This window comes from Ovis canadensis, chromosome 20 (assembly GCF_042477335.2).
Source record: "Ovis canadensis isolate MfBH-ARS-UI-01 breed Bighorn chromosome 20, ARS-UI_OviCan_v2, whole genome shotgun sequence".
Classification (NCBI taxonomy): Eukaryota; Metazoa; Chordata; class Mammalia; order Artiodactyla; family Bovidae; genus Ovis; species Ovis canadensis.
In genome coordinates, this window is record NC_091264.1 from 25,545,236 (window position 1) to 25,663,658 (window position 118,423).

The 118,423-nt window shown below is 41.4% G+C and overlaps 3 protein-coding genes, 1 long non-coding RNA gene and 1 pseudogene across 10 annotated transcripts; 4 read left to right on the plus strand and 1 right to left on the minus strand.

The window, feature by feature from the left end:
• The first annotated feature begins 8,197 nt into the window (after positions 1-8,197).
• KCTD20 (potassium channel tetramerization domain containing 20) lies at positions 8,198-48,016 on the plus strand. Of its 6 annotated transcripts, XM_069563460.1 has the most exons (11): positions 11,009-11,152; positions 11,573-11,708; positions 25,748-25,939; positions 31,053-31,106; positions 33,879-34,084; positions 37,269-37,542; positions 39,874-39,976; positions 40,335-40,455; positions 41,514-41,711; positions 43,072-43,182; positions 44,475-48,016. In XM_069563460.1, exons 5-11 carry the CDS (start codon positions 33,925-33,927, stop codon positions 44,765-44,767), a joined length of 1,260 nt encoding a protein of 419 aa, XP_069419561.1. In that variant the 5' UTR covers positions 11,009-11,152; positions 11,573-11,708; positions 25,748-25,939; positions 31,053-31,106; positions 33,879-33,924; the 3' UTR covers positions 44,768-48,016. The 6 variants fall into 6 exon arrangements, with proteins under 6 accessions (XP_069419562.1, XP_069419560.1, XP_069419558.1 ...); XM_069563462.1 differs by lacking the exon at positions 25,748-25,939 and having other exon boundaries at positions 10,976-11,152; XM_069563461.1 differs by lacking the exons at positions 11,009-11,152; positions 11,573-11,708; positions 25,748-25,939 and adding an exon at positions 8,198-8,368.
• A 3,748-nt stretch (positions 48,017-51,764) lies between these two features.
• On the minus strand, positions 51,765-97,454 carry STK38 (serine/threonine kinase 38). Of its 2 annotated transcripts, none has more exons than XM_069563455.1 (14): positions 97,087-97,454; positions 90,190-90,322; positions 76,328-76,379; positions 75,323-75,445; positions 73,698-73,781; positions 69,540-69,663; positions 67,094-67,248; positions 63,713-63,815; positions 62,316-62,377; positions 56,613-56,730; positions 55,513-55,636; positions 55,208-55,303; positions 54,183-54,277; positions 51,765-53,744 (listed from the first exon to the last, which is right to left on the minus strand). In XM_069563455.1, the coding sequence occupies exons 2-14, from the start codon at positions 90,318-90,320 to the stop codon at positions 53,614-53,616; spliced, it is 1,398 nt and encodes a 465-aa protein (XP_069419556.1). In that variant the 5' UTR covers positions 90,321-90,322; positions 97,087-97,454; the 3' UTR covers positions 51,765-53,613. The 2 variants fall into 2 exon arrangements, with proteins under 2 accessions (XP_069419556.1, XP_069419557.1); XM_069563456.1 differs by having other exon boundaries at positions 90,190-90,325; positions 97,087-97,449.
• Positions 68,722-76,601, plus strand: LOC138425501 (uncharacterized). Its single transcript, XR_011251235.1, has 4 exons — positions 68,722-68,754; positions 70,042-70,129; positions 75,086-75,186; positions 75,564-76,601. It is a non-coding gene; the product is annotated as an uncharacterized lncRNA (long non-coding RNA).
• On the plus strand, positions 92,503-92,593 carry LOC138426097 (small nucleolar RNA U3; annotated as a pseudogene).
• Positions 97,455-107,571: 10,117 nt separating the features above from the next.
• On the plus strand, positions 107,572-107,877 carry LOC138425497 (large ribosomal subunit protein eL27-like). The gene has a single exon (XM_069563453.1). It carries the CDS (start codon positions 107,572-107,574, stop codon positions 107,875-107,877), a length of 306 nt encoding a protein of 101 aa, XP_069419554.1.
• Positions 107,878-118,423: the final 10,546 nt, after the last annotated feature.

The following is a 118,423-nucleotide window of genomic DNA, read 5'->3' on the forward strand; positions in this document are numbered from 1 at the left end:
AGGATGCTAGAAGAAGAAATAATCTAAGAGCAGCTGGAAATTGCAACTACCTTAAATAATTAAAATTAAGTAAAAAAAAAAATGTGCTGAAAGAGACAAAGAGTAGAATGTCAAAGTAGAATGGCCTTGGAAATTGTTACAAGTCTGAAAGAGTCATGAGAACATTCTGCAAGCTAACTGGCTGATCTGTTTTTAAAAAGTGGTATTATGGGAGATAAAATGGTGGGCAGATGGGGAGCATTACCCTAGATTAGAAGAGGCTAAAGAAGGAAAATAACCAGATGCTGTGTGTGAACTTTGGATCCTGGTTTTTAAAAGGCAAAAAAAAAAAAAAAACAACCTATAAAAAGTATTCTGATGCAGTCAAATGCATACTTTGTGGAGTTCAAAGTAGTTAGAGGAGCAAGAGATGAGGAAGGGGCTTAGGTGTTCATTGGAAGGTAGTTTTGCTTATTAATTGCTAGTTAAATGTGTGAAAAGCTGGGCTTCTTTGTTATGGGACTTATTTTGGCCTTTAATATGCCAAATTACATTTGGGGTCTGAAAATGGAAATTATGCTGCATTACACTAACTTATTTGACTCTAGGATAGAATCATCTTTAATACCTCCTGAGATGTCATGTTTAGCAGAACATTTTCGTGTGTGTAGGTTCCTCCAGAATAGAGACACTGTTACAATCATCATTTAGCATATGGTGTTTAGGGGCTCAGTGAATGGCTATTGGAGCGAAATGAATTATGAATTAGAGGCTTTTTAAAGCATTTGTCAGAGCCTAACAGTTGCATAGGCTTTTATTTTGTACTGGAAAAAGCATGGATGTTCCATGTGAGTGATTTATTTAGGAACTTTGGGAAGGTATCCTTGTAACTTGAACTTCCTGGGACTTTGCTGAGTACTGTCATAATTCTTTCAAAGCCAGAATAATAAAGTATTATCTGAATATGAAAAAAAAAAGTGTTCTAGAGAATTCCCCGGTGGTCCAGTGGTCAGGACTCTGCACTTCCACTGTAGAGGGCACAAGTTGGATCCCTGGTCAGAGAACTAAGATCCTGCAAGCTGCATAGTGCAGCCAAACAACAACAACAAAAACAAAAGGTTTGTGGAGGAGAGGTGACTGTATAAATTGTATAAAGTTGAATTTGCTGTACTTAGAGAGTTATACCTTTTATATGATATAAAATTAAATGTATGTAATTATTGATCTTGTTTCTTTACCCTGAATCCTACATCTCTGCCATGACTTCATGAGACAGAGGCAGGACTGACAGTGGGTTAGTTCCTAGGCCTGGTGTGTTTCTGCCTGTCCTTTTGCACCTTTGCCATCGCTATGGAAGGGTTTTCCCTGGGGAACTGCTGCCCTTCAGACTAAGCATCAGAAAGAGTGGAACAGAAAAGGCAGCAAAATGGCAACAGGCTAGAATTAGACTCTCTTTACCCTGCCTTTCTCCCAGAGGAAAAAAAATTAAGAGCTTTATCATCCAAATCTTCGGAAGAAGCATAAATTACTTTCATTCTCAGTGGGGGGGAAAGTACTAAAGAAATGAAATAATGAACTCTTTGTGCAGTAGAGTAATTCATATTTGTTTCTCCCAAGAAATGACTATATCAGAGTGCCTTGCATACAGTGGATGGACAATAAATGTAGAATGAAAAAAGAAGCTCAAGTTAGCTCTCCTGGTTTCTGCTGCAGTTCTTTGTTCTTAGATTTTCCTCCCCTTCTGAGACTAGCTTCCTCCCTCTCCACTCCCAGTTTCTCTCTGGCTGTCTGATTCCTCCTTCTCCTTCCCTACCTCTTTGTCATTCTCTCTTTTCCTTCTCCCCAACTCTTTTTCTTCCTACATGTCTCTCCTCTTCTTTCTTCTTTCTCTTTTTTCTTTTTAGTTTGATATTGCCTCCACCTTTCCTTCTTTCCACTCCCCTTCTATTCCCTTGGGATTTCTCCCTCTTAGCTAAACATACTAAATAGTTATCTGTTTGTTTTTCATTATAAAGTTTCTCAGAGAGCAAAGGGACCAGGACATATGCTTTGGTAAACAAATTTTGTCCTTTCTTCATTTACTGAATGTTTGGGGAAAGGAGAAAGTGTGATCTGAGCAAAGTAAAAGAACCTCAGGGTTTTATGTGGTGGCTCAGTGGGTGGCTGGAATCTATTCTGTGAGCCTAAATGTCACTGGTTCAAATCCTAGCTGAAGAATGTATATTTGGGGACTTGCCTTTTTGTTTTCTTTTCAAAACGCAGTTTATTTAAAACCCATATAAGGTTAAAAACAAAAAACCTCCCAGCATTCTCAGTATTGAGCTTGAGAATGAGACTTGTTTGTTGGTAAACAGGGGCAGTGGTCAGAGCTGGTGGGTGGGATTGGAAGGTCTGAGTCTGTAAACTGGTAAAAAGGGTAATGAGAGATAAACATATCAATGGTTTACACACAGCCTCTGCTGAAGCCTGGGCTAACATGTATCTACATTTTTTGACTCTCCAGTCTGAAAACCCACAGGACTTATGTTTAAGAGGATTGATTCTTGACTCTCAAGCTGAGCATTCTATTCTCTGTACTTTTAAAAAAATCATAGAATTCTGAGATGAAAGTACCTTCCCATGTAGGATAGGAAAGGGAGGGAATTCTTGCCCTCAACAAAAATCTCAGTGGGAAGTGTTAATTACTCCCCTGATCTTTATTGGAATTTAACCATTAAGCATCAAGAAATTGTTCTAGTCTCCTTATGTTTCCTCATTCCATTTTACCCCTTTAACACTCAAAATACACTCTTACCTACTTGTCCATTATCTTCTAAAAACAGACAGTATCTAAATAAAATTCCCAAATTGTAATTCAACATGGAATATCTTTCAAAAGTTTTCTAAAAAGCATTTATTTTTCTTTTTAAAGTAATTTAACCTTAATATTTTCCCAGGAAACCAAGTGGATACATTTACAAATGGCTCATTGTGAAGAAAATATTATTTCTGCTCTTGGGTAGGACTGGCCTCTAGTTCCAAAGCTTTTCTTTAAAAAAATTTTTTTTTATCATAAAATAAAACACAGAAACCAAAGACAAGACAAAGAAAATGTTTACCTTAATCAGTAATTCTAAGGCAAACACTATTTCAAATCGTGTAAGATGATGCTGTGAAAGTGCTGTACTCAATATGCCAGCAAATTTGGAAAACTCACCAGTGGCCACAGGACTGGAAAAGGTCAGTTTTCATTCCAATCCCAAAGAAAGGCAGTGCCAAAAAATGCTCAAACTACCGCACAATTGTACTCATCTCACACGCTAGTAAAGTAATGCTCAAAATTCTCCAAGCCAGGCTTCAGCAATACACGAACCGTGAACTTCCAGTTGTTCAAGCTGGTTTTCGAAAAGGCAGAGGAACAGATATCAAATTGCCAACATCCGCTGGATCATCAAAAAAGCAAGAGAGTTCCAGAAAAACATCCATTTCTGCTTTATTGACTATGCCAAAGTCTTTGACTGTGTGGATCACAATAAACTGTGGAAAATTCTGAAAGAGATGGGAATACCAGACCACCTGACCTGCCTCTTGAGAAACCTGTATGCAGGTCAGGAAGCAAGAATTAGAACTGGACATGGAACAACAGACTGGTTCCAAATAGGAAAAGGGGTACATCAAGGCTGTATATTGTCACCCTGCTTATTTAACTTCTATGCAGAGTACATCACGAGAAACTCTGGGCTGGAAGAAGCACAGGCTGGAATCAAGATTGCCAGGAGAAATATCAATAACCTCAGATATGCAGATTACACCACCCTTATGGCAGAAAGTAAAGAAGAACTAAAGAGCCTCTTGATGAAAGTGAAAGAGGAGAGTGGAAAAGTTGGCTTAAAGCTCAGCTTTCAGAAAACTAAGATCATGGCATCTGGTCCCATCACTTCATGGCAAATAGATGGGGAAACAGTGGGAACAGTGGCTGACTTTATTTTTCTGGGCTCCAAAATCACTGCAGATGGTGATTGCAGCCATGAAATTAAAAGACGCTTACTCCTTGGAAGGAAAGTTATGACCAACCTAGACAGCATATTGAAAAGCAGAGACTATGCTTTGTCAACAAAGGTCCATCTTGTCAAGGCTATGGTTTTTCCAGTGGTCACGTATGGATGCTGGAGTTGTACTGTGAAGAAAGCTGAGCACTGAAGAATCAATGCTTTTGAACTGTGGTGTTGGAGAAGACTCTTGAGAGTCCCTTGGATTGGAAGGAGATCCAACCAGTCCATCCTAAAGGAAATCAGTCCTGAATATTCATTGGAAGGACTGATGCTGAAGCTGAAACTGCAATACTTTGGCCACCTGATGGGAAGAGCTGACTCATTTGAAAAGACCCTGATGCTGGGAGGGATTGGGGGCAGGAGGAGAAGGGGACGACAGAGGATGAGATAGTTGGATGGCATCACCAATTCAATGGACATGGGTTCGGGTGAACTCTGGGAGTTGGTGATGGACAGGGAGGCCTGGCGTGCTGCGGTTCATGGGGTCGCAAAGAGTCAGACATGACTGAGCAACTGAACTGGAACTGGAAGGCAAACACCCTTGTAACCACCATTGAGTCAAGAAACAGAACTTCAGTACCTACCCTTAGGATTCCCTTCTGTCTATCGCTTTCCAATCACAACCGTTTCACCAATGAACAGGTAACCATTATAGTAATCACTTTCACTTCCTTTTTAAAAATGATTTGACTACCCAAGTGTTCTCCCCTAGACAGTATAGGTTTCCCCCTACACACATACATGCACTTTTGAAAAACTTGAACTTTTATGTCTTTTTTTTTTTTTTTTTTTAACTTTACAAGTTTTCTCTTGAAGAAAAGAGGCCTTTTGACCTGTAGTCCTCTGCGGTCAGGACGTCACAGATCGTGTGATTCACGGTGCAGTTCAACATGTCCTTCTGTTCTCTGTTTCCTATAAATTGGCAACTATATCTCACGTCTAGACCCACTTTAGGTTCTGTCCGTCTAGCAGCATTTTAGGTGATGGGGTGGTCTTCCCTCGGGAGGCATATGATATCGAATTCTCTCTTTTTATAATTTTAGGACCTATTGATGCATAATACCTATATCTATTAATTCACAGTGGACTGAAAAATTAGGATATTCTGTCATTTCTTTTTTACTTCATAGTGGAATATTCTGATGTAGGTTCACTTCCCTTTATCTCCTATTTGGTTACCAAAATAACCAAACTTAACTTTTTAAAGTTCCCTTAGAGAAAAGACCCTGTGGTTATCATCTTTGTAATTCTCTTGGGGTTCTACACCTTTGGACTATGGCTATATGTTTATTGAATTTGCAGATGAAACATAGTCCTATAAATGAGACTAAACGGCATACTGAAAGTTGTATGTAAAGCATATGTACATTAATAAAGATTTGGTAGCAAATTCTAGTCACCAGAAACTTAAAATTCTTGTTTCTCTGGTTGATTGTGTACTTAAGGTCCAGTCTGTTTCCTGCTGGTCATAAGCCTTTGTGACTTTCATGAAGAGATTGTTACTAAAGGTGAACAGATGAAAGTGAAGTACAAAAGATTCTTGTGAATCTTCTTTGGGTCAATATGCAGGGTTCCAGCCCCCTCTAAAAAGTCAGAAATTAAATAGGCATTTATATCTATATTTGAGCCCAATTTTGGACTCCCAAACAAAAGTGATTATTCTTTCATAAAGACTCATAAAGACTTCATTCTTTCATAAAGTCTCATTTGATACGTCTGCAGATCTAGAGATTATACAACCTAAAGCATTTAAAGAAATTGTTTTTGCAAATGTAAGTCTTTTGAGTGAATTAAAAAATCTTGGCATTTGGGGGTTTGTTTTTATATTTACTACATACAATGTAGTATGTAGAAAAGATAATTAGTTTCTTATATGATTAATTGATAATAGCTATTACTTTAAAATATTTTCATTCTAAGATAGAGTCAACCTTAATTTATTTGGTTTTAACAGTTGAAGTCCTTTAGGGTGCCATCTAGAAGTGCTCCGGAGTTCACCTAGAAGCAGGTGGAGCTGCCACTCACTCAGGGAATGTCAAGCAAGAACTTTGGGGTCAGCTGGTCTGAGTTTTCAGCCCACCAGAACCACTTAGTAGTTAAATAACCTTAGATATTTTACTTGTTTATGTCTTGTTTTCCTTGTTTGTGAATTTGAGTAGTAAGATCTATCTCTCAGGTGTCAACCAAAAACTTATGCAGGAGGCTACAAATAAGAAAAGTTTACTTAGGTCTAAAGAACTGTAACAGGGAACACATAGATTTGGGTAACTCTGAAGGAGTGTTCCTGGTAAGAAAAAGAATCAGAGGCTTATAAACACAAAAAGCCATGAGGTTGTTAAAAGTTGTCTGGCAAAAAATGGTGATTAACTCCAATGCAAGTCAGAAAATATTTGTCTTTAAGGAATCATGAGTTTTTTAGAGTGAGAGTCCAATAAGTAGATAGACTGTCAGCAGTTTCTGGCAAATGTTCTGGATTACTTCATCAGATCAAAAGGTCAGATTCCTTCCAGACTGAGCATGCGTAAGTCACATTTCCTCAGTGGCCTCCTGGCTCCATTTTAGAGAGCTGTCTTAGCAATACCAGCTTCATTTTTATTTTTCTTTCACACAAGGCTTTTGAGAAGTTGTCATGAGAAATACTGTGGAAAGTGCTTTGTAATATTTACTGGTAGTAGATGTTATATTTCGGAGAAGGCAAAGGCAACCCACTCCAGTACTCTTGCCTGGAAAATCTCATGGACGGAGGAGCCTGGTGGGCTGCCGTCTATGGGGTTGCACAGAGTCGGACACGACTGAAGTGACTTAGCAGCAGCAGCAGCAGATGTTATATTTAAGGAACTTAAATAATACAATAGAACTGTATTGCCTTTTGAACTGGCCGTTGTGATAATCGAAAATTTCTGGTATGTCAATTTGACATTAGAAATGTTTCAACTCCAGATACAAACACATCTGAGAGATTCAGGCTTTGGAGATTCATTAAATTAGAAGTAAATTGATAAACATCAGCTTTCTGTGATCATACAGTTTTCATACTCCATCTCCTTAAAGTCTGCCCCTAAAATATCAGATCTGATATGCTATTCGTTGTATGAAATTTGTTTTTGTTGTTTACTTGCTCAGTCATGTCCAACTCTTTGTGACCCCATGGACACTCATTAACAGTATATGAAATTAGAAGCAAAAATAGAATAATTTACTCTTAACTCCTAATTAAAAGACACAATAGTTAGCCTAATTCTCCAATGTTGGGGTCAGAGTTTTGTAATATATTACAAATTTGCTGAGAGAAACCTTTCCATAAAGGGAGAATTTGTTTCAGGAACCGCCTTACGTGAACATCAGAAAAGTTTTTTCTTTCTTTTCACTCAAAGGACATGAGAAGTGAAATATTTCCTGCCATATCAGTAAACAAGGATGTCACAGTTATCAGCAATTGCAGCCCTCAGTGTAAGCCAGTGAGCTTTGAGGACCCTCAGGAAGGAGAAGAATACCTGCTGTCTAGCAGCCATCAGACAATGGCCACTTCCCACAATGAGCCCTGAGGAAAGGAAGCTCAAGACAGGTAGACCTTGGATACTAGCCCCAGGTGCTGAGGTGCGTATGAAAGGAATGATTTCAGTGAGCCCAGACTCTTGGCTCTTCCCATACAGAGAAAAGTGCTAAATTCCTTAACTTGGAATATTTGGTTTTCTTTAATTAACAATAATCATTTGATGTTCAGACTGCTTGCCCTTTGTTGCAAAAGCATATAACCTGGCTTGTCTCCCTCACCTCCTCACTCAGCAGTAACCCTAACATCTCAAGTAACCCTAACATCTCAGGGTTACTTGAGATGCTTGCTGTCTCCTGGGTTTGAAGTCCTAAAACTTCCCACCGAATAAAACATAACTCTCAACTTTTAGGTTGTGAATTTTTTTTTTAAGTCAATAGACATAACACTATACTATATAGAAATGGAAATAAAGGCTTTAGTTTGAACAGTTCTCTATGTTACTCTGGTTGTAAAGCTTGGATCCTGTAACACATTCAAATTGGTTTATATTTATCTTTACTATTGAACATTGTGAGAGAGACAACGCTGTGTTTACCAAATCTTTTTTTCTTGTTCCTTTTCCCCAGCACACAGGAAGTTGTATCTCCCAGCCTTCTTGGAGTCAAGTCAGGTTTGGGCATGTGACTAGCTCAGGCCAATGAAAGGTGAGCAGAAATGAAAGGTCCATATCTGGAGGAGGCAAAGAAAAGCCTTTGCAGGATCCTCCAGTGTAGTTCTTCTGCCATCTCTGATGTGGAACCTCACATTGGGTTGGCAGAGCCAGAGATGGAAGCAGCTGGAAATGCTGAGTCACTACATGGAGGTGAGCTGCCTCTAGAGTCACCTGACCTACAGGTGACTGAAGGGGTGAAGGGTGAAGTCGCTCAGTCGTGTCCGACTCTTTGCGACCCCATGGACTGTAGCCTACCAGGCTTCTCTGTCCATGGGATTCTCCAGGCAAGAATACTGGAGTGGGTTACCATTTCCTTCTCCAGGGGATCTTCCCGACCCAGGGATTGAACCTGGGTCTCCCGCTTCGGAGGCAGACCCTTTAACCTCTGAGCCACTAGTGCAATACTATAACCTAGCCCATCCTGATTCAAACACAGTTGTTGTTCAGTTGCTAAGTTGTGCCCAACTTTTTGCGACACCATGCCAGGGGACTGCAGCATGCCAGGCTCCTCTTTCCTTCATTATCTCCCGGAGTTCGCTCAAATTCATGTCCACTGAGTTGGTGATGCTATCTAACCACCTCATTCTCTGCCACCCTCTTCTCCTTTTGCCTTCAATCACTCCCAGCATTAAGGTCTTTTCCAGTGAGTCGGCTCTTTGCATCAGGTGGCCAAAGTATTGGAGTGTCAGCTTCAGCATTAGTCCTTCCAATGAATTTTCAGGGTTGATTTCCTTTAGGATTGACTGGTTTGATCTTGCTGTCCAAGGGATTCTCAAGAGTCTTCTCCAATACCACAATTCAAAAGCATCAGTTCTTTAGTGTTTAGCCTTCTTTATGGTCCAACTCTCTCATCTGTATATGACTACTGGAAAAACCATAGCTTTGACTAGACGGACATTTGTCAGCAAAGTATAGTCTCTGCTTTTTAACATACTGTCTAGGTTTGTCTCGGAGAAGGCAACGGCAACCCACTCCAGTACTCTTGCCTGGAAAATCCCATGGATGGAGGAGCCTGGTGGGCTGCAGTCCATAGGGTCACGAAGAGTCAGAGGCAACTGAGTGACTTCACTTTCACTTTTCACTTTCATGCCTTGGAGAAGGAAATGGCAACCCACTCCAGTGTTCTTGCCTGGAGAAGCCCAGGGACGCGGGAGCCTGGTGGGCTGCCGTCTATGGGGTCGCACAGAGTCGGACACGACTGAAGTGACTTAGCAGCAGCAGGTTTGTCTAGCTTTCCTTCCAAGGAGCAAACATCTTTTAATTTCATGGCTGCTCTCACCCTCCACAGTGATATTGGAGCCCAGGAAAATAAAATCTGTCACTGCTTCTACGTTTCCACTTCTATTTGCCATGAAGTGATGGAACTGGATGCCATGACCTTAGTTTTTTGAATGTCGAACACAATGCTGGATGCTTTACAGTCATTATAAGTGAAGTGAAAGAACAGAATTCGGTAATGATCCTCTCTACACCTCTAAGATAAAATTATAATGAACAAACTATAGCTTCGACTTTTTAAAGTTGTTGCCCTTTACGAGGCAGTTTTGCTATACAAGTATCCAGCAACCACTGCAAGCTACTAGAATGAGATATTTTCTATTATTCCTTCCACTGCAACTCTAATCCTAACCAGCAGCTCTAAACTAGTTCTTAGACTCTTAAGTAACAAAAAAGTGCACTCAAAAAATTTAAGAAATTGTGCTATTATTAACTGGTTTCTGACAATTTTAAAATAATACTTTGATAATCAGTATAACTTTTATTAACTTTTAAAAGTGTAGAGCATGGGAACCCACTACAGTATTCTTGCCTGCAGAATCCCATGGTCAGAGGAGCCTGGTGGGCTACAGTCCATGGCGTCGCAGGGTTCGACATGACTCAAACGACTTAGCACACAGCATGCACTGAGTAGAAAGCACGGCAGAAAGGACTGACGCTATTTCTGTCCTTTTATATGCTTTATAGGTCATGGAGTATACATAGATTTTTTGAGTGTTTCAGTATTTTATTCATAACACAGTTTTCCAATAATTTGCTTTAGGGTGAATAAAAATTTGTAATTCAGCTTTGTTTTCCATAGTATGTAGTTTCATTAAACTCAAGATTTGAGAAGAACGTGGAACTTTTCACCCTCCTTTCGGTCAGAATGCATATCCAGTATAGGGATTTCCAAGCAAAACGTGTTTTAAAGAACTTCAAAGGGAATGGCAGTCCACTCCAGCACTCTTGCCTGGAAAATCCCATGGACGGAGGAGCCTGATAGGCTGCAGTCCATGGGGTCGCAAAAAGTCGGACACGACTGAGCGACTTCTCTTTCTTATTATTTTATAAACTTCTCCTTCCAGATGTTATGTAAAGATCCGGGCTTCACAATTTTCTAAAAGTGTTGGCTGTCCTCGGTTCGATCCCCGGGTTGGGAAACGGGTCCGGAGAATCCCAGGGACAGTATGGTCCAGGGGGTCGCAAAGAGCCGGACACGACTGCGCGACCTTCACGCCCACTCACGCATTGGCTGTCCCGGGGCTGCGCGCGCTTATTTTTCAATTTAGATAACTACTAACTTTTCCGTTTCAGACTTTCAGTAATTGAAACGGCATCCGCAGCTCAGAAATTGACCTCTGGTGGCTGCGCAAGTTGGGGGAGCGCCCTCCCTGGCGCCGTGTGGCGTGTCGGGAAGGAAAGGGGACACCCCAAAGCCTGCGGCCCAGGGGGCGGGCCGGAGCCCGGCCTTCCCGGCGTGCCCCGCGCGGCGAGGGGGACTCTTAACGTGAAGCGCCGGGTGACTCAGCCGCGTGGCCGCGCGGGCCGGGGGGTTCGGGGCGCGCGCCGCTGCGGCACGGCCGGTCCCCGCGGCGGCTGCTGGCGGCGCCGTGAGCGCGCGCGCCTCCCGGGCGGATTCGGGCCCCGGGCTCCGGAGCGCGGCGGGAGCGTTAGGTAAGTGGTCCGACGCGAAGAACCGGCGGGGTGAGTGCGGCGACGGGCCTGGCCCGGGGAAGTGCCTTTGTGTCGGGGGGTAAGGGGACCCGCTCCTCAGGTCGGCGCTCGGGCGGCAGCCCTCCGGGTCGTACCCCCATAGAAAGGCCGCGGCGCTGCAATCATCTCGAGGAAAAACGTTGGCAAACGGGTTCCGGGCGCCGGTTTTCGTGCTGAGGGTAAAGCCTGGTAATCCGGGGAAGAAGGGGGGATCGCTTTGCTTGGATATACGTCTACAGAGTCGGGGGACCCCTGAAGTATAACTTGACTTTCCTGCAGGCCTTTGGTGTTTTTATCCCAAAGGAGGAGAAATAATGAGAGCCCGGGAGTGTTTATTGATAAAACACTTGCCTACGTGTTTTTGTTTTTGTTTTCTGGCAGTTCATTGAATTCACTGAAAATTAGGTAGTTGGGTCGACTTCTCGCTCTTTGTACCCCTTCTTCAAAGTCTTCCTTCTCTGCCACCCACAAATTACCAGCTTTCATCGGTGCTGAAGAGCTGGGGGAGACTGAACTGGTAATTTTCTTTTAAATAAAACCTTACTTTTTATAGCGTTGACTGTCTTCAGTTCTGCACTATTCAGAAAAGCTCTTCTCTTTTGGAGTTTGTGATTCTTTCTGAAAATTCCGGGATTAATCCGATTTATTTTTAAATGAGAAACCAGTGAATAAACTAACAAGATAAGCAGGCGGCAAGGAATTGTTAAACCCGGTTATGAAAATGCATTTTTCAGGCCCTTTAATTGTCCCCCTGTTAGCTGTTAAACAACTAGCAGCAGCTGTTACCTGAGAAATTAAGAGTTTTTAATGGTCCCCAAACAGTGCTGTTATCACAGCTGAATTTGATTAATCCAGTCAAAAGAACTTCATCCTCAACTTATTCTCACCCTCCCCGCAACGTCTGGGACATTTCTTAAACGTGAATTTGCACCTTGAAAATGTAAATACCGCCCCCCAAAATGTAAATACCCGTCTCCCAATTTTTTGTATATATTAAAATTGTTTATATAGTTTTTAAGATTACTTTCCACTTGCAATTATTACAGAATATTGGCTATATTCCCTGTGTTGTACAGTGCATCCGTGAACCTGTCTTACACCTGGTAGTTCGTACTTCCCGCTCCCCACTTCTTTGTTACCCCACTGCCACCCTGTGATCACTAGTTTTTCCGCTATATCTGTGAGTTGGCTTCTTTTTTGTTATATACTGGTTGGTTTTTTTTTTTTTTTTTTTACATTCCACATATCAGTGATAACATACAGTATTTCTGTTTCTCTGTCAGACATTTCACTTAGCATAATGCCCTCCGAATCCATCCATGTTGTTGCAAATGGCAAAATTTTGTTTTTCATTTTTAGTTGAGTATTAGTCCATGGCATATATTTACTACCTCTTTATCCATACATCTGTTGATTGACATTTAGGTTCCTTCCATATTTTAGCAATTGTAAATAATGCTGCTGTGAACATTAGGGTACATGTATCTTTTCCGATTAGTGATTTTGGTGTTTTTTTTTTTTTTTTTTTCAGATGTATAGCCAGGAGTGGAATTGCTGGGTCACATAGTAGATCTGATTTTAGTTTTGAGAAACTTCCATACTGTTTTCTATAGTGAGTGCACCAGTTTACATTCTGACCAATAGTGTAAGATGATTCTCTTTTCTCCACATCCTTGCCAACATTTGTTTGTGTTCTTTTTGATGCCAGCCGTTCTGAGAGGTGTGCGGTGATAACTCATGTGGTTTTTATTTGTACTACTCTCAGAAATTTGATTCTGGAAATCAGTGGTGGGTCCTGAGTCTGCATGTTAAGCAAGCACCCCCTTTCTTGGTCTGTTATTGGTGATCCAGGGACCACACTTAGAGAAACAGCAAAATAGACTGGCCTGAGAATTTTTAGAACTGGCCAGCTTTCTTATCCTTTTGTTGATTTTTATTCTCCTTTGCCCCCTAACCAATCATAAGCCAAGAAGGTCTGAGTCTTTAGAAGGAAACAAAGGGTGCTTTCTTGGGCTCTGCCATCAGGGTGAGTGTGTGAAAGTCACTCAGTTGTGTCTGACTCTTCGCGACCCCATGAACTATACAGTCCATGGAATTCTCCAGGCCAGAATACTGGAGTGGGTAGCTGTTTCCTTCTCCAGGGGATCTTTCCAACCCAGGGATCAAACCCAGGTCTCCCAAATTTCAGGCAGCTTTTTTACTGTCTGAGCTACCAGGACACTGGGGTAGGAAATACATATTCTAATGCCTTAGAGATGTGTACTGTGTAGTAAGTTGCTTCAGTCATGTCCAACTCTTTGCGACCCGATGGGCTGTAACCTGCCAGGCTCCTCTTCTTCATGGGATTCTCCAGGCAAGAATATTGGAATGGGTTGCCATGCCCTTCAGGGGATCTTCCTAACCCAGGGATCGAACCTGCCTCTCTGATGTCTCTTGCATTGGCAGGTAGGTTCTTTACCACTAGCCCTACATTGGAAGCCTGCCTTGGAGATAGTCAGTGCCTATTAATCTGTCCTTTTATCTTTCAGGGGCCTGCTTCCAGTATCATCAGCTTATTAGAAATGTCATTAGGCTAAATCTCCCCCCTCCCAACTAATTTCAGTCTTCTTCCCTTTAGAACCAGGACAGCTAATGCTGTGTAATTCTCATGGCCTTGAACTCAGATTTCCTGTTATGTAGCAGTACCAGTAGCATTTAGGAGGGCTTTCAATTCATCTGAACATTAATTCAGGCACAGATACCCCAGTAATGCCTATTTTGTAGTAGGCCATTTTAGCAACAACATTACAAAGATGTCACAGAGTTGCATTGCTCCCTTGAGGCAAATATGAAGGCTGGATAATCTCTGCTGCCGAAAGCTTTTTCTGTTTCTTAGTCCTTCAAATATTAATAGGTGTGTAGGGATGAGGTTAGAGTTAGGCTGTGTGTTTTCCGACTTTTTTTTTTGGTCTTTGGTTTCTTCTTAGTGTCTCACTTTTCTTACTAACCTATTTCTGTTGATTCACAAAATACTGTTGTCTTTCCTTCTGTAACCCTGGGCTTCCTGATTATTGCGTCTTCCTCTGCCCCTGAATCTGTACATGCCTACTCCTCCTTGGCTAACTGGAGTAAAAAGTGTAGGGAAATTGTTGGAATGCTGCATGATTTCTAGTTGGAAGACCCAGAGTCATGGAACTGTGAGGCTTAGAGATATAAAGGAACCTATTACAAATTTATACGGTGCGGTCCTCTTGCTTTTTTCCCCCCGCCTCTTGCCTTTTAAGATGAGGAATCTAAGAGATCAGATGGCAGAGTGAGGACCCCTGGCTCCTAGCCCAGTGTTCTTCCCACTAAATCATTTCAAGAAAAATGCTTCAAAAATGAAAACAGTTTAGAGAAATTCAGTTATAAGTAGATGAAGAAAACTGAGACTTTCACATGAATACAAAAGCAATATTTGGAAAAATGGAGATGGAAGGAGAGCGTGTTCTAACCACATAAACCAGGAAGAGTAGGAATACTAAAATAAGGAATTCTGAAGCTTGAAATAATGAGCAAATAGTTCTCTTGTAATCCCCAGAAATGTTATGAAGTTGGTATTTTTTTTGATTCAGTAAAGATTAAGATAAGTACACTGAATTTTTATTAAATGTTGGATGTTTAAGCAAAGTCTAGAATTTTTTGAACTTGCCATGTAACTATACTGTTGTCTTTACCCAAATTATTAGGTATCTCTGTTGGAGACAGAAAGTAAGACTGATCTATCTGCAATCTGATTCCATATACCTCTTATGAAAAATGAGATTATTGGAATAGTATATGCATTTCTGGAATAGTAGGAAGGAAAGAAGTACAGATGAAAGAAGAGAACCCCATGCTATTTTTTCTTAGAGTCCCCAAAGTAGACGTTTTTGGATTGTTCTTGTATATTCATGAAAGTAGAATGAGAAATAATAAGGATTTGGAACTTTCCTGGCGTCTTCACTTCCCCAGCGGGGAGTGAGGGTTTCATCCTTGGTGGGGAAACTTTAAGATTCAGCTTGCACCAGGGTGTGGCCAAAAAAATAAATAATAAGGACTTATTAATTATAGACATTGTTATGTACCAGACTGATTAGTAGACATTGTTTTGTACCAGTCACTTTGCTCAACATGTCTACGTTTCTCATTTAATTTCCTCCATTTTATAGCCAACGAATCTAAGACATAAAGAGCTTACGTTTGCCCAAGTCACACCTTGTGAGTGGCTGAGCCAGCATTCAAGCTTAGACGGACTCCATCAATTAATATTTATGCTCAGTAGTGCCCTCCTTATTCTTCACTGGGCAGTGGTTAAGAATGTGGGCTTTGGAGCCGGTTTTTCCTGGGTTTAAATCCTAGCTCTTTCATTTACTAGCTTGGATATTCATCAGTTTCTTTCTCTGAAATAGAGGTTGTAATAGTAGCTACCTCAGAGGGTTATTAGGATTGAGTTAATTCATGTAAAATGCTTTGATCTACACCTGACTATTGGGAGTTCTCAGGAGATGCTGACTGTTAATTGGTTTTTAAAAAATAATTTAAGAGACTGTTGATATTTTCTTTAGATTTAGATTGTCCTTTCCAGTGTTGAAATGCTAAGGCTTTTATAGTGTAGATATAAATTAACTTTATCTCTTTTCTTACTGTAACATAGGGGAGGCAGGGCTTACTAAAATTTTGGAAAGCACTGGGGTGTAGTAGAAAGATCTGTGACATGATTTGGTTAAGGTTACTGGAGAAAGTTCACCTTTCTTAGAATAAAACAACTAATGATCTTTACTTCTATAGGAAGGCCACAGTATATACCTTAAAACCATGTAAGACTCCTTCAGTGTATTTGCCTTAAATCTCTTTTGGTGGGAAAGGATAAAATTTTAATTTTTGCAGTTATATCTGTGTATTAGTTTGCTGGGACTACCATAACAAGGTACCACAAAACATGTGGTTTAAACAATAGAATTTCCAGAGGCTGGAAGGTCAAGTTCAAGGTGTTGGTGGGGTTGGCTTCTTCTTAGGACTTGCTCCTTTGCATGTAGGTGGCTGCTTTCTCCCTGTCTTCACATGGTCGGTCTTCTCTCTGCACCTCTCTTGTCCTCATCTCTGCTTAAAAGGACACCAGTTGTATTGGATTAGGGCCCACTGATGACTTCATTTAATCTTGAAAAGTGAGTGTTAAGTCACTCAGTCATGTCCACTCTTTTAAAGAGCCACCACCTCTTTAAAAGCCACATTCTGAGGATTTAGGATAACAGACTTCAACATACAAATTTTGAAGGAAACACGATTTAATTTAGCTCATGACAGTCTGTTTAGGGGGTTGAATGTTGGGTAATTTAAATGGCAGGTAACCTGTCCCTGGTGGCTCAGCCAGTAAAGAATCTGCCTGCAGTGCAGATCTCTGGGTGGGGGAGATCCCCTGGAGAAGGGCATGGCAACGCACTCCAGTGTTCTTGCCTGGAGAATTCCAGAGGGGCCTGGTGGGCTACAGTCCATGGGGTCACAAAGAGTCGGACACGGCCGAGCAGCTAGCTCAGTCTGAGCCTTCTGTTGTGCTTGTCACTGAGCACCCTCCGCCTTGGGACCTGAGGGTCATGCTTTATCCTGTGCCTACCCACATGCCCTGCCTTCCGCCTGTTCCCTAGAGCTTGCTGTTGAGTCCCCTAAGAAGCCTCCAGTTAAGTCCTTGTGTTGGATTTAAAGCTATGAAGATTATTCTGTCATCCTATAGAGTAATCTGCTTGAGAAACTATTTCATGTATTTAACCTAAATTCCTAATTTGTCTGGTATTCCTAATATTTCTTCTTGAATCTAGATGGAAAAAATGTCAAGATCTCTTAAGTAGTGATATGTCATTTTCTTCTTAAACTTCAAAAAATTTAAAGTATTCTAAGGTTTTTTTTTTAAATTTCAACCATTTTCTCGAAGAGTTCCCTGTTTTTAGAGGTACATTTTCCTTTTTTTTTTCCCCTCATTTTAAAAGTAGTTAACACATTCATTTTAGAGACTTTGGCATATTCAGTAAAACAGTTTTTTAAAAATCACATGATAAGCCTGTAGTTAAGGTGGAATATTAATATCTTTAATCATTTTCTATGACTAGGTTGTTTCAAATTGCCTTTTTAAAATCTAGATTATCAGTACTATTTCATGCTATTTTAGTTATTATAAAACATTTTTTAGTCTGTTCATGTGATGAATTATATTAATTTTTAGAATGTTAAGCCAACCTTTGTATTATCCTTTTTTATATATATATGGGTTTGATTTTTTTAAAAAAATAATTGGTATAGGAATTTTGTGTTTATGAGAAAAAGTGGTCCATAATGCTTTTTGGTAATGCCCTAGTGAAGTTTTGAGTCAGTGTTATATGCTGGCCTCAGAAAATGAATTGGGATGTATGCCCTGTTTTCCTGTTCTCTGTAAGAGTTTATATTGATAAGATTGATATAATTTCTTCCTTTAAAGATGTGGAAGAATTTACTAGTCAAGCCACTTGGTCCTGGAATTTTCTCTAAAGGATGGTTTTAATTGTGGATTATGGTTCTGTGTACTATTTATATACTATCAAAATAATCTGTATCATCTATTTGTATATAAATACAGGCACAAATATATTAAGCTATTTGTTGAAGGGTGTTAGTGTATACCGTGTGGAGACTGGACTAGGACATTAGGAAGGGCAGGCTGGGACTCTGGGCAGGAGTGGAAGCAGTGTCCAGTCAAATTTTTTCTTTATCAGAGAACTTCAGTTCTGCTCTTAAAGCCTTAGAATTGGTTGGATGAGGCTCACCCACATTATCTGGATAATCTTCCTTATTTAACCTAAAATGGTTAAATACTTTAATCACATCTACCAAAAACCTTTACAATAACACCTAGATTAGCACTTGATTGAGTAACTGGGACTGTAGCTTGTAGGTTGACATATAAAACTGACCATCACAGCCTTTCCACAGTCTTGGCTCTCTCGCTAGTTGCCTAATGCCTTCAAACAGATGTGGGGTTTCTGTTTTTTTATTTTTTGGTTTCACCCATCCCATTCTGATGGATGCATTATTCTAGGGGATAGGACTTACCAGTGCATGGAAGTCGTGGTGGGAACAGGGAGGAAGGCAGACTTCAACTTGGCACAAAGGGAAAAAATAAAATTTTTCCCCCCAAGCATTAGTGGCCAATAATAAGGGTGAGCTAATAATAAGCAAGAGATTCTTTATTTTGGAATATTTTTTAGTTAGACTGGACTGAACTAATAGTGTTTTTGTAGTTCTAGAGGGAAGGTGATTTGGACCCCAGATCTTTTTGAGATTTATGATTGTGGGGGTAAAATTGGGAGCCCAGCATTTAAAAAAAAAAAAAAGTATCATTTTCTGTCACCATTATTTTATAAAAGAAAAGACATTTAATATAAAGAACGAAGTAAAACTTAGTTTAGGTACCGAGAAAGCATTAAACTAACACCTGCCACAATTCTTTAGTTCACATTTTAATATTTTTTAAATCAGGCCGTGTCTTAAAATCACGGGTGTGTTAATATGATAGTACTTTCTTGAAACAGTGTTATTCGGTTGATGTCTTAGTCCGTGTCAGTTGTCTCAGAATTGGGATAATAATTGTGTTTGTATGCGTGCGTGACATTATCTCCATTGCCCTCATTTTTGCTGTCAGTGAAAACGTTCGACACTGATTAAGACTGACACTGGTTAATACTGGTCCTTGAATCATCTTCTGACACAGTGACTGTGGACTGTCTCCAGAATTTTCAACATTTGTTCTATTGCTACAGTGCTGCTTTATAGATCTGTCCCCTAAGACCTTCAGATCTTGCCGGACAAGGACTTAGCTTTTCTTATCAAATGGGCTGCTATATTGAATAATACATTTAAAATTTAAAAAAATTGTACTCCCTTGTACTGTTTACGACATCATTGCTAATAATATAGATCTTGGAAATTTCCTGGAAGTTTGCCAGTGAGTAATCTTAACCTCAGTGTCTCTTCCTGTTATATACCTTGGATTGTTCATAGCTTAAAGTTGTCATTAGAATGAGCATAACTAGTTGAATCTATCAAAAGACAGAAGCACCCTGTGTGGAAATTACAGAATTTGATCTACTCTGGTTTTAGGTAATAAAGCTGAGAGTTATAACAGAATTAAGTAAGGTCTTAAATTGAACTCTGAACTCAAGATTGTAAAATCAACCACTATCTGGAGTTCATTGATTTAGAGGTTGTTTCAAAGCAACTATTTAAACAGAAAAGGTGCTAGGAGTGTTCATTACTGGCACAGAAAGGTCATATGTCTTGGCTCCAGATCTTTGGCTTGAGATCATATCTCCAAACCTGGGAAACTTAACATAGAATTAATGAAGGTAAATCAGAAGTAAATCTCCAATAGGCAGAGATAACACAGCTTAAGGGTGACATGTTTGACTATGAAGCCGGAAACCTATGTTTGCAGCCTGGCTATACTATTAGCTGTGCGACTGTGAGAATTTCTCTTAACTTCTTTATTCCTCAGTTTCCGTATCTGTAAATGAGGATAATAATAGCAGCTACTTCATAAAGGTTTTTTGTTGGTTTTGTTAGTATTAAGTTAAATAACATTTATAAAGTGCTAAGAATAACATGTAGCAAATGATATATGTTAAAATCAACAAAGGTTAGTCCATCTAGACTTAAGATGGACTGTTTGTGGTAATTTGGCATATTGAATCTCAACTGATTAATTAGTGATCCTAATGTAGAATATGTTCTTGAGTAATTGGGTTTAGATTTGGTTATTTAAGGATGTAAGAAGACTTTGCATCTTGAAAGGGGTTGCAGTATTTAAAAACTTCTTCAGATAAATTAATGAATCCAAGTTTAAGGATTTACTGAAGGTTTTCTGAGTACTTTAAGATTGGCTTGATAGGCAGTTGAAGTACTAAAACAAAAAAAGAACATGTTAAAAGATTATAAGTATCATTAAAAATGAATTGAAATATCAAACTTAGGATACTGGGGATTCAACTGTATTTGTCTCTTTTTGTCTTATTTTATATTTTAAACTGAATAGTGATTAAAAAAGTTATTCTCTAAATCCTTTTGTTTAATAGTTCTTTTAATTAGGTGATTTGATAAAGTTGTAGAGGAAATTGTTTAAAGGCCTTTAGACAGTTATAAGGGAGAAGGCAATGGCACCCCACTCCAGTACTCTTGTCTGGAAAATCCCATGGACGGAGGAGCCTGGGAGGCTGCAGTCCAAGGGGTCTCGAAGAGTTGGACATGACTGAGTGACTTCACTTTCACTTTCCACTTTCCTGCATTGGAGAAGGAAATGGCAACCCACTCCAGTGTTCTTGCCTGGAGAATCCCAGGGACGGCGGAGCCTAGTGGCCTGCCGTCTGTGGAGTCGCACAGAGTCGGACACAACTGAAGCGACTTAGCAGCAGCAGCAGACAGTTACAAATTGAATGTAAGGTCTTCAAGTCTTAATTTAAATTCAAGTAACTGTAATATAGTCTCTTCTGGTACAAAAGCTGTTTTTGGACCTAAGTTTATTGATAGAAAGGTTATCAGAGCAGTAAGTTAGGAAAGTCAAGTAGAGAAGACAGGGAATTGTATCTAGGCAGTTATAATCCCATGTATCTAGGCAGTTAAAATCTCGTCTCTACCATCCTGTGCTTTCATCCGCCAGTCTGCCAGCCTGGCCTCTGCTAGCAGCTCATACACGAAAATGAAGGAGGGCGTGTGGACTCGGAGGCGCTGCCTTTCTCTCCTGCATCTCCTAGGTGCTGCCCTTCTGGCTGTCAACCCACTGAGATGCTGTCACACCTAGACAGTTCCAGTAGCCTCTTACTCCACTTGTCCATCTGTGGTTACATTTATTTTAAAGCAACATGTTGAATATGAAACTTCTCTATGTAAAAACTTCACCTACAAAACAAAGTCCTTCACTCTGCTTGACTTTGTAATTCAAGGCCTCTGTAAACCAGCTGCAGCTTGTTTTTCACCCGTGTTCTCCTAGGGCTGTTCTGCACAGCCATCTAAGTTGTGTGTTGCATAGCTCCTTAAGGGGTGGTGTGCGTGGGGTTCCCTGAAGCTGTATGGTATGATGGTTGCTCTGTTTTCTCCCTCCCTTTTGTATTAATCCTTCACTCTAACCTGGCTGGTCTGCCCCTCCCCTCCTTTCTTACAGTAATAAAGCTCCTTTTCATTCTTACTTTTCAACCTGTTATACATCATTCACCCTGTTTTATGCCCTCTCTTTTCTTTAATAGGTAGAACCAAAGAGTGGAGTATTAAACAGCCATTAAAAGAATGAGGAAGATTTCCAGTCACTCCTATGGGGTGAATTTGAGATATATTGTTAAGAAAAATAGCAAAGTACAGAGCTGGATATGGTATTCCATCTTTTGTATGAGAAACAGAAGAATTAAGAATTTATATGTATATACATCTATAAAGAGAAACATGAAGGATAAACAGATTAATAAAACTAGTTATGTGTAGGGAATAGATAGGAAAATACTGGAGGGGAAGGGAGAGATATCTCTGAGCATTCCTTTTTTGTAATACTAACTTTTCAACCATGTAAATGTTTTACATAATCAAAAATTAAAATAATGAAAAATAAGCTATAATTGAGTGATTAAAAAACAAAAATGAACCTAAATTACAGGACATACAGAATAAAATAACTAAAAATAAAATAACTAAAAATAAACATAGTATGCTGAATATACATCCCTAGTGAAATGTAATTCAAGGACAAAAAGAATTAGCCCCCAAAAGACACTTAAACTTAGTGGGTTTAAATGTTAGTAACATTAATGTTATAGTTTTATTTATTTATTTATTTTTAATTTTTATTTTTACTTTATTATTTTGCTTTACAATACTGTATTGGTTTTGCCATACATTGACATGAATCAGCCACGGGTGTACATGAGTTCCCAATCCTGAACCCACCTCCCACCCAATGTTATAGTTTTAAAACTGAATTATGAACCAAGATTTTCATTGTGAGAGAAAAGATATAGTACTAATAGAAAATAAGTAAAGAAAAACCATAATGTCGAATTTGAAGTGAACATATCAGTATAAACTCTGTTTGTGTTTTAAAAAAGCTCCAGGTTTGCTTCTAAACCATTTCAGTAGACTGTGACACCCCAATATATAAGACACCTGGTGTTCAGATCTTGATTTATAAATGCTTTTGTCCACTAAAAAGAAGAAAGGCTTCTGGAGAATTGGCTGATTGTAAGTCAAGGTCAGAGATGGTGAAAGGTGGGCTTAGAAAACATATAGGAAGTAGCCTCAAAAAACCAATAGCTGCTGCTGCTAAGTCGCTTCAGTCGTGTCCAACTCTGTGCGACCCCATAGACAGCAGCCCACCAGGCTCCCCCCGTCCCTGGGATCCTCCAGGCAAGAACACTGGAGTGGATTGCCATTTCCTTCTCCAATGCTTGAAAGTGAAAAGTGAAAGTGAAGTTGCTCAGTTGTGCCCAACTCTTAGCGACCGCATGGACTGCAGCCCACCAGGCTCTTCTGTCCATGGGATTTTCCAGGCAAGAGTACTGGAGTGGGTTGCCACTGCCTTCTCCAAAAACCAATAGAATTGTGTTTAAATGACAGATGAACTCTTGAAGGGAATCCCACTAGCCGTACCTGGGACAGTTTGAACCAATAATTGGAGAAGTTAAAAAAAAAAAAAGATGGTAATGGATCATTTTAATACATTAGATTAAAACAAATCTTTGAGTTCATAATTAAACTTAAAAAGGAAGATACAGGGAGAGTGAAGTAGGAGTTCTACTTAACAGAAGAATGCTAGACAGTAAATGTAGGAAGAATGACAAAATTAGAAAGTCATTTTGTAGTCCCCAGTGTATTAATAATTGGTTCGGGCAAGAATCTTCAATAGATGCTGAAACCACTGGATGAAAAGTTATTGGGAGACAGGATATCAGATCTCTCTTTACAACAGAAAGACCTGTTGTCACCGCTTTAACCACATAATCAGACATGCCCTGTAGTGGGGTAGCCTGGCATTGTGTGCCCCTGATGTGATGGCAGTTTGAAGGACACAACTGTATTCTTGTTTTAAAAAAATTTAACTTGTATTTCATCACATGGAAACAATGAGATGGATGTTAGAACTGACCTAGACTTTTTAATTTAAAATAATTTTTATTGAAGTATAGTTGATTTATAATATTTTATTAGCATAACAAAGTGATTCAGTTATATATTTTTTCAGATTATTTTCCACTGTAATTATTATCAGCTACTGAATGTAGTTATGTGTTAGATGGTGAATCCTTGTTGCTTGTCTGTTTTATGTGTAGTAGTTTGTATTTGTTAATCCCATTCTCCTAATTTGTCACCCCTCCTCTTTCTGCTTCCATAACCAAAGTTTGTTTTCCATGTCTGGCAGTCTGCTTCTGTTTTGTATATAGGTTCATTTGTATTATTTTTCAGATTCCACATGTAAGTGGTATCGTAATTGTCTTTCTCTGACTTAGTATGAAATTCTCTAGGTCTGTCCTCCATGTTCTGCAGATGGCAATATTTCATTCTTTTTTATGGCTGAGGAGTATTCTTGTGTGTGCGTGTGTGTGCGTGCATCTGTATGTATATATCACATTTTCTTAAGTCAGTCATCTGTTACGGTCCCCTGGGTTTCATGTCTTCGCTGTTGTACATAGTGCTTCTGTGAACACTGGGGTACGTGTATGTTTTTGAATTAGTGTTTTTGTCTTTTCTGGATATGTGCTTAGGAGTGGGATTGCTAGATCATATGATATCTCTATTTTTAGTTTAAGGAACCTCCATACTGGTTTTTTTGTAGTTGGCTGCGCTAATTTATATTCCCACCAACAGTGTAGGAGGGTTCCCTTCTCTGACCAGACTTTTTCAAAAAAGTCAATTTCATGTAAAACAACTGTCCCCCAAATTGTGGGGGTAGGGACAGCAGGGTGCAGAATATGAAAGATTCAGAACAGCCAAATGTAAGGAATGAGCCTTGATTGACTTATGGATCCCAAAAAAGATTATGCAGGAAAATATTAGGCCAATTGAGTAAATTTGATTATTGGTTATATATTAGTATTATGCAAATGTTCATTTTCTTAGATGTGAGAGCAATACTGCTGTGTGATTTTTTTAAGAGAATGTTCTCATTCTTAGAATGGGCTTGCTGAAGTAACTTGGGTGAAGTGTTGTAATGTTAACTTTTAAGTGATTCAGAAAAACTTGTGTGGTGGGGGAGCAGATGATCATTGGTAAATCTGAAGGATATATTAAGATTTTACTGGTTATAATGATTTTTTCAATTTTCTGGAGATTTGAAAAATTTCAAAAAAAAAAAAAAATCTGCTTCAGAGCCCAGCTCAGATTTTATCTCATATGAAGGCTTCCTTTTCCAACCACACTGTCTAGAGGTGATTTTCGCTCCAACTTTTGTGTTTATTTTATAATCCCCAAACCTGAGTGCCGAATAAGAGCTGCCTAAGAAGTTGACTTTTTAATTTTTAATTACAAATTCCAGACTCGTTGTAAGAATAGGCCCAAGAATCTGGAACCACTGGTTTGAACCATGTGTTCTGTATTTATTACCTAAAGTTGCTTGTCTTTTTCATATAGCCCCACCTACTCAGTGGGAGCTTGGGGCCAACCCTTGAGAGCATTGCTCAGTCCTTCATGTTGCTCAGTGCTGTGTGCCTTCCACACAGTAGGGGTTTGGTAAGTATGTGCTGACTATAATATATAGGTTGGGACTGATTTGTTGATCATCTGAAGAAACTACCAGAAACTTCTCCATGGTTTTGAGAGATTAAAAAAAGAAACCTTGCTGATAAAAGCACTTAGTACAAAAGGCCCACTAGAAAGATGTATAGTTTTTAGTTCTAACACTACAGGTTTGGTTTATAGAAATAACATGTTTGTTACCAGCAAATGTTTGGAATTAAAGAGTTAACAATGGTATCATAGTTGAGTTTTATTACCTCTGCAAATGGATATATAAAGACTCTAGTACTTGATCTCTATAAAAATACAGATACCCAGAGATACAGTTTTCTTCCTTCTACACTTATTGATATGGTTGACACATGGCCCTGTATATGTTTAAGATGTACAACATAATTTGACTTACTTACATAATGATATGACAATAGGTTTAGTGAACATAGATCTCATATAGAAACGTGACAAAGATAGAAAAAAAGATTTCGTTCTCCCTTGTGATAAGAACTCTTAGGATTTACTCCCTTAACAGCCTTCATAGGTAAGGTAAAGAAAGCAGTGTTAATTATCTGTATCATGTTATATATCTCCAGTACTTATTTATCTTATAACTTGAAATGTGTACCTATTTTTTATGCTAAGATGATTTTTTTTAATTGGACAGTTGGAATTGAGATAATGAATGAAGGTTGAGGTTAGGTGTTAATGCAGGAAAGAAGAAACAATTAGAGATTTAAAAAATAAGGTCTTTGAAGATTTTTATAGGCTTGAAGCTGGTTTTGAGTATATTAAAAAGTAATAATGGCTAACTTTTTTTTTTTTTTTTAGTGTTTACACATGCCATAGATTGCGTTGGCTGAAGTATCCATAATCCCTAAAACAGTTCTTCCAAGTGGATATTGATGTATAGATGAGAAAATTGAGTCTCAGAGAAGTTCGTCATGTGCCTAGACTCACACAGCTAGTACGTGGTGGAATCAAGAACCAAACCAGGCAGTGTGGGTTCCAGAGCACTTGCTGGTAAATATGGGAAGCAGGACAGCTTATCACTAAATGTAGCTTCCCTTAATTTGAGACTTAATGAGGAAATGGTATGGGAAATGGGAGAACATTTCATAGCATTAGTTCTTTGAAAAGAAAAAAGAGAGAAAGGAGTTAGGGGAAGGGAATTGATCTTTACCAGGGGTTAATTATACAGTTGCTTAGACCCACAGGAAGAGTATATTAAAAAGGCAAGTGTATGAACCTTGACCAGTATTGAAGAAGAGCAAAATCCTGCACAGAAGAGTATTCTAGTATAGCTTCATTAACCTAGCCTATCTTTAAAGTATATAATGTATTTATGTGTATTAAAATAGCTGAAATAGGACTTCCCTGTTGGTCCAGTGGTTAAGAGTCTGCCTGCCAATGCAGGGGACAGGGGTTCGAGCCTTGGTCGGGGAAGATTCCACAGAACACAACTACCAAAGCCCACATGCCCTAGAGCCTGTGCTTTGCAACGGGAAAACCCACCACAGTAAGAAGCGTGAGTGCCACAGCTAGCGAGTACACCCACTCGCCACACTAGAGAGAGGCCTACGCAGCAGTGAAAGCCCAGTGCAGCCAAAATAAGTCAGTAATTGACAAAATAATAAAACAGCTGAAATAAACATTATTGCTTTGAATTAAAAACTTGATTAAACACTCTTAAAAATAAATAGTAAAAATGCTCTAGTATTAATACATCTAATTATCCACACATTTAAAAAATATTTCATTGGAATGAATTATGGCAGTAATATTTTTGGGTAAAGCAAATTTTTACTTCCATATAATAAGAGAGCAAACAAAGCTACATTCTGAATAATAAACTGGTATGCGTGCAACTGCCATCTCCATTAAATTTAATGCTTTATGAGACTTAATTATTCTAAACTAGCAATTGCTGCAGAAAAAAAATGAGTGGTTAAGATATAATTTTAAAGATTAAAAGAAAAAATTTCCCTGTTGACAACTTAAAACCATTCTAGAAGTTCTAGATAAATGACATAGAGAAATGATGGTCAAGAGTGTTAAATTAGACATTGTATTGACAAAGAAATAAGATTACTCAGTGGAACAGAGTTTAAAAACCAGACCAAGCATAAATTATGTTAGTATTTGATTAAAGTGCCATCTCAAATCAGTGTGGGAAAAAAACAGACTCTTCAGAATATATTAAGGCAGTTAGTTGGTTAGCCATTTGGATTTTGTTAGATCTATACTAACTGGGCTTCCCTGCTGGCTCAGCCTGCCAATGGTGGGAGACAACAGTTCAGTCCCTGGGTCGAGGAGATCCCTTGGAGAAGGAAATGGCAACCCACTCCAGTATTCTTGCCTGGGAAATCCCATGGACAGAGGAGCCTGGTGGGCTATAGTCCATGGGGTCACAAAGAGTTGGACAGGACTTAGCAACTAAACAACAACAAATTCCTGAGGGAAAAGTGGAAAGACACAAAAGGTCAGGTTCAAAGGGCAAGTTAGGCAACTGAGGCAAAAAATAATTCAAAGAATTCTAAAAGCAGCAGTTGTTTAATCTCTGTCATGTCCAACTCTTGCGACTCCATGGGCTACAGACTGCCAGGCTCCTCCTCTGTCCATGGGATTTCCCAGGCAAGAGTACTAGAATGGGTTGCTGGTTTCTCCCCTAGGGGGTCTTCCCAACCTGGCGATCAAACCCACATCACCTGCGTTGCAGGTGGGTTCCTTTCTGCTGAGCCACTGGGAAGCCCTAAAAGCAGTACCATGGGTCATTTTGCTGAATCAAGAAGAGAGCTGTAGCTGAAGTCAGTAGAGCCATACAATAGAGCGTAAAAGGTATGTTCAGAAGTGGAGGGCGACGTGCTTCAAGAGCCCAGTCAGTGGTAGCTAAGCAGTTGTATAAGGGAGGTTCAGATAACAGATGTGTCCCTTGCTTTTGTATAGCACTTCATGCTTTTTTCCCCCATACATCTTAATTGAGAAAGGACTAGCTAGCTTTGTAGTGGCTGATATCATCCCATTTTTATGGATGAAAACACGCTTAAAGAACGTTTTCTTGGTGGTGAGGCTTAATTATCAATAGTAACAGTGCCAAAGCCAGAAACTGCTTTGCCTCAGTCTAGTGGGTGGTCCTGTCATCACACCCTGTCATTTATACTCCAGGGAGGTGAGAGCAAGCCATGGAAACATCCAGTGATTCTCGTCAAGCCTGACAAACTTGACATGAATAAATCGCTGCTATTACCCCATGTTTAGCCAGCATGGGATTTTTTTCCCCTGCCTACTGAAATCTTTTAAGGCTGTTAAAGGTGAAATTTTCCAAATGTTGATGAAAATGAATGACACTTTTCGCTTTGTGACAACCTAGAGGGGTGGGATGGGGTGGGGGGTAGGAGGAAAGTTCAGGAGGGAGGGGATATATGTATTCCTCTGGCTGATTTATGTTGATGTATGGCAGAAGCCAGCACAATATTGTAAAGCAGTTATCTTCCAATTAAGAATTTTAAAAAGAGTGACTTTTCGATGGCCACACTAAAATGAGCTCTCACATTTCCCTCTGACTAGCAAAGATGAGGAAGATTGGTATACTGTTAGCCAGAGTTCCGTGCTGCCAGAAGGAGTATAAATTGGTATGTTTATAAAGGACAGTCTGGCAGTATACATCAAAACTTATTTATGTTTTTCCATAGCAATTTTATCTCTAGGAGTTTATTCCAAGGATATAATGGAATATGTGCCCAAAGATATGTGTGCATGTATTTTACCACAGCTTTGATTTTTAAAGTATTTATATCTTTCTATATTGATTTTTTTTTAATTGAGCATAGATTGCTTTTTACAAGCAGTAAAACACTGATGCTATTTTATATGGAAAAATACAGTTATTCTATCATAGGATTCTCGGATTATGACTATAACTCCTATTTGATAAGAACTACAGCCAACAATTACCCTGGAAACTACTGATTTTCTCTTTAATTTCTGACAAACAATAGAAGGAAAAACTTCTAGAATCATTACTGGATGAAAGGCAGGATGATTTGGGGGAAGCAGTGTGATTAGATGAAAAGAATATGGGAATCAAAAGACCTAGATTTGGAATCTATCCTTGCTTCTTAGCTGCAGTTGTGATTTAGGCAAAGCTGCTAACCTTTTAAAGCCTGTTGTGAAGATAATTACTGTCTTTCTCCGAGGGTTGTTTCAGTTTCAAATAAGATTAGATTTCTGAAAGTCTCTGCAGATTCTATGGCTTGGGAATAACGATAGTCAACTTTATTGAGTACTGTGCGCCATACATTGTACTAAGCACTATAAGAAATTGCCTCATTTCATCACTTGTATCAGCGCTGTGTGGTTAATGATTATCATCCTCTCTTACAAGTGAGGACGTTGAGACACAGACCTAGAAGCCTGCCCAGGGCAACAGCTGTAAGAAGTGGACCCATGATAGAGAATCATATTTGGGGAGCAGTGTAGCCAGAGGTCTCTAAGAAGTGTTCATCTCAGCAGTCTGCCAGACTTCTTTGATGAAGGCACAAGTGTGAGGGAAGGGAGAACCCAGCGGAAATAACTTAGCAACAGAGGTCTCTTTTCTTTGTTAAATTATTATGGGTTTGGGAACATACTGTAGGGAAACTATAAGATTTAGAAATCATATGGATAGATTTTATATGGGCTTATTAATACCGGAGTGGTCTTGCTCAATATTTTTAGAAACAATCTAGAAAAACCAGAAAACGGAATTTCTTCTGAGATTTGAACATTAGGAATACACATGCAAAGGGAGTGAACAGAAAGTCTTCAGCGGAGTTGGGTTAGACATACATCCACCCCGAGCCCGTCGTGAAGATGGCAGGCTCTTGGCTATCAGTAGCACCCTAGAAGGAGATCTTGTGGACATTTTCGGTCGTATCTGTCACTTCTGTTGTCTCTCCCCTCACCTTCACCCCTTTTTAACCTATTCCCAGAGATCCTGCGTATCATCACCAGAGAGCATATGTGAAGCAAAACTGGAAAACCTATTCCCCTTTAATAGAACACATTAGCAGAGTTCTCCTTACTGTGAAGTAAGAAAAAAGCATAATGGAACTAGACCAAAGTCAATGATAAGCAGTTAACATAGTTCAACAAATGTAGTGGTTTTCACATAAGAACAGACTGAAAGGACTAGAATGAAGTCAGTCTGGAATGAAGGTTGGCAAAGACGTAATTACTTTCTAAATTTAAGTGTGGAGTATAGATGAAGGGTAGATTGGTTTGTTTACCAAATTCTGTGGCATCTTGCCTCATCATTACCATCCAGCTTTTACATAGAGAGGAGGCATGGTCCTGAAGTATAAAAGGATCCTACTCTGTAAAAGATCATACCCTTGTATCGTTAGCAGTCTGAAAGCATTAGGCTTTTGAGATCTATCCATGTGAAGTTTGGTCCCATAGGCATTCCAATTACATTTTCAAAATCTGAATAGTTCAGTTGCAAGATGTGAACTCAGTTATACAAATCACGTTTCCATAGTCTTGTTTTCTTCATAAATAATTGATTAGAGGGAATTGCAGGTAAAAAGAAGAAAATATATAGACTCATTATGGATTAAACTTGAGATGACTATGTTCTAGGGAGAAACCAACATGTCATTTTTTTATGTGCAAAGCCTATATGGAGAAAATCCCACTATCAAAGACTGTACACAAATTTTCCAAGGTGGGGAGATTATAATAAAGGTTTTGCTGTTCTGGGTCAACTAGAGCAACACTTTACAAAATAGGGGCCTTCACAGGAGGTCTATGAAATAGATAAATAATACAGAATAGATAGATTAATAAAAGTAGATAAACATGTATACTTGTGTAGCTCTTTAGAGTGTTTAAAAAATGCTTTCACATACTGTGTGGAAGTGATGCTTGAGATGGCTTGCTGAATGTTTGCTTTGTTTCACAGCTATACCGTCGGAGTTCCATTCTTCGTATACCTGTAATTCCTAGTCCTTCTCTGAAGCAGTCTCTTCAGTTACTGCTAGGTGTACCAGGGGTGACTTTTAGATCTGTGTTGGCCACAAATAGTTTTGTAGCAATGGAGAGCTATATTGTTCAAGTGCTTTGCTTATTTCTTTCTTTCTTTTCTTTTTTTCCTTAGATCTGTTCTGAGGACCAAGATGCATTTGGGGGATGGTTACAGAAGTGAGCCATGGTAGGCAATAAAAACATACATTCAAAGTTGAATGAAACATCCATCCTGGAAGGGGAGCAGACCCTTACCATAATGTTGAAACTCATTGCTTTATTTGTTGAAGAATTCAGTGTCTGTCCGTTTGCTTCTTAGGTTTCATAGATCAAGAGCGTTTTCTTCTATCATTCTAGGATTATAGAAGAATTAGTTTATAGGGGACTCTAAGAAATGATGGTGGTTTTTTAAAGTGTGTGCCACTAAGCATTAATCCTGCGATGGTTTCTTGGAGAAAAAAAATGTTTTGAGGCCAAATTCTTTTGGGGAAGCTGCAAATTGGGTCCTCTCTTGGAATTTCATGGTACACTCTGATCCTATTTATTGAAACATTGAAATAGTTAGAAACAACTTAATTCATAGATAGGAAAGCAGAATCATAGAATATTACACAGCAGTTATTTAGATAGGTGTGTCTTCTAACATGGATGGATTTTAGAATGTTAATTTCAAAAAAGCATATTACGGAGAATGTATAGTTTGTATGTGTTTTACAGATGATATGCTTTTATAGTATACCTGTATAAGGCTTGAATTCTTTTGCTGCTGCTGCTAAGTCGCTTCAGTTGTGTCTGACTCTGTGCGACCCCATAGACGGCAGCCCACCAGGCTCCCCCGTCCCTGGGATTCTCCAGGCAAGAACACTGGAGTGGGTTGCCATTTCCTTCTCCAATGCATGAAAGTGAAAAGTGAAAGTGAAGTCGCTTAGTCATGTCCGACTCTGCGATCCCATGGACTGCAGCCCACCAGGCTCCTAAAAGGGAAAATTTTCATGTTTTATTTATAATAAGAATTAAATACAAATAAAATGCTTGTCAAGTGCTCAGCAGGTTACTTTCTTTTTCCTCATTGGAGACATCTGCCCCTGCTAATTTTCAAGCATATCTTTCTGTTTATTAATTCATTGTTGTAAGTTAAACTGAATTTTGAGCCCTGGTATTATTCATAGACTGGGAAGAAAATGTTTTCATTATAGTCTATTATAATGAAACTTTTTCACACATTGGAAGGAATAAATGAAGTAACTTATATAATGGTCTAGTCTGTGCAGATTCTCAAGAAATCTGTTTATTCAAAGTGGTTTTGTTCCAAGAGATATTTTGGAGAGCAATAAAAAGAAGTTTGAACTTGGTTCTGGAGCAGCTAGTGAAGAGTTAAGCAGAGCAAGTACACAGAGTAGAACACGGTTCAGAACCAGTTAAGCTGACAGAAGCAAACTGCCTTTTGGTCCTTCCCGTGTTAGCAATGCTTTGTCCAGTTTCATGGATCTTCTTTATCTTACTCTCTGGACTTGATTTTCATTTTGACATCTTCTGAGTCAAACCTGAAAGCAGTGGTGATTCTATTTGACTTTACCATTTGCTAGGGATTACTTTTAAGGGGCCACATGTTTTGTATAAATACATAAATCTGTTTTTCTTTAAGAAAGGGTAGTCTGGAAAAAGCTGTAGCCATATGTCAGGTCTTCCAACAGAACGTTCACTTTATCTCCTCATTGTGCCTTACGTTGTAAGAGCTATTGTCTGAGAATTTAAGATTTCATCAACTGTGAAAGTGTCTCTTTTTAAAATTATTTGCTTTCGGGCATCTGTACTGGCTCCTTTCTTAAAAAGGGCTCATTGTTATATGGATATTTCGTGCAAGTTAAAACAGACTAAATGCTCAATCAGCTTTATGCTCAGAAATGTACTAATATAGATTATGAAGTTACTCAAAATTTAATGCACATTTTAAGTGTTTATTGGCACCTCTACATGCTTGCATGTCAGGAAATTTCAGAGTTATTATTAAAACATGTTCCTGATCTTAGTGACGAAACTTCTTCCTAAAACATGACTTCTTCCACCTGTCTTGTTTTCTTGCAATCCTTACGCTAACATTGCTAGTAATATGCTGCTTCTACCAGAACACCTAGTGGGACCTAGCAGAGTACAAACTGTGAAAGTGCTAAGGAGGGTGAATTTCAGGGATGTTTTCGGCAGTTGGGCAGCCCCGGAGGGTGGAAAGCCTGCGGTGCAGGATGGTCACCTAGAAGAGAGGCATGAGGCGGCCATTCTGCCCAAGCAGCGGCTGCATGGCACACGGCTTTCCCTCGGGAGGTGGTGTTCACCACGGTTGTGCACTGCTGGAGAGAGTTAGGCTTATAACCAGTGACCTCTTGCTGTAATTTTGAGATAGGGGTCAAGCAAAAGGTACAGAAAGTGAAAGAGAGAACTTGCAAAGGAGAACTTGAGCACCATACGTAAATTTATTATCTAAAAATATTAGTTTTAGTGCCCATGACTTCCAGTTTCAGCTGTCCTACTAACATTGTAGTTGTGATTCTCATTTCCTAGTGCTTAACTGTTGCGGAATGTATATCTCAAGTTTTTGAGACATATGGGCTGGTGTTCTTTCATTGACAATTTGAACTCTCTGTCCCTTATGTGAATCTGTGGTATAAACACCACCAAGTTATTTTACCACCAGTTAATATGCAGAATTGAATGTGAATATGGGCAAAGTCAGTGGGTTTGATATCTGTTTATAAATAAAGTTTAAAATTATTCCCTAGGAACAAGTTTATCAGTGTTCTTTGTGATTTGGTAAAGACAACTTAAGTCAGCCCAGTTCCTCTCAGTACAAAATCACAGAAAGGTTTAAGAAATGTTTAAGATGTCACTTCTTCTCAAAACAAGAATAAGAACGCTCTGAGAGTTCTCTAGTTAGTTCTAAATCGTGCGTATTGCTGTCTTCCAGGATTTCCCTGTGATCAGGCAGACAGTTCAGGATACACAGTCCAAGGATGAATGTTCACCGCAGCACTGAGAGTGACAGGTTACTGCGGCAGGAGGCCAGCTGCCTGATGGAGGAAGCTTTGGCTGCAGCTCCAGAAAAAGACGCACACAGTCCAGCTTCTTCTGGTCTTCAAAGTCTTACTTATCCTCTAGGTCCCAGGAATGATGGTATGATTAGTAGCTCTTGATTTAGTCTGGAGGGCTTTCTGACACCTGAGCACCTATTCTCCCGGAAGGCATAAATGTTCTTACCCTAAATAACATATCCACTTAATTGGCTTAGCTTACATATCACAATTATATAAAGCTATTACCAAAAAATCTCCACTTTAAAAAAAAATTTATTTGGCTGTGCCATGTGGCACATGGAATCTTGGTTTCCTAACCAGGGATGGAACCTGTGACCCCTGGATTGGAAGCACAGAGTCATAACCCGGGGACAGCTAGAGAAGTCCTTTTTTAAATCAGAGTATAGTTGCTTTGAAATCTCCATTTACTTAGTCAGTTTAGCACATCTGACTTGGTGATAGTAGTGTAAGAAAAGCGGTCTCGGGTTTGGAGATCCACATTCCAGCTGTAGTCATGAATGAGCGCCTTACTCTTTCTGAGCCCTGCTTTCTTAATCTAGACAACAAGGATGTTAATATTCTCCTTACCTCACAAGACTAGAAGATAACTGAGTTAATGGATGTCAAGGCTCTTGATAAATTTTTCGCTTCTTTTTAACTTTTAATAAAAACAGTAGCAACAATAATAATAGCAGTTACCATTTATTGAGCATTCACTGTGCTAAAAGTTTATTCTTTTAAATCAAGGGTGGCAAACTGATCAACTCTGAACCACTGCCTGTTTTTATAAATAAAAATTTGAAACACAGCCATCATGCCCCTTCGTTTACGTACTGTCTGTGGCTCCTTTCCTGCATTATGGCAGAGACCGTGACCCACAAAGCCAAACAATTACTTTTTAGCTCTCCACAGAAAGTTTGCTGATCCCTGCTTAGATTAATCTTTTCACTGATGGGGAAGCTGAGGCTTCGGAGGTTATTAGTAACTTGCTCAGGTTCACACTGCTAAGAGGTGGGGGACTGGGATTTAAACCTGTATCTTTCTGGCCAGCCTTCGCTGACAGAAAAGCAGAGTGTACCTGCCACCCTAGAGTACCCATTACAGAGAATTTATGCAGCGAATCTCCTCCTGCTCACCTATTTAAGTAGGATGGAACCTGAGGCATCCTTTGGGAATCAGCCCAATTTAATTACTTCTTTGCTGGGGGAAAAGTCAAGTATTCTGCAGAACTGAGTTAATAAATTAGGTACCTAGTTTCATTTTTAAAAACAGCACTTTATAGTGTTGAAAGCCTGGCTTGGTGATTAAAGTTTTTCTTGCTACAAGCTTGCCCAAGGATTGTGTAGAAACTTAGCTCTTGGAATCCAACAGAAGGACACACTGAAAATTTACCACAGGCTATAGGATGTGAACCCAAAACAGGTTTTTGGTCTAAATTTTGGTTTCCTTTTCTCTAGAAGCAAATGTGGAGAAGGAAATGGCAACCCACTCCAGAATTCTTGCCTAGAGAATCCCGTGGACAGAGGAGCCTGGTGTCCGTCCATAGGGTCGCACAGTCAGACACGACTGAAGCAGCTAGCATGCATGCATGCACTGGAGAAGGAAATGGCAGCCCACTCCAGTGTTCTTGCCTGGAGAATCCCAGGGACGGGGGAGCCTGGTGGGCTGCCGTCTGTGGGGTCGCACAGAGTTGGACACAACTGAAGCGACTTAGCAGCAGCAGAAGCAAATGGGGAAAAATCAAGTATACTCTGGCTAACAGTTTATTTGATTATCTTAAGTGCCTGAAATACAACTAATTTCTCAGAGGTCATGGGCAGTAATCCTGTCCATGAATTATTGTAAACAAATTTAAAAGACATGAAGGGTGGGAGTGAGATATTCAATTGTGCCTATAACATTTCATTTCTTTCTAAAAAAGTTTGAAGAAAATTTAGGAAAATGTTAACTAGCCAAATCCTGGTGATGTATACATACTGTGTTAACTTTAGGTTTTGATATATTTGAAATTTTTCATTTAAAAAAAAAACCACATTATTTTCCATTAACATAAAATATACTAGGAGAGCTCCCTATTTAAAAAGAATCTTCTGGGACTTCCCCAGCCATCCAGTGGTTAAGACTCCACACACCCACTGCAAGGGGGTGTGAGTTCGATACCTGGTCAGGAAGCTTAAGATCCCAAATGCTGCATGCTGTGGCCAAAAAAATTTAAAAACCAATCTTCTGGTAATCCTTTTGAAAATACTTTCTCCTTGTCATCTTCTGTATGCAGCCAGATCTCAGACGGTGTGGTATTACACATTTTTAAGTGCTGCCGCAGACTTTACTTCAGTTGATAGTCAAACCAATCCTGTGAGGTAGGTGGAGTGAACGTTATTTTCACTTTACAGGTAACGAATCAGGTTTAGAAAAGCCAAATTCTTAACAGAAATGGCTCTTTGGTGATACTAAAACAAAAATTTTGATTCCATGAATGAATTCTAATCCAAGACCATTTGCATTGGAACTTTTCCATTGAGAGCAAGACCTGTCTGTTCAGAAAATGGTGTTGGTGATGTTAGGCTTCCCCTATGCATAATGAAAATGCATTTTTAAATGCATTTCTAGGAAAAGTGGGGCAATCAGAGACTTAGCACTATCCTTTTTGGAAAATAAAATTTAGAAATGTTTTTTAAGAATGTAGAAAACTAATAGTGTTGACTAATGAAGTTATCAAGTTTCTTAAATAAAATGCAGGAAATATGGTCGGTATTTAGAGATAGAAGTGAAAATGAAAATAAAGTGCCTGTGAAACAAGACTAGGGGAGGTTTAAAAATATGACAGAGGGTTGCTTGTTTTCCACAGAAATTCTTCTCCAGTGTTCAGTGATTTTATTTTTTGGCCATGCCCCATGGCTTGCGAGATCTTCCTTCCCTGAACGGGGATCAAACTTGGGCCCCCAACAGTGGAAGCAGTGAGTCCTAACCACTGGACCTCCAGGGAATTCCCTAATAGTTATATTTTTAGAGTGCGGGCATTACTGCCTTCATTGCCCTCTCCCCAGCGCACAAAAACATACGCAACGCAGAAGAAAAAGCTCCTGGGCGTCCAGTGTGAGTCTAGTTTGTTTTTCCTTTATGTGCTCTAGACAAGAGTTTCTGCCTTTGGCTACCTAAAGTTTGGGGATTTTTTTGTTTAATGTTTTTTGTTCTTGTTTTTTTAAAAGGACAAGGTTTATTTTTCTCCCGAGGCTTTTTACTGTCAAGTTATTTTGGTTTGTTTGTATCATATGATCTTTTAGACCTTCCACTTGACTCTGCCTCTCAGCCAGCAAATCTTCCATTGCCTCACATGATGTCACTTCCTGAAGATGTCAAAGGCTCTAGCTTCCAGAGTGGGAATAAACGGAATCATGAACCCTTCATTGCTCCGGAGCGATTTGGAAACAGCGCAGTGGGCTTTGGCTGTAACGTTCACTCTCAGGCACCAGAGAAAGTGACACTTCTCGTAGATGGCACACGCTTTGTTGTCAACCCACAAATTTTCACTGCTCATCCGGATACCATGTTGGGCAGGTAATTGATGATAATTTCCTTCCAAATTCACTCTCTTCTCTATGAATAGAAATACCTGCCGTTTGCCTTGCATTAGATGTGAGAATGAAAACATTGAATTGCTTACTTTTCTACCTTGATACTTTTGTGAAACAGCATAAAAACCTTACATGTGTTGGTGATTTTGGGGGGTAGGTACTTTCGAGCCCCCACAAAGGGGAGTGCAAAAGGTCCAGGTGGCATCAGTTTCTAAGACCTCCATCACTAATCAGGCTTTCTGAAACTAGATCTTTGTAGCTGGCTGTTCTGTATGATGGTGGCTCTCTACGGACGGTCAGGTTCCATTCTCTGTGCTGCTTAATTCAGAATACAGTCGTATTCTCCCCTCAGCATCTCCTGCCTCCAGCTTTTTATGACTCGAGTTTAGGAAAAGGAAAGCGTCTACTGAGGAGGATTACCGTCCCAGAAGTATTCTTAGAGCCTGGGCTGGGAGTGAGGAGCTCTCCTAGCCAGCTGTACACACCTTAACGTGTAGAGCAGACTGGGTTAAGAGGAAAATAATTTGAGTGTATACACACAAACATTTGGCTTTTCAACTAGTACTTAATAGTGGATCTTATCTAAAGATACAACCTCTCTCCAGACTTTGAACTGATTTTAACTGAATTAGAAATCAGAATGGACCACACCATTTGCTGAATTTTAGGCTAAGTGAAATCTAAGCTATTCAGATATCTGCCTACTTACATATATACAAATGATGAACTGGCTGATGAACCCACCAGTTTTAACTGGAGCCAAACCTATATATTTCTTAAACATATGACTTAAGATTAAGCTAGAACTTAAAAACATTTTCTAAATTGGCCCTGTTTTAGACTTGACTTCATGTCTTCAGTCTTGGCATCTCCACCACCACTTCTCCCCAGGTGCCCCAAAAAGGTGCTTCTTCGGGTAGGCTGTCTGTGTGAAGTAGGCTGCCTCCGAAAGTAGTGCTCAAGAAAAGAAAGGCAAGCGTTTTCTGGGTAATAGATCCCTTTATCTAGGTGGTTCATCATTGAGTCAGCCGAGGTCATGAATTCGGAGAGTTTTGTGGGTTGGTTCTGTCCTGTGGCTGCATAAAGTCTTCATATCCCTGGCCACTGAGCATACAGATGCGGGCCACTAGCCACAGGGGACAAGCTGAGAAACAGAATGCTAACGCAGATCCACGCCACTCCTGACGGACGGCTCTGAGGTGCGGTTATGTTTATGGCATGTTGTTCACTGTTTTGATTGATTGCTATCTCAGCTACACTTCACCCAAAACATTCCGGAAAAAAGTCAGCATTCTTTGAACACTACTTTTATCAGATGGATTTTTTATGTACAGTGCAGAGATTTGGAGAGCATGTGACTTTTTTTCAGACCTTGGAGAGCAGCCAGTTCAGGGTGGAGCATAACAGTTTTGAACAGCTAGACAGCCGGGCTTCCCAACAGGTTAAGGAAGGAAAAGGCAGTGAGTCCCCGTTGGGCTGACCAACAGTACCAACCACCTGCCCTGTCCTTTGTGCTGGCTTCTCCTTCCACAGCTCCTGCACATACGTGTAGCAGGGGTAGTAGGGGTCATGGAGCCAGTTTTTCTGGAAGGGATCTGAGAGAGGGAGGAGGGATGGGAATGGATGAGTATGAAAGCAGGGTTTCCTCCCTGTGCCTGCATGACCTCTGAAGTCAGCCCAGAGCAGGCCTGCCTCTCTGAAATATGTCAAACTGTTGATAATCCAGTTCTTCCCCTCCTTTTTGGCTTGACCTGAAATTCCCACCATTGGTTACTCCTTGGATTGAGGAAGGGCATTTTTTCCAGAGCTCAGCTGTAAAATGTACCAGGAAAGGGAAAGCACTAACATCTGCACGAACTAACACAGATTCATCTATCAGATATTGAAAAGCGAAACTCAGAAACATCGAGGATGGCGTGCTGGACGGGTACATGCTGATGGGTGAGGAGGAGGAACAGAAAGGCTCAGGGCAGGAGACACTGTCACCCAGGATGCCGGTGCTCTGGAGACGTTCCAGGCGCAGCTCCACAGGTGCCGCTGTGCGCCACAGAAGCTCACTGCTGGTGACCAGGGGAGGCTGCTTTGTTCCTCGTTGCACTCAAACACTGAAAGCATTGCTGCCTTCTTTCTCTGTCTGAAGGGAGTTTCCTAAGACCTAAGTGTGTCTTAAGAGGGGTTGAGGCCTGGTGCTCTGTTTTAAAATTATATTGTAAGAGGGGATTGGAGTCTTCCAGGCTAAGGTGAAAAAGGGAGAAGTTTTGTCTGCGGAGAATCCTGCTGGAGGGGGTAACACTGTTGCCTGGGCATCTTTCAGGATGTTTGGGCCAGGAAGAGAGTACAACTTCACGCGCCCCAACGAGAAGGGCGAGTACCAGATTGCAGAAGGAGTCAGCGCAGCTGTGTTCCGAACGGTGCTGGTGCGTAGTGGCCCGGCTGCCCTTCCCCGGGGGCGGGCGTAGGCAGAGGCCTTCCGGGTCCGTCAGACTGTGCTCTGACTCCAGGGTTTGCCATTTCTAGTTACTGCCTCTCCTGCTTTATTTTCTCTTCCTGTAATCTTAAGTCCTTCTTGCTTGTGTGAGCGCAGTCAGGTGTCAAGTTGTGATTGAATATGTCAAGATGGCCAGGAGTCACTTTGCTGTCTGATGAATCACCAACGTGGTGATAGTTCTAGTAACCCAGCACTTTACCTGGACCAGGAATGAGTGAGTCAGAGCTGAAGAGGGACGTTTCCATCTTGTTCTTTGACTACATTTCCTCTTGTCAATCTCTTTATAGGATTACTACAAAACTGGTATCATCAATTGTCCTGATGGCATCTCTATACCAGACCTTAGAGATACGTGTGATTATCTCTGCATTAACTTTGACTTCAACACTATCCGATGTCAAGATCTGAGTGAGTACAGGAGAAGCTGCCGACTGCGTTTGAGCAGCTAACCTTTGAATTCGCTTAGGATTGACATTTTTATCACTGAACAGAAAGCCTTTTAAGTGTGGGTTGGGGATCATCTGCAGAGAAGAGACACGGTGCTAACCATTCCCTGTGTTGCTTCAAAACTCTGAGGGAGTAAACACGAGAACACAAGCGGGCTCTAAGGCTAGCTTGACCCCGTGAGTCACCAAGCTAGTTGTGTCCTCTCTTGGGACCTTGGGATCTCAAATCTTTAAGAAATAAGGATACTGACCCTCGGATATGAGGTAAGATTCACTCATAGTCACAGGACCTAAATTGGCTGGGTACTTCTCACAGTTTATCATTAACTTAGTGTTTGTTAAGTGCTTTGTAGATGTGAACTTGCATTAATTTTCACAATTAACCCTTGAAAGATGGGTGATAATCTCACTTAACAAAGGAAAAGATGGAGAAATTGGCTTGTTCAGAGCTCTAAACTTTAAAGCTGGGATAACTGATTGAATACAGACTCCATGCTCTCATCATTACCTAAGCTTTGTGAAATGATTGAAGAATTCTTTAAAGTTCGTGATACATTTTCCTTCATATTCCATGACGTTCTCTGGATGTGTGGTTTCTCCACTGAGTCTAGTACCCACTTAGAGAAAGTCCCTTGGTGTCTCCAAACCTTAGATTATCCCTCTCCTATGGTACTCTAAATTACAGTCCAGAGCATCTTCAGAAGAGGTGCTATAAAGAGTCATCTCCAAATGATGGTTCTCTCTTGTAGAATTAATGTTTATGTTCTGATATTGCATGTTGAAAAAACCTCAACTGATCAGAATGCTTGGGATTTATTAAACAGGAGACTGGTAGAATGTGTAAAGCATGTAACAGATTCAGCTTAATTATCACCTCAGAGCAGGAAACATTCTCTGCCTTGAAGTGAGCCACTTTTCTGGGCCTTACCAATGATAACAGCCATGTACCTCACAGTCTTCTCACTGCAGTAACACCTGCATTTGAGCAGAGAGGATGCTCACTGGCCTTTTGTTTCCCAGGTGCTTTACTGCATGAACTGTCTAACGATGGTGCTCACAAGCAGTTTGACCACTACCTCGAAGAGCTGATCCTGCCCATCATGGTGGGCTGTGCCAAGAAAGGGGAGAGAGAATGCCACATTGTTGTGCTGACGGATGAGGACTCTGTGGACTGGGACGAAGACCACCCTCCACCCATGGGAGAGGAATATTCTCAAAGTAGGAGCCCCCTGCATGATGTCGATGTTTTCAGCAAGAAACGTGCTGCCCAGAGTCGTAGCTAGACCTTAGAACCAGTGGCTGTCACTGGTGAGCTGGTGAGCAGCACACTCACCTGGATGATGCGGCTCTTTCATGCTGGGGAGCACCGTGAGCGTGCCTGTGCTTCCCACGCCTGCCCCTGGCATGCCTGCTGGGTCAGCACTGAGGCCGCTGTTAAGTGGTGCTGTCATTTCTGTTTCATTTTTAAATCCTTTTGAATTGGTAGTAATTCAAAGTTCAGAAAATACAAAAGGATATACATCGAAAAGTTTTCTTCCCACACCTGCATCTACCTAGTTTTCCTCTTCGGTTTCTTTTATATTCTTCCAGATTTATTCAGTGCACATACATAAGCAATTATGTGCCTGTTTTTTTCCCCAAATGATACCATATTGTAGAGGCTATTCTATATCATGTCTTACATTAAAAGCTTCCACCATCTTTTTAATGGCTGAGTAGTATTCCATTGCATGACTGCCATAATTGATTTAACCAGCCCTTTTGATGACCATTTAAGCTATAAATTATGGCTAATGCTCCAGTGAATTACCTTTTCAAAGAAAGTCTTTTCACACATGTATATCTCTGTAGAATAATATCCCTAGAAATGGAATTTCTGTGTCAAAACCTTTGTGCTTTTATGATTTTAATAAAATTTGCCAAATTTTATCTTCTCTAAAGGTTGAGCCAGTTTATAACTCACAAAACAGTATATGATGAATTTATTTCCCATTTTTCACCAAGACACAGTTTTACTGAAATTTTATATTTGCCACTCTGGTAGGTGAAAAACAGCATCTTGCTGGAGTTTTAATTTGCATTTCTTATTCCATGAATGAGACTGAACATCTTTTAAAAAACCGTTTTAATTTCCTTTTCTGTAAACTGTAATCATGCCTTTTGCCCATTACAAAGTTGGATTGTTAGTCTTTTACTTAGTGGTTTGCAAAAGCTCTCTTTGTGACTACTCTATAGATATCAAGGAAATTAGCCCTTTGTAATAAGAGTGGCGGGTATTTTTCTCAGTTCGTTGTCTTGTTAGCTTTGTTTGGTTTGGGGTAAGCAGAGATGTTTTAGTTTTCCCTTTATGAATTTATGTCATATCCAGAAAGTCTTCCCTACCTTGGGACTACGAAAGTTTCTTAACATGGTTTCTTTAACGGTTGATTTATCATTTAACATTTACTCTGTGATCCATATGAATTTTTTGGCATCAGGGCTCAAGTCATTCATTAGTCTGAATCTGTTAGCTCATCTCCTTTCTCTTACAAAGGTATTTACTCCATGGTTAACCCCAGACTTACTTTTTCTTTTCCAGTTCTTTATAGCTCTAAGCTCTACAGATTTTTCAAATACATTGAGAATCGGGATGTTGCTAAAACAGTGTTAAAGGAACGGGGCCTGAAAAACATTCGCATTGGAATTGAAGGTAAAGAACAACCCCGTCGGTATCCAGCTTGCATGGCCTGTGGGTATAGCTGGATCTGTGGCCATATCTTATGTCCTTAAAACCTGGTTGCTGAGGGCCTAGAGAATAGAGACGCACATGGAGGCTACATTCCTACCCAAGTTTCAAATTCCAGTTTTTGTTTTGCCTGTACATTTTCTTTTCATTTCCAATTGAAAATGTTTTAAAGCAGCTGTAGGAATAAGTTCCAGTTGACTGCCTCAGGATACAGAGCAGTCAGGGTGAAGGACACTGGAGGGAAACGCAGGGCTCGTGGGCTCGCCACATGGGAGGGTCGTCTTGTTTAGTCAGCTGTCCTGCTGAGGACCTTTCTGGGACCTGGAAGGGTCCTTCTGACAGCTACCTGGGAGACTCGTTTTATTCCCTGCAAACCTCTGAGGAATGTCTGGGTGTATTGACAGAACTGCTTTAAATGGTTTGAGCAGTAGCTCCCAACCTGCGATCTGCATGGAAGCGTACTGGAGACTGACTCTCGGGAGAGCGCGGAAACCATCCTGGTCTCCCCTCCGCGGGTCTTTTGACACCTGCGTTTTGCTGCTGTAGTGCCTCAGTGTTGCCCACAGAACCTGTCACTGTGTCTGACTTAGGTTGGAACTTAAAGTTGGAAGAGATTTTTGAGGTCATCTATTAAACCTCTTTCTACTTCGTCCTCCTTTATCTCTTTGATAACCATAGGGACAGAGGGAGAGGGGCCACTCCCTTTCGCAGAGTAGCCCATCAGACACAAGAACATTCTTCCACAGTTAGTAGGCGACCTTCTCCCTCTTCCGTCTTCCTTCTCGTCTGCGAAGGTGAAGACGATTTCTCCCATTTCCGTGTGACAGCCTTTTAGATACTGTGGGCAGCATCCCAGTTTTTCCTTTAGGCTTAAACATTTCACATTTCCTTACCTATTCACACGGGATGCCCTGTAGGCAATAGAATTAGAGGGCCACAGTAGCCATGTCACCGTAGGATGTGTCCTGTAGTGTTGAAGCCAGTAAAAGAAAGACTTGTGAAATTAGTAAGAGGCTTCTCCCCCTCCATTAGAAGGAATACAGTTTTTTGTTACTTCCCTTTCAGGGACGAGACCTGCTAACCTGGGCAGGAGGGCAGCGGGCTGTGGGCAGCGGGGGCTGGAGAACATGGTCTCCTCCCTGTGGTTTCACAGCCTTGAGATTTGGGAGGAAACGGATGCAGTTAGAAAGAAGGAAGTATGGGAACCCGAGTGATCGATTTTCTGGGGTTATGATGGCCTTTTTTCCCTGTTTCAGGTTATCCTACCTGTAAAGAAAAAATTAAGAGGAGACCTGGCGGCCGGTCGGAAGTAATCTATAATTATGTGCAGCGCCCCTTTATCCAGATGTCCTGGGAAAAAGAAGAAGGGAAGAGTCGCCATGTGGATTTCCAGTGTGTTAGAAGCAAGTCCCTCACAAATCTAGTCGCTGCTGGAGAAGATGTCTTGGAGGACCAAGAAATATTAATGCACCATCCACCCCAAGTGGATGAACTTGACCGGCTGAACGCCCCACTTTCTCAGATGGCTTCTAATGACTTTCAGGATTAGGGCTGGCTGTGGGTCTGTCCCTCTGCAGGCCTTGTCTCTGTGTGGGATGCCCAGCCAGTCCTCCCCTGGTGTGTCTCACTGAGCAGGAGACATGCTTCTCCCCTGTCCTTTCCTCTTCTCCCATAGTTAATCTTCGTCCTTTTCAGTAAGCCTGTGCCTCCAGCAGGGGATGAAAAAGCACTCGCTGGTAATTAAACTACCAGCTTTGCAGCAGCCCTGGAAACTTGAAGATTTGGGGTCTGGTGCTGTTCACCAAGTCTGCATAACTGCAGAAGCAGAAAAGGAAGTTAGGACTCCCGTTGCCCCATGTTCAGCAAAGCCATTCTCGTCCTTCCCACTCTGTTCTTGGCTGTTTATCTTGTTTTATGCCAGGCAAATTACTTAGCAGCAAAGGGACCAAACTTAAAAGGAGACAATCTGTACCTTCTACAAGCAAACACTGATGGGATGCTCATTAGAGGTTAGTGACGGTACCATCCTGGTGGCATCTGTGCCCCAGCTGCATCTGGGAAGAAATAGGCTCTTATGCAAAATGTCCAAAAGGAAATTCTTAAGAGCTTCAATTCATTTTTGTTTTTCATTATTGCAGTGAACAATCTAAAACCTCACGGATTCTTTGACAGGAAGGATAATGCATAACAGTGTTTATGAAACCTTTTTAGCTGCAGGGTTTTTGAGCCTAAACAGATTATTATTCATTTGGAATAAAATTCACAACCCAAGTTGAAGAAGCTCTCCAGATCAGGCCACTTTGATTCTCCTGGCTTGGAATCTGGTGTGAAGCTGTAGTCTTCACCCTAGGCTAACATGTTGCCCTGGGTGTGTCTGGGAGACCTCAGATATGGCGTAACAGGCTTTTAAGATGTGAGCAGTAAGTTTCCAAAAGTGCTGTTTCTCAATAGAAAGAAAGACCAGTAAGAGCTCAGGAAGAAGGACTAGGGGTGGATCTGAGTGGGGAAATGTCACCTGGTTAGGCTCTGTCCCAGTGTAGGATTTTTCATTGTATGTTCATTTCATACTATGGAATATTTTAGGTATCAGGGTATTTTGATTTTTTAAATAGCCTGTCAGTTGCTTACACACGAGGTAAGAAGACTGTACTAATGTCAACCCCAAAGGAAGAACTGGCAGAAGGGAATCCAGCTTAGTGAACTCAGTGCTGTCGGCTCTGTGTTAACAGCACGTGGTCATTCCTGTCTGTACTGATGTCCCCATGGCTGTGAACAGCAGAGCTCGCTTCAGAGTCTACAGCCAGACGCGTCTTGAGACTTGCTCCCATTTTGTGGTAGGGGTTGGCCTTCCAGTCACCGAGCCTGAGCATTTAAGAAGGGACACAGTTTCCTTCAAGTTCTTCAAGAACAGGCCTGGTTTTCTTAAATTCCATATGATACCGTGTCTCATATTTCCATAAGATACTGTAGGGAAGCTACTCAGCACCATTTTATGACTGCCCTAGCCACCGTCCTCCAAAGGGAAAGTCAGGAGTGTGCTGACAGCTACTCTTCCCAGGCTTGATGAACAAGAGCGTTCTTAAGGTGTGTGTTCTGTGCATGTGACCAGGGCCAGTGTCCCAAGGCACATGGATGCTCTGCTCTTATTCAGAGAAATTAGCAGCAAGGGGTTAAACTGAGCTAACCTACGAGTTGCTCTGATGAACACTTGTATGGCTGATGGCCAGGGTTGCCATTGAGGGTTAGTGTTGTGTTGTAGCCCAGAGGGTAGTTTTAATTCTATGAAAAGAACTGGCTCATATTTGAGGTCAGGTTTGGCTTTGACCTTACTGGTACTACACCCATGAGTAGCTGACCAGCCCAGATTGTTTAATGGTGCTTCCTTTACACTTTTCAGTTGACTTCCATGCCATCACAAAGGAAACTGGAGTTAAACTTTTGTGTAGTCTGTAGTATGTGTCATTTCTGTTTTATAGCTTATATATTAACATTTGGGGTAAATATGTCTTAGCTAACACAATTAGTCCTTGCTTAGGTACAATGCTAGGTATGAAAGTATGGCTTGTACTCTGTTCTGTGTAAATAATTTAACTTCCTCAGGCTTTCAAAAACTAGGTCTTTTTTCCCCCCAGAATTGGGTTGACATGCTTTTGGACCCAGCGCTTGGGGTTTGAGCGAGCTGGAAATGCGTGGTGTCGTCACCAGGCACTGGTGGCTGGGGGGCAAGCTGGGCCTGCAGGCTCCCTCTGGTGGAGAGGCATATCTTCGGCGGCTCCTCCCCTCTGGCCTGGAGTGAAGCATCGCTCTAATTTGGTGGCTCCTCTCAGCCACAGCTGCTGTCCCCGGGGCCAGGACATTCCGCAGTGGTAGGACCTCACAGTTCTCACAGGGCCAAGAGCTGGGTTACAGTCACTCCCATCAGGAGTCAGCTACTGGCCAGCTGGGCAAGAGGTGTTTCTCATGAAAAAGGTAGCACTCAGGTTTGCTGTTTTTTTTCCTAAGTGCCTAAATAAGAAAGCCAGGCTGTTTGTACAGAAACATTTTCATAAGAAAATGGTTTTGCCCAGACTGTCTTATTCAGAGGTATCTGCGTCAGCAAGCAGATAAACCTGAATTGAGGTCTAGGATCTGAATCTGTGTGTGCATCAGGTCATAGATAGCTGATGAGGAAGCAGTTGCCATTAAGCAACTGGATGCAGGCATGGAGACAGTGTTAAAATGTGTCTGAGACGACGTAATGGTTTCTCCAAAGTGGAGAAAAGGTATTAAAAGGAGGACAGAAAAAAGGGCAAGGACGCTAGAAAGCAGCTTGATTTCTTGCACAGTATGCAATAGCCGGTGCTGTTGGGAACTGAATTCCGTGTGGTAACCTAACGCATGCAGGTCTGTGGAAACGCTGTGGAATAAGCCAGGAAGGGTGAATAGTGTTCCAGCTGACCCTCCTCAGAGGAAACACAGCCAGAGTATGCTGGGAGCCTTTACTGACAATAGTCGAATAGGTTAGGAGTCAGTCTTGGTGATTCACTCAGTGCCACTTCTTGCCATCATTTTGAAATTGTTAAGCTGGGCATAGTTCAGAAAGCAGACCTGAGGCCTTGGTGGGAGATGGAGCCGCGTTCATGCTCTGGCGGGATACTGTCTGCAGAACATGACTTTCCTCTTTAAGGCAAAAGGCTCGTAGGTTTTGCCTCTTCATTTTGTATTTACGTTTAAAGTTGCACTTGCTCAGCTCCCAGTGTTTACGAAGCCCTCACGTTTGGGATGCTTTTCTATAATAAAATGTTACCACTTGTGTCCATGTTGTTTTGTTGTTGCTGTTTCTAGCAGAGTGGCAGCGAGGGTCTCTTCCTTTCCACGGCCACGGCCGCTGGGAGCTCACCTGGAGTGCATGTGTGCTCTCCCCGCCCTGCAGCTCCTTGTGGTTCCCAGGTCCCAGAGCCCTAACCGTCTGCCTTCTTAAGTGTCTGGTTAACTTGCATTCGAGACCTCTTGAACCCTCAAATCCAACTAAGTGGGACCCCACAAAGCCAAATGTAAAGTAAGGTCAGACAGCTCATTTCTCTATGTTCTAGTTTTGGTTTAGAGCAAGTGAGGAAACACAGCAGGAGTGAAAGGCAGGTGAGAAGGTGGGTCCCTGGAAAGCACTGCTGTGGGCGTCTCGCTCCTCTGCTCGGGTCCTCCTGGACTCCCTCTGCTCACTTCGCCTGGGAGCTTATTGGTGATACAACTTCAAGGCTGCTAAACAAGCTGGCCTCCCTGGCAGGCCTGCCCTTAACAGCACAGAGGTCAAGAACATGCTCTGAAGACATGGCCTGTTGAGGATGTTCAAGGCCAAACACTGCTTAATCATGGGGACACGCTGCCTAGGACGCAATTCTTCCCTTTAGAGGGCTTTTATAATTGCATGGAGAAGACAGATCCGTAAATAGTTGAGGTCACTTGGGAATCCCGAAAGGGTACAGTAGCCAGTTCTTACTGTGAGGATTAGAGGAGAGTTCACGAGAAGACTATACATGACACGTGAACCAAACTGTGAAAGACAAACAGTGGTTTTGGATCCATGAATCTAAAAGGAAGAATTCCAGACCAGTTCAACTGTATAATCAAAGATGCAAAGGTGAAATAGTTGCCTACTGTCATGAGGGAAGAGGACGGGGGGCATGCCGAAATGAGGCGAGTAAGGAAGGACCCCTGTGCCTCAGACAAGGTGTTTGGTCTCACTGCATAAGCTATTGGGAGCCTTAAGGGTTTTATCAATAACCTCAGATACGCAGATAACACCACCCTGAAGGAAGAAAGTGAAGAGGAACTAAAGAGCCTTCTTCGATGAAGGTGAAAGTGAAAAAGCTGGCTTAAAACTCAACATTCAAAAACCTTAAACCATGGTATCCGGTCCCACCACTTCATGGCAAATAGATGGGGAAACAATGGAATCAGTGACAGACTATTTTCTTGGACTTCAAAATCACTGCAGATGGTGACTGCAGCCATGAAATTTAAAGATGCTCCTGGGAAGAAAAGCAGAGACATTACTTTGCCCACAAAGGTCTGTATGGTTTTTCCAGTAGTCATGTATGGATGTGAGAGGTGGACCATAAAGAAGGCTGAGCACTGAAGAATTAGTGGTTTTGAACTGTGGTGTTGGAGAAGACTCTTGAGAGTCCCCTTGGACTGCAAGATCAAACCAGTCAATCCTAAAAGGAATCAATCCTGAATATTTGGTGGAAGGACTGAAGCTGAAGCTCCAATACTCTGGCCACCTGATGCGAAAAGCCAACTCATTGGAAAAGACCCTGATGCTGGCAAAGATTGAAGGCAGGAGGAGAAGAGGATGACAGAGGATGAGACGGTTGGATGGCATCACTGACTGGATGGACCTGAGTTTGAGCAAGCTCTGGAGTTGGTGATGGACAGGGAGCCTGGCATACTGCTATCCATGGGGTCACAAAGAGTGAACAACGGGTTTTATGCAGGAAAATGACATGACCAGATCTGGAATTTCAAAGAATTTCTTTGGCAGCAGGGAGAACAACAGACTTGAAACGGGAAGGAATAAGAACACAGAGGCCAGCAGAGACCACAACGATGGATTCAGCAAGGAATGATGAAAACTGGCAGGATGGACGAGCACGCCCAAGAATTATACATGTTCACTGATGGGAGTTGTGTAAGAAATTTCTGGCTTGGACGGCAGGAAGAATGAGCTAGAAAGGTGGTGGTGGAAGCAAGAGAAGCTCCCTAAACAGTCTGCGCTGGTAAGAGGCCTTCCGGGTGGTAGTTTCTGATAGGCACTTGTTACGTGGGATCTAGAGTTCTGGGGAGATATTCTGGGCAGGATGGTCATTTTGAAGATCTTGCCGTAGAAATGGCAGTTGAAGCCACAGTATGGGGGAAGTCACAGGAGTGAAAAGGCGAAGGCACTGTTCTGAGGAACCCCAGCACTTGGGCGGCAGTTGTTTTTAAGTCAGCAGTGAGTGCCGCAGAGTGGTCAGGTAGATGGGGGCTGGAGGAGCCAGTGGACACGGCAGTTAGGACACCAGTGACCAGAGGAATGATTAAGAAAATTAGTAGCATGTTTGCACGTGGGGCAACTAATCCTAACACATTTCATACAAGGAAGAAGCCAGAAGCAAGAGGGAAATGGAGTAACACTGAGAAGTGTGCTTTAGAAAGTAATACTTATTCGAAGCTCCATGCCTCCGTCACTGCAGGGGAGCATACTGGCCTGCACTTTCCCCTCTGCTAAATCACTGCTAGTTGTAAACATCTCTAAGAAGTGCCCTCAACCTTCCCGGGAACTCAGGGTTGGCTTAACAGTCCTGTTAACAGCAACACTAACAGAGTAATAACTTTATAGTTGATGCCACAATTCCGTTAAGCCAACTTGCTGGCTGGGAACTCCTTCCTCACACTGATCTGTGGTTCAGAACCACAGTGGGCTCCCTACTGCTCCCTTGAGTGCCTGGGATTGAACTCTGTATTTTATGGATGCTTAAGTGAGCAAGATGTTTATCTCTGAAAATATGCCTGAAAAGCATCATAGAGCCTTGTTTTTAAGTCAGTGTTGGCTTTGATAGACGATTCCAGGGAAATGTTTGCTAACTAGGAAAGGAAAATACCATTCACTGAATCCTTTCTGCATTCAATTAAAAACACCATTTGGGTAACACGCAGAGGCCCAGGAGAGAGTAACAGAAGGTGATCCAGGAAATGTATTTTCCAAGGAAATGATTCAGAGTATTAGCAATCAGTGGCAGAGGATTCTTATGTTATATAGAGGAGCACTAAAATTAGCCATCTGCTATTCAGTGCCTATTAATCCCAAAGGAATTTGCCTCTTACTTTTGAAAGTAATTCTTAAATAGGTACTGAAGACAATTCTGATGTACTCCCGAACCAAGGAGACTGAATGGCATCAGTATTCAGTTTCACTTTAGTACATGGTACAGTTAAGTTCTGTTATTTTCTAACCGCCACCCCCCCCCCAAGAGACAGAACCCAGAGACAGTGGTTCCTGACATTTCTTGAAACTCATGAGCCATGGGAAGACAACACATTCTGTTTAGGCTGCATTTAAACAGATGCCTGAATTTAAACAGATTCCCACCCTGCTTGGTCTTTGCCCGAAGCTCCTTTCCGGGACCCAGAGAAGGCTCCTCACATACTTGCCCCGAGCAGAGCCCTGCTCTGGTGGACATCAGGAGCTGAGGTGTCCATCTTGGCAGCTTGTGGGAAAGATGGGGCTGAGCTTCAAACAGTTGTACGAAGGGCCCACCAGCTGACAGCACTTCTGTCAGCAGGTCTCCCCTCGGACTTGCTGCACTGAACTGCAGGGGCGCCCGCTGCCCTGTGACTGAGCCAGGTAGAAGCAGCAGAGGCGTGGGGCTGACAGAAGGGCGGGCTCCCATCTTCCCCGAGACAGTAAAGCATTCTGCCTAAGGTTGGTGTTCACTGTTGCAATGCTTTGCAGACAAAGGGGTTTAGAAGAAACCACCAGCACTCTGCCTCTTGGTATTACAAGCCACATTTGCTTTAAAACACACAAATTTATACAACTGTTTTCACACAGTTTATTCAGAAGTTTAGAAGTTAAAATGTGGGCATTCCCCCACCCCCCCATGAAAAATCATCCCATGCCACTTTCCAACATACAATCACCCTCCTATTCTCATTACCCATGCTTACCACACACTCTTGCAAAACACACAGGGGTCGAGGCCCCAAATATTTGGTAATCCAAAGAAACTACATAGTTACACAAAAGACTCTCACTTCCTTTTCACCAGCAAACCATGAATGAAAGAATAAGGGGCAAACACATGATCTTCATCCAGAGTTAATATTTCCCTAAAATTCTTTTTCCTTTCTCTTAAGTCATTAAAACCCAAAGCAGTTTCACTTACTACTGTTACTTTGATACTACTTTTTTTTTCCTGAATGGCTAAGCTAGGACATACTTTCCTTTCATAGCTGATGTTTATAACCTCAAGACTGGCAGGAAGCAGTTTCCCAGTTGTGACTTGGCCACGACACTCTGCAATATGCAAAGTTATCACATAGGTACAAATGACGCTTTAAGAGTCATCAAAATTTTTTAAAGCAATAATGCATTAATATGGAGCCTCCACATTTTTCTGATGCAGCTAAAGTTCTCTAAAGGTGGTGGCAGCTGTGAAAGAAAAGGCACTTCGTGCTAAAATTCAGAGGGTCTCTCTTCAGAGACCAACACCCCAGCAGAGAGGCCTGGTCAGCCCAGGCCTGCAGGTGACCCTTTAGGGTGGAGAGGACCATCCCCCAGGAAGGCATCTGCAAAGGAAAAATTTGTAATGATTCCAAGGCAAAATGGTTACTTAAAGTTGGGAGAGGAAAAACAGTGAGAATACAAATACGGTCGCACCAGGGACTGAGGCGTGAGCTGTACAAGCATCTGCAGGCTGGCCCTGCACTGTGTACAGGGCTGGTTCCCTCACCGCTCCAGGAGGTCCTGGAGACACAACAGGAGCAGCACCTTAGCCAAGAGGGTTCCCGGCCACCTGCTGTGTTCCCAGGAAGGAGCTAAGGTTCTGTTGGCAGCACTTGTGAGTACTGCTGGTCCGTGACAATATCCAAAGGGATTTTCTGATACAGTTGTGAAGAGAAGGTAAGGATTTTCCACACAATCTGAGACTCCTTGGTGATGCCCAGCAGCCTTTGGGCCTTCTAAGAGCAACGATGGATCAAGGTGGCCTCCTCCATCAACACTCAGAAAAGCAGCAGGAATATTTTAGATGGGCAGGAGCAAATGAATCAAAATGGACTGAGTCTTTATCCTAGTACCATAAATAAAGTGCACCATGATTGGAGGCTATAAAAAGCCACTTGCCAGAGGCTGAGGTCTGGGGAGAAACCACCATAACCACCCATTCAGAATGGCGGGTCATTTTCTTCAGCCAGAACGCTGGCTGCCGACGCTCTTTATTGCTTTATTTCCTTTAGTACTATGAACTTTTAGCCATAAAAAAAATACTTGGTGGGCTTGACAGGAAGCATGTCACAGAAACCCAGAACTGGCTGATAATAAGTTTATGTTACAGTCTCAAAGTTGGATGATGGCTGTTTCTCCCCCTTCGTTCTGATGAACTTAGGAAAATTTGAGGTTTTTTTAAAACATCAGATTGGCTCATGATGCTTCTAAAGAAGCAGGACAGCCGTTCATGGCCAGCATAGTAGAAACAGTTGTCTTTGTTCCACCAGTCATCAGATGTTATGCAAGAGAATCCACTTACTATCACCACATTCACCATGTTGGTGGGTTCCATAAACTTCCTGGAAACTCTTTCAAAAGAGTATGTGAGAAGAAAACCATGATGTTGTACAAAGAACTCTGCTCGATTTAGGATCCCTTTCCAAGGAAAACTATTTTGCTGCTTTCATGTAGGAAGGTATCGCCCCCCGTGCAGTCAGGCCTTCAAAGCGCTTGTAGGTGTAATTGATGAAGACCCAGTCTTTGTTCTTGTAGTCTGTCTCAGGGTGATTACTTGTTGCCACTGGGAAAGAAACAGATGTGAGAGTTGATTCACAGCCTCACCCTGATGGACTACTCAGTAATGAAGACGTGACATTCTGGAGAACATTCTGCAGATTTTCTCCATTTGCTTGCCTATGTTCCTTGAACCTCATATTTTTCACAATATTTTTAAAGTTTTATTTTCCCACTTCTGTCATTTCAGGTTACCTAACCTTTAATTTAATAAACAAGAGAGTAAATCTTTGTGGTTGAGCTGTCTAAACGTGGGCATTTGTATTCACTTTCCATTTGGCAAGGTCTCACTTGCTGCCCAGCATTAACACTGGAAATATACTTACAAAGAGCCTGAGGAACTGAAGTTCCTCTCCGTGTTCTCTGCCCTGATTTGTAAACATCACACCCAAATTTGGGGGACATAATGCACTGATAAGGCAGCCTGAGGTGGTGGAGGTATTACCTGTTGGCTTAAGAATATCAGATTCTGGAAACTCATCGAAGTTTGAGGTATCATCAATGCTTTTGATTTCAATAGATATTGCAGCAGGTCTCTCTCTGCCAAGAACAGACATGCCAAAAATTACTATGGTTAGTAATCATATGGGTCACAACTAACAAGTCCGGGAAAGACGCCTGATCTGACTGACAGGGAAACACTGTCCACTGACAGGCAGCCTTTATTTCCTTTGAAAAGCTGTGACCACTGACAACCACATTAGCTGGCTAAATCCAAACAAAATTGTGATGAAAAAATATAACAATTATCTATAGCTAGGAAGAAAGGCAAGAAAAATAAGGTGAAATTAAAATTCAAAGCATGCTCCTGACAGCCTGCCCTGTCTGCTGCAAAGGGGAACCCAGCCTCTACACGTCCCTTCGTGCAGGGCTCTGCCCTCTTCTGCCAGAAGTGCCACCGAGTAGAGAGGCTAAAGGGCAAAGGCAAAAATCACAAGCATGCCGATTAGGGACAATTATGAAACAGACACAACAGATACAGTTCCCGGGCTAGCAACCAGGGAATGCTGGCTACAGCGGTGCGGGCAGAACACCGACAGCGCTCTACGACCCACCCCCCACGACAATTTCGTGCTCCCCTGCCTCCCCCCGACTCCTCTCTTCCTTCTCTACCCCCCAATAACAGCCTCCACCTCTGGGCACAGACTGTCTGGCTGGTGGCCCCCAACACTAGAGAGACCGGTGTGTCCGAGGTAAAAAGCAAGTGAAACACGATGCTCAGGCAGTCCTTTCACCATGGAATCCAAAGGTGTTTCTCTTTGGAAACAACTGCTGGCTTAAACAAATCCTGTGGCACATGGCCAACAGGAAGTCCCAACTCCCAATCCTTAACAGGAATGAAAATCAGAACAAGACCCTGAATTTCTAAGAAGCTCTCTTCCCAAACTTGGCATGCCAGTAATGGCTTCTAAATTAGTATTAAGCAAACTATAGACTCAAATTGTCCTGAAAGCTTTTATATGGATATACCTGATGTGTTCCCAGTCAACACCTTCAAAAAAAGAATTATTTTTGATTTCCTCAACTCCAGGGGCTCCAATTCTATGTTCCCATTCACAGCAGAATCTGGAAAAGAGAGGCCTTTCAGCACACCTCAAGCAGTCTCCTCAGAAAAAGAAAAGGAATAACCTCTCCCTTTTTTAAAAAAAAGAGAGAAATGGGAGGAAGCAGAGGGCAGACCTAAGAAATGATGAAATTTCTAAAAAAAAAAAAAAAAAAGGATTCATTCATCTCAAAAGGCCTAGGTGGGGGACAGGGGAAATGTTCTCTGATACCTCAAAATTAGATCCTTGGCTTTGTCAGAAATAGGCACTTCTGGAGGAAAAATCAAAGTTTCTTTCCAGTTCATCACCTTCTTATATGTCTCTTGAGGGGTCTCAGAACAGAAAGGTGGGTAGCCTGTAATGAAAAGGGAACTTCGGAGCCTTCACATCCCAGAACTCTTGAATCTGAGTGAGATTATTCCACTTGATTCTAATAGGATTTTAATGATCCTATATGTCCTTTCCTATGTGACATGGACAGGATTCCCACTCATCCCAGAAAACAACTAAACCAATTGTTCATTTCCCCCCAAATCCAAAGTGAAGTTGTGCTTCTGATACCACTTGGGAGCCAGCTACTAGCTGGGGCTCAAGAGGAAGGACAGAAGCCGAGCTGTGGACACGGGGCTCCCTGGAAAAGAAAGGATGCGGCACTAAGAAACAACCCCTTCCAGGAACATCCTTATTTGGGAAAAGTGACCCCACGCCTGAGAACTGCAGGGGAGAGGGCAGTCACAGCGTGTCACTCCACCTGCCCCCCGCACGGATCACATCTGCCTCCACAGGCACCCATCCCACGCTCCGAAGACAGCAGCCAGACGCTGCCACACCGTCTTTCCCACGGACTCGCTCTGGGCCACCACGGCCAGGGCTCTCCTAGTGGTCAGGCGTATGGTAACCCCCCAGACGCATCCCCTAAATACACAGATACACCAAGCAAGAGGGAGAGAGGTCAGAGCGGTCCATGCTTTGAAGGCTTTGAGAGAGAACGGGGACAGCTAGTAAGAGTGCTTCTAATACTGCCCAGTGAAGGCTCTCTGAATACAGTGGGTGTTTAATAAATGCCAGCGAATGAAAGAGCTGCCAGATGGAGAGGATGGAAAAGTCAGAGAAAACCATGATCAATGATGAGCAAAGCCACGACAGGGTGCCCGTGAGCCCAAGTACTGTGGGATTCATTTGATGACCCAGCGTTCTCCACCCAGGAAACTTCACAGTGAAAGACATGGGGGGAGAAGTGCTCACTTAGATGCCCCAACTGAAACAGTCTTATCAAGGCACGGCTCCTTCCTGACCCCACAGAAAAAGTTCCCTGAAAGCACGCGACTTACCAATGAGCATTTCATACATGATCACCCCCAGCGACCACCAGTCACAGAGCTTGTTGTACCCGGTCTGCATGAACACCTCAGGAGCAATGTAGTCAGGAGTGCCTACTGTGGAGAAGGCCTGAAACACGCACCACAGGTCAGGGAGGCCTGGCAGGAAGGCGGACGCCCAGAGTTCTGTCCTAGAGACCAGAGGCTGGAGACCACCTGGAGCTCCCCACAGACTACATAAGCAGGAAGACCTCTCCACAGCACTTCCAAAATGAAAATAAAGCCTTGTCAGTGAAGTGAGAGGCCATTCACTCAGAGGCAGAGGTCAAAGGTATCTGCCAGGTGTAACAGTACCGTAATAGACTGAGTGCCCAGTGTATGCCAGGCTCTGATCCTTCTATGCTTATGAGCCTATGACAAAACTCAGCAGCGAGGACTCTAGATAAAACTCTGACGCCCAAAACAGCTTTGCCTAAGGCCTCAGAACTAGTCAGGCAGTAGACCCCCGTTTGGAAATTAAAGGTAAAGTTACAAACTATTGGTCAAAAGTTTACAAATATCTACTTACCAAACTGAAACATGCATGTAATAGTTCTTAGGTGGTTATTTTCTAAATTCAAATAATCTACTCTCTTACACCAGGACTGCAATACCAGGCGAAGCCCAGTCACAGGCTTCCTGTGCTCAGCGTTTGAGAGCTTACCAGTGGTGAAAGCTCAGATCTAAGTGCTTTACACATTATACAACTTGTAAAGTTAAAAGCCCCAGCTGTGTGGTGTTTTAAAAAATATTATGAAACAGTGCAAACATGTAGAAAAAAAAAGCACAGACAATACAACATCCATGTACCCATTACCTATATTAAAGAAAAGTTAATAACCTGTGATATTTTTCTCTCAGGTCATTTGTCTTTTTAAAAGAAACTATGTAAATGAGAAAAGTGAGACTCCTTCCCTCTTCACTGAAGTCATAACAATCTGACGTTGCTGTGTTAGGACTGTATAGAAATTTGCATAAATGACATATTACTCCTTGCATATTTCAACTCTTAGTAAAGGGTTTCATACTGTGCTGTATTATTCTACAATACTACAACTTGCTTTTTTTCTTCCACATTATGACTGAGATTTATTCATGTAGCTCTTAGTTCACCCATTTCGCTGCTGTACACTGCTGTGACATTATACAAGTGACACAATGGTTTTTATCCATTCTTCTGTAAATGGACACTTATGCTGCTTCCAGTGTTTCACTCTAACAAGTAACACCTGAATAAACATTCTTGTAACACCTCCTGGGCACTGGGAGTATTGCTGGGCCTTCCATTATGAGCATCTTCAACTCAATGAGACATCTTCCAGTTGTCCTCCAAAGTGGACAAGTTGTCCTCCTCTTTAAACATGCCCCGTGGGGATAGCTCTTGGCGATCCACTTTCACCCACACTTGGCTTTGCCAGACTCTTCAATTTTTACCAGTCTGATGAATATGAAATAGGATCTTGCTGTTTTCATTTGCAAGATCTCTAGTAAGGCTGAGTGAATATTCATCTGTTAATCAGACATTCAGTTTTCTTTTTTTTTCGGTGAATTATTGTTCAGATCCTTTGACTATTAGCTTTTTTTCCAGTTGCATCACCTTTTATCATTGACTCACTGGAATTCTTTTTTAACTTAAACAAACAAACAAACAAACAAACAAACCTTTTTTGGCCTCACAGTTTGTGGAATCTTAGTTCCCCGACCAGGGACTGAACTCTGAGCCTGGCAGTGAAAGCTCAGAATCCTAACCACTGAACCGACACGGAATTCCATTCCTCTGATTTTAAAAAGTAATTTTGCCACGAGTCTCTCCAACTGAGATCTTAGTTTTGTTTTTGAGCTTTGTAAAAATGGTATCATCCTACATGCAATCCTCTGCTTGCTACTTGATTTTTCCTCTGTTTTGTTTTTAAATTTGATCCATGATGTCACATGTGGCCGTTGTTCAATTATTTTCACTGCTAAACAATATTCTATTCCAGAATGCAACCATTTTCCTGTTGATGGACACTGGGTTATTTCCAGTTTTCTGCTATTATGAATATGCAATAAAACATTCTTATAGATATCTCCTGGTTCAGAGGTGCAAGAGTTTCTCCAGGGCATCTGACTAAGGGTAGGTACGCACATGAACTGGAAGATAATTCCAAAGGAGATGGACCATGTGGCTTGCCTCTTATTTTGCTTATATTTTTCAATATATAAATTATTTTTCTTTAAAGTAGTAAAATACACTAAGTATTCCTTCACAATTTGTACTTCTTAATTATCTGCATTATTTCTCAGTATGTTATTTAAGAAACTCTTCCTTACTGAAGTCATACACATATTGCCTTGTATTTTCTTCTAAAATTTGTAAAGTTTTATTTTCCATCTATAATTTTTTTATGTATATTGTAAGGTAGGAATTCATTTTTTCCATATGAATAACTGTACATTGTTTTCTTTCAAATATCCATGTTAAATAACATAAATGCCACTTTTTTTATCTTTCAAGTTTGAAATATGGATTGGGCTTTCCCCAAGAAGCATTAATATTTTAATTCTCATTATAAAAGTTAAGAAACTATAGAAACCCATCAAATTAGTCTAAATATATTCCAGCAAAGCTGGATGTTAAGTAAATCCTATTTGTCCGAAGATTTCCATTATAAAACTGAGATCTCTTGCTACAAAAAAAGGAACTTCAAGATACTAAGGTATAAAAAAAATCCTGGAGTTACAGGATGCAGGCAACAGCAGGTTCCAAACTGCTGTAGCGTTCTCACCTGGGAGCCAGAGCCCCTCCTTGGGAGCCCACGCATCCTGCGCCACCTGGTAAGTACAGGTAATCAGGGACCACCCTCTTCCCAAACCTCTGTTTTCCAAGCTGACCTGACATGTCCTCCAACTTCAAGCTCTGAATACCTCAAATCTGTACTTTTTTTTTTCCTTTTGTTGTCTGAGTGTTGTTTACAGTGTCAACTGAGGCTGTGCTAAAAAGTTTTGTTCATTGTTAAGAGTAATTTCAGATGTGTTGCAACTTACTATTTCATTTAGCATTTTAGGGGAAATAGCAATTTAATTTCTTTCTTAATCACTTCTGTAAATTTTACACTTTAAACAAATTAACTGACAAAGGTTAGACACATAGATGTTCTTCAACTTTTACCTCCGTTTAATAAATAAATAAAGGTTGACTCATACCTTGTGGCTGAGTTGGTAAAGAATCCGCCTGCAATACAGGAGCCCTGGGTTTGATCCCTGGGTTGGGAAGAGCCCCTGGAGAAGGGAAAGGCTACCCACTCCAGTATTCTGACCTGGAGAATTCCATGGACTGTATGGACACGACTGAGCGACTTTCACTCATACCTATGTCCTGATCGGTTACTGGTCTAACAATCACCCAGGACCATGCTGGCACTACAAATATTAGAATGGAATTTAAGCAGCCAAAGATGAAGGTAAACCCTCCACTTGTCTTCTGTGATTTTCAACAGACTGAAAAGTAACAGGCTGGGTGAACAACTACATGTGCTAGGCTTACCCTACTAAGCATTAACTTCTATTAACCTTCCACTAGCAGAATGGAATCACTTACGAAAGGTGATTCAAAAGCACAGGGTTAAATGACCTTTTGAAGACTGACTAAAGGCAGCTTTATTTCCAAGTTATCAAAGGAGGTAATACGAGGATGACCACTTCTACTGTAGATAAAAAGGCAAGAACCTTAACCAGAGCATGAGAACCTAAGTTTATTCAAATTAAAAAATAGTAAATATTAAAGGTCATTTAACTCCAAATGTAGAACTTGTGGAACCTCCTTCCTTATAGACCTATAAGGCATTCCTAGTAAGTTTGACATGACTCTCTGGTTTATGTCAAAGAGCATAAAGCTTCTCAGAGTATGAGGATAATTTAAGGTATTTAAGATTAATTACCCCCTAAATAAAAGTGGCCAAAGATTAAATCTTAGTTTGCTTTAAAAAATTTTTTTTTAAATCACAAAAGATTCCTTACCTTTTGTTACCTTCCAAAACACAGATAAATGTGAGTCTCCCAGTAATGGAGGAGCTACTGTCTAAGAAACAGTTTCTTAGGTAGAGGGTCTCAACTTTGACTGCACAGCAGAATCACCCAGAGCCCTTTTAAAAAACCAGGTACCCAGACTATATACCCCAAACCAACTGCATCACAATCTCCTGGGGTGGGACCCAGACCAGACATCAGTATGTTCTTAAGTTTCCCAGGTGATTCTGGTGAGCAGCCAAGGCAAAGATCTACCGCTCTGTGACAGAAAACAGAAGCATCTGAAAAGATTTGTTCCCAATGTTCCCTAATCCTTAACAACCTATGTAAACGGTGCTTCAACCACCTATAAAATTTAAACATTTGAAGAGTATCAGAATTCCTAAGAAGGCTATGATGTGGTTAGGTATACCAAACTTTAATATCCCCAAATTAATGTTAGAAAAGATATCAAAGATTAATCTCATTCACTACATTTCCAAAAATGTTTGGTTTAGGTTAATGCCTCTCCCAGGGCCCAGGTTTAACAAAAACATCATAAGATTCAAAACATGGTCTTAAATGGAACTCAAATGAATCCAAAAAATGCAAGCCTTTCCTTTGATTCTTTCTTAATCCTAAGGCTTCCAACCTTCACATATGACTAATAGGTACTTACTAGCAACCTATTAAATGAATTATTAGAAATACCACAGAGAACCCTAATTCAGTGTTTTAGTAAGGACTCTAGCCAAAACACAGTATTTGGCACACCTGCCAAGTTACAACTGTGTACACCAATAAGCAGAAATGCCACTATTTCTAGAAATACACAAACATGATCATCATTCCAAGTTAGTCACAGTTTCCCGTCCTTGCCATTCTTATTTTCTAATGACCCACTGCCAATTTAGCTTTACTATTTTCAATTTGCTATTGGGTTTCTTGCAAAGCCTAATATGTAGGGATATACATTCCTACTACATCTGGTCAATAATTTTCCATAACTAGACACTGGGATATGTGCATTTTAATTTATGAACCAATGAATCAGAATAAAAGTTTGCCTAGACAGAACATTTCACTGGTAAATTTGCACTATTTAAATAAGTTCCACCATGTTACTGAGGTAATGCAATAATGTTATTTACTTTTAAGCTTATGGGGCATAATTTTGTGTGTATATACATGAATTATTAAAATAAGCATTTCCCTTAAATTTCTCTCCAATTTTTAATCACCAAGTTCTTTTTTCTGCCATAACATAGGAAAGGGTGGGGCAGGCGAACTGACTAAGTGAATCACACGCTTGAGAACCACAGCCTTGAGGTTCTGGGTAGGTATTTTTGTACTTAGTTTCAGTTTGAGAGAACTCCACCTCAAATATAACCTTTACCACCATAAACAGAAGGAAAAGACAGAAGAGGAAGGAAAGCAGCTGTCACCAATGTAAAAGGTCAGAATGAGGTCATCCACTGAAAATGTCACGACCAAAACAACCTCATTTTATATCTGCCCTCCTTCAAAATACAACTTTTGGTGCTACCAGTGTGACAGGCCTCCCTGAAGGTAATTTAAAACAAGGAATAGGTAAGCTGCAAACATTTATCAAATGCAAATTTCTGTGCATATTTCTAAACTGGTTCATACTTGGTTTGTAGCATTTAAGAAGCCACAGATATTACTTACTAGCTGACGTCTATTTCTTTTCCAGGTTTCTGCTTTCCTTTTGGAGTTCATGTTCTGAAAAGCTAAAAGTAGAGAAAACAAGTTCTAATAAGCAAAGTTCAGCAATGTTTACTACTTTTTTAGGCTCTGGTTCAAGCCACAGGAGACCCTCAAGTCTCGCTTTTCCTCCCCACACACCAAGAACTCTGCATGATACTGCTGCTGCTACGTCACTTCCGTCGTGTCCGACTCTGCGACCCCACAGACGGCAGCCCACCAGGCTCCCTCGTCCCTGGGATTCTCCAGGCAAGAACAGTGGAGTGGGTTGCCATTTCCTTCTCCAGTGCATGAAAGTGAAGTCGCTCAGTCGTGTCCGACTCTTAGCGACCCCATGGACCACAGCCCACCAGGCTCCTCTGTCCATAGGATTTTCCAGGCAAGAGTACTGGAGTGGGGTGCCATTGCTTTCTCCTCTGCATGATACATTTCCCAGCAAATCCGTAAGCCCCAGAGGCGCTAAAGCATTAATTCAAAATATCATGCAGAAAGTTGTAAGCCACACTTCCCTGGAGATAATATGACCAGAGAGGAGGACAGGCCTTAAACAGAATTACAGGGAACTGAATCAGAATCACAGGGAATTCAGTCTCATCAGAGAGAGGCGAAGGTCCCAAAGTGGACCTAAAACATGCACAACTTTTCAAATTACTATCAAATTTCCAAGAGTAGTAACTCTTACATAATCAGAGACTTCTGTATATATTATACACTACAGACATAGCTTCCCAAGGATGAACTGTAATTTTACTACACAGTTTCAGTGGTGTGGGGCTTCCCTGGTGGCTCAGCTGGTAAAGAATCTGCCTGCAATGCAGGAGACCTGGGTTTGATCCCCGGGTCGGGAAGATCTCCTGAAGAAGGGAATGGCAACCCACTCCAGTATTCTCGTCTGGAGAAGTCCATGAACGGAGAAGCCTGGTAGGCTACAATCCATGGGGTCACAGAGAGTTGGACAGGACTGAGCGACTAACCCTTTCACTTTTAAACAGTCTGGCAGAGTGAAAGTAACTTGCAAGCTCCTTTCTGCCGTGACAGAAAGAAGCCGGTGGCAAATCTAACCTGGAGTTGTTCCCAGGATTTTTTCCTCTGCTATTTTTGTTTGCCTGCTCCTTGTTCATCCCTTGTAACCTTCTCCAGATAGCTCCAAAGAATGCTTGTTGGGACATCTGCCTTAACACATTTGGTGGCCTTCATCTTCTCTCACCACACAGTACAAATCACAGGCAAACCTGGGAAGGTATTTTTATTCTCAAAAGACTTGAACTGTGAGAATCTCCTACTCCATCCTGCATATTCTGGTTACCAGGGGGAATAGCTCTTCCAGGGATAAAAAGGCTACCATCACTAGTAACACTTACTGAAATCACTGGGGAGGCTGTGGTTCAGATTCCTATAAAATTCTGTCCTATGTGCTTTTTTCAGTCCTGTGCAAAGCCCAAAGTCAGAAAGCTTCACATGGCCCTATGGAGAAGAAACAAGGGAAAGAACAGATGAACATTCATGGATGCAGAAGAGAATGTTATCTTCTCCAGCTCCGTGCATCTTGTGGAAGAGAACGTTATCCTCTCCAGCTCCGTGCGTTACCCATTACGACTCCACAACCAAAGGTTGCTGCTGCTGCTTTGATTATGGGGAGAAATATATACTAGCAAACGAATAAAAGATTACTCCAAATCCTATTATACAAATATTATATGTTTGGGGTGTATCCACAGCATCTAATTTTACCTCTTAAACTACATCAATATTCTGTTTCTTCAAAATTGTTTTTAACGTCTATATAATATTCAAATGACTCAGTATATCACTGTCTGCCTATCCCCACAATGCTACTTAATCCAATCTCAAGTTACGTGGATTACAATAAGCATTCCCCTGCCAGAGAGGGCCCGTGTTCCCAACCTAGTCAGGCAGGATACAGAGGATGGTCTTTATAGAAGGCTGTTTGAGCAAGTCTTTATTCACATAGCTTTTTCTCCACTTGAATTATTTCATTGGGATAAATTCCAAGGAGTAAACTGTTCCAAAGACAAAGGGAACCGACTTCACTGTACAGTTCTTGGTAAGTGTTGCCGTACTGGTTTCCAATCCTAAGTCTCTGCCTTCACCATGCTCCTCACACCTCCTATGAGCCAGGCACCATGCCTTCACATTTGTTGTCTCATTTATAATTCTCAAGCCACCTTTCATAGACTCAGAGTCATTAAACAACTTGCTGGTGAAATGGCAGCACCAAAGCCAGTAGTCAAAGCTCTTTCTCTCCAGACCAGGATTATTTAACCTCTCCAACCCCTTATTTCATCTGGAAAATGCGAATCATGGTATCTTCCTGGCACAAATGGTGAGAATTAAGGCTTGTAAGGCTCCTTCCCTGGTTCTCTAAGGTAGAAGAGGGTGTTCTAGGCGTGGTGAGATTTTGCATTGCAAGACATTTGGTCCATACCAAAAAGTCCTTGGTATTTAGTTCTGTCTAAAATGGATGTTTTGGATTGGACCAGATTTCAAGGAACTTCTGTCATGAACCAAATGGCCACAGTCAGGACCAAATGTCCACCTACCAAAAGTTTAGGTAGATAAGGAGGTAAAACCGAAACTAGGGGAGCAACTCTCGCTGCTGGGAGCAACTCTACACTGCTCAAGGTCACACAATCAGAAGTGATGTGGCCAAGGACTGAGCCCTGGCGGCTTCCCCATCTGTGGCCTTTGGTCCCTAACATACAAACATCCCAGGGCACAAGCCTACAGAAGCCTTGCTCAAGAGTAGCTTTCTGTGCTGTTTTGGTTTCTTCAATTTCATTAGGTTTGGCTCTGTGTGCACACACACAGGCACAAGCATAAAAAGTAAACTACCAAAGATGGCTTTGAGCCTACTAACCTGCTACTTCCCTTTCAGATTTGCAAATAACCTGTTCTACAAGCCAAGGAAGTGTTTCACAGTTTTAATTGCATGTTTTACCTAGACAACTCCAGAAGAGTCTTAAAAAACAGTGCCTGGAGCAAATGCTGTTCAAACCTAGATTTTCAGAGAACTCTGTAGCACTTCTCAGTATACAGCAGGAACTCAATCTACATTTTCACTTTTACAACCGATATGGCTAAACACATAAATGAGCCCTCCTCTACAAGTCTGGGCTGGCATATTGTAGAGAGCATGTCTGCACCAAACAGGTGTTGCCAGTCCTCCTCAGCTAGACTAAGTCCCCAGCTCTTGGTCTTCAGTATGTTTGCTGGCGATGAACACAGACTTAGCCTACAATGAAGCCAGCACTAAGGCACTGGGTACTGGACCAAGGCATCTGAACCCAAGACAACACAGAGTAGATCTACTACTTTATTAAAATATATCTGAACTTAAGGACAGAAGAATAATCTCATACACGTTACCATTTTAAAAGCAGAATATCAAGCTATTTACTTCGAGGATGCTAACTGTACATAAACTGACATAAAGAGAAAGCTACTGAAGCTATTATACTGAAATAGTTGTTACTAGGACTCCCTTGTGGTCCAGTGGTTAAGAGTCTGCCTACTCACATAGGGGACACGAGTTCAATCCCTGGCCGGGGAAGGGTCCACACGTCACAGGGCAGCTAAGCCTGTGCGCCACAACTGCTAGGCCTGCATGCTGCAGCTGCTGAAGTCTGCCCCATGGAGCCTGTGCCCCGCAAGAGAAGCCACCACAGGGAGAAGCCCCACACCCCAAGTGGTGAACAGACTCCACTTGCTGCAACGAGAGAAAGCCCGAGCACCGAACAGACACCCAGCACGGCCAAAAGTACTTTATTTATTTAGATAAAAAATAAGAAAATATTTTGAACAATGACATTACATTTTTCTTCTTTATAGCTCTCTGTATTATTCAAATTTTCCACTATGTTTGTATATTATTATAATGAAGAAAAAAACTATTAACCAGAAGAAATTATTGGACAAATCTCCTACTCTCTCGAAACAGAGACATTAAAGTTTTCAAAGGAAGTAGACTAAAACTTCAGATTTTTTCCAAAGACTGTTACCAAAAGACAGTAAGAAAGGAAAATACCCTATGAATTAAATTTACTTTCCTACTTAGAAGAATTCAATCTAGACAACAATTCTATGTACCAGAACACAACAATCTAGAATTTTAAAGCTGGAAGGGACTTTGGAGCGTTTCCCAATCAATATATTCACTTCATAGATGAGTGAGGTCCAGAAGGTGGAGGAACTTGTCAAGCAGCATCAACAACACAGCAGCACAGGGATTCTCTTCCGACGTGTTTAAGAATCAGGCAACTCAGTTCATGCGCATGTCTAAAGATAACTACAGAGAGGCCATCGCAGAGGCTGAGCAGGACTCTGCTTTACGCACGAGGCACAGGTTTGGAAGCGGAGCTTTGTGACAGATTACTGTTGCTGTCGCCGTACTTCCTAGTTCTAGGCTGGGATCCTCAACAGAGGGGTTCTTGACAGGGGATGCGCTAGTGTAGTTAACCATATGAGAAGATGACCATCTTTGGCTTCATTACAAAACAACTTAATTTTATGCTTAATAATTTTTCAAAATGTTCTTTAAGAGGAAAATTCAATCAAATTATGGAATTCATAAGCCTTTCTTACCTTTAAAAAAAAGAAGAAGAAAATAGAACCAGGGCGCTCACAGCTCCCCTACTGTGATTACGACAAGTCAGGCAGGGGTTAAGGCAGAGGCTGCTCAGACAGATAAAGACACACTGGTCAGCCTGCACCCCTCACAGTACCTTGCTGTCCAGGAGAAGGTTGTCTGGTTTGATGTCTCTGTGGATGAATCCAAGCTGGTGAATAGAGTCTATGGCTAACACTGTTTCTGCTATATAAAACTGAGTCTCCTCTTCCGTCAGCGTGTCTTTCTTCATCAACAGGGTCATCATGTCCCCTGGAAACAAGAAGATACAAAGTACACACAAACACACAAAACAGTATGAGTAACACCCAGTTTTCAAATATGTCCTTCCTACCTGCCACCATAAGGCAGTGCTAAACAGGCCTCTGCTGTGTCCCAGAGATGACCTACTATGGGCGGAAATGCCTGACATGAGCAGAAATGGTAAGCAGTTTCTAACACTTAAAAGATAAAATTCACAGCCACGGATGGCAAAACACTTTCACTAAGCTAACTGATGCTGACCCCTGAGCAGTGATTCCCACTTTACTGTGAAGAAAGGAAATTTCTCCCACACTAAAATAATAAACCAATCAATCAATAAATTGGATTAAGACAATTTTTTGGACTGGGGAAAGAGCTACTTTACTTTTCACTTGGCACAATACCTACAAACTTCTCTGAGGCGTTACCACATTCTAAGAATGGCTGTACTGCCATTATTAGACAGGCTGAGTGAAATGAAAGTCACTCAGTCATGTCCGACTCTTTGCGATCCCATGGACTGTATAGGGACTGAATTCTCTAGGCCAGAATACTGGAATGGGTAGCCTATACCTTCTCCAGCAGATCTTCCTGACCCAGAAATCGAACCGGGGTCTCCTGCATTGCAGGTGGATTCTTTACCAACTGAGCTATCAGGGAAGCCCAAACAAAAATGTAAAAATCTGGGGAGGCTGAAAACAAGCTTTCCACTGTCTATTCACAGAACACTAGAACATATATGAAAAAGTAGGATTTAGGTAGCAAAGTGTTAGTCAACAAAAGCCGTTGTATATATGAACAGTAAATGCTACAGACTAGGATGTGTAATAACTGCCTCCCAAACGTGCATAGTGAACACCTCCCAAGATCAGGGGCATTTGTTCTCCAGTGCTTATTTGTGGGTACAAAATGCTTTATGCAACTTTTACAACACAATGTCAGTATTTTAGCAGTTAAACAGTAACTTCGTTAGTTTTCTGCAAAGTCAAAATTTAAGTATTTCTGCTTAATACCATCAACATACAATGGTGAAAAAAAAGATTCTGATCCAACAGTCAGATGAAAGCAAAGCAAATATGAATAAACAGTTTAAAGGTAAAAGAAACAGGAAAGATTCAGTTCACATTGCATAGAAAGCCATTTATGTTAGAAAATGGAAAAGAGACAGAAACCTCGGATTTTAATAGCGTGTCATGCTGCTTATTTCTAACTTTGAGGGAAGGAGAAAAGTGGGTATTTTCCCCTCAGGCAAAAATTAAGGCACTTATTAAGATGCTCCCAAAACTTGAAAACCATGATTTCCTAATCACTCCTGGAAGCCACACATTCAACCTGGAGGCACATCAGCGGGGCCAGCTCTGAGGTACCTGTGTGGCCGTAGTGCAGCGGACCAGGAGAGCAGCCAGTGGCCTCACCTGTGCGAGCGTGCCCACATGATCAGAGCACTCAGGCCAGCCCCACCCAGTGCAAAGGGCAGGGTCCAGGGGACACGGGAAGCTACGGAAGACGGTGCAGGTAAGGCTTGCGGAGACGCATGTCAAGGGGCTGGCTGGTTCCTGAGCTGGCTCTTACTCCTATTTAACAACTGACATCTAAATGTTAAAAAGTTTCTCCTCATTCTGTCATATAGATTCTTCCTAACCTTCATCAGCTGTTAATGAAAAGTACTGCTGACCCTAGATCTAACTAAAGGTTGTCACCAGATCAAATATTATGCCACAATTAGATTAGCTTTGGTATAAAAGCAAAAAAAGAGAAAGTTTTCTTTTTTTTTTCCTACCAGTGTGCTCACAGTTTATCTGCTCACTGGGAAACAGACCGTGTTCCCCAGAACAGACGCATGTTCTATTCTGGGTTTACTTTGGAGCTGTCTTACAAGATGTACATGCCAAGTCACCAAAAACTTTACATTTCAGAAATAAGAAACAGATTGTGACTACTAATATATGTAATGAGAAATTCACTCTTTATAAATTACAAGGGGGAAAAAAAAGTTGAAGCAAAGAATGCAATAGCTTCAATACTGTCACTGGGTAAACAGACTGACAGAGGACAGGCAAAGCTCCTAGGTTATTTCTATATATTTAAAAAGAAAGAAAGTATCCATCTGAAATCATGAGAAGGTTACTAAAACTGTAGAAAGGCACTCAGCACAGACAGATTACTGGCCTCCTTTACAGACCTAAAAAGATACAGAAAGCAACTTTGTGAGCACGGTTAAAAGTAGAAAGGAGGGTTAATCCATGTAAGAGAGAAACCACAAAACAAAAAGGAAAAATGACCTTTCATCAAGTAATTACCTCCAGGCAGGAACTCCATGATTAGGTAGAGGTTTAGCTTATCCTGAAAACTATAGAACATTTTCACAACCCACAAACTGTCTGCCTCCACTAGAATGTCACGCTCCGCACGAATGTGGCCAACCTGGAGGTACACGCATTGGATTAATGACAAGCCTTGCTCTGCTTTATCAGACTGCATATTTGCTTAAACAACTTAAATACTGTTGAGTATTAAATTGTGATGATGCAAAAGATACAGCTTATGCTCAGGCAAACCTAAGAACTCAAAATTGACAACATTTGACTTGAAGGTATTCGGTAATGAAAACCTGAGTGATGAAAGGCTTGAAAATTGCAAAAATCAACAGCTTTAATGCAAACGGAAACTTTAACAGTGTTATAAAGTGAACCTCTGATTAGTTAAAATTACCATTCTTTTCGTATCTTTTGTTCTAATAACTCTTTTTTGATAAAAGTAAGTCCCCAAGATGAGACTCTCTAAGCAAATCCTGTCTCTCAGGCCTTCAGAGACATCTGCGAAGACGCTGCCTTGACAATCCCACATGCTGTGATGCCACAGTACTCGGTCACAGCTGTGCACATGGGAGGTACTCAGTTCTTTTATTATTTTTTTTACTTTACAATACTGTATTGGTTTTGCCATACATTGACATGAATCCGCCACAGGTGTACATGAGTTCCCAATCCTGAACCCCCCTCCCACCACCCTCCCCATATCCTCTCTCTGGGTCATCCCAGTGCACCAGCCCCAAGCATCCTGTATCAAACCTAGACTGGCGATTCGTTTCTTACATGATAGTATACATGTTTCAATGCCATTCTCCCAAATCATCCCACCCTCTCCCTCTCCCCCAGAGTCCAAAAGTCTGTTCTATACATCTGTGTCTCTTTCGCTGTCTCGCACACAGGGTTATCATTAACATCTTTCTAAATTCCATATATATGTTAGTATACTGTATTGGTGTTTTTCTTTCTGGCTTACTTCACTCTGTATAATCGGCTCTAATTCATCCACCTCAGTAGAACTGATTCAAATGTATTCTTTTTAATGACTGAGTAATAGGTACTCAGTTCTTACTGAACTGAAACACGAGAACAGCTAAGAAGAGTTGTAGGTTCATTTATGACACTGCCAGTTTTCTATTTTTACTGAAATATTTAGCTAGGGAGACCAAGTTGCCAAAGGTTTGGGAGGATTACTTTATTAATTTATTATAATCAAGTTGACTTCATCTACTTTAAATATACAATAATAATCAAAACACTACTGCATATCACCAAGTCCCACCCCTTTTCTTCTTGTATAAGTGCTGTTAAGTTGCAAGACTGGGTTGAATCAGATCTAAATTTATTAAGACTCAGGCTGATCCCTGAGTAGAGGTTTTTATCTTAACATGTGCTCCAGGGTGGGACCTCCTACAGTGTTTAGAGGTGAAGATATACCAAGTTTACAAACTGGTACTTCTACTGGCAAACTCAGCCCCTGGTTGTTGTTTTGTTTGATAGGATGTTCTGTGTGCTTGTCTTAATGGAATGTCTTCAGCAAAGCCAGGTGCTCTCTATTCCATTCAGACACAGACCCCAGAGCCTTCTCTCCTGTCTTACACCTAACCTGCCTCATCTTTCCATGCTCACTCCTATGGGCCTAAAACACCTATTGAGTTTTCAGTTTCTACTAAAACTGTTTTCAAGGAAATTTTTGACTTCAGTATTTTAGAAAGTTTACATTTTTACATCTCTACTTATGGCATGAGGGTAGGAAAAACGGGAGAAGGTAACGGTGATAAGGAATGGCGCTATAGAACTAGGATGAAGCCCAGTAAAGACCTGAGGAAACGCTCACGCCACTTGCTGGCTCTGACCCAGTCAGTTACGACACAAAGACTGCACGGAGCTGACTTCACCCACCTGTTCCGTTGGCTCCTGTGAGGGCCTCTGCCTACTGCAGGGACACATGGAAAAGGACAGGCGTGACCACTGTTGCTTGTCACTCACCTTAGAGGGCAGGACCGTGACTGCAACATTCCCGGTTTGTCACAGGGAAAGCTGCAGGCACGGTAACCACACCCTGCCCTTTTCTCCTGGGGCTGAACAGCAAGTCAAGAACTCAAGGTCTAGGGGTGGAGTCAGGCGATTTTACGGGAGGGGTGGGCTCTGGATTCCCTTTCCCCTGCTCCATAAACACTGAGTGGGGTGGAGATTATGTGCCAGCTGTGACCCAGGGCACTAGGAGAGCAGACGGAACAGTCTTTGGGTTCATCCTACCTCTACACGGGCATCACAACCAGAGACTGTCCTTTTGCACAGGAAGAGAAATGGGAAGAGACTAGCTAAACACTGGTCTCTCATCCTCTAGAATTCATTTTCCAGGTAGCAGAAACTTCCATCTTGTGAGACAGAATAACAACCAGAACTCTAAATAGGTAGCTATAATTCCTGCTCAGTTTCATAAAAGCAAATAAGAATTTTTCCTCTGGAGAGGGCACCTATACCTATAAGAAGTCAGGCTCTGAATCTGTACTTTGTCAGCCCCACTCAGAAGTGATGGATTTGCCCCACAAAGCTGCTGCCTGCTTCAAGACAGCTGCCCCAGGTCAAGTCTGTGGCCGGAAACTTTAACTGGACCACGCTGAGATCAACCCTAAGGAGCTGAGTCCATCAGCAAGAGGAGCTAACGATTTAAGTTAATTCATTTAAACTCCTAATTCGAACAGACACTTCCTTTATCTTCACGTAGTAAGTCTTTAGAAACTGATTTTGAAGAAGGTACAGTACTTGACAGAATGTCTTTAAACAGTATGTTTGGATCATCCTCTGTTACCACCTGTTACCTCTATGAAGGATTCGTAAGTGGAAGTTATGACGTGTACTTCTCTTTACAATTTTATTCTACTATTCATTTGATAAAGAAATACTGTGAGTCTTGGTTAAAACTACAGGAAATGTATCTTGTAAAAATAAAATTTACTTGTGACATACAAACTATACAGACTAATCAATACAGCTTCACATTCTCCTTTTCAAGATTAACTGAAGCTCCTACAATGTCAATACCCTTACCACACTGATTTTTAGATACATTAATAGGACTGGTGTGCACTTTGAATAAGGTTGGTGTTAACATATAATGTCTGAAGAACTACTGCCAGGGTATTTGCTACTTCTGACCAAAATTCCTAGGAGTCTAAAGCTTCTGGGTAACATAGGAAAATTAAAGAGAAAATTAAAATCCCAAATTTTGAGCTAGCACTTAAATGAAGGGCAGAAAAGCCTTGGTGATTATAGCTCCTCTCAAGTGACTGGAAGGATTGGGTGTGGGGCCAGCCTCCATCCTGGCTCTGAGGTTCTGTATCTGGAGCTCTCCTTTCCAGGAGGGTCTTTCTGCCCTCCTATAGCAACTGGTATTTTACAGGATATTTGCAGGCATTGCCCACTACAATCTGTTCTGCTAAATTAAACCAGATTTATAGAAAATCTGCATTCTCACTTTTAATATATACTGTCTAATATTTAAAATCTTACTTATTCTGCATAAATTACTGGATGCAGCTTATAAATCTATTTGCAAAGTAGACTTGAAGTTATATAAAATATTCTTAATCATTAAATGAGAGTCTGCACTACTGAGCCACCTTCATTATATTTTTTCAAATTCATTCCCAAAGAAGACTGGCCTCTCTCACGTAGTGATAAGCCACTCAGAAGATCCAAACTGGGTTTGCATGAATTTACAGAATGAAGCACGTTAAGGCCTATTTTGGATCAAATGCCAAATTTGAATTTCTAGGTCTCAGTTCCAAGGTATAATACACAACTTTCCTTAACATTCTGTAAGGAACATGCTACCACAGTAAGTACAACCTCAAAACACAGCTCCTAATGACAAGGACAGCTTGTGATCAACTGCGAAACACAAATAGCAGATATTTCTCTAGATTTTCAACTTTAAAAAGACTATGCATAATATCTTAGGCATTATTTGTACCTAAAATATATGTAACTGGTTCTATGGGGGGTGGAGAAAGAAAAGTAATATTATATGACAGGGCTAAAGAAAACTAAAAGAGGAATATACCCTTCAATTAAGCAAAAAGAACAGTTTTAGAAGACAAAATTCGTCAGATGACTAAAATCACTGCTACAATTGTGCCTTACCTGCTCTTTTTCAAGCATATCTGCTTTACGAAGTATTTTCATTGCATACACATGGCCCGTATCTTTCTTCTGAACAAGCCGCACCTAAATGTTATAAGAGAAACACCAAGAGTTCACGATGCCAAACTAATGCTTTCATGTGTAATAAGAAATCATATTTAAACTGGAAAAGTACTGCAATTTTTATAGAAGCAATAACAAAGCAGCAGAAGAAAATGGTTTTCAATGTTTCAAAATGGATAATACACAGTGAGGTCAGTGCCGAAATACCCTCAGATGTCTATCTCCACCTCTGAACAGCTCTGGCTCCCTAGCTGAACAGATCAAGCTAATTCAAAATCCTCACTTTGGACTCATTAAACCCATGACACATGTCATCCAGTCAGCTCAAAAATACCTAAGGAAATGTTTACAACAATGTCTAAAACAACAGCAAAAGCTAAGGCACAGGAAAAAAATGCCTGGCAGCGGGGGAGGAACTAAAATGTTTAACTAGGGAAATAAAAGTTTTCTGTAGCTCTCCTTTCTCTTTTTTATTTTCCTTTTTTTTTAGAGAGAGAGAGAACAGATAATTTATGATGAAAAGAAATGGTCTGCAAACCCAAACACAACTCCTCAGCAAGTCCCTGCATATCCCCACCTCCTCCCACAAAACAAGTATGTTTTCTTCTCCCTAAAACACTCTTATTTTCGAGTCCCACGTCCCCTCCTCATTGAACATAAAGTTCTTTTAGACGTGGTCCTGTACCTTTTCCTCTCTCAAGAGGCCAACAGGGGTTCTGAACACTGAGGGATCAATTTAATCTTTCACCTGTGCCTTTGAATATGCACTCACATTTCCCCTGGGTGCTGGTTTTTAATAATGTGCTGCTCCTTTTGTATTTACAATGATGGTGAAACTACTGCATCAGCAGGTCGTTCACTTCGGGTGTTTTCCACAAATGGGGAGGATTTTGCACAGGCTCATTCAAACCCTCCCCAGCAGACTGCTCTTGTGACCAAGCAGGACGCACTTGGACAACCAGCTGGGACAAAGCTACAAATGCTTTCATTCTCTACCACCACCCACATTAACTTATTTCTAAAAATTGTTTCCCAGGGCTATCTTTTCCGAGCTGTACCAATCTGGCAGGAAGAAATAAAGGGTGGAAATATGCTGCAAGTTTGCTCTTGGAAAGGCAGTGTAACAGGAAAAGCAACAGCTTTGAGATCAGGAAGACCTCGGCCCCGCTTTGGTACCACTGCCCAGTGGATGTGTGACACTGGAACATTATATATCCCCTCAGGTTTAACCACATCATGTATAAAATATTAGTCATGATTCTAGGAAAGAAGCACTCACTAAGCAACAAATATTGATTTCTTTCTACTATCAACTCTCCCTCTAGATGAATACTTAAAGCATCAACATCATCTCTAGCAAAACAGAGAAGAACAAGCAGATCCCTGGGACAGTGAGAGGGCAAGAAAAAGAGGAGAGAGAGAGCAGGTAAGACTCAGGGCTCAAAGCCGGGCCCACCCACTCCGTGCTACAGTTCTATCAGCCATCACAAGCTCATGTTACGTTAGTAGCTTCAAAGTGCTGTGGGATTCCTGTATTTGATAAGTAGCTCTGGTGTTTTTACCTCACCAAAGGCTCCTCTGCCTATTACTTTTAAAGACTCAAAATCTTCCAGTCCAAGTCTTGTTCTCTTCAAACGAAGAAACTCTGTCTCCTTCCGAGCATGCGCTGATCTCCGGAGTCGTTTCTAATGTTTAAATAGAGAGGGAGAGAGGTGGGAAGGGACTCTGCAACAAATCTTATTTGTGGTTTAGCCCACCCGGAAAGCAGGGCCCCGCCAAACTAAGCACCATCTGTTCACACAGGAGAGCACCACAGAAGGACCCTTAGGAGGTCAGCCCTGCCTCCCAGCCCTCAGACACAATAACCACACTGAACAGAGGACGCCTCCTCTGTGGACGTGGACGAACCTTCTTCACAGCCTGCTACTCTACTATTCCTAAAGTGGAAGGATAAACTATCAACATTTTCCTTTAACGTTTCTTATATACAAGTATGGTTTTAAAATTTCTCTCTGGATTTTTTACACATTATGGTTCATTTTATGCATTAACTTTCTATCGTTCCTACAAGTCTTGGGTATTTTTCACCATTTTCCTGGGTTCTATGATTCATTCCTCCCTTTGAGAACACTTCCATAGCCATTTCAGTTCTTTTCACAATTTCTTATTTAATTTCTGCCACATCTGTGGGCACTGGGGGGAAAGGCTGATTCGAGAGGTATTTCACCTTGACAAAAATTTCAGAAATTTGCTCCACTTCTATGGAGCGTTTTCATTGAATTAAAAATGCTAATTTGCTTTTTAAAAATTTTAATTTTATTTCATGTCTTCCTTTTCCTGGAATTCTAAAGCTAATTAATTTACTACTACAGAGCCTAGAAGTCATCCTTCCTGGTATTTAATGATCAACTTCTCCCTGCGCATGAGTACCCAAATCCAGAAGCACACCAGCCCTCATAATTTCCTGTTAAAAGTCAAAACCCTTCATGCGCCAATGCTAACAACTTGCTACACAAGACATGATCTGCCAGGCTTGGTTTCAAGGAAAATTTTCCAATATTAATTACCTCTTCATCCTTGAGACCTTCTTCTTCCATCACTTTTTCTAACTTCTTTTGTCTAAAAATAAAGACATATGAAATTAACATCTGAATGATAACTTTCTGTCAATTTATGCACAATTTTTCTTAACTGATAGAAACAGGTAAAACTCAAAATGTTTCATTAAATCAACAAATTACAGTTACTAAGGCAAGTGAAAAAATTCTCATCCTTTGTTAGTTCTACATTTTGACAAAAATTGTTTAAGATGTTAATGCAACAAAGAATCTAATTTCAAAATGTAAAGTTCTCTCTCTCTGGGTGTGGTAGTTCCTCAACAAACCACCAACAGCTGGTGTCTGATAACCTCTTCTATCAGGGTGTTTCTCTCCCTGCCCCAGACTGAAATCTACTTCCTTTATTTTCACATCATCCTCCTCCTCCCTGCCACAAGCACAGTAGTAACAAAGGTAAACACAGAATTTGGAGATTTAAGGCGGGGGGGGGGGGGGGGGGGGGGGGGCGGGGGGGGCGGGGGATGTTCAAAAAAGGTAATCAGTGGCACTGATAAAACTTAAAAGACTCAAAACCACAAGGAACAGACAAAACAAACAAACAATAAAACAATACCAAAAAGCACCAAAAAAAACCCCTTGAGATTCTAAATCCTTGGAGTGCGATACCTTAGAAACTGCATCCAAGAATATTTTTGACCTATAGATTCATAGTGACCTGATAAAACTAAGAGAAATAAGTAAGATTTCCTTATAACTAGTTCCACACATCTGTTATTTATTCCGCATAAGAAATGAAAGCACAGGGGCTGGAATCTCCTCTATCCCTGTCAGCATCCCAGATAACAGGCCAGCTGAGCAGGGCAGGGAAGAAGAGACATATAGGGCAGACGAAGCACCGTCATGTGCTCTAGGCCAGCTGAGGCACCCTGCACCTCGAACACCACGTGAGGATGGGTGACTCTTAGTCTGCACACAACTAGTAGCTACTAGAGGCATGTGCACAACGGAATGGTGTGATGAGGTTTCTCTCTGAGAATGGCAGCCTATAGTAATGAGCTGATGGACTATCAGGAAAAGCAACAGACAGAGGAGAGAGGAGACAGGGGACAGAAGTGGGAAGGGACTCTGGAACAAAAAAAGCTATCATGAGTCAGATGGACAATAAAGACCTGGAACTAGGGCTGGAAACTCAAAATGATGTGAACAGAATCACTGTAAAGATGACCAGTTGACAAGAGGAGTCAAGCGAACAGTCTTTGAATTTCTTGTGTGAGAGGATAATGATGCCACTAACTACAGGGAACACAGAGAGGAACATGGGACAATAATGAGTTTTATTTTAGTCAGTGAATATTTACTGCAATACCAGTATTTAGTGAAAATGAATATTTTTATTTAATGATATTTATTTACTATTAGAAATCATATTACAGTACAAATCCACAGGCTCAGATGATAAACAAGAATTTGTGTCCAAACTCCCAGGAAGTGAAAAGATCTACTGCAACTCTGAAGGATGAAGAAAGTATCCACACACCTCCCAGTCTGCCCACTCCTCTTCTCCTGGTTCCCAGAATGTCTGCGGATATGCGTCTACGTGTGCATACACATCGGAGAGAGAAGGCCGTACCACTGGTCACTTCAGGAGTGAAAATTAATTCCATTTTTGTGGTTAAATAGTTGAAATTGGGAAGAGTAAGAAGAGTAAACGCAAAAAAAAAAAAAAAAGAGTAAACTCATGGTAAGAACTATAAGAACTCAACCCTGGTGAGCTACTTTTGGGCCCTGAGTCTCAAACACCATCATACTGACTACATGTTCTCTGAATGATCACGCCAGACGGTGACAACAGTCTTAACATGCTATCACACAATGTGTGTTACAGAGACAGCTCCTTCTGAATTTTAAATCTAAATTGAAACTGTAAAGTATTCTACACTGCCGCTGCAAGTGTAATTAAACTGGTCTCAGTAGATAATCTGCCTGAGAGTAAAATATTCAGCAGCATCAACATCTTGAACACCACCAGCTTCTTTTCTTTTCTGGCCACTGCGTGCAATTTGTGAAATATGAAATCTTAGTTCCCCGACCAGGGATCAAACTTTTGGGCCCTCAGGCAGTGAGAGCTCAGAGTCTTAAAACTGGACTGCCAAGGAATTCCTCTCAGATTCTTTTATTAGAGAAAATATCCAGAAAAAACCTACCATCCAAAATGATCCATGGTAATGATTCACTGGGACCAAGTCAAAGATCTTGAAGACACCAAAAATGGCATAAAACAGTGACATCTTACAAAAGGCTTATGAATCACATCCTCTGTGAGACAATACCAGAGAGTTACTAACTTGTTAGACTCATGTTGGCATTGTGATATAAGAAAACGGCCAGGCTTTTGGAGATGCATATTGAAGCAGACAGGACTAAAAAGACAGATGTTTCAAATTTGCTTTAAAACACAAGCAAGAAAAAATAAAATGGAATAGATGAAACAAATTTAGCAAAGTCCTGACAATCACTGAACCTAAGGGCTGACTGTATGAACAAAGGCGGCTCCTCCACTACACGTCTCTGGTTGCAGGGCCAGGGAGCTTACCACCCCAGCCTCTGGTGAGGTCACTCCAGCTCAGCTCCAATGTTCCAAACCAGGACCCTGAGGGGGAGGAGGCACTTCCACACAGAGGCCACACCCAACCCCACCCAGCAAGGCTTCCATGAGCTCCCTTTATTAGGGTGTGAGACCATTTTCCACATGAGACAGTAAGTTCTTTTGCAGACAAGGACCACATCTGAATCCTCCTTCTCCACTAAGAATAGTGCTTTGTACACAGCAACTTTTTTAAGATGTCTGTTGTTAGTTGCTTAGTCGGGTGTCCAACTCTTTGCGACCCCACGGACTGTAGTCCACCAGCCCATGAAGTTTTCCAGGAAAGAATATAGGAGTGGGTTGCCATTTCCTTCTCCAAGGGATCTTCCTGACCCAGGGATTGAACTCGGGTCTCCTGCACTGCAGGCAGATTCTATACTCTGAGACACCAGGAAAGCCCAAGATGTATTTACTAAATTAAAAAAAGAAGCAGCACAATGTACACACACATATTCATGACTACTTCTTGTAATCAGCCCCCCTTACTATACCTAATTTAGACTCGCCTCCAACACAGCTTGATTCAGAGGCAACAGGGATGGGAGGAAAGGCTAGTCCACTCTACAAGCGAGTTGAGTGGACAATATTTCTAATTTCTGCAGATGAGTCACTTAAAACCAGGGAAATGGTATAAACAGTGGGTATCGCTATGACCAGAACTGAGAATTATCCAGAATTACTCTAAAAATGAGTATTACAGAAATCTTTGAAAATCTCAACAAATTAGTTTGACCGATATCTAGTCAGTTCAGTTGCTCAGTTGTGTCCGTCTCTTTGCGACCCCAGGGACTGCTGCACGCTAGGCTTCCCTGTCCATCACCAACTCCTGGAGCTTGCTCAAACTCATGTCCATCCAGTCCGTGATTCCATCCAACCATCTCATCCTCTGTCGTCCCTTCCCACCTTCAATCTTTCCCAGCATCAGGGTCTTTTCAATGAGTCAGTTCTTTGCATCAGGTGGCCAGAGTATTGGAGTTTCAGCTTCAGCACCACTCCTTCCAATGAATATTCAGGACTGATTTCCTTTAGGATGGACTGGTTGGATCTCCTTGCAGTCCAAGGGACTCTCAAGAGTCTTCTCCAACACCACAGTTCAAAAGCATCAATTCTTCGGCGCTCAGCTTTCTTCATAGTCCAACTCTCACATCCATACATGACCACTGGAAAAACCATAACCTTGACTAGACGGACCTTAGTCGGCAAAGTAATGTCTCTGCTTTTTAATATGCTGTCTAGCTTGGTCACAGCATTTCTTCCAAAGAGCGAGCGTCTTTTAATTTCATGGCTGCAGTCACCATCTACAGTGATTTTGGAGCCCAAGAAAATAAAGTCTGTCACTGTTTCTATTGTTTCTCCATCTACTTGCCATGGATTGATGGAACTGGATGCCATGATCTTAGTTTTCTGAATGTTGGGTTTTAAGCCAGTTTTTTCACACTCCTCTTTCACTTTCATCAAGAGGCTCTTTAGTTCTTCACTTTCTGCCATAAGGGTGGTGTCATCTGCATATCTGAGGTTGTCGATATTTCTCCCAGAAATCTTGATTCCATATTGTACTTCATCTAGCCTGGCATTTCACATGATGTACTCTGCATATAAGTTAAATAAGCAGGGTGACAATATACAGCCTTGACATATTCCTTTCCCAATTTGGAACCAGTCTGTTGTTCCTTTCTGGTTCTAACTGTTGCTTCCTGACCTGCATACATATTTCTCAGAAAGCAGGTAAGGTGGTCTAGTATTCCCATCTCTTGAAGAATTTTCCACAGTTTGTTGTGATCTACACAGTCAAAAGCTCTGGCATAGTCAATAAAGCAGAAGTAGATGTTTTTCTGGAATTCTCTTGCTTTTTCTATGATCCAATGGATATTGGCAATTTGATCTCTGGTTCTTCTACCTTTCTTAAATCCAGCTTGAACATCTGGAAGTTCACGGTTCACGTACTATTGAAGCTTGGCTTGGAGAATTTTGAGTATTACTTCACTAGTGGGTGAGATGAGTGCAACTGTGCAGTAATTTGAACATTCTTTGGCATTGCCTTTCTTTGAGATTGGAATGAAAACTGATCTTTTCCAGTCCTATGGCCACAGCTGAGTTTTCCAGATTTGCTGGCATATTGAGTGCAGTACTTTCACAGCATCATCTTTTAGGACTCGAAATAGCTCAACTGCAATTCCATCACCTCCACTGGCTTTGTTCATAGTGATGCTTCCTAAGGTCCACTTGACTTCGCATTCCAAGATGCCTGGCTCTAGGTGAGTGATCACACTATTGTGGTTATCTGAGTCATGAAGATCCTTTTTGTATAGTTCTTCTGTGTATTTCTGCCACCTCTTCTTAATATATAAGTCTAGACTCACCCACTCCTGGGGCCCAAATAAAACTGACACTTGCTCACTAGTGATAGTCAAACATTGCACTTGTTCACTATAATAACCAGACATTGCAAAACTCATTATCAGATCAGACTAAAAGCAAACAGAAAAACCTGAGTAAGAATATGGAAGAGAAGTAGCAGCAGATGCTGGTTCTCAGAGGGCAAAATGTAGAAGAATTCCTATATGATTTATGGGGAAGAAAGGGGAAAGCACAAAATTATTGCCTATTAAATTAGGCTTTTGTGGCTTTAATTAATCCACCAAAATAATATTCATAAAGAACAGAAACAACACAGATCATTTTGTAAAAAGAAATGCCAGTTGCCTCAGTTTTCATTTCAAACTGCTACAAATTATCCAAACCATTAATTTTCTATGAACAACTAGGTGATTATTAATACCTATCTCTCTTTATGGACACCTAGGATGACATGAGAGAACAGGAGAACTGCTATTGCTAGAGAAGCTTAACACAGAGGCCAAAGGCAAAAGACAGATTAAAAAAATACGAATTTGCATTATTGGATGTATTCAGTTTGCCATCTATAAGGAGTTTCGATAAGCATTCTGCCACACTAGACTCAGGGAATTTAACTGTTTAAACCAATATATAGGATCACTGAAGTGTTTCTATGAAATAGCCCAATGTTCTCATATTCTACTTTTATACAGGAGACAATTTCCAAATGATTTTCCATTTTTCCTTCTGCCTTTCAGCTTTGATCTCATTTTCCTCTGCAGTAAACCCTTTGTTCAAATACAACCAGTGCTGGACTTCCCTGGTGGTCCAGTGGTTAAGAATCCACCTGCCAATGCAGGGGACACAGGTTCCATCCCTGGTCTGGGAAGATCCCACATGCGGAGGAGCAACTAAGGCCGCGCACCACAACTCCGGGGGCCACATGCCTAGCTCTGCAACAAGAGAAGCCACCACAATGAGAAGCCCCACACTTGCTGCAACTAGAGAAAGCCCATATGCACCAATGGAGACCCAGTGCAGCCATAAATAAATAAAAAAAATAAAAAGTTGCAAATATAACCCAGTGCTCCACTATAAACAGAATGGCAGAAAAGTTGCATATAAGTGGGAGAAAAACTAGAGATTTTAAAGACAACAAGGCATATACAAACAAAAATTTGTATTACAACCTGATCTCTCTTATTAGCCCCCAAATTTACCAGCCCAATACTTATTATTTCAAACTGCTCAACATATGTTGGAGAAGGCAATGGCAACTCACTCCAGTACTCTTGCCTGGAGAATTCCATGGACAGAGGAGTCTGGTGGGAGGCCGTCTATGGGGTCACTAAAAGTCGGACACAACTAAGTGACTTCACTTTCACTTTTCACTTTCATGCACTGGAGAAGGAAATGGCAACCCACTCCAGTATTCTTGCCTGGAGAATCCCAAGGATAGCGGAGCCTGGTAGGAGGCCATCTATGGGGTCGCACAGAGTCGGACACAACTGAAGCAACTTAGCAGCAGCAGCAGCAGCATATGTTAGCCACATATTCATAATTAAATGTTTCTTAACCATCAATTGTCTCATATCATTAAAACCCTGCTTATTTTTCAAGGTTCTGTGATGTTGCCCCCGTAACATCAAAACTCTTGAAAAGCTATCTCTGACAGTTCCAATTTGAGTTTACTTACTACTGTAGTAGCTCCTGCCAATCCCTGTATTTTTTTAATTTTTCAAATTTTCATAGTTTTTAAAGGTTACAATCCATTTACAAATATCACAAAATACTGGCTATATTTCCTATGTTGTACAATCCATCCTTGTAGCCTTTCTTACATCCAATAGTTTGTACCTCCCACTCCACTACCCCTTTGTGACCCCTCCCCGTTACTGGTAACCACTAGTTTGTTCTCTGTGAGTCTGCTTCTTTCTCTGTTATATTTATTGGTTTGTGGTATGTTTTAAATTCTACATACAAATGATGTCACAGTATTTGTCTTTCTCCGTCTGGCTTACTTCATTTAGCGATAATGCCCTGTAAGTCCATTCATGTTGTTGAAATGGTAAAAATTTCATTCTTTTTTATGGCTTAGTAATAGTCTACAGGACTGGAAAAGGTCAGTTTTCATTCCAATCCCAAAGAAAGGCAACGCCAAAGAATGTTCAAACTACTGCACAATTGCACTCATCTCACACGCTAGTAAAGTAATGCTCAAAATTCTCCAAGGTAGGCTTCAGCAATACGTGAACCATGAACTTCCAGATATTCAAGCTGGTTTTAGAAAAGGCAGAGGAACCAGAGATCAAATTCCCAACATCTGCTGGATCATGGAAAAAAGCAAGAGAGTTCCAGAAAAACATCTATTTCTGCTTTATTGACTATGCCAAAGCCTTGACCGTGTGGATCACAATAAACTGTGGAAAATTCTGAAAGAGATGGGAATACTAGACCACCTGACCTGCCTCTTGAGAAATCTGTATGCAGGTCAGGAAGCAACTGTCGGTTAGAACTGGACATGGAACAACAGACTGGTTCCAAATAGAAAAGGAGTACGTCAAGGCTGTATATTGTCACCCTGCTTATTTAACTTCTATGCAGAGTACATCATAAGAAACGCTGGGCTGGAAGAAGCACAAGCTGGAATCAAGATTGCCGGGAGAAATATCAATCACCTCAGATATGCAGATGACACCACCCTTATGGCAGAAAGTGAAGAGGAACTAAAAAGCCTCTTGATGAAAGTGAAAGTGGAGAGGGAAAAAGTTGGCTTAAAGCTCAACATTCAGAAAACGAAGATCATGGCATCTGGTCCCATCACTTCATGGGAAATAGATGGGGAAACAGTGGAAACAGTGTCAGACTTTATTTTGGGGGGGCTCCAAAATCACTGCAGATGGTGACTGCAGCCATGAAATTAAAAGATGCTTACTCCTTGGAAGAAAAGTTATGACCAACCTAGATAGCAGAGACATTACTTTGCTGACTAAGGTCTGTCCAGTCAAGGCTATGGTTTTTCCTGTGGTCATGTATGGATGTGAGAGGTGGACTGTGAAGTAAGCTGAGCACCGAAGAATTGATGCTTTTGAACTATGGTGTTGGAGAAGACTCTTGAGAGTCCCTTGGACTGCAAGAAGATCCAACCAGTCCATTCTGAAGGAGATCAGCCCTGGATTTCTTTGGAAGGAATGACGCTAAAGCTGAAACTCCAGTACTTTGGCCACCTCATGCGAAGAGTTGATTCACTGGAAAAGACTCTGATGCTGGGAGGGATTGGGGGCAGGAGGAGAAGGGGACGACTGAGGATGAGATAGCTGGACAGCATCACTGACTCGATGGACGTGAGTCTAAGTGAACTCCAGGAGTCGGAGATGGACAGGGAGGCCTAGCGCGCTGCCAGGGGGTTGCAAAGAGTCAGACACGACTGAGCGACTGAACTGAACTGAATATTCCATTGTGTGTGTGTGTACACATACACACATCTTCTTTACGTAATCCTCTACTGATGGACACTTAGGTTGCTCCCATATCTTGCCAACTGTAAATAATGCTACTATGAACACTGGGTACAAAGCTTCCTGAACTAGTGATTCTGGTTTTTTCTAATATATACCCAGGAATAGAATTGCTGGATCATACGGTAACTCTATTTTTAGTTGCTTGAGAAACTTCCATTCTGTTTTCCTCAGTAGCTCCATCAATTTACATTCACACTGACCATGCAGGAGGGTTCTCTTTTCTCTATATGCTTGCCAACAATTGTTATGTGTGTTCCTTTTGGTGACAGCCACTCTGACAGGTGTGAGGTGATACGGTGGCTTTGATTTGCATTTCCCTGATGATTAGTGAGGCTGAGCATCTTTTCATGTGGCTGCTGGCCATCTGTGTTTCCTCTTTGGGAAAATGTCTATTCAGCTCTTCTGCCCAGTTTTCAATCGCATTGTTTGATTTTCCAATGTTGAGTTATATGAGCTATATATAACTTGCTTTTTAAAAAAAAATTGTCTTGGAGTGATAAAACCCAAAATCAAACAGTCTTACCAAAATGTATCAACAAACTTAACACCAAATATCAACTCAAGTGCAAAAACAAGGACACTGCTGCTGCTGCTGCTAAGCTGCTTCAGTCGTGTCTGACTCTTTGCGACCCCAGGGACTACAGCCCACCAGGCTCCTCTGTCCACGGGATTTTCCAGGCAAGATTACTGGAGAGGCTATGGGAGAAAAGGGAACCCTCCTACACTGCTGGTAGGAATGTAAACTGGTACAACCATTATGGAGAAAAGTATGGAGCTTCCTTAAAAAACTAAACACAGAACCACCATATTATCCAGCAATCTCACTCCTGGGCTTGTACCTGGAGAAAATCATAATTCAAAAAGATACATGCACCCCAATATTCACTGAAGCAGTATGTATAGTAGCCAAGACATGGAAGCAACCTAAATCTCCATCAACAGAGGAACAGATAAAAAAGATGTGATATATATATGCAATGGAATATGACAGCCATAAAAAAGCAGAAAATAATGCCATTGGCAGCAACAAGGATGGACCTGGAGATTATCGTTCTAAGTGATGTAAATCAGTTAGAGGAAGGCAAATCATATGGTATCACTTATATGTAGAATCTGTTTCCCTTGTGGCTCAGCTGGTAAAGAATCCATCTGCAATGTGGGAGACATGGGTTCAATCCCCGGGTTGGGAAGATCCCTCAGAGAAGGGAAAGGCTACTCGCTCCAGTATTCTAGCCTAGAGAATTCCATGGACTGTATAGTCCGTGGGGTCACAAAGAGTCAGACACAACTGACTGACTTTCACATATGTGGAATCTAATTTAAAAATGATACAAATGAACTTATTTACAAAAACAGAAATAGACTCACAGATCTTGAAATCAAACTTACTGTTACCAAAGGGGAAACATGGAGGGAAGTGATAAATTAGGAGATTGGGATTAACATACACACACTACTGTAAATAAAATAGGTAACAAGTACCAACTGACTATTATCAAATAAAATAAGTAACTTAATCAGAACTCAAACATTTCTCTGTAACTGCAACACCAGAAGTTCTGATTTCAACAGAGCAGTTGTATTTGAAAATAACCACCCCCAACAGGTTTCACATGCCTAGAGCGTGCAAATTTATTTTTGAATGCCCCATGATCCTAACAAAGAGCACTGTACAGGCTCTTATTTGTCCCAGTGAACAAAGCTAGCCACCACCACGTATAAAGTATCTTGCAGTTCTGCATACAGAGCTGCATATTTAAAATCAAATCATATATCCCATGTAAATTATTATTTCTACCCTCCTGAAGAAAACGATTGCAAAAATCCTTACCCATACCTTAGCACACCGAATCTAGCAATATATAAAGAGAGTAATGCATTTTGACCAAGAGGGTTTTACCCCAGGAATGGAAGGCGAGTTTAACATTCAAAACCCAGTTCATGTAACTCACCATAGTGTGAAAGAATAAAGAAAACACAAGACGATCATCTCAAAGATGAGAAAAAGCATTTGACAAAATTCAACACCCACTCATGATAAAAATTCTCAAACAGGAACATAAGGAAACTTTCCCAATCAATGAAGAGCATCTTTGAAAAACCTACCTTAACATCATAACGAACAGAGAAATAGTGCTTTCCCCTGTAAATAGGGCACAAAAGATGTCTACTCCCATCACTTACATTCCACACTGCACCTGAAATCCTAGTCAATGTGAAAAGGTAAAAAGAAAGAAAATGTGTACAGACTGGAAAGGAAGATGTAGAACTCTATCTGGGTATGATTCTTTACAAAGAAAATTCTAAGGAATCTACAAAAAGGCTACTATGAAAGTAAATTACCAAGTTGCAAGGTTTAAGGTCAATATGCAAAATTCAGTTATAGTTCTATATGCTAGCAACAAAGAAGTGGAAAATGAAATTTCAAATACCCACTTACAATAGCATTAAAATATATATATATATTAGTAATAGACAAACAAAAGACATGAAATGCCTCCACCCTAAAACTACAAAATATTGCTAAGAAAAATTAAAGACTGAACAAAATGGATTGATATGCATCAAAAAATTCAATGTTGTAAAGATGTCAACTCTCCCTCAAACTGACCCACAGATTCAATACAACTACAACCATAATTCCACTAGGCTTTTCTGCAGAAACTGATAAGCTGATTTTAAAATGTATGTGTAAATTCAAAAAACCTAGAATATCCAAAGTAACATTGAAAAAAACAAGAACCACCACCAAGTTGAGGGCTTATACTGACTTTAAAACTTACTACAAAGCTCTGATAATCAAGACAATCTGATACTGGCATACAGACAGACAGATAAATGAAACAGAACAAACAGCCCAGACAGATTCACAATTATATGGTATCTGATTTTCAAAAGTGCCAAAGCAATTTAGTGGGTAAAAGAAAGTCTTTGCAACAAAGAGTGCTAAAATAACTGGATATCCATGTGGAAAATAAATTTCAAACCCCACCTCATACCCCACACACTTATCAATTCAAGACTGATCACATAAATATAAAAACTAAGCCTATAAAACTTCCAGAAGAAAACATAAGAGAATTATCTTCATGACTGAGGAGGAGTAGGCAAAGGTTTCTTAGCGGTCACAGAATGAAATAACCACAAAAGAAAAAAAAAAAAAAAGCCAAATTAGATGAACAGGAAAGCCACAGACTGGTAGAAACTTTGCAAAACACATCTACAACAAAGGATCATTATCTAAGATATATAAAGAAATTCCAAAACTCAATAGTCAAAAAATTTAAACAAACACTTCACAAAGGAAAATATGGCCAAAAGGCATATAAAGAAAAATACTGAACATCATTCAATCATCAGGGAAATGCAAATTAAAAAAACAATCAAATACCACTGAGCATCCATAAAAACATCTAGTTAAAAGACTGATAATACAATGTTTAAAATATATATATATAAAGCAACTACAACTCTCATACATCATTGGGAATATTTTACAAAAATGTCTAGCAACTCCTCATAAAACTAAACATATACTTATGTATATTTATGAGCCAAGAGCCAGCTATTCCATTCCTAAATATTTACCTAAGAACTGAAAACAAATGTTCACAAAAAGATCTATACATAAATGTTCGGAGCAACTTACTCAGAACAGCCAAAAACTTTAAAAAGCCTAAATTTTTATCAATGAAAGAACATATAAGCAAACTATGGTATAGTCAGAAAACAGAATGGTATTCAGCAATATAAAGGAACAAACTATGGACACAATACCAAAATGGATGAACTTTTAAAACATTAGGCTGAGTGTAAGATGCTTTATTCAAATGAATCTATTTACATGTTCCATTTGTATGGAACATATAATATTAATCTATGGTAAAAACAAAACCACAACAGCAGTGGCCAGGGGTTGAAGAAGAATCTCCAGAAAAGACCAGGTATATGTTTTTGTCAAAACTCATTGAAATGTACCCTTAAGGTGGTGCATTTCATTGTATGCAAACTTTGAACTCCCTTAAGAAATATATATATCAAACTCATTATACAAGCAGAAATATTCAGAAGTAAAACATACAGACATCTGCAACATACTCTGAAGCAAAAAGATTAAGATGAATTAATGAATGTATTAAGGGATGGACAGATCAATATGTGATAAATGATAAATACAGAATCTACATGATGTCTGTATGGGTATTTACTTTATTGAAAACAATTCTTTCAACTTTTCTGTGCTTCTGAATATTTTCTTAATAAAATACTGGAAAAAAATTTTAAATAATGAGTTACTACATGGATAGTACACAATACCTTGAGCAGTAACAATACCTGCCACTCTAATAGGGAAGACCCTTTATATTCTATTACAAGTTAATCACTTAACAGATGTTGCCTATAAACTTAAATTATACGTAATGACCCATCTCTGGTAACCCTGCCTCTCAAGTAATGAGCATTAAGCTAAAAGACCTTCGTTTAGCTCATAGGAACAATCACCACGAGGCCCACCTGTGAATGACTGCAGGGAGGAAGAAATTAAAACAACCCCTCTGGAGGCTGACGGGAACCAGGAACTGTCTGACTTTACTCCCTCTCCTGTTAGCGGAAGAAAAGCCTTAGGCAAGGCGGTTCTTCAGAGGCGTGAGTCCACCATCCTCTCAGTTTTCTCACTTTCAGAATAAAGTCACTATTCCTTACCCCAACAACTCGTCTCTCAATTTACTGGTCTGTCAGCGCAGCGAGCAGCATGAGCTTGGACTCAGTTACACTACCACCACCGTTCATGGGGTTACTAGGTGTGACGCACTTTGGTGGGTGCTCATATGTGTCACATCCAATACCCACAGCAATTCTGAAAGGCAAGTAGTACTCTCCTCATTTTCCAGACAGGAGAACTGATGTGCAGAAAGACTAAAAATCTGTTCTAACCTCACACAAAGACCAGATGGTAAAGGCAGGATTCTAAACCCAGATCTGGCTTCATAATCCTGCTCTTGCCATTATATCACAGTGCTTTAACGATGAACTCCAAGGTTTTGGTCCAATTAACTTCTTTTTTTTTTTAATTTTAATTCTTTAATTCTTACATGCGTTCCCAAACATGAACCCCCCTCCCACCTCCCTCCCCATTAACTTCTTATAGTACCATGGAATTTTATGTTCTTGACCAGTAAACAGAAATAGAAATAAGTGGGTTAATAGCAAGGACCTTGGAAATCGACGACAGTGTTACTCCACCGTAATGGAATTGGTTAGAACAAGGTTGCTGCTACTCTTGTCTCCTTTCAATCATATTACAAATGTGATTCATGATAGAGAGAAGGAACCCAAAACCATGACTCGACTTTCTCAAAATTCTTTACCTCATTTCTCGCTCTTCATGTTGAGCAATAAGGTTGCTATAGAAATTCTCCAGTGTCACTTTGGTCATTGTCACCCTCTCCTTTGTGTGACTACTCATGGACGAGCAGGGTGCTGAACCTGTCATGGCCATGGCTGCTAGAAACAACGAAAAAAAAGAGGTATTAGTTTTGGAGATAGAATCCACCAGTTCTGCACTCTCTTACCCTACTGGTAGGAATGTAAACTGAGCTAAGTTTTCTGGAATACAAACAGTATAAAACAAAACCCAGACAAACAGAATACTTGGTGAAAACAAGTATACATTAAAGTTTTTTGACACAGAAATACCATGCATAGGTATAAGGCCTAGAGAAACTATCACACATGTTCCTTTTTTATTTTTCTTATGCTGATGGAACCCGTGCCCCCTGCAGTGGAAGCACAGAGTCGAAACCACCAGAGTGCCAGGGAATTCCCCACTCCGCACAGGCTCTTCAGGGAACATGAACAAGACGTGCGCTACAGAAGATGGTCCTTACGCCATCAACTGTGTTAGGAGAAACTGGAAGCAATTCAGTAAGCAAATCAACAAGTAAAATGTTGTGGAGACATACAAAGAAATTACCATATAGCAAAAGCAACATGAATATATCCTTAAGGAAAAGCGTTGCATTTTTCAGAAAGAAGGGAACAAGACCACAATACCAGACACATATATTAAGAACATGTAACACAGACAGTACCACTCTTTGCCATGTAGAAATCTACCTCGAAAGAATCACAGACCCACAAGCATTCACACACAAGGGTATTCAATGCAACATTGTAATGACAAAGAAAAACTACAAGTAACTTGAATAACCGAGAACAGAACTGATTTAATCATGGAAAAGTCCTACAATGAAATAACATGCAGAGAATTAAAATGTTTAAATGTTTGTCAGGCAAGCCTTTAAAGAATAAAACAAACAAAAAACATTTTTCAGGAAAAATATTTCCAATCTAATCGAAAATAATAGGTTATAAAACAGAACATATACCATTTCACTTTTATGTGTTTACTGTATATGTACAGAATTATTAGAAACATACATCAAAATGTTACCAGTGGGGAAAAATATTATTAGTGGTTTAACTCTACAGTTAGAAATGGACACGGAACAACAGACTGGTTCCAAATAGGAAAAGGACTACGCCAAGGCTGTATATTGTCACCCTGCTTATTTAACTTCTATGCAGAGTACATCATGAGAAACGCTGGACTGGAAGAAGCACAAGCTGGAATCAAAATTGCCAGGAGAAATATCAACAACCTCAGATATGCAGACGACACCACCCTTATGGCAGAAAGTGAAGGAACTAAAAAGCCTCTTGATGAAAGTAAAAGAGGAGAGTGGAAAAGTTGGCTTAAAGCTCAATATTCAGAAAACGAAGATCATGGCATCCGGTCCCATCACTTCATGGGAAACAGATGGAGAAACAGTGGAAACAGTGTCAGACTTTATTTTTGGGGGCTCCAAAGTCACTGCAGATGGTGACTGCAGCCATGAAATTAAAAGATGCTTACTCCTTGGAAGAAAAGTTATGACCAACCTAGACAGCATATTCAAAATCAGAGACATTACTTTGCCGACTAAGGTCCATTTAGTCAAGGCTATGGTTTTTCCAGTAGTCGTGTATGGATGTGAGAGTTGGACTATGAAGAAGGCTGAGCGCCGAAGAATTGATGCTTTTGAACTGTGGTGTTGGAGAAGACTCTTGAGAGTCCCTTGGACTGCAAGGAGATCCAACCAGTCCATTCTGAAGGAGATCAACCCTGGGATTTCTTTGGAAGGACTGATGCTAAAGCTGAAACTCCAGTACTTTGGCCACCTCATGGAAGAGTTGACTCATTGGGAAAGACTCTGATGCTGGGAGGGATTGGGGGCAGGAGGAGAAGGGGACGACTGAGGATGAGATGGTTGGATGGCATCACTGACTCAATGGACATGAGTCTGAGTGAACTCCGGGAGATGGTGATGGACAGGGAGGCCTGGCGTGCTGCAATTCATGGGGTCTCAAACAGTCGGACACGACTGGCCGACTGAACTGAACTGAACTCTAGGCAGTGAGAATACAATAGATCATTTTCTTGTTTGTGCTTTTCCACATTTTCTTCAATGAGTGTGTACTATTCACATTAAGTTACCAAGAACTTTATAATTTGTAATTTCTATAATTTAAAATCTATGACTGAAATCTTCACCTATAAGTATAAATGTACTGTGACATGGCTTATGGTATTCGACAGGTGTCTGCTATCTATTTGGGTTGACAAGTTAAAACAAAGACCGAAGACTATACTTTCAGGGATCATTTCTATAGTTCGTTACTAGAGAAGTTTCTCTGAACATGTAGAAGAAACTATGAAACTTCTAGAGGAGAACATAGGCAAAACACTCTCAGACATAAATCACAGCAGGATCCTCTATGATCCACCTCCCAGAATATTGGAAATAAAAGCAAAAATAAACAAATGGGATCTAATTAAAATTAAAAGCCTCTGCACAACAAAGGAAAATATAAGCAAGGTGAAAAGACAGCCTTCTGAATGGGAGAAAATAATAGCAAATGAAGCAACTGACAAAGAACTAATCTCAAAAATATACAAGCAACTTATGCAGCTCAATTCCAGAAAAATAAACGACCCAATCAAAAAATGGGCCAAAGAACTAAATAGACATTTCTCCAAAGAAGACATACGGATGGCTAAAAAACACATGAAAAGATGCTCAACATCACTCATTATCAGAGAAATGCAAATCAAAACCACAATGAGGTACCACTTCACACCAGTCAGAATGGCTGCGATCCAAAAATCTGCAAGCACTAAATGCTGGAGAGGGTGTGGAGAAAAGGGAACCCTCCTACACTGTTGGTGGGAATGCAAACTAGTACAGCCACTATGGAGAACAGTGTGGAGATTCCTTAAAAAATTGCAAATAGAACTTATGGTCATAACTTACCTTATGACCCAGCAATCCCACCGCTGGGCATACACACCGAGGAAACCAGAATTGAAAGAGACACATGTACCCCAATGTTCATCACAGCACTGTTTATAATAGCCAGGACATGGAAACAACCTAGATGTCCATCAGCAGATGAATGGATAAGAAAGCTGTGGTACATATACACAATGGAGTATTACTCAGCCGTTAAAAAGAATTCATTTGAATCAGTTCTGATGAGATGGATGAAACTGGAGCCGATTATACAGAGTGAAGTAAGCCAGAAAGAAAACCACCAATACAGTATACTAACACATATATATGGAATTTAGAAAGATGGCAATGACGACCCTGTATGCAAGACAGCAAAAAAGACACAGATGTGTATAACGGACTTTTGGACTCAGAGGGAGAGGGAGAGGGTGGGATGATTTGGGAGAATGGCATTCTAACATGTATACTATCATGTAAGAATCGAATCGCCAGTCTATGTCTGACGCAGGATACAGCATGCTTGGGGCTGGTACATGGGGATGACCCAGAGAGATGTTATGGGGAGGGAGGTGGGAGGGGGGTTCATGTTTGGGAACACATGTAAGAATTAAAGATTTTAAAATTTAAAAAATTTTAAAAAATAAAATAAAAAACAAAAAAAATAAAAAGCAAAAAAAAAAACAACAAAGACCTATGATGGAAACAATACAAAAGAAAAAAATCTGAGTCATAACTTTGGTGATGAAAGATATCTTAAACACAAGAGGCCCTAACTTCCTAGTTTTACATATTTGAAAACTTGATACCAACAAGGTTTAAGTAGCTTTGTTGTTGCTTAGTCACTCAGTCGTGTCCGCCTCTTTACGACCCCATGGACTGCAGCACGCCAGGCTTGCCTGCCTTCACCATCTCCCAGAGTTTGCTCAAACTCATGTCCATTGAATCGAGGATGCCATCCAACCATCTCATCTTCTGTTGACCCCTCCTCCGCCTGCCCTCAATCTTACCCAGCATCGAGGTCTTTTCCAATGACTCAGCTCTTCACTCAAGGTAGCCAAAGTATTGGAGTTTCAGTATCAGTCCTTCCAATGAATATTCAGGGTTGACTGGTTTGATCTCCTTGCAGCCCAAGGGATTCTCAAGAGTATCCTCCATCCAGCACCACAATTCAAAAGCATCAATTCTTTGGCATTCAGCCTTCCTTATGGTCCAACTCTCACATCAGTACATGACTACTGGAAAAACCCTAGCATTGCTATATAGGCCTTTGTTGGCAAAGTGATGTCTCTGCTTTTTAATACACTGTCTAGGTTTGTCTCCTTCCAAGGAGCAAGCATCTTTTAATTTTGAAAATTTTCTCAAGGTTCTCCTCTTGATACTTAGCAGCTTTTAAAATTGTTTTGGAGATTAAATGTAGCCTTTTAAGAAATGTGTAAACATATTATTACTAAGAAAAAAGACTTAACATTAAGCAATTTTACAGAAAGATACTGGGGGGAAAATCACATAAAGAATAATTTTTTCAGAGAAGAGATTCAAAATCAAGGCTCTACTTCAGTCATTCACGATGTGCTAAAATGATCAGTAATCACAAATTCAAGACACTGAACTCATCTCAATCTTACTATAAAATGTTATTTTTTATGGGGAAGTTTCTGCTAACATCAAAGCAAACTCAAATGTTTTTAGGATATCAGAATTGTTTTTAAACCTCTGTCTGGTTTATGAAGCCTGGGTGTGGTTCCTTATTTGTCAGCCTGTACCCCCTCCACCCACAATGAAAACCACATGCTCTCTAAGTTTGGTGAGGAAATTTTAAAACCAGATTTAAAAACAAGTCTGAAGCAAGAGAGTGCTTAGTACTCCTCCCTTGTCTGAAAATTTCCGGAGAATGTTCTTGTCTGTCTCTCTCTCTCTCTCTCTCTCTCTCTCTCTATATACACATTTTAACAAATGAAATTATTTCCACATAAAAACACAACTAGAGAGTGTTTAAGCCTAAGAAAACAATGCCTTCCATATAACAGGCAGTTAGTAAACATACATTGAGCAAATTAATGATTTTCAGTTTTCAACAAAGGTAAAGAACAAAATTACATTTGTATTAATGGGTATATAAAAATTGGAGAACAAACATTTTGACCCATTTAAGTTGCTAGCATGTCTTCCTAAACTTTGTACAAGATCAACAGATTAAGTGCACTCAAAGATACTCCTATAAAAGGCCAACAATGCTCTAACAGAATGGTTTTCAACCTTCATTCAGTCTCTAATGCAATAGCTAAGGTTACACTGTCCTTCCCTTTGGCCTTTCTTCAAACCCTCCCCCCATCCTTTTCCTCTGCTCATACATTCATAATTGATAATTCTAATAACTTTTCATCAAAAGTTACTATTGCCCTATAGCAATTTACAGGTTTTCTGGGTCAACCAAGTACTTTACATAAGACGACTTTCCCTCAAGCTTTGACAACTCAAGCCTTCTTGTCCTGACCTGTAGGCCACTGGAGGCCCTTGCCCTATTTGTTTCATTCTCCAACTCAGAATTAAGAAATGATAGGTAAGCAAGAAACTCTTAAAAGTTAAAAAAGCAATGTAACAGAAGAATGTGATCTTCACAAGTCGGGGCAAAGATTAAAAGGAGATCAAATGAAAACTATCATTGTATCTAGAGTTATGCATGGTTAACTGACTGACTTTACAAAAGTACCCTGTGAACTCCATAAATATCCCCTTTTCTCACCAATTCTTTCTTTCTTTGTGACTAACAACCTACTATCTTTCATTTGGACAATTCAACACCGGAGCTGAGACTATTCCTTCATAGTCACATATCTAATTTTTCCTCCTGGAACTGTAACTCACTGGAAGGCAAGCACCCTGACTTATAATGTTTTTAATATTCTTCCCCATATCGGGTACAATGCTACGCACTTAGTTGAGTATCTTATAAAAGATTTGCTAGGAAAAACTGGTTTCTTATGCCCATTATTAGGAGCAGAAAATATGTATGTATGACGGGGTGGGGTTAAAACATGGAATGGTTTTCTATACCAAGCGGAATAGAGTGGACCTCATCCCCTTAAGAGGAAGCTGCCATCTCCTCTTGCCTGGGGGGAGACTGGAGCCTGTTATTGTGGAGGCGGTTGTTTTATGCTTAGGGAAACCACATCCAATGCCTGGCTAATTCTAACTCAGAGCCAAAGTGCGCTGAAAGGGAGAAAAAAGGCAGTGGTCTCCGCTCCAGCCTTCCCCTGTACAGTTCAAAAAGAACAAGATTATCTTTGGGTCTGTTCGTCTAGTGGGAGCTCTGGTCTCTCTACCTGCCATTCTGCACACTTGAAGTCTTTCTGCACAGACTCTGCCCCAAGTCCTTCCTTTCCTTCTCCACTCTCTCCTTTAAAAAAGGCTTCACTACATTTTCCTGTGGTTTTTGGCTGGATTATCTGAAGGCCGGTACCCTAAGATTAACCATAGGGAAGGAGACGCAAAGGTACCGCCGCCCCCCAAGGTCGGGGAGGGGGGTGGTTTTCGACAACTGCCTCAGACAACATCTCTCAGATTCTTAAGACTCCAGAAAAAAGAAGAAAAGGAGGTGAAAATTGGTAACGACCGACAGACATCCTGGAGGGGACTGAGCGGTGGCAGCGAGGAGACAAAGCAGGCGACATGGAAAGAAGAGAGCCTGGCACCCCGCCCCAACAGCACGCGAAGACAGAGAAAGGACGGGGTGCGGAGCCTGGGAAACCATGTGGAGGACCGGCCAGGAGCCTCTGGAAGCCGGGAGGAAAAGCGCTGACAGGAGGGGCCGAAAGGGCAGGGCTGGAAAGAAGACGCCGGCGGGAAAGGGAGAACCCCAAAAAAGAGTCAGGGAAAGAGGAGAGAAGGGAAAAGGCCGGGATGGACGGAAGACAACGGCAGCAAGACACTCACCGGAGCGCCGGGCTGAGGGGAGAGGCAGGGCTGGGGGCGGCGAGCAGCCGCAGACGCCAGCCGGGCCAGCGGTCTCGAAGTGAGGAAAGGCGAAAGCCCCGCAGCAGCTGCCAGCCGACCGGAGGAGGGGAGGGGACGCGTTAGGCACTCTGCAGTAGGGGGCCGCGGGGCGGTTGCGGGTGTGAAGACGACAGGAAGAGCCCCAACTGCCGGAAAAGACGGCAAGCTCAGGGGCCGAGGCTGCCCAGTCCCCCACGGCGAAGACGGGCTGGCGCGGCTGCCAGGGCGACGGACTGCGCAAGCGTGACTTCCCGGAGTCGCGGCGCGGGTTCCGGGTCTGCGCGTGCGCTCCCCTCCCGGCCCCGCCCCGCCCCGCCCCGCCCCGCCTCGCCCCGCCCCGCCTCGCCCCGCCCCGCCTCATTCCGGCCGGAGAAGTCTGAGGGGTGGGTCCTTTTCGGGGTGGGCGGGACCGGGCTGGGCTCGTGGGGAGGGTCGTTTTGTTTTTTTGTTTTCCATTTTGAAATAATTATAAACTCCCCCCCAAAGTGACAGAATTAGTACAAAAAGGTCCCTTTTACCCATCACCCACCCAGCTTCTCTCAACATCTTACATAACTACACTGCATTATCAAAACCAGGAAATTAATATCGGCGGAGTACAATGGACTAGACCGATGCAATTAACTAGATGACAAACCTCAGATTTAACCACTCGGGCTTGCACTCATTTTTGCGTGTGCGCGCGTACTCGCGCCCATCTGTGTAGTTCCATGAAGTCTTTTCACCTGTGTAGTCATGGTCCCCTACCAACTCTTGATTTCCATCATAAATAGGTCCGCCCCCCTCCCCCAGCCCTTCCCTCCCCATCTACACTACCTTAAAGTAAGGATTAGCATACTCTGCCTTGGATGCGGTGAGCTCTCATAGGTTTGGACGTCTGATACCGGATACGGGGAGGGCACCCCAGTGTGCACAGAACCTGCTTTTCAAGGCTACCCAGCTGCGGAGTCTGTCCCATCCCTTGGGTTAGCGAGGACCCAAGACTTTTGGACGCCCACTGGTTCCTTGAGAATGGAGCGCAGTGCCCTTGAGCAGAAATTATCAGGCTCCTGGAAACAAAGATGACAATGCCCCTGCCTGCCTTCAACAGAGGCCATCTAGACAGCGAAAGAAGCATGTGTGCGTCATTCATTACCGTTTTGTGGTATTACGGTGCCCCCAGGCTCTTGTGTATCTGCCAGGCTCTTGTGTATCTCTAGCCCTCCAGGCTCCTAGGACCATGGGATTTTCCAGGCAAGAATACTGAAGTGGGTTGCTGTTTCCTTCCTTAAGACCATAAGGCTTGGTTTTAATCCTTCAAGCTTGGGGTCCTAGGCTTTATTTCCTTAATGGTCTTAAAAACATAGGCTTTCCTTGACTGCTTTCATCTTGCTAGACTTCAAAGCCCAGTTTCCTTTAATCTCAGCACACAAAAACCACTTTGCTTTTCATCCTCCCCGCCCAGAGGCCCTTCTTCCCCAGTGCCTTTTGTTAAAGTCCTCCCGATCCTTAACAACTTAGATACAGTGCCAGACTTTTGTATAGCACTTTTCAGTTTATGAACCACATGGAAGAATTTAATCTCAGGTGATCCTCACAACTCTTTTATTTTTTCTTCTTCCATAATTATTGAGGTGTAATTAACATATAGCACTGTATAAATTGAAGGTGCCCAAAATAATAATTTGACCTATCTCACGAAATGACTATGACAATAAGCTTAGTAAACATCCATCATCTCATATAAATACAAAGTTAAGAAACAAAACTTTAGGGCTTCCCTTGTGGCTCAACTGGTAAAGAATCCACCTGCAATGCAGGAGACTCTAGTTCAATCCCTGGGTGGGGAAGATCCCCTGGAGAAGGAAACAGCAACCCACTTCAGTATTCTTGCCTGGAAAATCCCATGATCCTAGGAGCCTGGAGGGCTACAGTCCGTGGGATCACAAGAGTCAGTTACAACTTAGCAACTAAGGGATAACAACTTTAGTGAAGAGGCAGTGACTGCTTATTCTTCACAGTGATTGGTTACAATATTAGACTTTTCTTAAATGATAGGGAGTTGGTTAGTGGTTACCTAAGGCAATGGCACCCCACTCCAGTACTCTTGCCTGGAGAATCCCATGGACGGAGGAGCCTGGTGGGCTGCAGTCCATGGGGTCACTATGAGTCGGACACGACTGAGCGACTTCACTTTCGCTTTTCGCTTTCATGCATTGGAGAAGGAAATGGCAACCCACTCCAGTGTTCTTGCCTGGAGAATCCCAGGGACAGGGGAGCCTGGTGGGCTGCCGTCTATGGGGTCGCACAGAGTCAGACACAACTGAAGCAACTCAGCAGTAGCAGCAGCATAAAAATATTGGCGAAGAGTTTAAGTTGTGCCCATGATTTCCAGAGGCATAAGCAAGAAGTGACCAAGTCAAGTTAGTCTCCCTTGCCTTGCAAAATAAGATATATTTTTTTGATAATTTTTTTAAAAGAAAACTTTCATATATAGTATACAGCAGTGTTGATTATATTTATCACAGTGTCCATTACATTCCTAGTACTGAAATCTGGAAGTTTGTACCTTTTGACCCCCTTCATTCAACTTCCCCTCCCCGACCTGGTAATCACAAATTTGATACCCTTTTCTATAAGTTGAACTTCCCTGGTGGCTCAGACGATAAAGTGTCTGTCTACAATGTGGGAGACCTGGGTTCGATCCCTGGGTTGGGACGATTCTCTGGAGAAGGAAAGGGCAACTCACTCCAGTACTCTTGCCTAGGAGCCTGGTGTCCATGGGGTCGCAAAGAGTCAGACATGACTGAGCGACTTCACTTTCACTTTCACTTTCTATAAGTTGAGTTCATTTATTTGTTTTTGATGTATAATTTATCTACAACTTTAGTTCCTGTTCTATAACATACTGTCTCAATATTTCTATACATCTCAAAATGCGTGTGTGCATGCGTGTTCAGCCATGTCTGACTCTTTGCGACCCTGCCAGGCTCCTCTGTCCATGGGCTTCTCCAGGCAAGAATCCTAGAGTGAGTTGCCATGCCCTCCTCCAGGAGATCTTGCCAAACCAGGAATCAAACCTGTGTCTCCTGCATCTCCTGCATTGCAGGTGGGTACTTTACCACTGAGCCACCGGGGAAGCCCGCATTTCAAAATGATGTAAGTCTATTTACTAGTGTCACCATACAAAGATATTACATAGATACTGGCTATATTCTCCACACTGTACATTTCAGACCTATGACTCATTTATTTTGTAAGTAGAAGCTTGTACTTTTAATCTCCCTTACCTGTGTCCCCCACCATTCTTACCTGCCTCCCCTCTAGCAACCACCAATTTGGTCTCTGTATCTATAACTGTTTCTCTTTTATGTTTGTTCATTTACATTTATTTTAGATTCCACATATAAGTGAAATCATATAGCATTTGTCTTTCTCCGTCCGACTAACTTTACTTAGCGTAATATGGACCTCTAGGTCCACCCATGTTGTCACAAATGGCAAAATTTTGTTCTTTTTCATGGCTGAGTAATATTCATATATGAATATTATATGTATATGTATTATATCTTTATTCATATATGAATATTATATGTTTATATATATATATTCATCTTTATTCATTCATCTATTGTTGGGTACTTAGGTTGCTTCCGTAACCTGGTTATTTCAACTAATGCTGCAATGAACATAGGAATGCATGTATGTTTTCTAATTGGTGTTCTTGTTTTCTTTGGATAAATACTTGAGTAGAAGCTGAATCAAATAGTGGTTCTATTTTTAATTTTTTATCATAGTAGTTGCACCAATTTCCATTCTCACCGATAGTGCGTGAGGATTCTCCTCTCCACATCTTGTTATCTGTTTGATAACAGCCATTCTGATCTTCACATCTCTTTGGCAAGTCACAAAGGTTAAGCTGCTGTTGTTTAACTTTTCAAGATCAAGTTCTTGCCCTTTATTTTTATTTTTTCCTAACATTTACTTTTTAACTTTTATCAGTCAGTCGTTCAGTCGTGTCCAACTCTTTGTGACCCCATGAATTGCAGCACGCCGGGCCTCCCTGTCCATCACCAACTCCCGGAGTTCACCCAAACTCATGTCCATTGAGTCAGTGATGCCATCCAGCCATCTCATCCTCTGTTGTCCCCTTCTCCTCCTGCCCCCAATCCCTCCCAGCATCAGAGTCTTTTCCAATGAGCCAACTCTTCGCATGAGGTGGCCAAAGTACTGGAGTTTCAGCTTTAGCATCAGTCCTTCCAAAGAACACCCAGGACTGATCTCCTTTAGAATGGACTAGTTGGATCTCCTTGCAGTCCAAGGGACTCTCAAGAGTCTTCTCCAACACCACAGTTCAAAAGCATCAATTCTTCGGCGCTCAGCCTTCTTCACAGTCCAACTCTCACATCCATACATGACCACAGGAAAAACCATAGCCTTGACTAGACAGACCTTTGTTGGCAAAGTAATGTCTCTGCTTTTGCATATGCTATCTAGGTTGGTCATAACTTTCCTTCCAAGGAGTAAGTGTCTTTTAATTTCATGGCTGCAATCACCATCTGCAGTGATTTGGAGCCCAAAAGAATAAAGTCTGACACAGTTTCCACTGTTTCCCCATCTATTTCCCATGAAGTGATGGGACCAGATGCCATGATCTTCGTTTTCTGAATGTTGAGCTTTAAGCCAACTTTTCCACTCTCCTCTTTCACTTTCATCAAGAGGCTTTTTAGTTCCTCTTCATTTTCTGCCATAAGGGTGGTGTCATCTGCATATCTGGGGTTATTGATATTTCTCCCGGCAATCTTGATTCCAGCTTGTGCTTCTTCCAGCCCAGTGTTTTATTTTATAGTGGACTATATTTGATTTACAATGTTGTGTTAGTTTCAGCTGTACAGCAACGTGATTCATTTATACATATAAATATATCTATTCTTTTAAAAATTATTTCCCCACTTAGATTATTATAGAATATTGAACAGAGTTCCCTGTACTATACAGTAGGTCCTTTTTGGTTACAAAGGGTAAGTTTGTAGTGTTAAAAAGGAAACCATAGGCCCAAAATGGCATCATTTATGCTGAACCCAATTATAACAAACTTAGATTTAATACCTTATCTAATTGCAGTTTTTGCTTTCCCTGGGGAATGTAGTCTCAATCATTCATCCTGGAATTTTCTGATGAGCACCAACAAGGTAATCTGTCATTTGGACCCTCTCTATCCCACCTTCCACAACCCCTACAAAGGAAGAAGATGGCATCTGCATGAGTCAGCCTCACCCTTTCCCCACATTAGGTGATCTGGCCTAAAACAATCCTTTCGTTTCATTTGCTAATTGCTTCCTTGCCCACCTTCCTCCTGCCTGTAAAAACCATCCATTCTGCTCAAGGTCTTCAAGCACCTTTCTCTGTACTCGCTGGGATACTGCCTGATTCATGAAGACTGAACAAAGTCGATTACAACTTAAAATTTACTTGGTGGAATTTTTGTTTTTTAACAACAGATAACTGGGCTATGTGCCTTATGGACAGTGCCAATATATAATTTCCCTGGAAGATAAAGATTCGTACAGAGTAGACTAAGTCAGATGACCTGGGATATACTGGGCTACATCTAATGGCAGTTCTTAACTTAAGTCTTACTTATGACTTTACTAATACTGCTGGCTATATTATTTGTATTTCATCTGTTTTACAAAATTGCTGTTTCTTATACTGCCAAATGTGTGACTGAGACCTCTGATAAAATAATATATAGTTCCATGTGAGATCAACGATGGTAACAGTGTAACTCTAGATATGGGAAGAAACAACAAGAGGGAATGTTTTCCTGGACCAAGAGCCTAGTAAGACAGGTGTTCCAGAGAATTTTGGATACTGTTTTATGGCCTAGCACATTGACTGGCCTGTCAACAAAATCTTTGCCAAACCTGAGAATGGACATTCTCAGCACCATGGGATAAAATGGTCATGAAATGCCCCCCTCAGAATCATGGTCAAATTTATGAATGAAAAGGGGCTCTGCCAACTGAAGACTGACACTTGCCGTCTACATCCACAAAGATTAAATCATGGCCACCGCAACAGCTGACCTTCAACTCCCCTGAAAGGAGTTCAGGGTGAAAATAAGAAATGAGGCACTCGGTGCTCTGGGAAAAACTGGCAGAACAGGTCTTCAGATAGATCTTTCTGGAGAAGATTTTATGAGTCTCAATTCTTGCATCTTCTCATACCTAGAGAAACACCGACATCATTAATGGTGACATCTGCTTTGGCTATTAAGGAAAATTTTACAATTAAAAGTCAAAATAGAGTAGCTATGGTTCAGATATCCTGGGAAATAACTAGGTAATGCTATGGGCATACTTTCAGATTAGATTTTGTATTACTAAACACTTGAGTTTTCTGAGTCATGTCAGGCTTGGATGCCACCATTCTCAAAACAATGTCTGCTGAAGCTAGTAACTGCAACCTTAGTTTTTATAAAACTAGGCAACTGGCTACCTGGCTACAAGTCTCCCTGAAGTGCCAAGTCCAGACTGGGTTTCAGGCCTATTCTTCTAAAAAGAAATGAGATTTATTTTTTCTATTAAAATTCCAGTTATCACTCCTCCAACTACTTCTAATTGGGCATGTTACACCAAAATGGCAGACCAAGGAATTGAGATTTTAATCATGCAAGAGTCAGATCTAGAACTTGGAACTCAGGAATGCTTCCAATTCAGTGTTTATTCTCTAAGCTGAGGCAGTCCTATGCCCCATTTTGACAGGAAGTTATCATAATCATAGTTGCCTAGTTCCCTAAATTAAAACTGAGAAGAACTCTGTGGGGCTCTGGAGTAGAGATCTGTTCTGTGTTCTCCATTTCTTGTCTGTAGGATACAGGCTTCATTCAGCCTCCTTGACCTTGCCTGAGTTCTAAAGAGTGGATTTAAACAATTGCAAATCAGGGAAGGGAGGAGATTCAGAAACAGAGGAGAAACAATCAAAGGTTGGTACAGGCTCCAGATTTGGTCCCGGTTCCTACTCAAAGAAATATGCATAACAATGTCTTTGAGTTCTTCTACAGAACTGGAGCCCTGACCCAGGTGGAGGATGGTAACTTCAGACTAAACACAAGATTCTGGGAGCATAGCTCTGTTGCCTCACCACCAACCATTCAAAAAAAAAGTCACAAACCCTGCAGCCGTCACCCCAAATGTTGCCTCCTGCTTCTGGGGACCAGTAATGACCATCCTGCTAGGTCTCCTGTTTGGCCCCAGTCTATTCCATCTCTGAGAGGAGCCAACAGTTTCTAACTAAATTGCTGTTATTACAAGGGTGACTGCTGGTTTCAAGCAAAATATACCTTGGCTTAAATCAGGTAGAGAGAGACTTCTGCTCTGCTAGGCAGGCCTACACCCAGGCACAGCAGGAACAAGTTACAGAAGAAAGACCTCTGCCCCAAATCCCAAGAAGTATCTTGAGTATGAAGTCTCTCAGGGGAGAGTTGTTAGGGGAAGCACACTGATTGAAACCACCCACGCTGGCCAGGCACCATAGTAGCCATTTGCATGAGTTGTTTTTGACAGGAGGTCCTGGTAAGGAACACAGAACTAATAAGCCACCACCAACTGGAAGAGTTCGGGAAAGGTCAAAAGGAGACACCGCATGTCCAACCACCTCCCAGAATCCTTCTCGCTGGCATCCATCTTGGCTGAACAAGGCGTACACCACCAGGAAGGACTCTGAGTCAGAATGATTGGCTAAAGACAACCCAGAAAATAATCCCATCACAATAAAACCCAAGACTGCAAGCCAGTTCTGCAGAGCTGTTCTCCTGGGTTCCCCTACCCTGCTGCTCTCCGCCAGGATGCTCTTTCCCAATAAAATCTCTTGCTTTGTCAGCACATGTGTCTCCTCGGACAATTCATTTCTGAGTGTTAGACAAGAGCCCGATTTGGAGCCCTGGAAGGGGTCCTCCTTCCTGCAACACTTCAAGCTAGGCTTCAACAGTATATGAGCTTCTAGATGTACAAGCTGGATTTAGAAAAGGCAGAGGAACCAGAGATCAAATTGCCAACATCCACTGGATCGTAAAAAAAGCAAGGGAATTCCAGAAAGACATCTACTTTTGCTTCATTGACTGCACTAAAGAGATGGGAATACTAGACCACCTTACCTGCCTCCTGAGAAACTGATTGGTGATCTAGCCGTGCATGGACCCAAACGGTGACACTTTACCACGACTCCAGTAAGTGTAGTGGACACGTCATTCTTTTTGACCATCAAGCTCCTGAATCCTTTCCTTTATTTCCCGCTTCTTCCTCTCAAAACTGAAAATTACAGATAACCTCTTTTTTTTTAGGTTCCATTGCAGCTAGAGAGTAGGCACAAAGCCTAAGTGCCACCAATCACTTATTCACCTTGACCCTCACCCTCGACCCCCGACCCCCGACCCTGCCCTCACCTGTGACTTGGGAATTAGGGTGATCTGATCCTACTCATAATACTGAGCTTCATTTGCCTCACCCTGAAACTCTGGTATTGTCAGATCCGGCCTTTATTTCAAATGTTATTTCATTCATTATGAATCTTTTTTGCATTAACTGGTATTTTTTTTTAAGTATTGCATTGAAATATTACTTTGATTACTGATTTTTTGCCACCCTTATAAATCTTATGCCAAGGTGAGTGTCTTGCTCACCTCACCTTAACCCGACTTCAGGCCCTGGAACAATCACTCTGAATCCATTCTGGTAAGAGTGGTGATGGATCCATGTAATTTCTAGAGACATTCACAGAGGTCTCATTGGCCAGAATTACATCACATGGTCATCCTTCCTGGGAAAGCAAACTCAGCTCTTTATGATCTTCTAGAGAGGCAGGCAAAGAGGAAAGAGGTTAGTGAGGAATGAATATTGGCTCATACAGCCAATAATATTTGCCATGGCAGTATATATTTCTTTGCTGTTCTCTTTTAATCTATTTTACTAATCTAAATGGAGAAACAGACTTCCCTCGTATCTCAGTCAATAAAGAAACTGCCTACAATGAAGGAGACCTGGATTTGATTTCTGCTTCAAGAAGGTCCCCTGGAGAAGGAAATGGCAACCCACTCCAGTATTCTTGCCTGGAGAATCCCCTGGACAGAGGAGCCTGGTAGGCTACAGTCCGTGGGATTGCAAGAGTCGAACAGGCCTTAGGACTAAACCATCAAATGGAGAAAGACATATAGCAGGGCCCTTACTAATTGACTTCTGGTTAATGGGAACACTGAACAGATTCATTCCCTTTGTATTTTCTATTCTATATTATCTCTGCCTTTTTATAATTTTGATATAATTCACCAAATCCAAGATTCTGTTTTATAACAGTTTTCTCTAAAACACTCTTGGATAAACAACCTTATAGTATATTGTCATTCTTCATCTCCGTGGGACTTGAATTACCTGGTTCGAATATTAGCACCTTTTTTATTTTTCTGTCTTGCTTCTTTTCCCAGTTTCACACCCATTAACCTTTTCCTTCTCTTTAAACATTGCTTTGAATTGTTCTTTGTCCCAAAGGTAATACCTGCTCTTCCCCTGTCAAGCTGACCTGTGATTATATCACCAGCTGAAGCTCAGCCTCTTGGCAAAGACCACAGTTCCTTAGGGAATAGGCATCTTATCCCTGGCAGTGTGTATCCGACCCTCTGGTGGCCATGACATCAGCTGCCTCTGAATATTCCCTCCAGCTGAGGGCAGGAACCATGTGTGGTGCCTACTAGCCCAGTGTTTCTCAGACTTTAACGTGCAAACAAATCCGCTGGGATTCCGTTAAAATGCAGATTCTGGACTTCCCTGGTGGTCCAGGGGTTAAGACTTCTGGCTTCCACTGGAGGGGGCACGGGTTCTCTCGCTGGTCAGGGAAGTTCAGCATGCTTCGTGGTATAGCCAGAAAGGAAAAAATAAAATAAAATGCAGTTTCTGATTCAGAAAGTCTGGGGCAGAGCTAAGATCTTGAATTACAAACAAGTTCCCAGGTGGTTCTAATGCCACTGGCCCACACACCCTGGAGTAATAAGGAATTTAAACATATATCTGAGTGAAAAAAAGGAGAAAGTGCCCACAATCCAGCAGCTCTTGGTCCCCATCAGGGCAAAGACAGAGGCAAGGGAGGCATCTAGGGATGTCTCTGCAGCACTGAGGAAGGCCCCCAAGTTCAGGTACAGCCCCTGTACTCGCATGCTCTTGCCCCTGCGAGTGTGTTTCCTTACACTGTGAGTCCTAACACCTCACTTGCCCACCCTACTTTCAATCCCAGCCCCAGTCACTGCCAAGCAACATTTTGGTAGGTATTTCTTCAGAGTACTTCCTTCCTTCCCTCCTTCCCTTTTCTTTTCTTTCCTTCTAGTATTTTGTGCATTCTGCTGTAGCCCTGAGAGGTTGCTCCCAAAATGGGCAAGTTTATGATACCCAGAATGTGATGCTGGTCCTGGCTGGTCACCACTCCGAACGCAAAGCAGTCATCATGAAGAACATTGATGATGGCACCTCGGACAGAATCTACAACCATGTTCTGGTGGCTGGAATTGATTGCTGTCCCTGCAAAGTGACAAGGGCCATAGGCAAGAAGAAAACTGCCAAGAAGTCAAAGATCAAGTCTTCTGTGAAATTTTATCATTCCAATCAACTCAGGCCCACAAAGTACTCTGTGGATAACCCCTTGGACAAAGCTGTAATCAACAAGGACGTCTTCAGAGAACCTGTTCTCAAATGCAAGCCCAAATGAGAGGTCAAGTTCAAATCTGAGCAGAGATACAAGACTGGCAAGAACAGATGGTTCTCCCAAAAGCTGCAGTTTTAGGTCTGTCTTGTTTCAGCCCCTATAAATAACCTCCTCCCCCTAATTATGTTTTATTTATTTTAATGAACTCCTTTTAAGCAACTAGATGGCCTCAACTGGCTGAAAGTTATCATCGCAGATAATAATGTTTATTGTATGTTGAGTAGTGTATTGGGAATCACAAATTTCAGCAAAATAAATTAACTGCCAAGTGGTTAGCAATTTTCCTTTTTCTTTATATCAGTTTCAGGTGCACAGATTACTTTCTAATACACACATGAACACATATGGGATCATACTGTATATAATTATACTATATGTAATTATACCCGCAATATTTTACATACAGTATTGTACTAGTTTTAAAAATATTTCTTTCTTTCTTTGGCCGTGCTGAGTCTTAGTTGCAGCATGTAGGGTCTTCCATCTTCGTTGTGGCTTGTGGGATCTTTGGGTCTAAATCCCCTGACCAAAGGTTGAACCCAAGCCCCCTGCATTGGGAGCCTTAGCCACTGGACCACCAGGGAAGTCTCTAGTATTGTACTTTTGTTATAGTACTTGTCCATTTATATCTAATTTATGATAGTTTAAAATCCTCAAATTAAATCCTCAAATTTAAAAGCTTAATATCAAATTCATTTAATAATCCTATTCCTCAAATATGTACATAGTTACTTTCTCTCTTTCTTATACTTTCCTATACTTTCCAAATTTTCCACATTGGACTTGTGTAACTTTTAATTTCATTTTTATTTTTATCGAAGCAGTATGGACTTGAAAAACACAAAATTATCTACAATATTATAATGATAAATAGCAGTTCCTTGCCCCACCCACTGCCACTGGAGTTAATCAGCAAGCAGCTGCTTTCAATGCTTTTAGTTGTTTCTTCTGTTATTTATCACCTTGTTTCTAAATAACATTGCTTTTTCTTAAATAATTCCAATTTTAGATATTTTTTAACTTCCTCAGTGAAGATGAAGATTTTACTTAGTTGCACCCAACTTCCATATAACTTCTTCCACCACCATCATTTTCCTTAAATCAATATTTTATTCCCCAAAGAAGACATATAGATGGCCAACAGCATGTGAAAAGATGCCCGACTTTGCTAATTATTAAAAAAATGTAAATCAAAACTACAATAAGGTATCACCTCACACCAGTCAGAATGGCCATCTTCTAAAAGTCTCTGAATAATAGATGCTGGAGAGGGTATAGAGAAAAGGGAACTCTCCTACACTGTTGATGGGAATGTAAATTGGTACAGCCACTATGGAGAACAGTATGGAGGTCCCTTAAAAAACTAAAACTAGAGTTACCACATGATCCAGCAGTCACACTCCTAGGTACATATCTGGAAAAAACAGAAACTCTAGTGCAAAAACATATGCGTATCTTTTTGCTATGAAAACCCCAGTTTCATAGCAGCACCATTTACAATAGCCAAGACGTGGAAGCAACCTGAGTGTCCACTGGTAGCAGAATATTACTGAGCCGTGAAAAGAAATAATGCCATTTGCAAATCGGATAGATCGAGGGATTATCATACCAAGTGAAGTAAATCAGAGAAAGAGAAATATCATGTGATATTGCTGATGCTGGGAGGGATTGGGGGCAGGAGGAAAAGGGGACGACAGAGGATGAGACGGCTAGATGGCATCACCGACTCTATGGACATGAGTTTGAGTGAACTCTGGGAGTTGGTGATGGACAGGAAGGCCTGGCATGCTGCGATTCATGGGGTTGCAAAAGAATCGGACACGACTGAGCAACTGAACAGAACCGAACTGAACTGAACTGATTGCTTATGTGTGGAGTTTAACAAAATGATACAAATGAACTTATTTACAAAACAGAAGCAGACTCACAGACATAGAAAACCAATTTATGGTTACCATAGAGGAAAGGAGAGGAATAAATTAGGAGCTTGAGATTACCAGACGCATACTACTATAGAAAAAATAGATAAAACAAGGAGCTACTGTATAACACAGCCAAGTATATTCAATATCTTGTAATAATCTATAATGGAAAATAATCTGAAAAAGAATATATGTGTATTTCTTATATATATGTAAAGCTGAATCACTTTGCTGTACACCTGAAACTAATACAACATTGTTAATCAACTGTACTTCAATTATAAAAAATTTTTAACTCAGTGTTTATAACTGAACCAAATGAGGCATTATAATTACCCTGTCTTTTTAAAAAATATTTTTATTTATTTATTTGGCTCCATTGGGTCTTAGTTGACCCAATGGATCTTAGATCTCTGTTGCAGCATGCAGGATCCTTAGTTGTGACATGCAGTATCTTTTAATTACAGCATGCAAACTCTTAGTTGCAGCATGTGGGATCTAGTTCCCCGACCAGGGATTGAACACAGGCCCCTGGCCTTGGGAATGCTGAGTCTTAACCACTGGACCACCAGGGAATTCCCATTACCCTATCTTCTTAAGCCATTTTTTTGTTTTCCTTGCAGTTAGCAGTTGCTTCAATCTTTTCCCTTGCATAGTTTTGTTTTAAGATATCTGTCACTGATTTATCTGCAAGTTCTCTGTCAAACTGGATAGCTTTTATCAGATTATGATCAAACAGCTCTTTTTTTTCCTGTAGGATCATCTTTCCTAGAGTTCTCTGTGTTAGCCAGTGTTCTCCAGAGAAACAGGCAATAGAGAGAGAAACAGGTATTTTTTAAATGTCAGAGTTGGGGCTGCTGCTGCTGCTAAATCACTTCAGTCGTGTCCAACTCTGTGCGACCCCATAGACGGCAGCCCACCAGGCTCCCCTGTCCCTGGGATTCTCCAGGCAAGAGCACTGGAGTGGGTTGCCAGTTCCTTCTCCAAGGCATGAAAGTGAAAAGTGAAAGTGAAGTTGCTCAGTCATGCCCGACTCTTCGCGACCCCATGGACTGCAGCCTACCAGGCTCCTCTGTCCATGAGATTCTCCACGCAAGAGTACTGGAGTGGGGTGCCACTGCCTTCTCCATGTTGGGGAGAGCCAGCAAATTCTAAATCTGTAGAACAGCCTGGAAACTCAGGCAAGGGTTTGCAGTCTTAAGTCTGAAATCCACAGGGTAGGCAAGTAAGCTGGAAACTCAGGCAGGATTTCTATCATCTTGAGGCAAAATTCCTTCTCCCTTGGCAAACCTGAGCCTTTGCTCATAAGGCTTTCAACTGAATGGATGAGGCCCACACACATTATGAAGGGTAGTCTGCTTAATTTAACAGTCAAGTGATGATACATGTTAATGATTCTAAAATATACCTTCACAGCAATATCTGGAATGTTTGACCAAACAAGACACCATAAACTAACCAAGTTGACACATAAAATTAACCACCACACCCTCCATTATCCTAAGTAATCTCTTTCCCATCATGTTTACTTTTTTTCTTTTTGGTGCTTCCCTCCCAGTTAATTTCATGGCCTTCTCTTTAAAATTCAACCACATCTTTCAGTAAATATGTCCCAGGTGAATTAAGACAACCCACCAAAGAGACGTTCCTGGTGGTCTGGTGGTTAAGAATCCACCTTGCTGGGCTTCCCTCATGGCTCAGTGGTAAAGAATCCTCCTGCCAGGGCAGGAGACACAAGTTCGATCCCTGATCCAGGGAGATCCCACATGCTGCGGGACAGCTAAGCCTGTGTGCCACAGCTACTGAGACTGTGCTCCAGAGCCCGAGAGCTACAACTTCTGAGCCCACACATTGCAGCTTCTGAAGCCGGAGCACCTAGAGCCTGTGCCCGGCATCAGGGGAAGCCGCTGCAATGAGGAGCCCACGCACCGCAGCTAGAGAATAGGCCCTGCTCACCTCAACTAGCCAGCAACGAAGGCCCAGCACAGCGGGAAATAGTTATTAGAATTATATGCATATTACAAAAAAAGAATCCTCCTTGCAATGCAGAGGATGTGGGTGTGATTCTTGGTCAGGGAACTAAGAGTCCACGAGCTACAAACCCCATGCACCCGATTACCGAGCCACATGATACAACAAAGATCTCACGTGCCGCAACTGAGACCCAGCGCAGCCAAATAAATAAATGACAACCCATCAAAGAACTGGTGCTAAGGTAGACAGAGTGGGAGAGTTAGTGGGTATCTCCTCCACCCCCATCTAGCTGCCTTCTCATTTCCATGTCTTTCCCACTGTCCCAGGAGAGCACAGGGGACAACATATACTATGTGGTAACTGCCACGAATAAAGCCTGGTCAGAAAATAATTTACTTGCGGCTGCAGTTCTTCAGGGAAGCCTGAACTGCCACCTGGTCATTTTTATCTTCATGCTTAGGGTACAAACCTGAAACCTAAAAAAAAAAAAAAAAAGGCACTAAATGCAAAAGTAACTTCATATTGCTTCTTGGTTTCAGACTTCTAGATATACCATCAATACACTGTACAATGATAGCTTTGGACATGATTTTGCCTGCCTAGAGTTTTTATTGTCTTTAAACTGAATGCTTAATGATGGGGCCAAAATAATTGAGAAGTCTTAAGAAAAACAGATTTTAAATTAATTTTTTCCAAATGACTCTGTGTGTGTGTGTGTATGTGTGTGTGTGTGTGTGTGTGTGTGTGTGTGTGTGTGATTATGAGTCAGTGTTTCTTTGGGAATTGAGGGCAAAAAATCTCAAAAACAAATGTAGGATGTGAAGTGTGGCACAGTGCTTATACTCTTCTTACCTGTCTGTTTTGAGAGTGAAAACATTCAGAGGGAGAGAATTAAACCTTTTGCAGCAAGGAGAGAAAGACAACTATAATTTCTGAACAAAAAGGGTGACAGAAGCAAGTTCCCCAAAGAAAAAATAAATCTGAAAGTCAGAAGTGAATAGGAAAAGATGTCCACTGATCTCTTTGTACTTAGATGGGAACCTTCCTATAAAATGAGTGAGTTTCTGAGGCTCCCATTGTTGAAAGATTTTCTTTCAGTTGGTGGGGTGGAGAGCCCCGTGAATCACAAGACTCTCAGGCTCCCTTAGGAATGTGCTCAATCTTCCCATGTTTGCAGAAGCCTCAGAACTGTCCTAACTGCCAGATGATAGCTGATCTCATGTATTCCCTAAAAATAGAGGCATGTGAATCCCAGTTGTTCCAAATAGAAGTAATAGGTCACACTAAAGTGTTCCATATACGTAAGTTTGGAAAATGCTGGGTTAAGTAAAATTATGAGTTTCTTTTTTCCACTTTTTCTTTTATTTATTTATTTGTAGGGGGTGGGGGCACGCCACACAGCTTGTGGGATTTCAGGTGCCCAACCAGGGATTGAACCTGTGCCACAGCAGTGAAAGCACCAGGTCCTACCCACTGATGGGCATGCGTGCTAAGTCGTTTCAGTCACGTCCAACTCTATGCAACCCTATGAACTGTAGACCACCCAGCTCCTCTGTCCAATGGGATTCTCCAGGCAAGAGTACTGGAGTGGGTTGCTATGCCCTCCTCCAGAGGATCTTCCCAACCCAGAGATCGAACCTGTGTCTCTTATGTCTCCCGCACTGGCAGGTGGGTTCTTTACCACTAGTGCCACCTGGGAAGTCCCCCTACCCACTGGACCGCCAGGGAATTCCCTATATGAGTTTCTTTATTGCAGGACTTCTTAGGTCCTTAAATATCACTGTGACTCTCCATAAGAAATGTTTATTGAATAGTGAAGAACACAGATCTAACTAGTGATCATGGTGGGGGGTGGGGGGTGTGTAGGAGAAAAGGGCCAAGAGGATCATTTGCTCATTCTTGTAGCTTCAAGTCAAAGGAACAAAGTTCTCATAAATTCCCCCTTTGTTCTAAATTGCTAAGATCTATTTCAGACTTCAGTTTTATCAGAGTTAGAGATCATTTCATCTAATCCTTCCGTGTTACTGATGTGAAAACTGGCCTAAGGAGAGTTGCCTGAAGTCATAGGTGAATTAAACAGCAAAGTTCGGTTTGACCCAGCTTTCCTGACTTCCTGTTTATTGACCTTTGTCCTGCTCTGCGGTGTGTCTCCATGAGAATGAATCCAGACTAGTAAGGAGCTGCTACTGCATGGTTTTGACAAATCTGTCTATAATCAAAAACAAGATCTAAGCTAAGCTGATGGCCCATGTTATTTCAAACAAATCTCAGCATGGAAAAGTAAGTCCTACTGCCACGGGCATTTGAAGCAGCAGGATTTTACATGTGATTTCAACACCAGATTCCTCATTTATCTCTGAGCCCATTGCCTCAGGATGTCTTCTTTGAAAACTGAATTGTAAGTCATAGAGATATCATGGTCCATCTGTCTCTGAAAGTGTTAGTTGCTCAGTCTAATCCAACTTTTTTCGACCCCATGGACTGTAGTCCACCAGGTTCCTCTGTCCATGGGATTCTCCAGGCAAGAATACTGGAGTGAGTTGCCATTTCCTCCTCCAGGGGGTCTTCCTGACCTAGGGATCAAACCTGGGTCTTCTGCATTGCAGGCAGATTCTTTACCATCTGAACCACCAGGAAAGCCCCCATCTCTCTTTACAAAGCTTTTATATTTTTAATTAAAAAAAATTTAAATTAGTTTTGGCCATGCTATGCAGCAGGCAGGATATTATTTCCCTGACCAGGGATGGAACCTATGACACCTCAGTGGAACTGTGGAGCCCTAACCACTAGACTACACGGGATGTCCTTATACAGCTTTTAACAAGATTTGTGTTGTTCAAAAACTAGTTCAAGGATTATGAAAGGTTCAAAGTGAAAAATCTCATTCCACCTCTGTCTCCTACCCTCCCATTTCTCACCTTCCCTCTCCACATAGTTAGCTGCTGCTATTAGTGTTCCGTGTATCCTTTTTGAGTTCTTCACGCAGATATGGACAGAGAGATGGTTTTTTCTCCCATATTTATAAAGTCACAAAATGGCTTCTCTTTATTAGGCAAGACTCTTCCCCTTCAGCCTCTTTAGAAAAAAGAGCATTGTACCAATTCTCTCCAAGGGCCCTTCTCTCTGACTTTCTCAGAGGCTGGGAATGCTTTAAGCCCCCTGCTGCTTGACGCTGTTTGGCCTTTTGGAAAATCACACTTGCATGGCTGGTTTTGTTGGTGACCTCAAATTTAGGGCATTCAGGGTGTGGCTTGCAGACTCTGGTATTTAAGAAAATCCAATACACAAATGTCAACATTTCCAAAGCAAATTAGGGAGTGGCTGGTTGCATTAAAAACGAAACTTGCAAAATGATTCACCAAAGGCATCTTTTACATGTTTGCATATATTTGCTTATTAAATAAATAGTACTTGGTACAACATTCATAAAAATATACAATGAAAACTCTCTGCCTTGATCCCAGGTCATCAAGCTCCCCTCCCCACAGGCCACCTTTGTCTCCAGTTCCTTGCTTTTTCCATCTTCTTTGTATATGCAAAACATATCCATATAGATCCTTTTCTGAACAGAGCACGCCAAACGCACTGCTTTGTACCTTTGTATTTTTCACTGAAAAAGATATCTAAAAATCCTTCCACATATGGACAAGTGGAACTGCCTCATTTTATAATTTTTCAATGATAGATATACCAAAATAAATTAATCTAAAATGGGTCATTTGGGAATTCCCTGGAGGTTCAGTGGTTAGGCCTGGGCACTTTCATTTCAGGGCCCAGGTTCAATTCTTGGTGGAGGAACTAAGATCCCACGAACTGCACAGCATGATCAAGAAAAAAAAAAAAAAAGAAATAATAATGAAAGGGGGTCTTTCTTTTTTAACAGTGAACTCCATTCCTCCATGGATAATCTGATTTAATCCCTAACATCCTGTTTTCAGTTGCACTCTGTTACGGAAAGGAGATTCTCTCAGGGTGCTTCCCTTTCTGCACATCAGAACAGGCATCAGTGCCTCCCTGCTCAGTCGAGTCCAACTCTCTGTGACCCCATGGACTGTAGCCTGCCCGGCTCCTCAATCCATGGAATTTTCCAGGCAGGAATGTTGGAGTTGGTAGCCATTTTCTACTGCAGGGCATCTTCTTGACCCAGGGGTTGTACCCGCGTCTCTTGAGTCTCCTGTATTAACAGCGGGCAGATTCTTGACCACTTGCACCAGATATGGAAGCCCCACCTGTCGGTGAACTTGTTCCAATCAGAAACTCACAGTTTTCACCTCCGAAATCTTTTTTTTTTTAATTGACAAAAGTTCTCACATATTTATTACTGAGTCAATCAACTAAGAGAAAAATCATTTTCTGAAGAAAACACATCTAGCTTTCCCGAGACTGATGTTTTCAGTGATATGGTAGAAAACAAGGGATTTGATACAGAATAAATGTGTCCATCTCCTTGCGCAATTCCTTATAGACCCAGCTTGCTCTCCTCTTGGAGTTCTATCTAATTCAGTTTTTAGCCAAATCCACTGCCAAATGGGACGACTCTGCTTTTGTTTCTTGGCCAGGAATTGCTGATTCTGAGTGTCTTGTAAGAAGACATGGTGATGAACAGAGTCCTCACCTCCTAAATCTTAAGATTGAATCTCAGACTGCTTCAAGACCCTCAGATCTTAATCTCTTTTTTCCCCCTTTGGCTATGCCATGCCACATATGGGATCCTAGTTCCCAGACCAGGGATTGAAACTGTACCCCCACTGCAGTGGAAGGATGAAGCCTGGACTGCCCAGGAACTCCTCTCAAAGTTTAATCTTCATACTTTTTGGAATAAGCTGCTTTCTCTCCCGCTGTCTCTCCACCTGTTCCTCATTACTGAAGCTAAACAAACTAGTGTAGCATTTTCTTTAAGCACTGAGCTTTTGACATCTGCCTCCTTCTCTGAGACTCTGTAACCACTAGCAGCGCTTCTCTGGGTGGTCCCCAGCTCTGCCCTCATAAGAATAAAACTCCTCTACAGCAGTTAATATATGATTGGTTAGTTGAATGACGAAATCAGGCACTATGTACTCTATAAATAGTAGGTACTATGATTATTGGAGAAGGAAATGGCAACCCAGTCCAGTACTCCTGCCTGGAAAATTCCATAGATGAAGGAACCTGGTAGGCTACAGTCCATGGGGTTGCAAAGAGTCGGATACAACTGAGTGACTTCACTTTCTTTCTTTCTATAGTTCCTTTTGGAGAAGGAGATGGCAACCCACTCCAGTGTTCTTGCCTGGAGAATCCCATGGACAGAGGGGCCTGGTGGGCTACAGTCCATGGGGTTGCAAAGAGTCGGACACGACTGAGCAACTAACACACACATATACGCACTATGATTATATCTTCTGTCTTTCATGTCCCAACCCAAAGAAGACATGATACCGACGAATATTTTATAAACCTAGTCCTGGTTGACCTCTTATTTCACTTAAAGTATTCACTTCCCTTAGTTGTGTGACATGACATTCTCCTGCTTCTCTTCCTACCTTTTCAGTTTCCTTTGCTGATTCTTCTTCCTCTGCCGGGTCTTTCCCCCAAGTGTCAAGCTTTGTCCTCTTCGCTCTCCTTGAGGCATGTCCATGACTTCTGGGGCCCCAGAGATGAACCCTGTGTTCTGATCAACCCCAAAGGGATGTTTACAGCCCCCATCTCTTCTCTGAGTTCCAGGCTCCTGAACGCTCCCTGCCATCTCTTCTTGAATTGACTGAGATGAAGCCTCTGCCACCTAGAGGAATCAGAGCTCAAAACAGAAATACAGGTACAGAGACAGAAGGCTTTGCTTGTGCATCTGGAATTCGTACCGATTCTACTGGCTGTTTCAGATCTGCTTTCTCCAATTCTTTGATTTCACTAACCCTTCCCACCCACTGACCCACCCCAGTTAGCCTCTAGACGCACTTGTCCAGCCTTTTCTCCACCTATTTAGGCCGGTTTCCTACATGGGCTTCGGCTTGTGTTACTTCCTACCTCCCATTTGCTATTGAAGGCCAGCCCCTGTCTCCATCCTCTCTTCTTTACCTGCTCTCTCAACTTGGGCTTCCTATCAATGTCTATTAAAGTTCCCCAACCTGAAAGCCTCTCCTTGGACCTCCTATCTAGCTCCCACTACCGCCCTTTTACCATTCTCTTCACAGCCAAGTTTCATGAAAATCTGTCTCTTTCTACCATCTTTATTTCTACGCCTCCTACATCTCAGCCTCCCGCAATTTTTCTTTCTTCCCTCAATCTGCTGAAACTACTCTTGACAAAGGCAACACAAAGTCTCTTGTATTTGATCCAACAGTCCTCGTGTTGCTTTGACCTCTCTGAAGCATTTGCCACTATTGACCTCAATCCTCCATGATCCTCCTTCCCTTACGGTTTTCCTCGTGACACTCTTTCATAAGTGGTTCTGGGTGGCTCACTGGGTAATTGCCAGTCCAGGGACTGTATTGCCTTTCTACCTTCACAAACAACTAACTCTAACTCACCCTTCAGGTCTCAGCTCAGGGCGTCTTTCCCTGTCCCCCTAGACCAGTCTGCAGGGCTTCCTGTGCTTTGCCAGAGTAGCAATTATCACAGATTGCAATTAGATGCGAGGGTCATTCTATACCAGTGGCTATTCCCCTGAGTTGTATCTA

What these genes read in the sequence shown, in the direction of transcription:
- KCTD20 (XM_069563461.1), top strand. Translation starts at nt 33,925, where the DNA reads ATGAATGTTCACCGCAGCACTGAGAGTGACAGGTTACTGCGGCAGGAG. An exon ending in TCTAGGTCCCAGGAATGATG is followed by an intron (nt 34,085 to 37,268) that starts GTATGATTAGTA and finishes ATGATCTTTTAG; the next exon opens with ACCTTCCACTTGACTCTGCC. An exon ending in CATTCGCATTGGAATTGAAG is followed by an intron (nt 43,183 to 44,474) that starts GTAAAGAACAAC and finishes TCCCTGTTTCAG; the next exon opens with GTTATCCTACCTGTAAAGAA.
- STK38 (XM_069563455.1), bottom strand. Translation starts at nt 90,320, where the DNA reads ATGGCCATGACAGGTTCAGCACCCTGCTCGTCCATGAGTAGTCACACA. An exon ending in CATGAAGAGCGAGAAATGAG is followed by an intron (nt 76,380 to 90,189) that starts GTAAAGAATTTT and finishes CTTTATTTTTAG; the next exon opens with ACAAAAGAAGTTAGAAAAAG. An exon ending in AAAGAAATAGACGTCAGCTA is followed by an intron (nt 56,731 to 62,315) that starts GTAAGTAATATC and finishes TGCGTGTTTCAG; the next exon opens with GCCTTCTCCACAGTAGGCAC.
- LOC138425497 (XM_069563453.1), top strand. Translation starts at nt 107,572, where the DNA reads ATGCTGGTCCTGGCTGGTCACCACTCCGAACGCAAAGCAGTCATCATG.